The sequence below is a fragment of the Anomaloglossus baeobatrachus genome, chromosome 6, assembly GCF_048569485.1.
Source record: "Anomaloglossus baeobatrachus isolate aAnoBae1 chromosome 6, aAnoBae1.hap1, whole genome shotgun sequence".
NCBI classification, from domain to species: Eukaryota; Metazoa; Chordata; class Amphibia; order Anura; family Aromobatidae; genus Anomaloglossus; species Anomaloglossus baeobatrachus.
The window spans coordinates 195,249,678-195,393,856 of record NC_134358.1 but is presented as its reverse complement, the minus strand read 5'-3'; the positions used below and the strand labels follow the sequence as shown (position 1 = coordinate 195,393,856).

General features: G+C 45.6%; 1 protein-coding gene across 2 annotated transcripts; it reads right to left on the bottom strand.

The window, feature by feature from the left end:
• Positions 1–43,111: 43,111 nt before the first annotated feature.
• On the bottom strand, positions 43,112–105,374 carry SOCS6 (suppressor of cytokine signaling 6). 2 transcript variants are annotated; one of them, XM_075316416.1, is made up of 2 exons: positions 105,334–105,374; positions 43,112–45,012 (listed from the first exon to the last, which is right to left on the bottom strand). In XM_075316416.1, the coding sequence occupies exon 2, from the start codon at positions 44,886–44,888 to the stop codon at positions 43,284–43,286; it is 1,605 nt and encodes a 534-aa protein (XP_075172531.1). In that variant the 5' UTR covers positions 44,889–45,012; positions 105,334–105,374; the 3' UTR covers positions 43,112–43,283. The 2 variants fall into 2 exon arrangements, with proteins under 2 accessions (XP_075172531.1, XP_075172530.1); XM_075316415.1 differs by lacking the exon at positions 105,334–105,374 and adding an exon at positions 85,773–85,926.
• Positions 105,375–144,179: the final 38,805 nt, after the last annotated feature.

The following is a 144,179-nucleotide window of genomic DNA, read 5'->3' as shown; positions in this document are numbered from 1 at the left end:
TTTCTTTGCAATATAAATTGATGCACCAAAATCTGTTAGTTTTCAATAAACTATTCCATTCATTCAAGCCATTCATAGTCCTGCAGCTGTTGTAAACAGCATTGAAATTCAATGATGCAGCAACTTAACTGAGTAGTGTTCTACAGCACTTTTAAGTCGAAACAGTTTGTATTATAAGGTTCATATTTTGGCTAGCCAGCAATGGTGTTTTTGTGTGTAAAATCTTCCATTTATTAAACAGATGTTGGATACATCCTCATTTCCACATAAACATGAACACTTAGTTCAGCTAAGAAAATGTATTCAGTCCAATAAAGAAGAAAGGAATAAGCTACTGATAAATCTCTGGCTTAGCTCCCAAAATAAAAGAAAAAAAACAACTTTTTTTTTTAGTGGGGAAGGTTTGCAGGAATCTCATCTCCACCTTAAAAATTGGTGGGCTCAAATCAGTCTTCCTTAGTATGTGGCTGGCTTAGCTGTCACAGCAATCCGTCCATTACCTGTGATGATACCACGGGTGTGCCAATGGGAAGTTAGAACAGTGCTCCCACTGTAACTGCCTATGGGATTGACAGCGACACTTAACAGGTTAACAGCTGACGGTGAAGCTTAGATGCATGTGTGACTGTTAGAGGCAGATGATGGGTGAATAACACAGCCATCATCTGCCGGCAGAGATGCGGGATTAGTTTCTGAGCCCGTATCAGAATCAAAGAGCCGGCATATAACGTAACTATATGTCATGTGTCAGTAAAGGGTTTAATAAAAATATAGATTAAATCTGCCAGTGACAACAATGGCAGAACCACCAGCAGAGCCACAACAGTAAAAAGCCAGTGGCAGCTCTATGAGCAAAAGCTCAAGCAGATGCCATATAAAAGACGCAATGTGCACATAGCCATTTCCTGTTGCAAAAACTCAGTGTGCACATAGCTCAAAAGGGTTTCGGATAAACATAGCATAGACAATGGAACAGAAAGGACTTCATTACAATGCAGTAATAGGGCTCTGAAGGATAATGGTGGCAGTTTAGGGGCCTTATGGGACCTGGCAAGTTCACTTTAAATGGGACACAATGAAAATATTCTATGTCATCTTATGTCTGTTGAAGCCATTATTTCGCTGTCAATATGCCAATTAAAAAGCACAAGATAAAAAAATAGAACAAATCCGTTTGTCTTCTGCACTAAAACTATCTTATTAGGTTTACAAGGGCATGAATTAATAGCAGATCCACAAAACTACACTACTGTTAAAATAAATATCGGCTCTATAACAAGACAGGTATCTGCACCGAAGCTCTGATTCCAATAACAGTTTTATTTTATACAGTTCAGGGTCGTAAAGGTCACTGAAATAAATACTGATTTATGGTACAAAGACAAAATGAAATTCTATACACTGACCCACGGCTATGGCTGGATTATGAATTGAAAATGAGGACAAGGTAATGGCAATTATAAGTTTATGCACTGGTCCTATAATAAGTATCACTCGCTATTCTGTAAGTTTGTTATGTTAGGGAAAAAGGCAGTTTTGACATTTTTAGTGGATATTCATGTTTTTCCTGTATTTATGACTGGTGTAACAGAAATATCGAAGTATGATGAGATCTGTAGTTAGTGGTTCTAGTTTCAGGCAAGTATAAGGTAATGCAGGAGCGTTTGTTGGCGGTTTAGGGTCATGCATAACACAAAGCGACATTACCACAATGTTTTGTAGTGAAACATAATAGGTCTGTTCTTAAAGGTCTTTGAGGCCTCTATTATTCCTCTATATATCTCCTGCACAGATTTTTTTTAGTTGGATTTACTATGAAAACAGCATAGCAAATATAGAATGTGTCATCAGGTAATTGTTTCTATAGGTGAACATCTGTCTACACGGGGAGTCTCAAACACATGGCCAATAAGCCACATGTGGCCCACAGGCAGGAGCTCCCTTGACGATCGTGGCCAAGTCCACGGGGTTGCCAACACCAGCGCTTCTTTTCAGTTGAATGTGTGCCCTTAGGCAGAAATGTATTACGGCACAGAAAGTACCACAATACCAATACCATTCACCAGCCCAGCATATGTCAACAGCTGACATCAGCATGCTGGTGCGGGTGTCATATCCCATCACTATCATGTGCAACCCTGGCCGTGCAACAGAAGAGGACTCTGTTCACCTAGCGAATGGAGAATATTTCAGAAGGATCCTTTTTATTTTGTATGTCAAGAGTGGCACAATATGGGACATTACTACAAGACAAAGACCAAGATGGAGACATTACTTCAAGATGAGATCAATACCACAAGATGGGGACTAGGATGGGGATATAACTACAACATGGGAACATTATTACAAGAAGGAGACCAGGACGGGGATGTTACTGCAAGATAGAGAACATTACAATAAGAGAGGGACCAGGATGGGGACATTACTACAAGATGAGGACCAGGATAGGAACACTACTTACTACAAAGGTGACCAGATGGTGACATTACAATAAGATGAGAAGCAGTTTGGTGACATTACTACAAGATGAGGACCAGAAGGGGGACATTACTACAAGTATAAGATGTTTGCTAGAATTACTATATGGTGCTAATTGTCTTACTAATTGTCTAATTGTGTTTCCCCAAATATAAGACCTACCCCAAAAATGACAATGCTCAACACCAAAAAATCATCAGTAAATGTAATATGTCTGTTTTATGGAGTTTGGTGTGCTGATTCCAAAAATATGCTTAGTTTTGCTCTATCACATAAAGTTTATGAGATAGAAGCATTTTTGTTATTATATTATTTCTGCATTTTCAATGCATGTGGTTTTTCCTATGTTATTCCCATTTCTTTGCTTGTCTTACTTAATTGTGAATTATCTTACAGGGACAACATCAGTTTTATGGTAAGGTGTATTGACAGTGCAGTCAACCAATGACTGCTTCTCGGAAAGTCACATGTTATGGGAGGAGCTAACTGTTGTGAGGCGGTAAGATTTGAGTCAGTCAGAAAAGGATGGTGATGGCAGCAAGGACTGGTATGTGAGACTCTGACAGGAGACAGGCGTCTACAGGGATCTGAGCCCTGCCACAGGGATATAGAGGGGAAGGCATCTGTCATCTCTGGGGAAATATCTACGTATAGTTGGTTGGCTCGTCTCATTTTTTTTTAGTTTGTCACCACCATTGAACTCATTTTACTCTACTGTTTGATCTGATTTAAAGGAGAAAAATGCACCAACAGTGTATTAATCATCCAAACACATTCTGCTATGTATGTATATGTAGTTCTTTTACACCAAAAGGCCAAGTACGTTCAATTACTCATGATATTAATAAGATGTACCAGATGTACTTTAACTGTTAATTTAAATATCAAGACAAACGCTGGGCCCCTCATGTGATATGCTCAAGTTGTTTAAATGGTCTTCGTGACTGGTTGAATATCAGGAAAGTGGCTATGCCATTTGCTCTTCTGATGATTTGAAGAGAACCCAAAAATCATAGTGATGACTGCTACTTTTGTTTTGTCAAACTGAAGGGCTTTTCTACAAAGAGCAAACATAAGATTAATTACTCTGAACTTGAATCTGCAATTACGCCAGTTCCATATGATGGTACCTTGCCAGTTCCTGTACCACCATTGTCTGGATTGGATGAAAATGAAATGAGAATATGAAGACTATGGAGCTGAAGCTACTGGTGAAGACATGCAGACCTCAAGTCAAGATGGGTATGTACCTGATGGAGTAGCTGAGCAGCCAGAATGCGTTACTCAACATGAATTAAATGATCTCATCAGAGACCTTTCATTGTCAAAAGATGAAGCTGAACTTTTTGCATCTAGGTTGAAACAGAAGAATCTTCTTCATGATGATGTCAAAGTGTGTTATTACCAAAACAGAAGTAACACTTTAACACAATTTTTCAGTTAATGGACCAATGGTGTACTGTAACAATGTAAATGGCCTCTTTGAAGAACTAAATCAAGAGTATTTTTTTGCAGATTGGCGATTATTTATTGACTCTTCCCAGAGAAGTTTGAAAGCAGTGTTCCCCTATATGAAACCATCCATCCCTATTGCTCACTCATGTCATCTAAAGGAAAGTTATGAAAATCTGTCAGTTATTTTGGATGCTTTACAATATAAGCATCATCAATGGAATATCTGTGGAGATGTAAAAGTGATTGGTATGCTAATAGGAATGCAAAGAGGTTTCACAAAATATTGTTGCTTCTTGTGCTTATGGGACAGTAGAAATACAGTAGAGCATTATGTTCGTTGTGATTGGGGACAGAAAAACATCTATGTTCCAGGTAGAGACAATGTCCTGCATAATCCTTTAGTTGCTTCAAAAAAAAACTTTCTTCCTCCACTACATATAAAGTTGGGATTGATTAAAAACTTTGTGAAAGCCATGGCAAAGACAAAGTCACAAGAGTTCCAGTACATTACGCAGAAATTCTCCAGCATTTCACCAGCAAAACTGAAGGAAGGGGTATTTGTTGGTCCTCAGATCAGAGAGCTTATGAGAGATGATGTATTTGAAGGAACTCTAAATGATAAGGAATTGAGATCTTGGAAAAGCTTCAAATGGATCTGTGAAAACTTCTTAGGAAAAAATAAATCTCCAGAATATGGTGAAGGTGTTGAGGAACTGCTAAATGCATACCAGTGTCTTGGATGTCATATGTCTCTGAAAATGCACTTTTTGCATTCACATTTAGATTTCTTCCCTCAAAATCTTGGGGATGTAAGCGATGAACAAGGCGAGCTATTTCACCAGGACATTAAAGTAATGGAACACCGCTACCAGGGTTTTTGGAATAACTCTATCATGACAGATTATTGTTGGATGTTATATAGGAACAACCCTGAAAAATCGTAACAACGACAAGTCAAGCTCTTTTAATTTCTGCTCATATTTTGGTTTCTATGTTGCATATGAAATTATTTTGGTTCAATAAAAACTATTTTGTAAGGTGAAGCTTTTTTTTCTGATTACTGTTTTCTTAATGTCGCCAGTATATTTCCTATACCTAATAATAATGATGCTGCTCCATGGAAACTATTAGTGCTACAGAAAAGCTATATACATTTTTTAAATCAGGATTAAAAGATGATTCAGAAAAGTATAAAGTCACATGCGATGATTAGAAAAAAATATTTTTTTGAAGACCTGTGTAATTAGACCAATAGAGATAATGGAACCCAAAATTATAAACCAACATCATATATGATGGAGTACAAAACACAGAAATTTGTATACCTATGAGCCAGCAGTAAATCAGATAAAAAAATTAATGTACAAAGCAGAATACAAAATATGTTATTAGTAATTCAATACACAAACAAAATTGATGAGATATCTCATTAAAAACACCCCAAACCCATAAAAACAAGGCAGTGTGGGTGATGTCAGCAAGTAACATGGCGGCAATATGACAGGTTGTATTTAGGCATATCCCAAAATCATTAATGCAGGCACAGATGGTGGCACAGAGAGGTGGATGAGGGAAGGGGTGAATATTCATTTGGCATTAATGGGTGACGCAATCACTAACGCCAATTAAAAATAAAAGACATCCCCTGAAAAGAAAACCTAGCACACCTTCTACAGTCATGGCCAAAAGTTTTGAGAATGCTACAAATATTAACTTTTACAAAGTCTACTGCTTACGTTTTTCTAATGGCAATTTGCATATACTCTAGAATGTCATAAAGAGTGATCAGCTTAACAGCTATTACTTGCAAAGTCAATATTGGCTAAGAAAATAAACTTCAACCCCCAAAACACATTTCAACATCATTGCATTCCTGCCTTAAAAGGAGCAGCTAACATTGTTTTAGTGATTGTTCCATTAACACAGGTGTGGGTGTTGATGAGGACAGGGCTGGCGATCAACCAGTCATGATTAAGTAAGAATGACACCACTGGACACTTTAAAAGGAGACTGATGCTTGGTATCATTGTTTCTCTTCAGTTAACCATGGTTATCTCTAAAGAAACACGTGCAGCCATCATTGCTCTGCACAAAAATGGCCTAACAGGGAAGAGTATCGCAGCTACAAAGATTGCACCTCAGTCAACAATCTATTGCATCATCAAGAGCTTCAAGGAGAGTGCTTCCATTGTTGCCAAAAAGGCTCCAGGGCACCCAAGAAGGACCAGCAAACGCCAGGACAGTATCTTAAAACTGTTTCAGCTGCAAGATCGGACTACCAGCAGTGCCGAGCTAGCTCAGCAATGGCAGCAGGCTGGTGTGAGTGCTTCTGCACTCACTGTGAGGCGGAGACTGCTTGAGCAAGGTCTGGTTTCAAGGAGGGCAGCAAAGAAGCCACTTCTCTCCAGAAAAAACATCAGGGACCGACTGATATTCTGCAAAAGGTACAGGAAGTGGACTGCTGAGGACTGGGGTAGAGTCATTTTCTCAGATGAATCCCCTTTTCGATTGTTTGGGACATCTGGAAAACAGCTTATTAGGAGAAGAAGAGGTGAGCGCTACCACCAGTCTTGTCTCATGCCAACTGTTAAGCATCCTGAAACGATTCATGTGTGGGGTTGCTTCTCAGCCAAGGGAATCGGCTCACTCACAGTCTTGCCTAAAAACACAGCCATGAATAAAGAATGGTACCAGAATGTCCTCCAAGAGCAACACCTCCCAACTGTCCAAGAGCAGTTTGGTGCCCAACAATGCCTTTTCCAGCATGATGGAGCACCTTGCCATAAAGCAAAGGTGATCACTAAATGGCTCATGGAACAAAACATAGAGATTTTGGGTCCATGGCCTGGAAACTCCCCAGATCTTAATCCCATTGAGAACTTGTGGGCAATCATCAAGATACGGGTGGACAAACAAAAACCAACAAATTCTGTCAAAATGCAAGCATTGCTTATGCAAGAATGGACAGCTATCAGTCAGGATTTGGTCCAGAAGTTGATTGAGAGCATGCCAGGAAGAATTGCAGAGGTCCTGAAGAAGAAGGGTCAACACTGCAAATATTGACTTGCTGCATTAACTCATTCTAACTGTCAATATAACCTTTTGGTACTCATAATATGATTGCAATTATATTTCTGTATGTGATGTAAACATCAGACAAACACAATTAAAAAACAGAGGGCAACAGATCATGTGAAAATATAATTTTGGTGTCATTCTCAAAACTTTTGGCCATGACTGTAGAGGTAAAAATAATATCTTACTTTTGGGGAAACATAGTATTACTGTATGGGGCCAATTGGGTAAAAATAGGAGGAAAAAATGTAAAAATATTAAAACTATATCATAACCCATACAATTAATACCATTTAAGAAAAAAACACTCCAAAAATATTAAAAATCAATTCTCAAAAGCTGTATTGAAAAAAATATATAGTATGTCTAAAAATGTCACCTCATCCTGCAAAGAATGCATCCACCCAAATTCAAGTTTTTTTTTAAATGTACAGCCCATATAACCAGCCGAGTTTGAGAACTATGGTCTACACTATAGATTATCTATAATATCAATTACATTTATTTATCAGGCTAGGTAGGCGGAGATCGAAAACACTTGGAAGAGTGATGTTGTGGCTGAATTGGTTGCTGAAACTATATCTAGATCCAGGACAAAGAAGAGGCTGTGCCACCGATCCTATTCTGCAGCACCGCTTCGCAGGCCCATCGTCTTCTCACCATTGCTGTTGATAAATTAATCTTGTATGCTCCAATGACATTCAAAATGAGATTGGAGTGAAGACGTTGACACTTCCTGTTCCCCATTTATGTTCCAGTCATTCAGAGAGTGATAAGAGGTGATGGTGTACAGCATGGAATTCGGCTGTTTACCCCACCTTCTGTTTGATCTCCAGGCTTTATGCTCCACGCTGTTGGCCGAAAATGTCAGTATTACCTTTATTAGTTTCCAATTTCCAGGACGCTAATGATGTGTTAAACAGCCTGTGAATTACAGAAGAGAATTTAGGGCAGTAAGGGAATTTAGGAGAAGAAACTAAACTGTGATTGACAGGAAGGTTTGAAGAAAGATTGTTATGTTTTCAGATATAAAGGAACTGGAGGCTTAGGAAATGGTTTCAGCCATTTTACAGGCTCAGAAGCTAAAACTAGTACTTCAGAAACACATAGTTCAAAATTTGGGGTATTTGCATCTGGTCTCCCCCACAGCAGCCTCAGTGTAGCCCCACTGGGTTAAGGCTGCTTTACACCAGACAATCTATCGTGCGATAGATCGTCAGGGTCACGGTTTTTGTGACGCACATCCGGCATCACTGGCGATGCCGGCCTGTGTGACACCTCCTAGCGACGCAGTATCGCTCACAAATCGTGAGTCGTGTACTGCTCGCTAGGTTCCATAATATCATTTAATTTAGTTGTTCATCGTTTCCGGGGTAGCACATGTCGCTCCGTGTGACACCCCGGGAACGATGAACAGCAGCTCACCTGCGTTACGCGGCCGCCGCTTACTATGTGAAGGAAGGAGGTGAGCGGGAAGTTTACGTCCCGCTCATCTCTGCCCCTCCACTTCCATTCGCCGGTGGCCGTGTGACGTCGCTGTGACGCCGAACGTCCCTCTCACTCCAGCAAGTGGACGTTCGCCGCCCACAGCGAGGTCGCACGAGAGGTAAGTATGTGTGACGGGGGTTACTGACTTTGTGCGACACGGGCAGCGATTTGCCCGTGACGCAAAAAGGACGGGGGCGTGTATGATCGATTGTGAAATCGCACAATCGGTCGTACCATGTAAAGCAGCCTTTAGAGTCCCCACTACCTGTTACCTTGTTATTCCTGTTGTCTGTTTAATCCAGTAGCTAAAATGGCTGCCTTTCTGTTTATCTATTAACTCCCACCTATTATGGATTCATTATCTGCTTTTTAATGTGCTTCCAGACTGTTTAAGGGACATTTATACAGTTGAAACCAGACGTTTACATACACTATCTAAAAAGACACATATGCATAGTTTTCTCACTATCTAAGGCCTCCAACACACATCCGTTAAAAACACGCAAGTGCCGCGAGACACGTATTTTCCCTGCGTGTTGCGTGTGGTAAGTACGTGTCTCGGGTACGTGCGGTCCACGTGTGTTCTTCGTGTGCTAGCCGCGATAGCACATGGAGAACCGGTAATTTGCATACTCACGTGGTCCACGCTGCTGTCCAGGGTTCTGATCTTCAGCTCCAGCCCCGCCCACTCCCCGCTGACGCTGCTTCCGGCCGAGCGGAGGGGCGGAGATTAGCGCCCGTGACAGCACACCCACCTCCTTTACACGCTCATAACGAGCGGTGGCCGGCAGGAACATTTTGCAGTGGAAAATTCTGCAGGGCTGGTGGAGGTGGGTATGTGTTTTTTTTATTTTTAAATTAATGACAAGTGTTCTTCGGCGCGTGTCACACGGAACCGCATCCACACTACATCCATGTGGTACGGGTGTGGGCCGTGTGACACCCGTGCTGCCGGAGAATACATGGACATGTCAGTGTGAGAAAATCACGGACGCACTTAAGTATGGAACGGACACACGTTCATTTCCAAAATACTTACGTGTGTCCAAACAATAATGAAAAATAGGTCCACGTGTCTCCGTGCCTCCGGTATGTGAAAAAACTGGCAAACACGTACCGGCGGCACGGATGTGTGTCTAAAGGGGGCTTTACACGCTGCGACATCGCTAATGCGGAGTCGTTGGGGTCACGGAATCTGTGACGCACATCCGGCCGCATTAGCAATGTTGCTGCATGTGACACCGATGAGCGATTTTGCATAGTTGCAAAAACGTGCAAAATCGCTCATCGGTGACATGGGGGTCCATTCTCGATTATCGTTACTGCAGCAGTAACGATGTAGTTCGTCGCTCCTGCGGCAGCACACATCGCTATGTGTAACGCCGCAGGAACGAGGAACCTCTCCTTACCTGCCTCCCGGCCGCTATGAGGAAGGAAGGAGGTGGGCGGGATGTTCCGGCCACTCATCTCCGGCCCTCCGCTTCTATTGGGCAGCCGGTCAGTGACGTCGCTGTGACGCCGCACGGACCGCCCCCTTAGAAAGGAGGCGGTTCGCCGGTCACAGCGACGTCGCCGGGCAGGTAAGTATGTGTGACGGGTCTGCGCGATGTTGTGCGGCACGGGCAGCGATTTGCCCGTGTCGCACAACAGATGGGGGCGGGTACCCACGCTAGCGATATCGGGACCGATATTGCAGCGTGTAAAGTAGCCTTTAGGCCTAACATGAAATTAGAATAAACTTTTCCCATTTTAGGTCGATTAATAACCAAAATTATTTATAGTTGCCAAATGGTAGAATAATGAGAAAGAGAGAAGATTTTAAGGCATTTTTATTACTTTCTGGAAAGTCAAAAGTTTACATACATTTCATTAGTATTTGGTACCATTGCCCTTAAACTTTATGACTTGGGTCAAACATTTTGGATATCCTTCCACAAGCTTCTCACAATAGTAGGCAGGAATTTGTGCCCATTCCTCCTGTCAGAAGTGATGTAACTGAGCCATATTTGTAGGACAACTTGCTCACACCTGCATTTTCGGCTTTGCCCATAATAAATTTTCAATAGGATTGAGATCAGGGTTTTGTGATGGCCACTACAAAACATTGACTTTGTTATCCTTAAGCCACTTTGTAACCAGTCTGGCAGTATGATTCTGGTCATTGTCCATTTGGAAAACCCATTTCTGCCCAAGCTTAAAGTGCCTGGCTGATGTCTTGAGATGTTGCTTCAGTATTGCCTCATAATCTTCTTTCCTCATAGTGTCATCTATTTTGTGAAGTACACCAGTCCCTTCTGCAGCAAAACAACACCACAACATGATGCTGCCACCCTCGTGTTTCACAGTTGGGATGGTGCTCTTGGGCTTCAAAGCTTCTTCCTTTTTCCTCCAAACGTAACAATGGTCATTAAGGCCAAACAGTTCAATTTTAGTTTTGCCAGACCACAACATATCTCTAAAAATTAAGGTCTGTGTTCTTGTGTGTATTTTCAAACATGAATCTGCCTTTTTTATGTTTCTTTTGGAGTAATGTTTGCTTCCTGAGAGAATGGCCTTTCAGCATATGTTGAAACAAGCACTGTGGACAATGAAACAATCTTACCAGCTTTTGCTAGCATCTTCACAAGATCTTTTGCTTTTGTTCTTGAGTTGATGATATGTACATGTCTGACCAACGCACATTCATCTCTGGTGCACAGAACCAGTCTCCTTCCTGAGCGGTATGATGCCTGGACACTCCCATCTTGTTTCTACTTGCATATAATTGTTTGTAAAGATAAACAAGACACCTTCAGGTATCTGGAAATTGCACCCAAGGATGAAGCAGACTTGTTATCAGAAGCTTCCAAAGGCATGACATCATCATACGGGCGATATTGTTTAAAGGCATAGTACTCTTAGTGTATGTAAACTTTTAACTTTGCAGCAAGTAATAATGCCTTAAAACATTCTCTCTCTTTTATTATTCTGGCATTTGGCAAATATAAATCATTTTTTTAATCCTAATTGACCTAAAACGGGAAAGGTTTATTCTGATACTATGCCAGATAGTCATAGCTCATCTGCGGCTGATCACTGAGGTTTCTAAAGTCCCTAGATGGATTCTTCCCCCTTTGTGCAATCAGGTACCTAGGCCCTGGCTGAGCAGGGACTTGCTATGACTCGTGCACAGGCCAACAAGACACTATAAGGGCAACACAAGGAAGGGGATACAAAGAATGGAAAACAGTAACAACAACAAAAACTCCAATTCTTCTCTTGAGAGGGACTCCCCCAAATCCTGCAGGAAAAAGAACCACAGCTTTCTTCAGAGACAATGCCTTCACAAGTCAGCATAGAATGAACTATAGTTGGCATAAGAGAGAGTGAGGAGAGGGTTTACATAGCAGAACCATGTGGCTGCAGCTGAGACTAACAACTACAAGTCAATTTCAGTAGGATAGAAAAGGAACCTTAACCCCTTCACCAACAAAATATGCCCCTAGTCAGGATAACTGATAAGCGAGATTTAACACGGAACTGCGATCAACTAAACACTGCAAACTTCTGATCCCAGAGGCCCCCGAGGTCTCAGCAGGGCACAACAGACCTGTGACACCCTAACACTGTGAAACTGCAGTAAAGTTTTTTATTATTATTTTCTTCCTTTTACGGTTTGGAATTTATTTTTTTTTTAAGCAAAGTAACACAAATTAGCATTCTCTCCTGGATTATATAGGTTAATCAACCCAAAGTTATTAGAAGTAAGCAGTTAACCTTTTCTATAGTAAAACATAAACTACGCAAGAAACATGCTTCCCTCTACGGCACGGCTTTTAAAGTCAATTTAAAACATTGTTATGTTCTCATTTACAAAGTTTTATATAATGTGACCTTTCCATTCCCTCAATCATTGCCGCTAATTTGATATCTATTCAGGACTGTTTAATTCACAATGAGATGAAACAGATTATTGTGTATTGTCTGCAAGGTTACGAGAAGAAGTTTCAAACATGATTCCCAATAAATTACCGTATTAACCTATAAATGTGCATTTGTTTTCATTATGAGTCTATTATCCTGCGGAGTGAAAAGATGTGATGGGCTTACCGTTCACACAATATTTAAGTGATACAGATCCTCGGTTACATAAATCAGATAACTAATTAGAGAAACTCTTACAGCTTGAGGCGCGTAGGGTTTTTTCTTTATTTTTTATGAGGCTCATCAGTTTCTTTCATCTCCTTTTATTACATATTTTACATTTATCTTACAAAAGCCACAAAATTTCGCCTATAAAACGCTTATTTCCATATGATCTAGAAATTAAATTGTATTACATTTGCAGAGCACCTTATTTCATTTCCAGTACTTACTGCAGGAAGCACATTAAACCTGGTTTGCTCCGCATTCAGCTACGTTTAGGGAGTAAAATGTTTCTGCATGTTAAATATGCACATACAACATAAAAGACCTAATAAAAAATTACATGCAAGGTACAAAAAATTGGATCTTCACTAAAAATGGAAGGTATTACATTTGAAAGAACCAACAAAGAGAGATAATTTAGATTATTATCAAATTATCCTAGTTATTGGGGTGGAGCATTGTGTTTGTGATTTTTATTGTTACCGCTAAATTTATGACCATTTCCACCAGTTTTCACAATCATTACCTCAGTGATAAAGGAAATTCCAAAAGAGCAGATGAAGAATAATGTCAAATTATGAAGATTGGACTTCCTTGATGGATTCCAGGAGGGCCAGTTATCTAAGTTCTGATGTAGTAGATCAGCCCTAACCCATTACATTACATACTGGGAAACTACAGTATATCTGATTCGTCTGGAAAAATCCTGTTTTTGGTTTTCACATCCTATAATAAAATAACTTTACTATATCTTTATTTCAAGTGCTTTCTGAGGAAGATTTACTGAACTTTTAAATTTTTGGACAGTGTAAACTTAGACTAGGCAGTCTTAAAGAGGTTATGCAGTACTTTTACATTGATGGCCTATCCTTAGGATAAGTCAGCAATGTCTGATCAACCGGAGTCATATACTAAGCACCCTTGCCTATCAGCTGTTCTTGGACCTGGCAGCAGCAGTCAGCCAGAAAGGCTAATTCTGTAGCTGCCCCATCACCTAATAGTGGCTTTGGCTGGGTAATACACATCCGCCTCCCATTCAAATCAATAAGAGACAAAATGTGTGGTACCCGGCCGAGGTTGATATCAGAAGATTGGACATCTCCAGAATAGAGCATTTCCAGACGCCTGTTGCTGCCACCGGCACCAGCAAAAGTTGATGCGTGAGGTTTTGATGTCGGACTAAGGCTGATCAGGCATTGATGACCTATTCTAAGGATAGGCCATCAATGTAAAAGTTTTTAACCTCTTCTTGACATCTGACATATATACTGTATATGACACACCATTGAATCCGGTGTATGGAGTGGTTTCAGTAGCTGGGCCTGCATTATACATAGCCGATGATGGCTGTGTTACACAGCCAGCATTTGTGTGTAACAGAAACGATTAAATCCAAGCTCTGATCGCTGCTCTTAAATACATAAATTCTACCACCAATCTCTAATAGCAGCATTTTATGCATGAGGTTATTAGTATAGTGCAGATAGGTTGCCATTTCAGCCAGGACCCTGCTGAATGCAGTTGGGCACAAAAATTAGTTGTTAGTAGCTCTCTTTCCAATAGCTGACCAATGACATTTTAAGACATGTCTCCCTTTGAGAACACCTAGGACACTGTTGCTTGGAAAATTACAAAGAGTGCTGCAAGCACTGGATCTAGATGATTTTCATGCCCAAGTGCAGGCTGCCTATCTGAGCATTCCTCACACTACTATTAATAACCTCACTAATAACATGTCTCATAATTGATACTGAATAAATTAAGATAGTTTGAAAATGTTGTTTCCATTTTTTCATAATTTACATGTTATTAACATTTCTATAGTTCTGTGAATTGAAGTGGTTACATGACTTTTTCTTTATAGCATTGAGAAGTGTATTAAAAAAAAGTTAAATCTCTTGTCCCCCTTTTTCCATCCAAAAATAAATAAATCAATCAAACATATTTGGTATTGATGAGTTTGTAAAAGTCTGATTTATGAAACAAAAAAATCAATTAACCTGTACCTTAGTTGCTGTAAAGAAAACAAGCATTGAATGGACAGGATTGGGGGTTTTCAGTCACTGCACCTTCAACGAAAACTCAGTAAATATAATGATCAAAACATCATTTTTACACCAAAATTGTACCCATAAAAACTACAGCTCACCATGCAAGAAACAAGTCCTGGTACAGCTCTGCTGAAGGAAAAATTGAAAAATGGCACATCCGAGAACATCAAAGTAGTTTATTTTATTTTAAAAAGTTCTAATTTATTACACACTAAATAAAAAAAATATTTAAGGTTTGCATCTACGTAATTGTGGAGACATGAAGAATGATAAATACAACACTAATACCACAATATGGAAGCTTACATGCAATTTCAATAGAAACACCAATAAACAACCAACAAGCCAATTTACAAAAAAAAAAAATATCAAAAATCATGTTGCAAAGTCCTATTTAATGGATCCAGCTGGATAAAAAACATTAGGTGGTGTGCGCTGCTGGAGTGAATAAATTCATCAAAAATTTGAAGGGTTTTTTATTCACAACTTGCGCCTTTATCAAGTGGGAAAAAAAACAAACAAAAGTAATGTGATTTTTTTCACTTGATGAAGGTGCTGGCACAACATTGAAATGCATTGTGAATGCATTATCATCAAATTATCATCAATTTTGAAGAATCGATTTATTCCATCATCGCAGCGAAACTAACATGTTTAATCCAATACTTTCAGGAGGATCCTCCACCAGCCACAGCTATTTTTCTTCGTGCCTACATACGGTAGGAATTGTGCGTGTCACAACTCCACCAGGTGAGAATTAACCAAGCACGTTCCTACTCTCCTTCCATCGGGTATCACCATAATGTGCGCTCTGTTTCTCATATCTAGACTTTAAGGTCATATGCGCGGCCTCTGCTGAAGAGGAGGGAGTGGCCAGGCAGCATCTTCTTCCATTCAGTGAGCTGTGATAGATGCCAGGAAGAGAACAGCCAATCAGGAGAGGGGGTGGAGTTGTTCAGTACAGCGTGGGAGAAAGAAAAGATGAAAAGGAAAACACAGTGCTGGAGCAGGAGCAGAGCAAATAGAGAGCAGAGTAAAGAGGGAGAAGAAGCAGAGAGCAGAATGAGCAGAGCAAATAGAGAGCAAAGCAAAGAGGATAGAAGTGGAGAACAGCACAAACAGAAAAAGCAGAGGATAGAATTTGAACACAGCCAGGAGGACCCACAGGAAGTGCAGCAGGGATACAGGAGCCACTAATAATCTCTCACATCACAGAAGGAAGTGAGTAGTATAATATACAAATGTCTGTTTGTAACACTACAGAAAGAAACTGCCCTGTCCTTTGAAATCAGTGTGTATCACCCCTGTGCTGTGACATCACTGTGTGTATCACCCCTTTACTGTGATATCACTGTGTGTATTACCCCTGTCCTGTGATAACACTGTGTGTATCACCCCTGTACTGTGACATCACTGTGTGCATCACCTCGTGATGTGACATTACTGTATCATCCCTGTACAGTGACATCACTATGTGTATCATTCCTGTGCTGTGACATCACTATGTGTATCATCCCTGTCCTGTGACATCACTGCGTGTATCACCCATGTGCTGTGAAATCACTGTTTATCCCCTCTATACTGTGACATCATTGTGTGCATCACCTCTGTGCTATGACATCACTGTATTATCCCTATGCGTGTGTATCATCCCTGCGCTGTGACATCACTGTGTGTATTATTCCTGTACTGTAACATCAATGTGTGTAGTATCCCTGTACTGTGGCATCACTGTGTGTAGTATCCCTGCTCCGTGACATCACTGTGCTCGCTATCTCTATACTGTGACATCACTGTGTATATTATCCCTGCACTGTGACATCACTGTGGTTGCTATCTCTGTACTGTGACATTGCTGTGTGTTTTATCCCTGTACTGTGCAGCATTTTACTATATTCCTAAGGCTACAAAGGGTGTCATAATCATAATATAATATGGGGGAGACAGATGTGAAAATTTATATTGTGTGTGGTAAGGGGCACGTAGGACAAGGCCAAGTTCACACATTGTAGATTTTTGTGGTATTTGTGGTAGTATATTGTAGTATTATTGATCTTGGTATGGTGGGTGTTGTTTAGTAACACTATCTCGTATCTGTTATTTGGTAACTGTATGGCTTGTTTGTCGATGCGTTACTAAAAAGAAATGTAGATATTTGTATTGTTTAATTATTTTTATGGTGCCAGTAAATGTATCACTACTGAGGAGCTTTGGTAGGACTAATTTTTAGTACTGTTTACTCTTGCGTTCTTTGGTTTGTTGGCTGCAGCGGATTCCACTGTTTGCTGGCACTGCGGTGCTCAGAGAGCGTCAGGCCCTGCGGTGCTCAGCGAGCGTCAGACACTACTACTTTGGCTGCCGCTGGTTTGTACTTTTCTAAGAAGCTCTTGAAGGTATTCCAGCATTGTTCTATTCACATCAATGGTACAACGCTGTAATACTGTTACAGTCATATGAAAAAGTTTGGGCACCCTATTAATGTTAACCTTTTTTCTTTATAACAATTTGGGTTTTTGCAACAGCTATTTTAGTTTCATATATCTATTAACTGATAGACTCAGTAATATTTCTGGATTGAAATGAGATTTATTGTACTAACAGAAAATGTGCAATCCGCATTTAAACAAAATTTGACCGGTGCAAAAGTATGGGCACCTCAACATAAAAGTGACATTAATAGTTTGTAGATCCTCCTTTTGCAAAAATAACAGCCTCTAGTCGCTTCCTGTAGCTTTTAATGAGTTCCTGGATCCTGGATGAAGATATATTTGACCATTCCTGTTTACAAAGCAATTCCAGTTCAGTTAAGTTTGATGGTCGCCGAGCATGGACAGCCCGCTTCAAATCATCCCACAGATGTTCAATGATATTCAGGTCTGGGGACTGGGATGGCCATTCCAGAACATTGTAATTGTTTCTCTGCATGAATGCCTGAGTAGATTTGGAGCGGTGCTTTGGATCATTGTCTTGCTGAAATATCCATCCCCTGCGTAACTTCAACTTCGTCACTGATTCTTGCACATTATTGTCAAGAATCTGCTGATACTGAGTTGAATCCATGTGACCCTCAACCTTAACAAGATTCCCGGTGCCGGCATTGGCCACACAGCCCCAAAGCATGATGGAACCTCCACCAAATTTTACTGTGGGTAGCAAGTGCTTTTCTTGGAATACCGTGTTTTTTTGCCTCCATGCATAACGCCTTTTTGTAGGACCAAACAACTCTATCTTTGTTTCATCAGTCCACAGGACCTTCTTCCAAAATGTAACTGGCTTGTGCAAATGTGCTTTTGCATACCTCAGGCGACTCTGTTTGTGGCGTGCTTGCAGAAACAGCTTCTTTCGCATCCCTCTCTCATACAGCTTCTCCTTGTGCAACGTGCGCTGTATTGTTGACCGATGCACATTGACACCATCTGCAGCAAGATGATGCTGCAGGTCTTTGGAGGTGGTCTGTGGATGGTCCTTGACTGTTCTCACCATTCTTCTTCTCTGCCTTTCTGATATTTTTCTTGGCCTGCCACTTCTGGGCTTAACAAGAACTGTACCTGTGTTCTTCCATTTCCTTACTATGTTCCTCACAGTGAACAGTTTAAATCTCTGAGACAACTTTTTGTATCCTTCACCTGAACAACTATGTTGAATAATCTTTGTTTTCAGATCATTTGAGAGTTGTTTTGAGAAGCCCATGATGCCACTCTTCATAGGAGATTCAAATAGGAGAACAACTTGCAAGTGGCCACCTTAAATACCTTTTCTCATGATTGGATACACCTGCCTATGAAGTTCAAAGCTCAATGAGGTTACAAAACCAATTTAGTGCTTTAGTAAGTAAGTAAAAAGTAGTTAGGAGTGTTCAAATCAAGAAATTGATAACGGTGCCCATACTTTTGCACCGGTCAAATTTTGTTTAAATGCAGATTGCACATTTTCTGTTAGTACAATAAACCTCATTTCAATCCAGAAATATTGCTCAGTCCATCAGTTATTAGATATATGAAACTGAAATGTCTGTTGCAAAAACCCAAATTGTTATAAAGAAAAAAGGTTAACATTAATAGGGGTGCCCAAACTTTTTCATATGACTGTATATAGTAGGCCGATAGATGGATCCCCATAGATGTAATAATGGCCTGTCCTAAGGATAAGAAAGGAAACTGTAAAGGTTGGAAAATGCACTTGATATTGTGCAGTGGACTAGTTCAAAATTAACATTTTATTTTACTCATAAATCTCTATGTAGCTAGCTAAATTCTCAATTTAATATTTTTTCTAATATACTTTAATTAGAGATTCCCTATCCCTCCCACACTTCTCTAAATGCTTTATTTTTATATTTCCTCTTTGATGTTGCTTTGTTTGAAAATCCAAGTGCATGCTAGGAGGCTCAAACGTGACATCATCAGGGGATTTGATGTTCTCTTGCCAATGTCCTGATGAAGGGAGCTGTGTCTCCAGAAACGCGTAGACTTGTGCATGTTATTAAAGAAGCATTAATCTCTTCCTGGATCCATTGAGTCCTTGGCGCGGAATTAAGACCCTTCTTCTATCACTCTCTGTTATCGTGACATCATCAGGGGGCAGAGGCTGCGGTCACTGACGCAGCCTCTGCCCCCTCCCTGAAATGAATTGTCCTCAGTGACATCCATTTCAGGGGCTGGGCTCATCTCTGCTCTATCAAGTATACACCAGCAGTCAATTACAACGGATGCTCAGTAGAATCTTGTAACTTTGCAGAATTCTTCTCAGTGCACATTGGCAGTGCCCTCACTTTCCGGCTCTGATTAGAAGTGACAAGCTGCAACAGACCGCAGTGTCCAAGCGCATTATAAGTAAAGAACAAGCAAACAGTGACCAGCACTGCCCCCGCAAGTGACGTCACTTCTGACCAGAGCTGGCGAGGGAGTGCACTTTCATTGTGCATTAAGAAGAATATTGCACAGTGGCAAGATTCTACTAAGCATCTGTTGGAATTGACAGCTGGTGCATGATAAGTAGAACAGGGATTAGCCCACTCCCTGAAATGGAGGTCACTGATGATGCTTTGTTTCAGCGAGAGGGCAGAGGCTGCAGTCTCTGCCTCTCAATGATGTTTGAGTATCCCAGGGCGCATTGGTGATTTTCAAATGAAGTGCCATCAGGAAGGAAGCAGACGTTCTTAGGGAAGGAGAGGGAATTTTTAATTAATGTATATCACACAAAAGATTGGGTTATGACAGAGATTTAGGAGTAAAGTAAAATTTAGTTTCAGACCACCTCTTTAATGAATCAGAGCCAATAAGTTTAGGCCGCTTATAAGGGACCACTGCTTTGTGCTTACCCCCCAGGCCAAAATTTGCCAGCCAGCCCCTGACTGTCAGCGTCTGCAACTCAGTGGCAGCGCACCATGTTCACTGCAGTGTCCCTGAAGCTCCTCCTGCTATGTGGCTCCTCTCTCTGGCTGAACTTGCCCCTGGCTGACGTAGCTTTACAGCCAAAGAGAGGAGATTTGGAGGCAGGTGGGCATGCGTTAGCCAGTGGTGGTTCTACTGCTCATGGGCAGCTCAGCACGGGGTCTGTACCCGGTACAGACTCAGACGGGCACACCACACACAGTCACAAAACAGGAGCACATGTGCACAGCACTGCTTAGACTGATCCTGCAGACAAAATCGGGCCCGGTAATAGTCTACTTACTGGGCTGGTAGATGTATAGCCTGACTAGAATAAAGATTCATTCATAATGTGTTTATACTCCCCCAGTAACTTGTATACCCCCTACTGGCCCCTAGTAACTTGTATGCCGGCCCCCAGTAACGTGCATGCCGATGCCCAGTAACGTGTATGCTGTTTATTATGTTAATGTTTTATTGTACTTCTTTATTGGGGGAGGGGGCCATTCAGACTTTTGCTATGGGGCCCCATGATTTCTATATATGCCCCTGCATACACTGCTAGTGTTGTGAAGGTGTTCTTCTTAAAGAAAAATGGAGGTGGATACCATGGTATACCAATTAGAACAATATAATAGGATCTCTGTAATTAACACTTTTTTTTACTGTGAAGAATAGATCGAAATCTAGAGTAACAATCTATAAAAAAAATACTCCAGACGTTTTTATTGTAATATACAAGTTCGATACCGATTACGAATCTGGGTACAAAATGCAGAAATGACCTTTGTTTAAGCAGAAGTATTTACAGCGAGAGTTGAGTCTTTCTTCTATTTAATAAAAGGTAATCACAAGTAAGAAAGCCGCACTACAGGGTAAACAAGATATAAACAAAGGGAAGGAATTGAATCTTTTCAGGCCTTAGATTTCACCCTCTTTTATTCAATAACACACACTGCATGCATTTCAATCATATAAGGTAATTTGATTTCGGGGTTACAAGACGAGCAGTTTGGAAAGCTGATGTGGCATACATTCATATACATGAGTAATAAGTTTGGTGATTCTCAGTAATGAGCTTCATTTTATCATATGACATCTAATTTCCGCCAGTTTATTCCACATTATTGTCAAATAACAGTCTCCCAGTAATGCAGCCCCCTGCTGTTCTTAAACTATTAAGGCTAGTCAAATTAACCGCAAGACTTTTAAGAAAAGAGCAGATGTGAAGGAAATGCTTAAATGTTCAATCTTTGAAGCCCAATTTAAAATGTCTATTTTTTATACGGTTTATTCACTCCCTTGTGACCCGCGCTTTGCTGCTTCAGGTAAATATATTCTGCAAATGCTGCATCTGACTCGGTAATCATCCGTTGTTGTTTTTTTCTGGGGAAATGGAACTTTCATACATATGTTCACATGTAAAAGGAAAAGGACTATTGTTTGATGGTACTGTGCGCCACAAGAGTCAAACAAAGCCGTAAACACACTTCCTATGGGCTTGTCTTAACCCCTTAATGACCGCGGGCAGCAATCTTACGTCCTAGCGGTAATAGTGTTACTGCCCGCAGTCTGCTGCCGGCAGCTTGCAGCGATCGGCGCACATCTGAGCTGATTTTTACAGATGAGATGTGTGCTTGCCTGGCACAAGCAGAATCATTATCTGCCCATGCCGTTTAATTCCTTAAATGGTGCTGTCAATATGTGACAGCGCCATTATAATGGAATTGGTGGTAAACATTTACTGATCGGCTGATACCGGAAGTCACGTGACGTGATCATGTGACTTCCGGTGGTTGTCATGGTAGTACAGTCATGTGATGACTCCTGTAGCTCACATGACTTACTTTCAGTTTCACCCGGCCCAGACATGGGTGAGATATCAAATTACTATATCTGCTGTTCACAGCTGTGATCAGCAGATATGGCAGAGCGATCAGATTGCTGATCCATATAGTCCCCTAGGGGACCTAGTAAAAATAAAGTTAAAAAAAGTTTTAAAAAAATTAAAAAAAATAAAAAAAACCTAAAAGTTCAAATCACCCCCCTTTCGCCCCATTGAAAATTAAAGAGTTAAAAAAATAAAAATTATACACACATTTGGTCACGCCGGGTTCAGAAATGCCCGATCAAAATATAAAATCAATTCATCTGATCGGTAAACGGCGTAGCAGCAAAAAAATTCCAAACGGCAAAATTACATTTTATGGTCGCCACAAATTTTGCGCTAAATGCAATAACAGGCAATCAAAACGTAGCATCTGCACAAATATGGTACAGTTAAAAACGGCAGCCTGAGACGCAAAAAATAAGCCGTCACTGAGCCATAGATCCCGAAAAATGAGAACACTACGGGTCACGGAATATGGTGTAAAACATACGCCACTTTTTTCAGACAAACTTCTGTTTTTTTTAACCCCTTATATAAAAGTACACCTATACATGTTTGGTGTCTACGAACTTGCACCGACCTCAGGCATTACACCCACACATCATTTTACCATGTAGTGAACACAGTGAATAAGAAATCTCAAAAACAATAGTGCTATCACATTTTTTTTGCAATTTTTCGGCATTTGGAATTTTTTTGCCGTTTTCCAGTACACTATATGGTAAAATTTATGGTTTCACTTAAAAGTACAACTCGTTCCGCAAAAAATGAGCCCCACATGACCATAATGACTGAAAAATAAAAAAGTTACGTTTCTCGGAATAATAATGGCGAAAAAAAGAACGGAAAGCGAAAAATCGGCCAGTCGTGAAGGGATTAAAAGTTAATGTTTAATTCCTTCGTTAATTTATTATAGATTTATTAAAATTAAAAAACAAAAAAGTTTTCAGTAGGGAACATTGTAAAGGGGGTAAATCATTACAGAATTGTCCCAAGTAGTCATAATTACTATATGTTTGGACTATAGTGAGGTGGGACAGAAGATGCTGGAGTTCAAAGGTACCAAAGGCAACTACCAGTCTTGCGGCGCTCCTGCTACCAATGGTGGAATTTTATTATTGGATTATTTTCAGTCATATGACTAGACCAATATACAAATCCCATTATATAGGACTCGCTTCTAATGAAAAAAAAACTAAGAATTACACAGCAATAAGAATAAAAATAAAAAAAAGTCAAACAACACCAGAATTATTGAATATTATGTAAAAAACATTTTTGAGGTTTTAAAAATTATTAAAAGTTAAATAAAATTCAGCCTTCTTAAATTTTCTTCCTTTCCCCTTATTTTTATGGAGTTGTTATACATTTTCCACTATATCATTCTAGCCGTTGGGATACAAACTATGGAAGCGATAAATCCAATAGGCTTCCTTACGGTTTAACATTTTACATCGATTGTTTATATTAGTGGACATTTGTTTAATTTATTAATAGGTGTCATGACAAGCTATGTTTAATAAAACCATTTTTACAGTTATGCCGGTGGCCATTCATTTGTGACCGCAGGGTTTGAGTTGTGTGCCCTACATATTGAAGGCCTGGTTCAAAGGTAATTATTTGATACGAGGCACCTGATGGTAAGAGGTGTAAGCATTATGTTGGGTGGAAATGAACCACTTTAAGAATAAATAAAGGTGACCCATAGGGTGCATTTTTCTCCACATTCAGTGCTTACATCCAAACCTCTCTGCAAAATGGGATTCATAAGTATGTGCAAACAAGGCCATTGACTACAATGGTGCTGACGGAGTCACGTTGTGCCCCATTGTGCCCCATTCTCAAACATATATACCTAATGAAGGCGAATGCCCAGACCATTACTACGTCTGGGTGTGTGCCACCAGTAGGCGTATACGCCCAAGAATGGTGCACGATAGAGACACGGTGACTCCATCTGCATCCTCATAGTCAACTAGCTATTGAAACAGTTCTACACCCAGGTGTAGATGATTTAGCATCAGGGCAGGACTTAATATGTGTGTGTGTGTGTGTGTGCATGTATATATATATATATATATATATATATATATATATATATATATATATACATACACAGTTAGGTCCAGAAATATTTGGACAGTGACACAGGTTTTGTTATTTTAGCTGTTTACAAAAACATGTTCAGAAATACAATTATATATATAATATGGGCTGAAAGTGCACACTCCCAGCTGCAATATGAGAGTTTTCACATCCAAATCGGAGAAAGGGTTTAGGAATCATAGCTCTGTAATGCATAGCCTCCTCTTTTTCAAGGGACCAAAAGTAATTGGACAAGGGACTCTAAGGGCTGCAATTAACTCTGAAGGCGTCTCCCTCGTTAACCTGTATTCAATGAAGTAGTTAAAAGGTCTGGGGTTGATTACAGGTGTGTGGTTTTGCATTTGGAAGCTGTTGCTGTGACCAGACAACATGTGGTCTAAGGACCTCTCAATTGAGGTTAAGCAGAACATCCTGAGGCTGAAAAAAAAAGAAAAAATCCATCAGAGAGATAGCAGACATGCTTGGAGTAGCAAAATCAACAGTCGAGTACATTCTGAGAAAAAAGGAATTGACTGGTGAGCTTGGGAACTCAAAAAGGCCTGGGCGTCCACAGATGACAACAGTGGTGGATGATCGGCGCATACTTTCTTTGGTGAAGAAGAACCCGTTCACAACATCAACTGAAGTCCAGAACACTCTCAGTGAAGTAGGTGTATCTATCTCTAAGTCAACAGTAAAGAGAAGACTCCATGAAAGTAAATACAAAGGGTTCACATCTAGATGCAAACCATTCATCAATTCCAAAAATAGACAGGCCAGAGTTAAATTTGCTGAAAAACACCTCATGAAGCCAGCTCAGTTCTGGAAAAGTATTCTATGGACAGATGAGACAAAGATCAACCTGTACCAGAATGATGGGAAGAAAAAAGTTTGGAGAAGAAAGGGAACGGCACATGATCCAAGGCACACCACATCCTCTGTAAAACATGGTGGAGGCAACGTGATGGCATGGGCATGCATGGCTTTCAATGGCACTGGGTCACTTGTGTTTATTGATGACATAACAGCAGACAAGAGTAGCCGGATGAATTCTGAAGTGTACCGGGATATACTTTCAGCCCAGATTCAGCCAAATGCCGCAAAGTTGATTGGATGGCGCTTCATAGTACAGATGGACAATGACCCCAAGCATACAGCCAAAGCTACCCAGGAGTTCATGAGTGCAAAAAAGTGGAACATTCTGCAATGGCCAAGTCAATCACCAGATCTTAACCCAATTGAGCATGCATTTCACTTGCTCAAATCCAGACTTAAGATGTAAAGACCCACAAACAAGCAAGACCTGAAGGCTGCGGCTGTAAAGGCCTGGCAAAGCATTAAGAAGGAGGAAACCCAGCGTTTGGTGATGTCCATGGGTTCCAGACTTAAGGCAGTGATTGCCTCCAAAGGATTCGCAACAAAATATTGAAAATAAAAATATTTTGTTTGGGTTTGGTTTATTTGTCCAATTACTTTTGACCTCCTAAAATGTGGAGTGTTTGTAAAGAAATGTGTACAATTCCTACAATTTCTATCAGATATTTTTGTTCAAACCTTCAAATTAAACGTTACAATCTGCACTTGAATTCTGTTGTAGAGGTTTCATTTCAAATCCAATGTGGTGGCATGCAGAGCCCAACTCGCGAAAATGGTGTCACTGTCCAAATATTTCTGGACCTAACTGTATATATATATATATATATATATATATATATACTGCTCAAAAAATTAAAGGGAACACTCAAATAACACATCCTAGATCTGAATGAATGAAATATTCTCATTACACCCTTTGTTCTGTACAAAGTTAAATGTGCTAACAACAAAATCCCACAAAAATCATCAATGGCAATCAAATGTTTTAACCAAAGGAGGCCTGGATTTGAAGACATACACAAAATGAAAGTGGAAACAAGTCAAAATGAAAATAAAAAAAAAATTAAAGTGGAAACAAGTCAAAATGAGGCTCAGTATTGTGTGTGGCCTCCACGTGAGTGTATGACCTTCCTACAATGCCTGGGCATGCTCCTGATGAGGTTGAGGATCGTCTCCTGAGGGAGCTCCTCCCAGACCTGGACTAAAGTATCCGCCAACTCCTGGAAGTCTGTGGTGCAACGTGACAGTGGATGGAGTGAGACATGATGTCCCAGATGTGTTCAATTAGGTTCAGGTCTGGGGAAAGGGCGGGCTAGTCCATAGCTTCAATGCCTTCATCTTGCAGGAACTGCTGACACACTACAGCCACATGAGGTTTGGCATTGTCCTGCATTAGGAGGAACCCAGGGCCAACCGCACCAGCATATGGTCTCACAAGAGTTTGAGGATCTCATCTCGGTACCTAATGGCAGTCAGGCTACCTCTGGCAAGCACATAGAGGGCTATGCGGCCCTCCAGAGAAATCCCCACACCATTACTGACCCACTTCCAAGCCGGTCATGCTGAAGAATGTTGCAGGCAGCAGATCGCTCTCCACGGTGTCTCCAGACTCTGTCACGTCTGTCACATGTGCTCAGTGTGAACCTGCTTTCATCTGTGAAGAGCACAGGGAGCCAGTGGTGAATTTGCCAATCCTGATGTTCTGTGGCAAATGCCAATCATCCTGCACGGTGTTGGGCAGTGAGCTCAACCCCCATGTAGACGTCAGGCCCTTATGCCATCCTCATGGAGTCAGTTTCTAACCGTTTGTGCAGACACATGCACATTTGTGGAGTGCTGGAGGTCATTTTGCAGAGCTCTGGCAGTTCTTCTCCTGTTCCTCCTTGCACATAGGTAGAGGTAGCGGTCCTGCTGCTGGGTAGTTGCCCTCCAATGGCCTCCTCCACGTCTCCTAATGTACTGGCCTATCTTCTGGTAGTGCTTCCATCCTCTGGACACTACACTGACAGACAGCAAACCTTGCCACAGCTCGCATTGACATGCCATCCTGGATGAGCTGCACTACCTGTGCCACTTGTGTGGGTTGTAGAGTCCATCTCATGCTACCACGGGTGTGAAAGCACAACCACCATTCAAAAGTGACCAAAACATCAGCGAGAAAGCATTGGTACCGAGATATGGTCTGTGGTCCCCACCTGCAGAAACACTCCTTTATTGAGTGTGTCTGGATAATTGCCAATAATTTCCATCTGATGTCTATTCCATTTCCACAACAGCATGTGAAAGTGATTATCAATCAGTGTTGCTTCCTAAGTGCACAATTTGATTTTACAGAAGTTTGATTGACTTGGAGTTATATTCGGTTGGTTATGTGTTCCATTTAATTTTTTAAACCGTGTATATTCCTCTCCTGGCTGATTTCCTCACCTTTCTTTAAAATGTGCGCCACGTACGCAGTGCCATGTTCAAGTTCTAGTTGAATGCTTCACTAAAATGGGGTCAGAGTGAGCGTGAGTGCCTGCTGAGATCTCTGGCACAATTTTATTAAATACACATTCAGATGGTATTTGCAGACAAACAAACTGGTGGCTGGTGATATTCACAAAGTGTCTTCAATAAAATTGCGCTTGAGCTTGCAGTATTCACACGCACTGACTCCAGCATCATTTTATTGAAGAATTCAACTATAACGTGAACATAGCACTGCGCACATACCAGCCAAATGGTTTGATCCCGCCTTCGGACAGAAGGATGCGTTCAGCATTATATAGTGAATCAATTTTGTTTGTAGATATTTAGAAAAATCGCCAATCTGGGACTGCCCACCCTTATCAATTAAAAAGGGCAACCACAGATTGGTGAATGGTACTTTTTAACACAGCTTCCTCTACTGGTGACCTCCCATGAGAGCAATGTAGCATGTTTGGCAGTCTTCAGCACTCCTCCGGCCTACTTGCACATTTACCTCACATAAGTCCCTCACACACAAGTATCAGACTTTGTCATGACACACCTCGTAGCCCACAGGCATGAGTATACAGATTCATGCATATAGATTGCAGAAATTTCTCTGCTGAGATGAGATTAAAATGTAACTTTTCTGACAGGGAAACATTAAACTCTTAACTATGACATGACGCTAAAAACAACATTCCCACCGTGAATCATGCTGGCGGTTTCATGATGTAGTGGCATTTTTCTTCAGCAGACTTGAAAACTGATCAGGAATAAAAGAAAGATGTATGGCAGAAAAATATAGGACAATTCTGGAGAAAAATATGTATTAGTCTCCCAGAGATTTGAGACCTAATAGGATGCTGATCACCAGCAATAACCCTAATCATACTGCTAAATCTAATAGGAAGTGATTTAAGGGGAAACATTGAGATGACTTGTAATGGCCTAGTCAAAGCTAAGAAATTAATCCAACAAATTATTCATGTCATGTATGACTAGAAGCCTACCGTACACAAGCACAATCCATCTAATTTAAAAGAAAATCTGTCAGCAGGTTTTTGCTATGTAATCTGAGGACAACATTTTGTAGGGTTTAAAAAAAAAATCAACTATTCCTCTCTTATGAGTCAGAGTGCTGTTGTTTACTTCAAGGGTAGATGCAATGTTTTGATCACCCACTATTGCATATTATTGCAATGTTACACTGTTTACCGACTGGATTAATTTATTTTACATTTTGATTAATCAGACTGTTATGAATGCAGTGACTCTTAATGGAGCAAAAGCGGAGTGATTTAAAGTTTTGCATCTTTTTTATTTTTTTCATATTCTTAAAATCTTTTTTTCCCCACTTTTTACTGTACTGTACATAGCCCTGCTATGCATATCTAAAGGCACAATCTCCTATGGGCTGGCTTTTACAGGACGATTGGAATAACAGGCACGAGGGGTCATCAACAGGCTGTCATGGCAAACCTTTGGCGCCCCGCAATCACATCACGTACACAGCTAATGGGAGCGTTAAGTGGCACTGTCAGAGACTGACAGAAAGATTTAACAGGTGAATAGCCACAGGTGGAGCAGCTGTTAAATCAGCCGTCATCTGTCGGGAAAGATGCGGGCACTGCCTGCAAGCCTGCATAAAAGCCAAGGAGATGACATATAATGTACCATTAAATCATATGTGATGAAGGGCTTAACCCTTTCCCAACATATGACAAGCCAAGTCTGCATCTTTCGTGGCATATGATTAATGTACTATTCAGCCATCATCTGCTTCTAACAGATGTGTGTAAAGCGGAGCCTGCAACTGTTATCCCATTAAATGCCGCTGTCAATATGTGCCAGCAGCATTTAAAGCATGCCAGCAAGGGAGGCATGCCATTGTATGCACCAAGAAGCAGGCTCATAACCTAACTTCGAGTCGCTGATGGATGGCACCTGGAGCTGTTGTGATGGTAACTCTGTGAAAGCTAGCCTGTAGCTGGCATTCGTAGGAGGTCATGGTGATGCACTGCTATGTATAGTACAACCCCTGGCAAAAATTATGGAATCACTTGGCTCTGAGGATGTTCATTTAGTTGTTTACTTTTGTTTAAAAAAAGCAGATCACAGACATGGCACGAAACTAAGGTTATTTCAAATGGCAACTTTCTGGCTTTAAGAAACACTAAAAAAAAAAAAATCATGAAAACATAATGTGCTAGCCAGTAATAGTTACTTTTCAAGACCAAATGGGAAAAAAATTATGGAATCACTCAAATATGAGGAAAAAATTATGGAATCATGAAAAACAAACAAAAGAACACTCCAATACATCACTAGTATTTTGTTGCACCACCTCTGGCTTTTATAACAGCTTGCAGTCTCTGAGGCATGGACTTAATGAATGACAAACAGTACTCTTCATCAATCTGACTCCAACTTTCTCGGATTGCTGTTCCCAGATCAGCTTTGCAGGTTGGAGCCTTGTAATGAACCATTTTCTTCAACTTCCACTACAGATTTTCAATTGGATTGAGATCCAGACTATTTGCAGGCCATGACATTGACCTTATGGGTCTTCTTTCAAGGAATGTTTTCATAATTTTTGCTCTATGGCAGGATGCATTCTTATCTTGATAAATGATTTAATCATCCCCAAACATCCTTTCAATTGATGGGATAAGAAAAGTGTCCAAAATTTCAATGTAAACTTGGCCATTTAGTGAAGATGTAATGACAGCCATCTCCCCAGTGCATTTACCTGACATGCAGCCCCATATCAATGACTGTGGACATTTACATGTTCTCTTCAGGCAGTCATCTTTTTATTGTTTAGCTTTTCTGTATGTAAATCCCATTTCCTTTAGGCGGTTTCTTGCAGTTTGGTCACAGACATTGTCTCCAGTTTCCTCCCATTCGTTCCTCATTTATTTTGTTGTGCATTTCCTGTTTTGGAGACATATTGTTTAAGTTTCCTGGTTTTATGCTTTGATGTCTTCCTTCATCTACCAGTATGTTTGCCTTTAACAACCTTTCCATGTTGTTTGTATTTGGTCAAGATTTTAGACACAGCTGACTGTGAACAACCAACATTTTTTGCAACATTGCGTGATGATTTACCCTCTTTTAAGAGTTTGATAGTCCTCTCCTTTGTTTCAATTTACATCTCTCATGTTGGAGCTATGATTCATGTCAGTCCACTTGGTGCAACAGCTGTCCAAGGTATGATCACTCCTTTTTAGATGCAGACTAACGAGCAGATCTTATTTGATGCAGCTGTTAGTTTTGGGAATGAAAATTTACAGGGTGATTCCATAATTTTTTTCCTCATAATTGAGTGATTCCATAATTTTTTCCACGTTTGGTCTTGAAAAGTAACCTATACTGTCTAACACATTGTTTTCATGATTTGTTTTTTTAGTGTTTCTTAGAGCCAGAAATTTTCCATTTGAAATGACTTTAGTTTTATGCCATGTCTGTGATCTGCCTTTTTTAAACAAAAGTAAACAACTGAATGAACATCCTCAGAGCCAGGTGATTCCATAATTTTTGCCAGGGGTTGTACAAGTGACTGGATGATTGCAGGTGCAAGTCTTCTAAGGGGATTAACAAATACAATAGAAAATGAAAAAGGGGCTTTTAAAAATATGGCAAAAACAAAGAAAATATAAAAGTTTATATCCCTCCTTTATTCCCCCCATTAATTTTTTTTTTTTTTTTGGGGGGGGGGGGGGATTTAAAAATACACATATTTGGAATTGACACATTTGTAAAAGTCCAATCTATCAAAGTATAAAATAAATTAACCCAATTGGTAAATAGCATAATAGTAAAAAAAAAAAAAAGTAGGTTTTTTTCAGCTTTCGCAACACTGCAATACTGTGCAATAATACTTGATTAAACATTATTTCTACCTCAAAATGATATCAATAAAAACATCAATTCATGATGTAAAAAAGCCCTCACAAAGCCCTATCGCCAAAAATTTAAAATGTTACTGCTCTCAGAAAATGGAGAAACAAGTGAAATTTTCTTTTTTCTTTATTTACAAATTTCTGAATTTCATTTGACCACTAATTAAAATGTATACATACATATACACACACACACACACACACACTTGGTATTTGTGTAATCGTACAGAACTGGAAAATAACGTCAGGTCAGTTTTACCATACAGTAAACATTGTAAATAAACAAAATCTATTGTAGAATTATCCTTTTTCACTATTTCGCCTCACTTTTCCAGTGCATCACTTGATTAAATGAATGATGTCATTTAAAAATACATCTCATCCCGCATAAAACGATCTCTATGGCTATGTGGGCAATAAAAAGTTATAGTGCTTGGAAGAAGGTGGAGGAAAAAGCAATAATGCAACAACTTAAAATCACCCCGTCAGGAAGGGATTATATGTGATGTTTTAATCTGTTATTTTTTTTTGGCGCTGGAGACTATCCTTTACAGATTTTTTTTTTTTTGGAAGATATAATACACAGTTTGTACCCAAGTTTAAAGGCATATGCAATGCACTGAATAAGTATTCATACCCCATGAACTCCTTAGTTTTTAACAGTTTTTCACAAACTTAAATATATTTTATTGGTGTTCATGTGCTATAACTGCACAAAGTAGAAAGTGTTTGTGAATTGTAAAGGAAATGATACACGGTTTTCTAAATATTAAAACAAATATATACCTGTGGAGATTTTGCAATTTTTCATCACCTGGAGCAGTTTTGAAGAGAATGGAAGTTTGCTTATTTGTTGATATCCTAGGTTATATTTGTTAATGGCCAAACTGTGAATGCATACCTCCCAACTTTTGAAGAAGAGAAAGATGGACAAAGTATGTGGCAAATGATGATCACGCCTCTATCCACACCCATTTGGCAGTAAGGGGCGTTCAGCAGATGCCCCGGACTGTTCATCCATTCATAGCAGCCAGAACTTTCTCTTATTTATATAAGCTTCACTATATGGCCTTGCTTTTTTGTGTCTGTAAGGTTGTGTTCACACGTTACAGAAATCCAGTGTTTTTTGTTTTCTGCCGCTGTCCGAACCAAACTACACAATAACAATCTTCTGATTATTTCATTTTTGCTGCATTTGTTATCCCTTTTGCCCATTATTTCATGTAATTTTGGTGCAGATGTGAATCTGCGTTTTTAAAATACAGAAAAGCTTTAATTCTGCACTTAAAGTCACTGCCTTTTTTCCATGTTTTTCTACGCTCCACACAAGCCTCTAGAGGAAAATAAAATAGCATCAAAACTGTAGAGTTCAGCTGCGTCTTTTCATGAAATCACTTTGCTTGGACAGTTAAACACTGCAGAATTTATGTTAAAAAAAGCAGCAGAAAAAAAACAACGCAGCATTTACACTACATATGAACACGGCCTAAGTGTCCAATCAAAGTGGATGTGATTCCATGAAATCTCCGCTCTCGGGATGTCTACAGACGCTGCTGAACTCTGCAGTTTTGGTATTTTGTTTTGTTTTTTTTCTCTGAAGGCTTCTTTGTGGAGCCTGGAAAAAAACGCAAGCAAAAAAAGTGCAATTACATTGTTAAACGCAGAATCAAAGCTTTTCTGAAGTATTAAAATGCACTATTAAATGCATTTTATTATTAATAACCTGGATTCACATCTGCACCAAACATATATGAAATATCTGGGAAAATGCATAAAAACCGCAACAAATACGCAAATCAGAGAAGATTGTTATTGCCTTGCGTGGTGCGGACACCTGCAGAAAAAAATCGCAGCATTTACGCTGCGTGTGAACTTGGCCTGTGTGATAGATGTTGACTACTTTTTTATGGGTTTAATAGAGAAAAAAAAATAAATTGCGGCATATTTTTTGAGCATTCAAACATCCCCATACATAATCTGATTGCTGGGTTGTTCGGGTCGTTACAACAGGGACTCCAAACAAATAAATAAATTCCATGTTATTTTCTGATTTGTGATGCTTACTATTTTATAAAAAAGCGCAACCAAAACAATATTGTTCTAATATTTTTAGCAATTTAATTAAAATGGGGAAAAAAAAAAATCTCTTTTACTATCCCTCTAGAATACAGGACATAGAGATGCTGCTTTGCTGCTCTGTACAATGTCCTGTGTAATCTGCTGTGGAGTAAGAGGCTGTAATGCAGCTTGAACTATATCAAATTCTTCCTCTGCCATCATCAGTCCTTGTGGCTCAACAGGTAGGGCTCCTGGAACATGTTTTAATGTTGCTGGTTTGATTCCAAGGGGCGTGAAAATCTAGAATTTTTTATTCTCCTTTCTTTACTACTTTATAGGAACAAAAGAATCACACTTCTTCCTTAACCTACATAGAGATACAGTATATATCTATCTAAATTTCTATGTAGCGGAATAATCTTCTTCTGGCTTCTGTGCCTGCAATACATGTCAAGAATATTGTTCCTCTCAGTACAGGCAGTGGCTCAATGGTAGAGCTGCTGCATTTAGACAAAGCATTCAGAAGCTCATAAGTTCTAGTCCCACCCTAGGAGATTAGAATTTAATTTAACTTAAATGAGTTAATTTATTCACTGCCCTGAGAGGAGCCAGGACAAGAGCAGTGAACAGCAGGACTATGGGAGTGAGCCCTCAAATCGGGACAGTCCAGCTGAATACGAAATGGTTGGGAGGTACAGTATATGATTGTGCACCTATACCAACAAGTGTTGCTGCACATTTTTTGGTTAGGTCTTTAGATTTTGTGCTTTCTACATATAGGGGCAAGGCTCCTCTTTTTTGGGCTGTGAATTTTGTCCATAAGTCTCTCCACAGGCACGTGCAATACAATCAGGTCTGGGTTCTGCTCTGCCCCTGTCTATTGAGGCCTGCTGGCATGTTAAGAGGAAAAGTACAAGAGTTAGGAACATCCTGATTGAGGTACACCTTATTTTGGTGGGATTTGGTAGGATCTTTTGATCAAAGTAGTGTTAACCAAGTACTCTGTGTTATTTACATGTACTATTTATATATTTTCTTACTGCAGGGTATTTATTGGCTTATTTGTTTCTATCCCAGGGTTTTTCAGATGAGATAAACAAGTTGTATGAAGTTGCACGATGATTTTAAGTTAGAAAAGTGTAGAACACAGAACTGTATTGCACCCCAGAAAGCAGTATGTACTGGTCAATAATGATATTCTATAACCCAGTACATTCAGAACACAGAACATTAAGGACAGGTGTCTCAGGAACCAAGCTGCATGGAGGTTGCTATTTACACAGATAGGTTTATACAGACAGTGATCCAGAGGTTTCAAACACTCACCCTGAGGGACACATGTGACATCAGAGGTACTTTATGCAGCCCACAGGCACCGTAGACCCCTTGACGATCACAGCCCAGTCCAGTGGGCCGCCACTGTCAGCACTTTACTTTAGTTGAATATGCATCAGCCGGCTACTGGCATTGGTATAGCTATACAGAGAGCTTGTCTCTGCACGGCCTCAGCAATACATTTCATTTCAATACACATCTAAGGATGCACATTGAACTGAGGAAAAACTTTGGCATCAGCAACTCCTGAACTGGGCCGCAAACGTCAAGAGGTCTGCAGTGCCTACAGGCCACATGTGCAGAACAAGCTAAACAATGTAACTTTTCCAACCTCTCATCAGAGGGGAGGCCTTCGATTCCTTGTAGTAGTCTAGTTGTCCGCTTTTAAACTGACTAGCTTTTGAATATCCTTTTCAAAATATAGACCCTAAAACTGGATTCCATATTCTAAATGTGGCCTTACGGTTATGTGCCCACGTAGCGTATTTTCATGCAATTACATTGCGGTGCAGAACGCAGCATAACTGCATGCGTCCTGCGTTCCCAGCACAATCTATGAAGATTGTGCCTACTCCTTGCCCACGTGGCATATTAAAACGAAGCGCTTCGGCTTCTGCCTGTGAGGCCTTCCATTCCTTGAAGTAGTCTAGTTAGCTGCCTTTTAACAGATTCTAACTTCTGTATGTCTGTCTTAAAATGTGAAGCCCAAAACTGGATCCCATATTCCAGATGTGGCCTTACAAGTGATTTATAGAGGGGTAGCAATACATTGGGATCCCGGGATCTAATCTCTCCTTTTATACATCCTAAAATCTTGTTTGCTTTAGCAGCTGCTGCTTGACATTGAGTGCTGCTGCTCAGCTTATTTGTAATGAGAATACCCAAGTCCTTCTCCTGTTCTGTAGTCCCTAGTTTACTTCCATTTAATGTATACGCAGTTATAGGATTACTTCGTCCTAGGTGCATTACTTTACATTTATCAACATTAAATCTCATTTGCCAAGTACCGTATTTTTTGGACTATAAGACGCACCCTGGTTTTAGAGGAGGAAAATAAAACTTTAAGCAAAAAAATGTGGTCATGACACACTGTTATGGGGCGAGGATCTGCTGCTGACACTTTTATGGGGGTAATGTCCCCAAATTCTCTACTAAGGTACCCCATCCTGGTAATGATCCTTCTGCCTTGTATATGATCCTGCTATAAACCCCCATCCTGCTCATATAGCCCTATCCTGCTCATATACCAGCATCCTGCTCATATTCCCCCATCCTGTTCATATACCCCCATCCTATTGATATACCCCCCATCCATCCTGCTCATATACTCCCATCAGCACAGATCAGCTGACCGGCACAGACAAGAAGACATCGCTTGCTGCAGGGGGACGGCTCCACAAACAGGGACGGGTGAGTGAACTTATTCACTGCACCCCGCACTGATGATGACGCGCAGGGGGCAGTGAATACAGCCGCACATGATCACTCCAGGCTGTAATTGCCGGGAGTGATCATGCGGACCGGCTGTTTACTATGCGCGTGTCCCCGCTCGTCCTCCCGCCCACCTGTCAGCGCCGGATTCTGCGCTGAGAAATGGGCGGGAGGATGGGCGTGCATATGTAATGAGCAGGCCCACGTGGTCACAGCAGGCTGCTACAGCCTGCTCGTACTCCCGCTGACCCGCTCCACCGCAGCACCCTCATTCCCGGCTGCAGCCCTATAGTCAGACCATAAGACGCACACCCCCAACTTTCCCCCAACATTTGGGGGAAAAAAAAGTGCATCTTATAGTCCGAAAAATACGGTATCTGCCCATTCTGACATCTTATCCAAATCTTTTTGTAATATTGTACTATCAATGTCAGTTTTTAATATCCTACATAGTTTGGTGTCATCAGCAAAGACTGACACTTTATTAATAACCTTGTGGATGGGATTGATAGTAAAGAGATTAAAAAGAATCGGTCCTAGCACAGATCCCTGCGGCACCCCACTGCTGACTATAGCCCATTTAGAGAATATACTATTTATGACTACCCTTTGTTTCCTATCTTTTAGCCAATTTCTTACCTAAGTCCTTCCTTCTGGAGCTTTAGTATAAGGCTATTATGTGGCACAGTAGCAAATGCCTTTGCAAAGTCCAAATAAATCACATCAGCTGCATTACCAATATCCAGGTTTGCACTTACCTTCTCATAGAACCCTAACAGGTTGGTTAGACACGACTTATCTTTCATGAATCCATGCTGTCAGTTATTATATTATTTTCTGCAATATATTTTTGCATGTCATCCCTTAAAATGCCCTCAAAAACTTTGCATACTACTGATGTCAGGCTTACTGGATGGTAGTTGCCTTGATCCACCCTCTTACCTTTCTTAAATATCGGTACCACATCATCCTCCAATCCTGAGGCACCAACCCTGTTACAAGCGAGTCTAAAATGATGAGATACAGCGGTCTGTCGATTCTGGAGCTCAATTCACTCAATATTCGTGGATGACTGCCATCTGGCCCAGAGGATTTGTCAATGTTTATTTTACTCAGACGCAGGAATACTTCTTGTGTTAAATTATTTATATCGGTGGTGAACTTTGATTTTTTACTTGTTGAATGATCCCTGGAAGAGTCCTCCAGCTGTGACCACAAATCAGGCCGGGACTGAAGAAGTGAGCTGCACCTGGAGAACTCACCTGAGTTACATCACAGTGGGCAGTCATACTCTATGGCCACTCGCTGTAATTGTCAGATGTAGTAGTGGTGGAAGCGTCGTGGAACCTCATGTGGATTACTTCAGACCTGTAGGGGTATATGAGGGGGGTTAATTATGAGGTGAAAGAGGGTGCTTTTTTGTCTTTAATTTCAAATAAATGATTTTTGGGGTGTTTGTGTTTATTTACTTTCACTTACAGATTACTGATTGGGGGCGTCTCAGAGGCCTGCCATCAGTAATATAGGGCTTAGTGGCAACTATGGGCTGCTATTAATTCCTTATTACCCTGACTGTCACCACACTAGGGCAATCGGGAAAAGCCAGTAACGTGCCGGGACTGTCGCATCAAATGGATGTGGCAATTCTGGGCGGCTGCAGGCTATTTTTAGGCTGGAAGGCAGCTTAATAACCATAGGCCTTGCCAGTCTGAGAATATCAGCTGTGTGGCTTTATCTTGGCATCAAAATTGAGTGGACCACACGCCATTTTTTTAAATTATTTTACTGTATGATATAGACCCACCCACCGGCGTCTGTGATTAGTTGCAGTCAGACAGTTGTCACTCAGCATGGGGGCACGTCTGACTGCCACCAATCACAGTCACCAGTGGTCGAGACAAGTAGTGAATATGTATGAGCCTAATGAGCGGCTGGATGGAGAAGAACAAAGAGCTGCCGCGGGAGCAGTGTGATAGCCACCCCGGTGATCGATGAGTATGAAGCACCTGCTCCTACCCCTTTGTGCCAGATTCTGCTCCCCATGGACTTTATATGGGGACGAGCATCTGGCCAGATACCGTGGCTCAATCCCCCACAGACCCAGAGTCAGCTGATAGATCTTCTACTCCTCCAAAAACGCAGGGACAAAACATGGGAAAATGAAGGGAAACGCAATGAAACGCAAAGAATTAGCTACTGCGTTTTTCCATACATATTTTCATGACTATTGAAGTCAATCGGTGAAAAACGCAGAGAAAAAACGCAGGATTAAGCGACATGTTGCTTCTTTTTTTCTGCACCCAAAACTGCAGGCAAAAAAAAAAAGCAACTTGCGTACAGGCTTTCTTCTGAATTCTCATAGACTTTGCTGGGAAAACAACAAACTGCACCCAAAAACGCGGATAAAGTGCGGGAAGAAAAACGCAACATGCACACAAGGCCTAACACATTTCTTACTCCTCATATCTTTTCTTTCCTTGGCGGTCCTTGCCCCCTTAACCTGCCTTGACCACTACTGTCTCACTCTCTCAATCTACTCTATCCATTCTCTTTTTTGCACAACTACTCTCCCTACCTCCCCCAGCCCCAGTTTAAAAGCTCCTTCATCTGTCGGACCATTTTTTACCCCCAGCACAGCTGCAACGTTCCCATCGAGATGCAGCCAGTCACTACCGTAAAGCCTGTAGCTGACAGAAAAGTCTGTCCAATTCTCCATGAACCCAAACCCTTCCTTCTTGCACCAATTTCTAAGCCACGTATCTATCCCCCTAAGCTCCCGCTGTCTTTCTAGTGACATTCGTGGCATCGGTAATATTTCTGAAAACACCACCTTCGAGGTCCTGGACTTCAGCTTCATTTCTAGTTCCTTGTAATCATTTTTAAGGACCTTTCATCATTTGTGTCTGTTTTGTTTTTAATGCATTTTTGCTAAGTTTTTTTATAGATTTTTTTTACTAAAATAAAATATATTTTTCTATTAGCACTTCGTAATTGTTCCCTCCTATATTTGCATATGTTAAATTGAATGCATTTCCCGCAGTGCCATAAGCGATGTCATGAAGTGGTATAACAAAAAAAGTCAGGTAAACACAAAATAGATTTTAAAATGCAATAAATTAAGAAAAAAAAAGTGAAAATCACCCCCAAAAAAGCACAAGTCCAATGTTGAGTCAGATCCACGTTCATCACCAGGTTTTCAAAGTATGTTTTCTCTGAAACACCACATTCAGAGTAGACTATACCAGAGAGAAATTGCGCAGTCAATATTTACTCCATGCAGGTTGTGGTTCGGGCAACATGAATCTGATGACAGGTTATCTTAAATTATTATACAATAAATCAGTATACATTTTACAAATTCCCTACTGTGTCTCCATATTTGTATACCTGAATTTAGGTCTACCCATTCACTCCATTTTCCCATTCATCCAGTTAGCGCGGTAGTTTTTCAATTAATTCCTCTTTTAGACAGGTATACGCAGACCCTGCCAACTGCCTGCAGCTTTCATTCCCCCCCCCCCCTTTTTTTTATATTTCATAGATATTATCAGGTGTAATTGCATGTTAAACACTCACTCGTGTATCATATTTATTTATTTATTTTTTTTAACTTACCTGTGTCCTCTCCTTGGCATTACCTCCATACCCTCAGAGTTAAGTGTAGCCCCTTTCCCATTCCTTTTGGGAGCTCTAGTGTCCATCTTTATATTAGATAATAAGAAAGAACAGATAGAAAGAAATAACAAAATAGCTCAATAGAGGGATAGCTAGCATGGGGTCCTCCCATTTTTCTAAAACCAGACAAGGTACAGCAGACAACTGGGGACTGATAATATAAGGGTGGGAATGGCCATTGTTATTTGGCCCTTTCCAGCCTAACAATAGCAGCCCACAGCCCCCAGGAAGTGGCGCATCCATAAGATGCGCCAAATCTGGCGCTGGACCCAGTTCTTCCAGATTACCCTGGTGAGGTGGTAATAAGGAGCTAATAACAGCCCGTAGCTGCCACTAAGTCCTAGATTAGTGATGGCAGTCGCCTATAAGACCCCACCACTAAGCTATAAGTGAAAATAAACAAAAAAAAACCCCAAAATCCTTTAATTGGAATAAAGTACAAAAACCCCCCCAACCTTTAACCACTTTATTAACCCCCAAACACCCCTGCAAGTCCGACGTACTCCACACGAAGTCCCACAGCGATTCAGCTCTGCTACATCCCTGTCCTGTCACAGAGAGCGCCATAGAACATGACTGCCAGCTGTGCGTGCAGACAGAGCTGCACGATCAGAATGAACTCGGGTGAACCGGACATCACAGTTGCGGCAGTGATGTCATGGGCTCACCGCTGTGAGGCTCAGGCCATGACAGATGTCACTGCTGATCGCGCGGCTCACATCACTCAGGTGAGTGCTTTACCTGTGGCTCACTTTAGTCTCAGTCTGATTTGCAGTCACAGGTGGAGGACTCCAGCTGTGACCTGAAATTACAGGTGATGACACCGCTGATCGCGCAGCTCACTTCAGTCACTCGGGTTTGAGATTTGCGGTCACAGGTGGAGGACTCCAGCTGTGGCTGCGGCTAACTTGAGTGACGTTACTGCTGATTGTGAGCTCCATGCAGCAACTGTAGTGAGTTGGCACAGAGGGCAGTCTTGTTCTATGGTGCTCGCTGTGAACGTCAGACGTAGCAGTGCTGGAAGTGTCGTGGTACCTCATGTGGATTACATGGGACCTGTAGGGGTGTTTATAAAGTGGTGAAAGAGGGTGCTTTTTTGTCTTCTATTTCAAATAAAGGATTTTTTTAGGTGTTTATTTACTTTAACTTTTACAGATTAGTAATGGGAGGGGGGTGGGGGTGTCTCAGACGCCTGCCATGACTAATCTAGGACTTAGTGACAGCTATGGGCTGCCATTAACTCCATATTACCCCGATTGCCCTGGTACGGTGATAATCATGATGAGCCGGGTAAAGTCCCGGGACTGTCGCATCTAATGGATGCGGCAATTCCAGGCGGCTGCTGGCTGATATTTTTAGGCTGGGGGGTTCCCAATAATGTGGGTATCCCCAGCCTGGGAAAACCAGCCCTCAGCTGTGAGGCTTTGTCTTGGCTGGGTATCAAAATTGAAAGGACCGCACGCAGTTTTTTAAAATTATTTATCGGTATGATATAGACCTGCCCACCGGCGGCTGAGATTGGTCGTAGTCAGACAGTTGTCACTAAGAATGGGGACGTTTTTGACTGCAACCAAACACGAGGGAAGCAGTGAATATGTAGGAGACTAATGAGCAGGTGTACTGAATATGTATGAGCCTAATGAGTGGGTAGGGAAGAAGATTGAGAGGCCGCAGGATCAGTCTGCCAGCCGCGTTGCGCCAGTGGTCGGTGATTAACTTCCTGGCCACTCATTCACTTCCAGGGCAGTCACGACTGATCGCTGCTCAGTCTTTGCCTAAAATCCACAGCGGGCAGTCATGTTTCATGATTTTTAGGTGTTTGTATTTATTTTCTTCCACTTACAGATTAGTAATGGCAGGTATCTGAGACTTCCACACCCTCCCATTACTAATCTAGGACTTAGGGGCAGCTGTGAGCTGACATTAACCCCTTATTACTCCGATTGCCACTGCACCAGGGCAATTGGGATGAGCCAGGTAAAGTTCTGGGATTATCGTATTTAATGGATGTGACAATCCTGGGAGGCTGCTATTTTTAGGTTGGGCGGGGGGCCCAATAACCAAGGGTCTTCCCAGCTGTCAGGGTTTATCATGGCTGGGTATCAAATTTGGGAAGGCCGCACGCCTGTTTTTAAAATAATAATAATAATAATAATAATAATAATAATAAAGCCGCATCTGCTTCCTCTTATTTTGATACACAGCCAAGATAAGTGCACAGCTGGGGGCTGCAGCCTGTAGTCGTATGTTTTATCTGTGCTGGCTATCAGAAAATGGGGGGACTCTACACCAAATATTTTATGTTTTTACCACGATAGACGCAAATAGCATCTGTGATTGAAAGCAGTCAGCTGACACGCTGCCTCTCAGGGTGGGGGAACGTCTGACTGCAACCAATCACGGATATTGGTGGAAGGGGAAAGCAGTGCATATGCAATGAAGTTAATGCGCTGATCCAGAAGTGAATGAGCAGCCAGGAAGCAGTTACAGCCGCACCGGAGCCTCGGTAAGTACAGCAAGCTTGCTTTATTATTATTATTTTTTTACTTTATGTATTACTCGAGTGCCGGATCCGTATCAATACCCAGAATTCCGGGCCCGGCCCCGGATACCTTTGAACCAGAGTGCGTCCGGACTTCTACAGTCCAGGTCCACCGAACACTAGTCAAGCATGAACCAAAAAGGTAGAGATTAAAGACTGGATAAACGGCACTAAGGCCATGTGCGCCAGTTGCGTTATTACATGCATTTACGCTGTGTATTGCACTGCAGCGTAAATGCATGCATCATGCGTCCCCTGCACATTCTATGTAGATTGTGTATATGTACGCACGTTGCTTTTTTGAACGCAGCGATTTGGATGGTAAAATTTTGACCCAAATCCGTACGTTCATAAAAGCAGCATGTCAATTATTTGTGCGCTTTGGATGCAGCTCCCACTCTATGGTGGGGGCAGCAGCCATAGCGCATGAAATTGGCTTTTTTTCTACAGCAAAACTGCATTTATTATGCAGTCTTTCTGCAGCGATTTGAAGCGCACATGTGCTGTCAAATCGCTGCAGAATATTCAGCAGGTACGTTCGAACAAGGCCTAAAAGAGCTACAGGGGATTGGTAAGGGCATAACTATTTCTTTAGAGGTGTGTACAGGTTTATACTTTTAAAAACAAACAGGTAACAAAAGCGCAAATCTACAGGTTCAATTTAATGTTAGCGGTGGTAGACACATGAGAGGTGTGCTTTCAATGCATAATAGTCACAGTGGATAGCAGCTAAAAACATGAAAAAAAAATAGGAGAATCTAATATTTCACATTGTGATTTTGTAAGTTGAGAAAAGATGGTGATTTCACACATCAGATGTTTTATGGTTTTACTATGAAGAAAGGAAAAAAAAAAAAAAAGAATAATGCATTACACTTCGTCAAAACTAAAATATGGCAGCAAAAGATTTATATAGCAATGAGTTTGTAAACTGGATTTAAATCTCTTTTTTGATCCCAAAGTGCAAATTGCAAAATTCCCACAAGTTCAGTAGTGCTTTTCCTGTAAATAATCCTTCATTTTGTTTGGCAAAGGCAGTTTCTGAATCAGGTCTATTCTGGTGTACTGGCGTATCACAAAGCGACACAGGTACTGCAGAGATCGCACCTGCATAAACCGGGACACTGGGTTTGTCAGTCTAACGGGATAAGTGGCTGATCCGGGAACTCGAGACCGGGAGTAGCAAAAGGCCCCATTCTCCGAGTCCCTGATGGAATGTTCTATAAGGTCCACTATGGACGTGTGTCCTTCCACGTCTGGCTGTTCATAAAAGCTAAACCTACCATTTGAATGTTCGATTCTAGTATGAAGTGTTTTACTATGGGAACGAAAACTTAGACTTAAAAGATAACGGTCGTCAGAGCTGTCGCGGACCAAAAAGGAGCCATCTGGCACATTCGCTAATTTTTCTTCTGCTTCCCAGCGTGTGATGGGTCCCCAGTACCATCCTTGTTTTGCAAGTTTTTTAAGCTCTTCGGTAAGACTGGTGACTACCATAGGCCCACTGCTTTGTACAGAGTCATAGACTCTGCCTACACCAGGAGCAGTGTTTGGGTCGAAATTTAAATGGCACCGCATGTTTTCCGCCATGTGTGCTTCTGTGCTATTAAGTCCTGCAAAGTTCCTTTGGATTTGACTGTTCTGGACTGGAGGTAGCAATGGTGACAGTGGAGGGACGTCATTGTGACTTACCCTGGAGTTTTGAAAAAGAACTCCATTAGTACTATGTAGCAGACCATTCACAGTCTGGTCCACAAAGATGTCCGAAGCCACTACTACATCCGGAGCAACTTGACTTTCGTCTTCGTGAAAGCCATTACTGCCAATGTGGGAAGGTACAGCAGAAATTTCCATCGGGGATGAGCTGTCCAAACAGTAAGTACGTGGTCCTTCCAAAGGATACATTCCCTCATCTAAAGGCACAGTATACTGAATATAGTCCTGAGGCATAAGTCCTATAACTACAGGCACATGTTCATTAATATGTAGGTGGAGATCTCCATTATGAGATTCTGTACTTTTCAATGTGTTACCTTGTTCCTGATAAACATTATCTGTCTGCAGCTCATGAAAGTCCTTTCGAACCCCATTAAGCGCAGGGCTGGGACTGGTGGAATGGACTAATGCTTTCACTTTTACTTCCATCTTTATACAGGTCTCTTCAGAGTTTGTAGGACGCAAGGGCCATGGCGTTGGGCTGTAGTGGTGAGTTCGAAGGGATGTCGACCTTAACGGCCTCTGAGATCTGACGTCTTTAAAAGTAATGGGAGCGGAAGATGAAGAAAATGTGTCTTCTTCCGCAGAGTTCACTGATGTGCTTCCTTTTCCTTTTTGCTTCTGCTTTGCAGAAAGGCGCCTCTTTAATGTCCCCATCAAGCTTTCACTTTTTGGCCTATTTTTGCCGCCTTTGTCATCTTCGCTGTTGATTTCACATCCTGTCAAGTCTTTGCCATAACAGCTACCAAACAGAGAGTCATCTTTCACAAAGTTATTGGTAATCGACGGCTGCTGTACCATTACAAAATCATTTTCTTCTTTGCTTTTGTTCAAGTTAAAAGATTTGCGAAATGTTTTCAGACTGATTTTCTTCATTATGGAAAGTGGCCAAGCCCTCTTGCTGTTGGACTTCTCCAGTGGACTGGCCCTACAACACCGCCATCGATCACTGCTTCACTTCTTTTTTTAAATGGCGTCATTTAGCTTCTGTGAACATCACCTGCAAGCACAAAAGGAAAAATCACGTAATTAGTTTCCTTTCAATGTTTTATCAGGTCCTAAACAGCGAGCCGGTTTGTCCTGAGCATACTGCCTCCTGGGCAAAGTGGCTTCAGCTGCAGTCATACGTCAGACATACTGCAACCCCGGCAGACGCTATGGACTGTAATGTTTTTGTCTGAACACAAATACACAGGACCATCAAGTTCAACCTCTCAATCATTAATACATTAGTTGTTTCTAGATTATTTATAACAATGACATTTGTTATGGAATCTGACATTACTACCTCTTGTGGTAGGACATTCCACAATCGGACTACTCTAACTGTAGGGAACCCTTTCCTATTTGCCGAAATAGTCTTTCTTCCATCTGCAGTGTATGCCCCCTGGTCCTTAGTATTGTCTTTGGAAAGAATAAGTCATGTGCCAGTCCTTTATATTGACCACACATAGTGCATATAAGTGAGATTTCCTCTGAGACGTCTTTTGTTCTAAACAAATCCAACTTTTCCCCACTTCTAATCAGAGTAGAGGCCTTCCATCCCATGTAGTAAAGTACCGTAGTTGCCACCTTTGAACTGACTTACTTTCTAAAAAAAAAAAAAATCACTTTTAAAAATGTGGAAGGCAAAATTGGATCCCATATTCTAGATGTGATTTAATGAGAGGTAATAAAACATTCGGATCACAAGATTTTTGTTTTTTTAACTGCAACTGCAAGAAAAGGAGGAAACAGGAGGTGATGCAGGGTATGCACAGTATCTACACCCTTTCCATGGCATCTTTTTGGTGGGCATGTCGGGGAAGCTCCCAGTGTTGAGACTACATGTATTTAAAGAGGTACATTAAGCCAAATAGAGGTCGAGCGTGTCCATTGGGTTTCTAAAAATAAAGCATGGGATAGAGTAGTGAAGCCTTGCCATACTATATAATGTAATCGATTGAAAGTAACAGACAGCATAAATTCTCAACATGGAAACCTACAGGTGAGGGATGCCGCTGTGTCACACATACTGTGCTTTCCCCAACCCGATAACCATTCAGCTGCGGATGCCACTTGTGGGCAGGAGTACTGGCCTCTGCCTGGTGAGGGCCGCAGGCACTGCCTCCCCAATGTATACAGTGAATATAACAAGTTCACATACCTGTTAAATGCCAAGTTTTAGTAATCTCAAAAAGAAAAAAAAAAACAAGAAGGATCACTTCAAAACTCCCCCCTTTATTCTCACTCGTACACTCTGTTTAAATCCATAAGGGAAGAAACTGATATCTTTTGGAGTTGAAAAATAATTTTGATAACAAATGTGACCTGGTGAAGGGTTCCCTTTTAGTGCTCCTTTCCATCTATCTCTGCCCTCCCCTGTCTCTATAAAGCCAGAGCCATGAATCAAAGAATAGGGGGTCGCTCCTTCAGCCTTGGTGTGGCCAAACATTACAATCCACCTTCCCACCTGCTTGTTTTCCCTATCCCACCCCCTCTTCTGTGATTGTAAAGCCTGAGCCGTCAGAGTCAGAGAAGGGCGTAGATAGATGGCAATCAAGCAGGCGGGGAAGAGCCCTTAAATGATTGGCTGCACCATGACACACTAATTGCTGACAGTCCCTTTAAATAGTAATTCTAGTGATAACATCATTAACCTCTTCACCCTCGAGCGACTTTCTGCTTTTTCTTTTTTTGCTCTCCTTCCGAGAGCCGTAACTTTTTTATTTTTTTATCAATCTTGCCATATAAGGGCTTGTTTTTTGCGGGACAAGTCGTACTTTTAAATGAAACCATCCGTTTTACCATATAGTGTACTGGACAACAGTAACAAAAATTGCAAGTGTGGAAAAACTGCAAAAAAGATGTGATTGCACAATAGTTTTTATGATATTTTATTCACAGTGTTCACTATATGTTAAAACTGCTGATGTGTCACTGTGATGCCTCAGGTCGGTACGAGTTCGTAGACAAGAAACGTAAAAGCTTTACTTTTATCTAAGGGATTAAAAAAAAAAAAAAATCACAAGTTAGTCCAAAAAGAAGGGAATTTTGTTTACTTACCGTAAATTCCTTTTCTTCTAGCTCTAATTGGGAGACCCAGACAATTGGGGTGTATAGGCTATGCCTCCGGAGGCCGCACAAAGTACTACACTTAAAAGTGTTAGGCCCCTCCCCTTCTGCCAATACACCCCCCGTGCTCCCACGGGCTGCTCAGTTTTGGTGCAAAAGCAAGAAGGAGGAAAAAATAATTATAAACTGGTTTAACTTCAATCCGAAGGAAACTCGGAGAACTGAAACCATTCAACATGAACAACATGTGTACACAAAAAAACGGGCGGGTGCTGGGTCTCCCAATTAGAGCTAGAAGAAAAGGAATTTACGGTAAGTAAACAAAATTCCCTTCTTCTTTTTCGCTCTATTGGGAGACCCAGACAATTGGGACGTCCAAAAGCAGTCCCTGGGTGGGTAAAATAATACCTCGTAAGAGAGCCGTAAAACGGCCCTTTCCTACAGGTGGGCAACCGCCGCCTGAAGGACTCGTCCACCTAGGCTGGCATCCGCCGCAGCATAGGTATGCACCTGATAGTGCTTCGTGAAAGTGTGCAGGCTCGACCAGGTAGCCGCCTGACACACCTGTTGAGCCGCAGCCTGGTGCCTCAAAGCCCAGGACGCTCCCACGGCTCTGGTAGAATGGGCCTTCAGCCCTGAGGGAACCGGAAGCCCAGCCGAACGGTAAGCTTCGATAATTGGCTCCTTGATCCACCGAGCCAGGGTTGATTTGGAAGCCTGTGACCCTTTACGCTGTCCAGCGACAAGGACAAAGAGTGCATCCGAGCGGCGCAGGGGCGCCGTACGAGAAATGTAGAGTGAGTGCTCTCACCAGATCTAACAAGTGCAAATCCTTTTCACATTGGTGAACTGGATGAGGATAAATAGAGGGTAAGGAAATATCCTGATGGAGATGAAAGGGGGATACCACCTTAGGGAGAAACTCCGGAACCGGACGTAGAACCACCTTGTCCTGGTGAAAAACCAGAAAAGGGGCTTTGCACGACAACGCTGCTAGCTCAGACACTCTCCGAAGTGAAGTGACTGCTACTAGAAAAACCACTTTCTGCGAAAGGCGTGAGAGAGAAATATCTCTCATTGGCTCGAATGGTGGTTTCTGAAGAACCATCAGCACCCTGTTTAGATCCCAGGGTTCTAACGGCCGCTTGTAAGGTGGAACGATGTGACAAACTCCCTGCAGGAATGTGCGTACCTGTGGAAGTCTAGCTAGGCGCTTCTGGAAAAACGCAGAGAGCGCTGAAACTTGTCCCTTAAGGGAACCGAGCGACAAACCCTTTTCCCGTCCAGATTGAAGGAAGGACAGAAAAGTAGGTAATGCAAATGGCCAGGGAGAAAAACCCTGAGCAGAGCACCACGACAGGAAAATTTTCCACGTCCTGTGATAAATCTTGGCGGACGTTGGTTTCCTAGCCTGTCTCATAGTGGCAATGACTTCTTGAGATAACCCTGAAGACGCTAGGATCCAGGACTCAATGGCCACACAGACAGGTTGAGGGCCGCAGAATTCAGATGGAAAAACGGCCCTTGAGACAGCAAGTCTGGTCGGTCTGGTAGTGCCCACGGTTGGCCGACCGTGAGATGCCACAGATCCGGGTACCACGACCTCCTCGGCCAGTCTGGAGCGACGAGGATGGCGCGGCGGCAGTCGGCCCTGATCTTGCGTAACACTCTGGGCAACAGTGCCAGCGGAGGAAACACATAAGGGAGCTGAAACTGCGACCGATCCTGAACTAAGGCGTCTGCCGCCAGAGCTCTGGGATCTTGAGACCGTGCCATGAACGTTGGTACCTTGTTGTTGTGCCGGGACGCCATGAGGTCGACGTCCGGCACCCCCCAGCGGCAACAGATCTCCTGAAACACGTCCGGGTGAAGGGACCATTCCCCTGCGTCCATGCCCTGGCGACTGAGATAATCTGCTTCCCAGTTTTCCACGCCTGGGATGTGAACTGCGGATATGGTGGAGGCCGTGGCTTCCACCCACATCAAAATCCGCCGGACTTCCTGGAAGGCTTGTCGACTGCGTGTGCCGCCTTGGTGGTTGATGTATGCCACCGCTGTAGATTTGTCCGACTGAATTCGGATCTGCTTGCCTTCCAGCCACTGCTGGAACGCTTTCAGGGCAAGATACACTGCCCGAATTTCCAGAACATTGATCTGAAGCGAGGACTCTTGCCGGGTCCACGTACCCTGAGCCCTGTGGTGGAGAAAAAACCGCTCCCCACCCTGACAGACTTGCGTCCGTCGTGACTACTTCCCAGGATGGGGGTAGGAAGGCTTTCCCCTTTGACAATGAAGTGGGAAGAAGCCACAACCGAAGGGAAGCTTTGGTCGCCTGAGAGAGGGAGACGGTCCTGTCGAGGGACGTCGGCTTCCTGTCCCATTTGCGTAGGATGTCCCATTGAAGAGGACGCAGGTGAAACTGCGCGAAAGGGACTGCTTCCATTGCTGCCACCATCTTCCCCAGGAAGTGCATGAGGCGCCTCAAGGGGTGTGACTGGCCTTGAAGGAGAGATTGTACCCCTGTCTGTAGTGACCGCTGCTTGATCAGCGGAAGCTTCACTATCGCTGAGAGGGTATGAAACTCCATGCCAAGGTATGTGAGCGATTGGGCCGGTGTCAGATTTGACTTTGGAAAATTGATGATCCACCCGAAACTCTGGAGAGTCTCCAGGGTAGCGTCGAGGCTGTGTTGGCATGCCTCTAGAGAGGGTGCCTTGATCAACAGATCGTCCAAGTACGGGATCACCGAGTGACCCTGAGAATGGAGGACCGCTACTACAGTAGCCATAACCTTGGCGAAAACCCGTGGGGCTGTTGCCAGGCCGAATGGCAGTGCCACGAACTGCAGGTGTTCGTTTCCTATGGCGAAGCGCAAGAAGCGCTGGTGCTCTGGGGCAATCGGAACGTGGAGATAAGCATCTTTGATATCGATCGATCGATGCAAGAAAATCTCCTTGGGACATTGAGGCGATGACGGAGCGAAGGGATTCCATCCGGAACCGCCTGGTCTTTACGTGTTTGTTGAGAAGTTTCAGGTCTAGGACAGGACGGAAAGACCCGTTCTTCTTTGGGACCACAAACAAGTTGGAGTAAAAACCGTGGCCCTGTTGATGAAGAGGAACAGGGACCACCACTCCTTCTGCCTTCAGAGTGCCCAGCGCCTGCAGAAGAGCCTCGGCTCTCTCGGGAGGCGGAGAAGACCTGAGGAATCGAGTCGGGGGACGAGAGATGAACTCTATCTTGTAACCGTGAGACAGAATGTCTCTCACCCAGCGGTCTTTTATTTGTGGCAGCCAGGTGTCGCAAAAGCGGGAGAGCCTGCCACCGACCGAGGATGCTACTAGAGGAGGTAGAAGTCATGAGGCAGCCGCTTTGTTAGCGGTGCTCCCAATGGCCTTTTTAGGACGTGACTTAGACCGCCATGCATCAGAGTTCCTTTGTTCTTTCTGAGACCTTTTGGACGAGGAGAATTGGGACCTGCCCGCGCCCCGAAAGGACCGAAACCTCGACTGCCCTCTCCTCTGTTGGGAGAGGTTCTGCTTGGGCTGGGGTAAGGATGTATCCTTTCCCTTGGATTGTTTGATGATTTCATCCAGGCGCTCGCCAAAGAGCCTGTCGCCAGAAATTGGCAAACCGGTTAAACGCTTTTTTGGAAGCGGAATCTGCCTTCCACTCCCGTAGCCACAAGGCCCTGCGGACTACTACCGAATTGGCGGTCGCAACTGCCGTACGGCTCACAGAGTCCAGGACAGCATTCATAGCGTAAGACGCAATTGCCGAGGTCTGGGAGGTAATGGAAGCCACTTGTGGCGCGGCCGCTTCAATTTTCGCTTGACCTGCTGATATAGCTTGTAGCGCCCATACGGCTGCGAATGCTGGGGCAAAAGAAGCTCCGATAGCTTCATAGATGGATTTCATCCAGAGCTCCATCTGCCTGTCAGTGGCATCTTTAAGCGAGGCCCCATCTTCCACTGCAAGTATGGATCTAGCCGCCAGTCTGGAGATTGGAGGATCCACTCTGGGACATTGAATCCAACCTTTAACCACTTCCGGGGGAAAAAGATAACGTGTACCCTTAAGGCGCTTAGAGAAACGCTTATCCGGACAAGCATGGTGATTCTGGATTGCCTCTCTGAAATCAGAGTGGTCTAGAAACATACTCTGTGTACGCTTGGGGAACCTGAAGCGAAATTTCTCCTGCTGAGACACTGACTCCTCCGCCGGAGGGGCTGAGGGAGAAATATCCAGCAACTGATGGATGGACGCAATAAGATCATTCACTATGGCGTCCCCGTCTGGAGAATTAAGATTGAGAGCGCTTCCAGGATCAGAATCCTGATCAGCTGTTTCCGCATCATCAACCAGAGAATCCCCCCGCTGAGACCCTAACAATATGATGTCGAGGGAAATTCTAAGCAGGCTCGCTTAGACGATCTGGGGCTAGGTTCTAAGTCCGAACCCTCCGTCTGGGATGTATGAGATACCCCGTGAGGACATTGTTGGTCCAACTGAGGGGGGTCAGGGAACAATGATTCAACAGAGTCCCTTTGCTGAGATACCGGTCTGGACTGCAAGGCTTCTAGTATCTTAGCCATAGTCTCAGAGAGTTGATCCTTAAAGGCTGCAAACTCAGTCCCCGTCACCTGGACAGTGTCAACAGGTGGCTCCCCCTGGGCCCCTCTTAGCAGAGGATCCGGCTGAGGAAGTGTCACAGGGGTCGAACACTGTACACAATGAGGGTCAGTGGAACCTGCCTGTAGTCTTACATGCGGCGCAGGCAACATAAGCCTGTGTTTTGGCACCCCTGCCTTTTATGGGCGCCATGCTATAGTTTTCCCTGAGTAACACAATAGGGTATATAGCCAGAAAGAACTGTGCTCATACAGTGTAAATTATATACAGTACACAAATAATGTGCCCATACAATACAGCACCATGGGGCTAGCACCACATGTGCTGTTTACCAGCCGCCTAAGCGGTTGTGAGGCCACCAGAGACCGTGTCTGGGTCTCCCATGAATATGTCCCTCTCTGCAGCGTCGGTGGAGCTGACAGGAATGGCTGCGGCGTCCTGACGAGCTGAGGAAGCTGTGGGCGTGGCCTAGAAAAAGCGCGAAACGGGCGCTCATACTGTGCACAGTGAGGGGAGTGGAGCATGTAAATCATACTCCAGCCCTCATTGCTGCTCGCTCCGTGCAGCATCCCGCCCTTCCCCTGCCTGTCAGGGCTGAGGGCGGGAGAAAAAAAGGGAAACTAGGCCGCAATGAAGCCGGGGACTGTAGTAATAAACGCGGCCGCCGTAAAAGCGCGGTCGCGTGAAAGTCCCCGGCAAACTACAAGTCCCAGCCGCGCCGCAGTGTCCCGTGGCAACGGCGGTCAGTGCGGTAGCCCTTACATATAAACACACTCAGCGACGCTGAGTGTGTAATGGCACATATAGACCCGGTCAGCGCCGCGGTCCCCGGTGCACTAGCACACCCAGCAAAGCTGAGGTGATGCCGTGCGCGGTCCCCATAGGGATACAGAGTACCTTTAAGATGCAGGGCCATGTCCCTGAACGGTATCGGCTCCTATCCATCAGGCTCCACAGGAGTTGTGGATGAAGCCCGGTCTCAGTGCCTGGAGACCGATAAGATCCCACTTCACCCAGAGCCCTAAGGGGGATGGGGAAGGAAAGCAGCATGTGGGCTCCAGCCGCCGTACCCGCAATGGATACCTCAACCTTAACAACACCGCCGACAAAAGTGGGGTGAGAAGGGAGCATGCTGGGGGCCCTATATGGGCCCACTTTTCTTCCATCCGACCTAGTCAGCAGCTGCTGCTGACTAATCTGTGGAGCTGTGCTGTGCGTGTCTGACCTCCTTCGCACAAAGCAAAAAACTGAGCAGCCCGTGGGAGCACGGGGGGTGTATTGGCAGAAGGGGAGGGGCCTAACACTTTTAAGTGTAGTACTTTGTGCGGCCTCCGGAGGCATAGCCTATACACCCCAATTGTCTGGGTCTCCCAATAGAGCGAAAAAGAAAAGTAGCGCACTGTTTGCGCCATGTTTTGAAACAAACAGCGTTCTCATTTTTCGTGATCTATGGCTCAGTGACGGCCTATTTTTTGCATCTTGACCTGACGTTTTTGTACAGATGCTACGTTTTGATCGCCTGTTACTGCATTTTGTGCAAAATTTGCGGCGAAAAAAAAACCTATTTTGGCGTTTGGATTTTTTTGCCCGCTACGCCGTTTACCGATCCAGGTTAATTCATTTTATATTTTCATAGATCGAGTGTTTCTGAATGCGGCAAAAATAAGTGTGTGTATATTTTTTAATTTTTTTTAAAATCCTTTAATTTTCAATGGGGCGAATAGTGGGTGATTTTAATTTTTAGGTTTATTTTTTTTTCCATTTTACTTGTACCTTAGAATCAGTAGTTTGATCGCCTATTCCTTTCTGTAGATCAGAGCAGCATTGCTCTAATCTGCGGAAAAGCAGCTCTCCTCTCATACACAGCAGTCTGCCGGCAGTGAGAGACAGTGACTCATGATAGCTACAGGAGTCATCACATGACCCTGTGCTACCATGGGAACTATGACAACCAAATCATGTGACTTCTGATGGCGCCGGGTAAGTAAACATGCATCCATTTGTGCCTGGCAGGCACACATGAGCTATTCAAATCAGCTGACACTGCAGCCAGCGGGCATTACAGAGACACGATCCATGACGTATCCATCATGTCGTGAAATGCACTGATCATCAGGTAGCACCCACATGTTTCTGGTGTATACCTTGATCATGGTGAACTGGTCATCATCAACAGGGGTGTGATACACACCAGAAACGTTTAAGATGCTACCTGCTGATCGGTGCATATTAACCCCTTCACTCCCCAACTTTTCGTTTTTTCCTCCCCTTCTTCCAAGAGCCATAACTTTATTTTTCTGTCAATCTTGCCACATAAGGTCTTGTTTTTTTGCCGGACGAGTTGTACTTTTGAATAAAACCATTAGTTTTACCATATGGTGTACTGAAAAACGGAAACAAATTTTTAAAATGCGGTGAAATTGAAAGAAAAAAAAAAATGTAATTGCACAATTGTTTTGGGGCCTTTTATTCACCCTGTTCACCATATGATAAAAAGAGAATTTTGTTTACTTACCGTAAATTCTTTTTCTTATAGTTCCGTATTGGGAGACCCAGACCATGGGTGTATAGCTTCTGCCTCCGGAGGACACACAAAGTACTACACTCAAAAGTGTAGCTCCTCCCTCTGAGCCTATACACCCCCTGGAGAACCAGATCTAGCCAGTTTAGTGCAAAAGCTGAAGGAGAATAGCCACCCACAAGTAGAAACAGAGCAATAACCGGAACAACTGGAGACTCTGTTCACGACAACAGCCGGTGATAACACGCGGAACAAGAAACTGCCAACAGGCAACAGGGAGGGTGCTGGGTCTCCCAATACGGAACTATAAGAAAAGGAATTTACGGTAAGTAAACAAAATTCTCTTTTTCTTTATCGTTCCTATGGGAGACCCAGACATTGGGACGTCTCAAAGCAGTCCATGGGTGGGAATAAACAGAAAAACTGAGAAGTAGGCGGAGAATAACTTAACAAATGGGCGACAGCCGCCTGAAGGATGCGTCTGCCCAAGCTCGCATCTGCCGAAGCATGAGCATGCACTTGGTAGTGCTTTGAAAAGGTATGCAGGCTAGTCCAAGTGGCAGCCTGACAGACTTGTTGAGCCGTAGCCTGGTGCCTAAAAGCCCAAGAGGCACCGACAGCTCTGGTCGAGTGTGCCTTGATCCCCGGCGGGGGGGGGGGGGGGGGGGGGGGGGGCACTTGAGAACACTGGTAGGCATCCGAAATGGTCGACCTAATCCAACAGGCTAAGGTCGGCTTAGAAGCAGAGAGGCCCTTACGCCGACCTGTGGTTAGCACAAAAAGAGGTGCACCGCCTAAAGGCAGCGGTGCGAGACACATAGATCCGGAGCGCCCGCACCAGATCCAGAGTATGCAACGCTTTTTCAAAGCGATGAACAGGAGCCGGACAAAAGGAAGGCAGGGTAATGTCCTGGTTAAGGTGGAAAGGAGAAACCACCTTAGGGAGAAAGTCCGGAGTCGGACGGAGAACCACCTTGTCTTGATGAAAAACCAAAAAAAGGTGACTCCGAAGAGAGCGCAGCCAAATCAGAGACTCTCCTGAGGGAAGTTATGGCCACTAGAAAGACCACTTTCTGAGAAAGACGAAACAAAGAAACCTCCCTAAGAGGCTCAAAGGGGGGTTTCTGCAAAACCGTGAGAACCAAATTGAGGTCCCAGGGATCCAAGGGCCGCCGGTAAGGCGGAATGATGTGAGACGCACCTTGCATGAAGGTGCGGAACTGAGCCAGCCGGGCGATACGCCGCTGGAACAGCACTGACAGAGCCGAGACTTGTCCCTTGAGAGAGTTGAGGGACAGTCCCAGCTGCAGACCGGACTGTAGAAAAGACAGAAGGGTCGCCAAGGAAAAAGGCCAAGGAGGATGGCCGGAAGAGCGACACCAGGACAGGAAAATTTTCTAAGTCCTGTGATAGATCTTGGCAGAGGAAGACTTACGGGCCCGAGTCATAGTAGAGATGACTTCAGGGGGGATACCGGAAGCCGTCAAGATCCAGGACTCAAGAGCCACGCCGTCAATCTGAGAGCCGCAGAATTCTGGCGGAAAAACGGACCTTGTGAGAGAAGGTCTGGACGGTCCGGAAGATGCCACGGCACCTCTACGGACAGATGGAGCAGGTCTGGATACCAAGCTCGCCTGAGCCAGTCCGGAGCAATGAGGATGACTCGACGGCCCTCCATTCTGATCTTGCGCAGAACTCTGGGCAAGAGCTAGAGGGGGAAACACGTAGGACAGATGAAACTGGGACCAGTCTTGAACCAGAGCGTCCGCGGCGAATGCCTGAGGATCGTGGGAGCGAGCCACGTAAACCGGAACCTTGTCGTTGAGACGGGATGCCATTAGGTCCACGTCCGGAGTGCCCCACTTGCGGCAGATTGACTGAAACACTGCCGGATGCAGGGACCACTCGCCACCGTCCACGGTTTGACGGCTGAGATAATCTGTCTCCCAGTTTTCCACGCCTGGGATGTGGACTGCGGATATGGTGGACTTGGAGTCGTCCGTCCATTGAAGGATACGTTGTACCTCCAACATTGCCAGGCGGCTGCGTGTCCCGCCTTGGTGATTGATGTAGGCAACCGCTGTCGTGTTGTCTGACTGGACTCGGATGTGCTTGCCCGCCAATAGGTGGTGAAAAGCTAGGAGAGCCAGGAGCACGGCTCTGGTTTCCGGCACATTGATCGAGAGGGCTGACTCGGACGGAGTCCAAGTGCCCTGAGCTCGATGGTGGAGACATACCGCTCCCCAGCCGGATAGACTGGCATCCGTGGTGAGGATCACCCAGGACGGGGCCAGGAAGGAGCGTCCCTGAGACAGAGAGAGGGGCCGAAGCCACCACTGAAGAGAGCTCCTGGTCTGTGGCGACAGAGCCACTAACCTGTGCAAGGAGGAAGGCCGCTTGTCCCAACAGCGGAGAATGTCCAGCTGCAGTGGACGCAGATGGAACTGGGCAAAGGGAACAGCCTCCATTGACGCCACCATCTGACCCAGCACCTGCATCAGGTGCCTGATGGAATGACGGCGGGGCCTCAGCAGAGAGCGCACCGCCAGTTGGAGGGACTGCTGTTTGATCAAGGGCAACTTCACAAGTGCCGGCAGAGTCTCGAACTGCATCCCTAGGTACGTGAGACTCTGGGTCGGAGTTAGAGTGGATTTGGGCAGATTGACCAGCCACCCGAATTGGGCTAGAGTGGCGAGAGTGAGCGAGACACTCCGCTGACAGTCTGCGCTGGATGAAGCCTTGACCAGAAGGTCGTCCAGGTAAGGGAGCACTGCCAACCCCTGGAGGTGCAGAACCGCAACCACTGCTGCCATGACCTTGGTGAATACCCGAGGGGCCGTGGCTAACCTGAAGGGGAGAGCCACGAATTGGAAGTGATCTCCTATTGCAAAGCGTAGCCAACGCTGGTGTGAAACTGCAATTGGCACATGGAGATAGGCATCTCTGATGTCGATGGATGCCAGGAACTCCCCTTGGGTCATTAAGGCAATGACTGACCGCAGAGACTCCATGCGAAAATGACGCACCTGAACATGCTTGTTGAGAAGCTTGGGATCCAGGATGGGCCGGAAGGAACCGTCCTTTTTGGGGACTAGGAAGAGATTTGAGTAGAAACCTCTGAACTGTTCCCGGGCGGGAACCGGTACAATTACTCCGTTGGCCTGCAAGGATGCCACGGCCTGAGAGAAGGCGGCGGCCTTGGAACAGGGGGGAGTTGACAGAAAAAAAATCTGTCTGGCGGGCTGGAAGAGAATTCTATCCTGTAGCCGTGAGAGATGATATCCCACACCCACTGATCGGAGACGTGTTGAAACCACACGTCGCCAAAGTGGGAGAGCCTGCCACCGACTAAGGACGTTGCTGGCGCGGACAGATAGTCAAGAGGAGGCTGCCTTAGTGGCAGCAGCTCCTGCGGTCTTCTGTGGACGCGCCTTTGTGCGCCAGTTGGATTTTTGGTCCTTGGCTGAGTTAGTGGACGAGGCCGAGGGCTTAGAGGACGACCAGTTGGAGGAACAAAAGGAACGAAACCTCGACTGATTCCTACCCTGGACAGGTTTCCTGGTTTTGGTTTGTGGCATGGAAGTACTCTTCCCGCCAGTAGCTTCCTTAATAATTTCATCTAGCTGTTCACCGAACAGCCTGGACCCAGCAAAAGGGAGTCCAGCAAGGTACTTCTTTGAAGAAGCATCTGCCTTCCACTCTCGAAGCCACAAGATCCTGCGGATAGCGAGGGAATTAGCCGAAGCCACCGCAGTGCGGTGAGAAGCCTCTAGCATGGCAGACATGGCATAGGATGAAAAAGCTGAAGCTTGGGAAGTTAAGGCAACCATTTCGGGCATAGATTCCCTGGCGAGGGAATGTATCTCCTCTAGAGAAGCAGAGATGGCTTTGAGAGCCCACACTGCTGCAAAAGATGGGGAGAACGAGGCCCCTGCCACCTCATATACAGACTTGGCCAGAAGGTCAACCTGGCGGTCAGTGGAATCCTTAAGAGAGGTGCCATCAGCCACTGATACAACAGTCCGGGCTGAGAGTCTAGACACCGGGGGTCTACCTTTGGTGAATGAGCCCACTCCTTGACCACCTCAGGTGGAAATGGAAACCGGTCATCAGAACCACGCTTTGGGAAGCGTTTGTCAGGACAGGCCCTAGGCTTGGTCACAGCGGCCTGAAAACTGGAGTGGTTAAAGAAAGAACACACTCTTTGTCCTCTTAGGCGAGGTAAACTGGTGCTTTTCTGCCAGAGAGGGTTGCTCCTCTGATACTGGCGGATTGAGGTCCAGTACAGAATTAATGGACGCAATCAAATCACTAACATCTGAGTCACCTTCGGACAGATCAATGGGGCACATGGAGGTAGCCTCCGAGCCCCCTGTAAAGGCATCCTCCTCGTCCCGCGAGTCAGCTTCTGAAACAGAGCCGCGGGACGAGGAAGGAGAGGGAGCCCTGCGTCTCCTCTTAGGAGGACGGGGTCTGGGGCCAGATGATGAATCCTCTGTGAGCTCCGCTGAGAGAACCCTAGCAGCAGAGGCACCCTGTGAAGGGGGCTGATGCATGCTCAGCAAAGTCCTGGACAGCTGTCCCATGGAGTCGGCAAAAGACTGGGAGAGAGACCTAGAAAGGGATTCTACCCAAGCCGGGGGTTCAGCCACAGGAGCAGGAGCAGCCTGAGCGACCACTGGGGGGGGCGATTCCAGGCTGAGGCATCGACAGGTTAGAGCAGGCACCACAATGTGGATATGTGCTCAGTTCAGGCAGCACGAGCTTACATGCAGTGCATACTGAGTACAGCTTTGGAGCCTTGTTCCTCGTGTGTGACATGCTGCTGAAGTGGGGGCTCTGCCAGAATGACCCCCAGAGAGTATATACAGAAGGTCCACAACCGTAGGTTGTGGCTTACCAGACCGCTGGAGCGGTTTGTGTTCCCTCCAGATCCCAAAGTCCGGACCCCCAAGCACCTTAGCAGGGATGCTGCAGGCAGCGCTGATCGCAGGGAAGAACGGTGAGAAAATGGCGCCGGAGCGAAGAGAGGGGCGGGACTCACTCAGAGCGGGATCTGGAGGGCCAAAGAGACTTACAGGGGAGGAGACATGTACTCAGTGAGGAGTGTCCCTCCCCTGTGCAGAACGGCCGCTGGGCGGAGCCACACTGTCCCTCTGCATGAATGACATGCGAGGGCAGTGAAACCGAAAGTAGGCCTCCGGCGAAGCCGGGGCCTAAATTTGAGCGGTGCGGCCGGCGCGCAGGCACCCTCGGCGCGGTTCTCAGGCGACAGCCAGAGAACCCGCCGGAAATGTCACAAAAATCACTCAGCACACTCTCCCACCACAATAAAGTACAGGGACCCCCACAATATAAACGTCTCAGGTACTTAGCTTGCTGAGACGCAGGGTTCCAAGTCCCTGGGGATGAGTGCTCCGTCCAGCAGGATCCTGAAGGGCTGCGGATGGAGACCGGTCTCCTGCCAAGCATGGAGAACCGTGCTGACTCCCACTTCAAGCCAGAGCCCCGCAGGGATGGTGAAGGAGTACGGAATCAACCTTAACAGCACCGCCGACACAGTGGGGTGAGAAGGGACATGCCGGGGGTCCAAGCTTGGACCCGCTTTTCTTAAAACTCTTTCCAAAAATGAAAAATCAGATGAGAATGCATGTGTGGATGTATGCCTCCTGAACACAAAGCAATGAACTGGCTAGATCTGGTTCTCCAGGGGGTGTATAGGCTCAGAGGGAGGAGCTACACTTTTGAGTGTAGTACTTTGTGTGTCCTCCGGAGGCAGAAGCTATACACCCAATGTCTGGGTCTCCCATAGGAACGATAAAGAAAACTGATGTGTCCATATGATACATCAGGTAGGTACGAGTTTGTAGATACCAAACACATAAAGTACTTTTACTTTTATCTAAGGGGTGAAAATAAATTCAGAAGTTTGTCCCAAAAAAGAAAAGCGCTTTGGTCGCCATTTTTCGAGATCTGGGGCTCAGTGAGGGCTTATTTTTATGTCCTGAGCTGACATTTTTAATTATTCAATTTCTGCACAAAATGTGACATTTTGATCACCGGTTATTGCATTTTAATGAAATGTTGTGGCAACCCCCCAAAAAATGTAATTTTGGCGTTTGGAATTTTTTTCTCGCCACACTGTGTACTGATCAGGTTAATTGATATTGTATTTTGATACATCAGGCATTTCTGAATGCGGTGATACCAAATATGTGTATTTTTTTATTTTGGGGCGAAAAGAGGGGTGATTTGAATGATTTTGTTTTATTATTGATTTTACTAGTCCTCCTTGCAGACTCCAAAACCTTGGTCAAAGTTAATTAGCCTATTAGGGTTATGGCTTGTTCACCATCATCGTTAGGAAAGGCCAGGTGATGCAAGTTTCACAGCTTTATAAAACCCAGCCTTTTCGGACTGTGCCAAAAAACAGCAGCCATGGGTTCTTCAAAGCTTAAGGGGTGAGGAACCTCGGGCAGTTTTTGGCCCGCAATAACTTTTTCTGCGTTCCCCGGGCACATTCCCAGGGACCGCACTGCTCAAGCGGTAGCTGCACTTTTGCCGGCTGCCGGACCTTTAAATCGCAGTTCGTGATGCGAGGAAGAGCACGCACTCTGGTTAGATGCTAAAATGTACATGCTCCTTCCACATCCTGATTACAGCCCGTACATTGTAACAGACTTACTACTGAAGGCACTAAAAGGTATGGGCTCCTTCCAGGGCCTGACTGCAGCCCGTACATTCTAGGTGCTAGTGTGCTCAGGGCTTACCTTGTGGGTGTGGTAAGCAATGTGCTGCACTCCTGTCACAGAAAAGGTGCAGCAGATTTACCGGCCTCCCTGCTGTACATGCCTCCCAGACCTGTGCTGTGTGACTCCTCTCCACTCCCCAGTACTGTGAGTCCGCAACCCATCGCTGGCCCCCCTGTCCAGTGCTGTGCACCCCCTAGTCCTGTGTGTACCCCCTCAGTGCTGTGTAATCCATGCCGCCACCTAGTGCCGTCTGTGCCCAGCATCTCCTGTGATATATACGCCCCTCCAGGGATCTATATGCCCCAGCCCCTCCAGGGATGTATATGCCCCAGCCCCTCCAGGGATGTATATGTCCCCAGCCTCTCCAGATGGAGACAAACTTGGAAAAGCTGTTGTGAGAAACAAGATTATCAATATCACCGAACATCACAGCCACACCAAAAGAGAAGCTGCTCCAGCCACCACAGTAGGGGTGAGTTAATTAATTGACCAAAAATAGCAGGGTAGTTTTCAAGTTGATAATTTGGTATGGCCCCTGAACGTTGGTAGAAAATTCCAAATGGCCCCCGGCAGTAAGAAGGTCCCTCACCCCTGTTCTAAGAAGTTGCCTATTAGAGATGAGCGAACCTTTGGAAGTTCGGTTTGGAGGGCACATTCAAACCTTAAGTTTTGTTTTTGACCCCGACTTGATCCGAACCTCAATGGGAGTCAGTAATTGGGCATTTCATGGCTCTACACACAGCTGCCAGCCTTAAGCAGAACACTTTCGGGGGAGGGTGGGCTTTGTTTTTCAATTTTTTTTTTTTGTTTGTGTGCACACTACATCTGATCACGCCAATTTTACCCCAAATGCGAGCCGTTCAAAACACTGCACGTGGCTCACACGGGGCTGAGCATCACTTAGGCGACATGCGCACGCTGCTTCTTTTTCGTGTTCACAAACTGCAGCCAAAACTGCAGCCAAAACTGCACCTTGTCAGAGAGAGCCTGGAAATGTCACAAAAAATGTAGGTGCTTTTTTGGTGCATTTTTGCTGCTTTTTTGGTGCGTTTTTGGCTGCAGTTTTGTCAACAATTGTTTCATGTATTTTTCAGTTCAAACAAGCCCATAAAGCTTGTTGAATTGAAAAAAAAAAAATTAGAAATAAATAATTAAAAAAAACTGGCGTGCGGTCCCCCCCAATTTTAATGCCAGCCAGATAAAGCCATACGGCTGAAGGCTGGTATTCTCAGGATGGGGAGCCCCACGTTATGGGGAGCCCCCCAGCCTAACAATATCAGTCAGCAGCCGCCCAGAATGGCCGCATCCATTAGATGCGGCTGTTCTGGGGCTGTACCAGGCTCTTCCCGATTTGCCCTGGTGCGTTGGCAAATCGGGGTAATAAGGAGTTATTGGCAGCCCATAGCTGCCAATAAGTCCTAGATTAATCATGTCAGGCGTCTATGAGACACCCTCCATGATTAATCTGTAAATTACAGTAAACACACACACCCGAAAAATCCTTTATTAGAAATAAAAAACACAAACACATTCCCTCATTACCAATTTATTAACCCCGACAAAGCCCTCCTTGTCCGGCGTAATCCAGGATGGTCCAGCGCCACATCCAGCTGTGCTGCATGCAGGTGACCGGAGAAGCAGCAGACACCGCCGCTCCGGTCACCTCCATGCAGCTAATGAAGACAGCCGCGCGATCAGCTGAGCTGTCACCGAGGTTACCCGCGGCCACCGCTGAATCCAGCGGTGGCCGCGAGTAACCTCAGTGACAGCTCAGCTGATCGCGCTACTGCGTGGAGCCGGCAGGAGCGTGGAGCCGGCAGGAGCGTGGAGCCGGCAGGAGCGTGGAGCCGGCAGGAGCGTGGAGCCGGCAGGAGCGTGGAGCCGGCAGGAGCGTGGAGCCGGCAGGAGCGTGGAGCCGGCAGGAGCGTGGAGGACGGGACTTTCAGCGGCGGCGGCAGTGAGAGGGGTCCATCATCTCCCCTGTGCGTGCACGCTGGGGACAGCGGTACTTCGGGGAACACGTGGAGGACGGGACTATCAGCGGCGGCAGAGAGAGGGAAAAATCAATGTTTTCAGCTGCCAATGTCCATCCCCCTCTCGCTGCCGCTGCTGATAGTCCCGTCCTCCACATCATCTCCCCTGGGGACAGCGGTACTTCGGGGAACACGTGGAGGACGGGACGGGACGGTACCACTTGCCTGACCTCACTTCCTGACAAATCACCTGCGTTTTTGCTAGCAAAAACGCAGGTAAAAGGCAGGTAAAATGCACCACTTTTGATTAGCATGCATTTTTCCTGCGTTTTTGATGCCCTCATTCATTTCAATGGGTGACAAATGTTGACAAAAACGCAGGAAGAATGAACATGCTGCATTTTTTTTGTCACAAACTTTTGACAAAAAAAACGCTGACAAATAAACTGCAATGTGCGCATGACCAATCTAACTTCTCATAGACTTTGCTGGGAAGTCAGATGTCAGAAAGTTCTGACAAAACTGCAGCCAAAAAAGCAGCAAAAAAGCAGGAAAAAAAGCAGCGTGCGCATGTAGCCTTATACCCAAAGACAGCGTTGCTCACTTGAGTAGTTTTCACTCTTAATGTCTTGTGCCCACGCTACGGATTTTGACGCGAATTTTGACGCAGATTTTCAGGAATCTGCAGCAAAATCTGCATGTCCATTGTGAAGCCAGCAAAGTTTATGGGAATTCAGAAATGCTGTGCCCACGTTGAGTATTTTTCCCTCGTGTACTTGGTGCAGATTTCTTTTTTTCTGCTCCAAATCTGCACCAAATACACAAGGGAAAAATACTCAACGTGGGCACAGCACATCTGAATTCTCAGACTTTGCTGGCTTCACAAAGGACATGCAGCTTTTGCTGCAGAATTCTGAAAATACTACACAGCGTGGGTTGTGGGCCTAACTCACTCAAACTCGAACGTTGTTTGTTTTTTTTTTGGAAGTCTGTTTCCGAACCCCAACCTTCAACCACAGGTTCCGCTCATCTCTACTACCTAATACTCTGAAAATGAAAATGGTAAATACCCACAAAGCAGGATAATGTCATAAGAAGATAGCAAAGCATTTTCAAGTTGCCCTTTCCTCAATCGAAATGCAAAATTAAGAAATGGCAGTTAACAGGAACAGTGGAGATCAAGATAAGGCCTGGGAGACAAAGCAAAATTTCTGTGAGAGCTGCTCATAGGATTCTGAGAGAAGCAAATCAGAACCACCACTTTACTGCAAAAGACCTTCAGGAAGAATGAGCAGACTCTAGAGTTGTTGGTACCGTGTTTTTCGGACTATAAGGCTATGTGCGCACTGGAAAATGGAATTTTCTCAAGAAAATTCCGCAGGTATTCAAAGATTACCGCACCAGCGGTAATAAAACGCGGGAAACCGCACCCGAAAACCGCATGCGGTTTGCTGCTGTTTTACCGCGGTATTGTTCGCGGTATTGCCGCGTGCGGGTTGGGATGTGCTTTATTGCATTCAATGCAATAAAGCACATTGAAAAAAAAAAAAAAAAGTCATTTAATTCTGAGATAGTAGATAGATAAAGAGACAGAAGAATAGATAGAGGGATAGATAGATAGAGGGATAGATAGATAGAGGGATAGATAGATAGAGGGATAGATAGATAGATAGAGGGATAGATAGATAGAGGGATAGATAGATAGAGGGATAGATAGATAGAGGGATAGATAGATAGAGGGATAGATAGATAGAGGGATAGATAGATAGAGGGATAGATAGATAGATAGAGGGATAGATAGATAGAGGGATAGATAGATAGATAGATAGATAGAGGGATAGATAGATAGATAGAGGGATAGATAGATAGAGGGATAGATAGAGGGATAGATAGATAGACAGATCGCTGCATTTCCAACGGTCGGCAGTGAGTTCACATTACCGGCCGTGGGAAATGACCGGTAATTACCTCTGCTGTCTCGCTGCGAGACAGCAGAGGTAATTCAGCGCTGTGTGTCAGTCGCGGCTGGATGTAAGCAGCGCAGGACCTGTGGATTATGCCGGAGCTGTGGATTACGCCGGAGCTTTGTTTCGGGAGGGGTTAATAAAATGGTGAACGAGGCTTGTTTGTTTTACTTAAAATAAAGGATTTTTCGGTGTGTTTTATTCACTTTACTTACGGGTTGATCATGTCAGCTGTCTCATAGACGCTGCCATGATCAAGCCTGGAGTTAATGGCGGCGATCCACCACCATTAACTCCTTGTATTATTACCCTGACTGCCACTGCTACACGGCGGCAGGAAGAGCCGGGAACACGCCGGTACTGCCGCATAATGCATGCGACAGTGCCGGGGCAGCTGCGGCTGATATTCTCTGCTGCGGGAGGGGGAGTGAGGCGGGGGACATTAACCCTGCCCCTCTCCCTCCCCAGCCTGAGAATACCGGGCCGCCGCTGTGTGCTTACCTCGGCTGGACGGTAAATATGCAGCGGAGCCCACGTGCTTTGTTTTCTAGATTTCTGTTTGATTTCTATGTGTGTTCTATATGTCTGTGTCTGTGATGTCTGTGTGTGTCTGTGATCTGTGTGTGTTTACTCTCTGCTCCGCTTCCTCTTCCTGTAATGACATCACTTCCCTGCAAACCGCAAACAAGCGATGTACATTACCGGAGGTAAACCGCGAAATACCGCAGGGAATAACGCAGGAAAACGCAATGAACCGCACAGAATTTGCTGCCTGCGCTATTCCCTGCGGGATTTCACGATTAACATTGGAGTCAATGGAGTGAAATCCTGCAGCGATGTGCAGAAAAGAAGTGACATGCAATTGTTTTTGCTGCGGGAATCCCGCAGCAAAACATGCAGCTGTCAAATTCCGCCTAGTGAGCACAGGATTTTTTTTTCCCATAGGTTTTGCTGGTGATTCACTGCAGAGATGTTATGAACATTTTCTGCAGCGAAACATGCAGCAAAACCGAAAAAAAAACGCGGCAAAATCCGGTAAGTGCGCACAGGGCCTAAGACGCACTTTTTTCCCCCCAAATGTTGGGGGAAAGGGGGGGGTGCGTCTTATAGTCTGAATGTAGGGCTGCGGGAAATGAGGGTGCTGCGGTGGAGCGGGTCATTGGCGGCACGAGCAGGCTGTAGCAGCCCGCCATGACCACGTGGATCCGCTCATTTAATATGCACGCCCATCCTCCTGCCCATCATCTCAGCGCTGAAGCCGGGGCTGATAGGTGGGCGGGGAATGCGCGCATATTAAACAGCCTGCCCGCATGATCACCCCTGGCAATTACAGCCTGGAGTAATCATGTGCGGCTGTATTCACTGCTCCCCGGGCATCATCATCAGCACGGGGTGCAGTGAATAAGTACACTCACCGGCCACGATCCCTGCAGCACCGCCGGCACAGACAGGAAAACATCGTGATGCTGCAGGGATCGTGGCCAGCTCCCCACTCCAGTGCTGCTGCTGACACAGACGGGAGGAGGAGCGATGCTGCAGGTAGTGAGGTAAGGGGTAAGGTGAGAATAAACATTTATTTTTTTTTTATGTGCCACAGGATGCGGGCCGTATACCAGGATAGGGGTATATAGCAGGATGGGGGTGTATTATGAGCAGGATGGGGGTGTATTATGAGCAGGATGGGGCCATATGCCAGAATGGGTTATATAGCAGGATGGGGCCATATGCCAGGATGACTGTATATAGCAGGATGGGGGCTATACCAGCATGAGGGACATATACTGTATATATAAGGCAGGAGGATCATTACCAGGATGGGGTACTTTAGTAGAGAATTTGGGGACATTACCCCCATAAGTGTCAGCAGCAGATCCTCGCCCCATAACAGTCATGACCACATTTCTTACTTAAAATTTTATTTTCCTATTTTCCTTCTCTAAAACCAGGGTGCGTCTTATGGTCCGGTGCGTCTTAGGCTATGTGCGCACGTTGCGTATATACATGCAGTTACGCTGCGCTTTGTAGCGCAGCGTAACTGCATGCGTCCTGCGTCCCCTGCACAGTCTATGGAGATTGTGCAGGGGCCGTGCGCACATGGCGCTGTAGAGCGCAGCGCTTCGGCTACTGCTGAAGCGCTGCGTAAAAAGAAGTGACATGTCACTTCTTCCGTGCGCTTTGCCGGCAGCTCCTGCTCTGTCTATGGCAGGAGCTGCAGGCAGAGCGCATGGAATCGGCTTCACTACGGACATTTCTGCAGCGATTTAAAGCGCACATGTGCTCTTCAGATCGCTGCAGAAAGTTCTGCAGTGAACTGTACGCAACGTGCACACATAGCCTTATAGTCCGAAAAATACGGTACATTGTTGTATTGTTCAGAGACACCTGCACAAATATGGCCATCATGGAAGAGTCATCAGAGGAAAGCCTTTCCTGCAGCCTCAGCATCAAAATTCAGGGTCAGAAATATGCAAAAGAACATATCAACAAGCCTGATACATTTTGGAAACAAGTCCTGTGGACCAATGGGGTTAAAATAGAACTTTTTGGCCACAATGATCAAAGGTATGTGTGGAGAAAAAAAATTGCACAGAATTTCAGGAAAAGAATATATCGTCAACCATTCAGCATGGGGGGGGTGGATCAATCATGCTTTGAGGTTGTGTTGCAGCAAATGGCACAGGGAACATTTCAAAGGTAGAGGAAAGAATGGATTCAATGAAATTTCAACAATGATGCAAACATAGCAATATTGCCAAACGAGGGCGTTTATTTTTGGCAGGATGAGTTGTACTTTTTAATGACATTCATTTTACCATATAGTGTACTAGTAAATGGGAAAAAAAAAATGTTTAGAAATAGTGAAAAAAGTGAAATTGCACAATGGTTTGTTTTTTTTTTTTAAATTCAACATGTTCAATATAATGGTAAAACCGACATGTCAGTATGATGCCTCAGGTCAGTACGACCTAACATGTATACTTTTATTTAAGTGGTGAAAAAAAATACAGAAGTTTGTGCCAAAAAAGAACTGTGCTTTGGTGTCCATTTTCTGAGCCCAGTAGCGTTCTCAATTTTTTGAGCTCTTCAGCTCAATGACCGCTTATTTATTAAGTCTTGAGCCGGCATTTATAATTATACCATCTTTGTGTAGATGTGATGTACTGATCGCCTGTTATTGTATTTTAATTAAATATTGTGACACCCAAAAAAAGTAATTTTGTCGGTTGGAATGTTTTTTTCTCGCCAAACCGTGTACTGATTAGATTACAATATTTTACAATATTTTTTGTTTTACAAGACGCACCGGGATTGTAACATGCACCCCAAATTCAAAGAAAAGAAAAACACTTAAAAACTCTGTGCGGCGGGCGGTGAGGCACTCTGATGATGTTGGCAGTGAGAGCTTCAAATAATGGCAGCCGGAGTTGGCGCGTGCACAGATGATAGCTTCAGCTGAGAGCTCCATCTGCGCACATGCCGACTCTACGCGTCATTATTTGAAGCTCTCACTGCCGACATCTTCAGAGAGCCGCACAGAGGAGAGCCGGCAGCACACCGCACAGCATTGCCCTTGCCTCCTTTGGCCCCTCTTTACAACTTTTTGGGAGGAAAAGTGTGTCTTATAATCCGAAAAATATGGTAAATGATTTTATATTTTGATAGATCAAGCATTTTTGAAAGTGGCAATACCAAATATAATATAATATATTATTTATTTTATATATATATATATATATATATATATTATATATATATATACATAGTTAGTTCCAGAAATATTTGGACAGTGACACAAGTTTTGTTATTTTAGCTGTTTACAAAAACATGTTCAGAAATACAATTATATATATAATATGGGCTGAAAGTGCACACTCCCAGCTGCAATATGAGAGTTTTCACATCCAAATCGGAGAAAGGGTTTAGGAATCATAGCTCTGTAATGCATAGCCTCCTCTTTTTCAAGGGACCAAAAGTAATTGGACCAGGGACTCTAAGGGCTGCAATTAACTCTGAAGGCGTCTCCCTGTAATCAATGAAGTAGTTAAAAGGTCTGGGGTTGATTACAGGTGGGTGGTTTTGCATTTGGAAGCTGTTGCTGTGACCAGACAACATGCGGTCTAAGGAACTCTCAATTGAGGTGAAGCAGAACATCCTGAGGCTTAAAAAAAAAGAAAAAATCCATCAGAGAGATAGCAGACATGCTTGGAGTAGCAAAATCAACAGTCAGGTACATTCTGAGAAAAAAGGAATTGACTGGTGAGCTTGGGAACTCAAAAAGGCCTGGGCGTCCACGGATGACATCAGTGGTGGATGATCGCCACATACTTTCTTTGGTGAAGAAGAACCCGTTCACAACATCAACTGAAGTCCAGAACACTCTCAGTGAAGTAGGTGTATCTGTCTCTAAGTCAACAGTAAAGAGAAGACTCCATGAAAGTAAATACAAAGGGTTCACATCTAGATGCAAACCATTCATCAATTCCAAAAATAGACAGGCCAGAGTTAAATTTGCTGAAAAACACCTCATGAAGCCAGCTCAGTTCTGGAAAAGTATTCTATGGACAGATGAGACAAAGATCAACCTGTACCAGAATGATGGGAAAAAAAAAGTTTGGAGAAGAAAGGGAACGGCACATGATCCAAGGCACACCACATCCTCTGTAAAACATGGTGGAGGCAACGTGATGGCATGGGCATGCATGGCTTTCAATGGCACTGGGTCGCTTGTGTTTATTGATGACATAACAGCAGACAAGAGTAGCCGGATGAATTCTGAAGTGTACCGGGATATACTTTCAGCCCAGATTCAGCCAAATGCCGCAAAGTTGATCGGACGGCGCTTCATAGTACAGATGGACAATGACCCCAAGCATACAGCCAAAGCTACCCAAGAGTTCATGAGTGCAAAAAAGTGGAACATTCTGCAATGGCCAAGTCAATCACCAGATCTTAACCCAATTGAGCATGCATTTCACTTGCTCAAATCCAGACTTAAGACGGAAAGATCCACAAACAAGCAAGACCTGAAGGCTGCAGCTGTAAAGGCCTGACAAAGCATTAAGAAGGAGGAAACCCAGCGTTTGGTGATGTCCATGGGTTCCAGACTTAAGGCAGTGATTGCCTCCAAAGGATTCGCAACAAAATATTGAAAATAAAAATATTTTGTTTGGGTTTGGTTTATTTGTCCAATTACTTTTGACCTCCTAAAATGTGGAGTGTTTGTAAAGAAATGTGTACAATTCCTACAATTTCTATCAGATATTTTTGTTCAAACCTTCAAATTAAACGTTACAATCTGCACTTGAATTCTGTTGTAGAGGTTTCATTTCAAATCCAATGTGGTGGCATGCAGAGCCCAACTCGCGAAAATTGTGTCACTGTCCAAATATTTCTGCACCTAACTGTAGATAGATAGATAGATAGATAGATAGAGATAGAGAGAGAGAGATTATATAATTTTTTTTTTTTTTTATTTATTTTCAATGGGGAGAAAGGGCAGTGATTTGAATAGGTTTTTTTATTTTTTCATATTTTTAAAACTTTTTTTTACTCTATTGATGTTACTAGTCCCACTAGGGGACTTTATGACTGTAATATCTAACCGCTTGTGCTCAGGAAAAATGCTGATCTTCTGTGAGTGTCGGCTCTCAAAGGAAGTCAGTCATGGTAGCGTCAGGGGTCACCAGCCTCATCATGTCTTTTAGAGATCATTTCATCTTCAATGTGCTTAATCTATGCACAATAGCAGTAATTATGAGCAGGAGTGCACAACCTTTTACATTCCACTGTAATGATTTTAACCCCTTCAGCCCCGGGGCACTTTCCGTTTTTGTGTTTTTGTTTTTTGCTCCCCTTCTTCCGAGAGCCGTAACTTTTTTATTTTTCCGTCAATCTTGCCATATGAGGGCTTGTTTTTTGCGGGACAAGCTGTACTTTTAAATGAAACCATAAGTTTTACCATATAGTGTACTGGAAAACAGCAAAAAAATTCCAAATGTGGAAAAATTGCAAAAAAAGTGTGATGGCACAATAGTCTTTGGTTTGTTTTATTCCCGGTGTTCACTATATGGTAAAACTGATATGTTGTTGTGATGCCTGAGGTCGGTGCGAGTTTGTAGACACCAAACATGTATAGGTTTACTTGTATCTAAGGGGTTAAAAAAAATTCACAAGTTTGTCCAATAAAAGTGGCGCACGTTTTGCGCCATTTTCCGAAACACGTAGCGTTCTTATTTTTTGGGATCTATGGCTCAGTGACTGCTTATTTTTTGCGTCTCGAGCTGACGTTTATAATGGTACCATTTTTGCGCAGATGCTACGTTTTGATCGCCTGTTATTGCATTTTGCGTAAAACTTGCGGCGACCAAAAAACGTAATTTTGGCGTTTTGGAATTTTTTTGCCACTGCGCCGTTTACCAATCACATTAATTGATTTTATATTTTGATAGATCGGGCATTTCTGATCGCGGCGATACCAAATGTGTATATTTATTTATTTTTTAACCCTTTAATTTTCAATAGGGGGAAAGGGGGTGATTTGAACTTTTAGGTTTTTTTGTTTTTTTTTATTTTACTAGTCCCCCTAGGGGGCTATAGCGATCAGCAATCCGATCGCTATCATCTATCTGCTGATCACAGCTATAAACAGCAGATTCAGTCACTTTGTTTTTCCCTCTGCTCCCGGCCGAGGGAAAACGAAAGTGAAACATCATAGCTGCAGGCGTCATCACATGACCCTGTGCTACGATGGCAACCACCGATAGTCACGTGATAACGCACGTGACTTCCGGTGGGGGCGGCGGTAAGTAAAAAACATGGCCGCGCGCATTTAGATCTTGCTGCCAGACTTTGGCAGCAAGATTTAAGGGGTTAATGGCCGCGGGTGGAATCGCTTGAAAACAGCCGATATGTGTGCCGACCGCCGCCGCCTGCCCGCGGCAGGGGACAGGGCTTAACGGGACACGCTCCATGACTGATATATCCGTCCATGGTCGTGAAGGGGTTAAGGAAAAACTGCAGAAAGTAGAGCAATTAATACAATGCTGGAATCAGGGTCTCTGCCCCTACATTATAGTACTCACAGATGGGTTAACAGAAATCTGGTAACAGATTCCCTTTAGGCCCTGTGCGCACTTGCCGTTTTTTGCCGCGGATTTCCTGCAGTTTTGCTGCATGTTTCGCTGCAGAAAATGTTCATAACATCTCTGCAGTGAATCACCAGCAAAACCTATGGAAAAAAAAAAAAAAAATGCTGTGCGCACTATGCGGAATTTGACAGCTGCATGTTTTGCTGCAGGATTCCCGCAGCAAAAACAATTGCATGTCACTTCTTTTCCGCACGTCGCTGCGGGATTTCACTCTGACTGCAATGTAATCGTAAAATCCCGCAGAGAATAACGCAGGCAGCAAATTCTGTGCGGTTCACTGCGTTTTCCTGCGTTATTCCCTCCGGTATTTCGCGGTTTACCTGCGGTAATGTACATTGCTGCCTGCGGTTTGCAGGGAAGTGATGTCATTATGACAGGAAGAGGAAGCGGAGCAGAGAGTAAACACACACATCACAGACAGAACACACACACCACACTCACACACAGACATCACAGACACAGACATATATAATACACATAGAAATCAAATGGAAATATAGAAAGAAAAAAAAAAAAAAAAACACGTCGGCTCCGCCGTTTTTTTACCGTCCAGCCGAGGTAAGCACACAGCGGCGGCCCGGTATTCTCAAGCTGGGGAGGACGGGGGGCAGGGTTAATGCTCCCCTTCTCCCGCAGCCGAGAATATCAGCCCGCAGCTGCCCCGGGACTGTCGCATCCATTATGCGACAGTAGCGGAGTGTCTCCGGCTCTTCCTGCTGCCGTGATGCAGTGGCAGTCAGGGTAATAAGGAGTTAATGGCGGCGGATCGCCGCCACTAAGTCCAGGCTTGATCATGGCAGCGTCTATGAGACAGCTGACATGATTAACCCATAAGTAAAGTGAAAAAACACATACACCGAAAAATCCTTTATTTTAAATAAAAGACAAAAAAGCCTCCTCGTTCACCCTTTTATTAACCCCTCCCAAAACAAAGCTCCGACGTAATCCACACAGCTCCGGCGTAATCCACGTCCTGCGATGCTTGCATCCAGCCACGACTGACACTGCTGAATGCAGCCTCGCAACGAGACAGCAGAGGTAACCACAGGGTATTTCCCACACCCGGTAATGTGAACTCACATTACCGCTCGGGAGAAATGCAGCGATCTATCTATCCCTCTATCTATTCTTCTGTCTATTTATCTATTTAGCTGTCTGCTATCTATCTTTGAAGAAAAAAAAAAAAATAAATAATTTCCTTCTATGTGCTTTATTGCATTGAATGCAATAAAGCACATGTACCAACCCGATACCGCGGTAATACGCAAACTGCGGCAAACCACATGCGGTTTTCGGGTGCGGTTTGTCGCGGTTTTTTACCGTGGGTGCGGTAATCTTTCAGTGCCTGCGGAATTTTCTTGAGAAAATTCCATTTTCCAGTGCGCACAAAGCCTTAAGGTTATGTTAACACAGGACGTTTTTGCAGATTTTTTTTTCCTGACCAAAACCTGATCTTGTGGCAGGATGTCCCCTGGGAGTCATCTGTGGTTTTGGTGCGTTTTTTTTGTGGAGTTATTACAGCGTTTTTTTGCACTTCTGTGAAGTCCAGACCCGTGGGGGTTCAAAACTACCCGAGTGCTGGACCGGGATTGACCTGTATCCAGCACTCGGGTAGCTTTAAACAAAAAAAAAAAATACCAGTCTTTGACGTCGTGTCGCTGTACCTGCTCGGTAGATGCTAGAGTGTATGGGCTCCTTCTAGGTATGATGTAATTTCAACATGCCCCTATCACATGGGGGACGGGGGTGGCAGAGCCTGATAAAGTGAAAGGGAGAAAACATTGCCAAGCTCACTAACCTGGAAGGATCCCATTCATTCTAGGCTCAGCCATACATGCTCCCGCGGCCCCTCCTACTTCCAGGGCCACTCATTTTCCTCATGCATATTCACTGCTTTCCCAGTGCACCGGCGTCTGTGATTGGTTGCAGTCAGACGCACCCCCAGCCTGTGTGACAGCATCAGATTACAAGCAATCACAGACCCGGTCTACGGATCTATCGTACAGTAAATAAAAAGTGGCGTATGGTCCCCCTCATATTATGATACCCAGCACAGATAAAGCCCATAACTACAGGCTGCAGCCCCCAGCGGTGGACTTTATCTTGACTGTGTATCAAAATAAGAGGGTCCCTATGCTGTTTTTTAAATATTTAAATAAATAAATTACAAAAAAAAAAAACAAAAAAAAACAGTGTGCGGTCGTCTCCCCACCAATTTTGATACCAAGGCAAGATAAACCCCACAGCTGAAGGCTGGTATTCTCAGGCTGAGGAGCCCAGTCTAAAAATATCAACCTGCAGCTGCCCAGGATTGTTGTATCTATTCAATGTCACAATCCCTCTTTCACCATTTTATTAACCCTAAAATCAAAGCCCTGCAGGTCCGACGTAATTCTCACGATGTCCCACGACGATTCAGCTCAACTAAATCTGAAGATCACAGCGAGAGCCATAGAACAGGACTGCCTGCTGTGAGCTCCAGGGAGAGAATGAATGAGCCGCACGATCAGCGGTCACGTCACTTAGGTGATTTTCGGTCACAGCTGGAGATATCTGTGACCGTAAATGGCCTGAGTGACATCACCGCTGAATGCACGGCTCATTCATTCTCTCTAAAATAGACCCGCAGAACAGGTCTGTGGTTGGATGCAGTCAGATGCTGTCACTCATTCTGGAGGTGCGTCTGACTGCAACCAATCACAGATGAAGTTGGACAGGGAAGCAGTGAATATGTAATGAAGGTAATGAGTGGCCTGGGAAGTGAAGGAGGGGCGGCGGGAGGTACAGTCGCGCCGGTGATTCAGTAAATATACCGCACCTGCTCCAATCTCACTATCCCCACCATTTTTAAGTACCGGCTACCCTGGATCAATTCCAAGCTGAAACCGGGTTTTTTTTATTAACCTGGTTATAGACCTGCCGATCCAGGGTATCTGTGAGTCCATCAGTCACTAGGGTGAAAAACCGGGCAAACGCAGCAAAACCGGAGGTGGATCACAAAACAATCAGGAAAATACTGGAGGTGATTTGTGTGTGTGCATGAGATTTCAGAAATCTCACAGACTTTGCTGGGACTGAAAAAAGGAGCGTTTTATTAGCATGGATTTGCGTAAAACCAAGGCAAATCCACAGCTAAAAAAAACACTGCAAAAACGCCCTTGAGGTTTTCCGATCAATATCACATTGGAGGTTCAACATCCAACATCAGAGGTTTGTAGCAGGGACAGGACGTAAACAGGGAATAGAGCCTGAACAGCACAGCCCCGTACACTGAGTAGTGGTCGTTCTCACAGCCCATATTGAAGTGGGGCAGATCTTCGGGACATTTCTACAGTATGATCAGGAGGGGTAGCGCTCTTCACCAGGCACCATGGATCTGCTTGGGACCAGGCACACAGTGGACTTCTTGCTTTCCTTCCTAGATCTTACACAGAATAACAGTCCCACTGTACTCCGTGTTGGAGCCACTAAACAAGAGTGGTTCAGGCTAAAATACGGTACTCCTCCATGTCTATCTATTGGAGCTTTCTGTCCTTTCATCAAATTCATGATGAGCGTCAGCATTCTTTATGCCACAAATCTTACTCTAGTCCCAAACTGGAGTAAGGTTTGTGGCATGGCGCACACGGAGATGTTTGCCCCTTGTCAGACGCTCCTGCTTTGTTAAGTTTTCTTCTTATTGCATCAGGAGTGTCTGAAAAACACAGGGTTTGTTGAATCGGGGCCTTAGTACTCCAACCAGAGTGCATCCTATCACAATTCATTCAAAACTCAGATCACTAAAGGTAACAGAACATTTGTAGGTTCAGTTCGCTGGCAGCAAATGAACTGATCCTCCACGTGTCTGAACTTTCCCCGAGGAGGTTTGGAAACAGTGATTGGCAGTTGGCGTCTCCGCCCACATGCAGCTAGGCATAAGCAGATCACTTCTGGGTTTGGGGGTGCACACTCCCTGTGATCACGCTGTTACCCCGAGTGTGCGCCGTTCAAACACCGCCAGAGGCTCGCACTGGGCTGAGCACCAAGCATACCTGAGCATAGCATTGCTCGTGTGAGTTAAGTTCGCATGTAAAGCATCCGAACTCCAAACCAGAGCCCTGTTTTTCAAGTTCGTGTTCGGTTCGAAAACCGAACCTCAGGTCCGCTCATCTCTACAGATCACCATTAAAGGGAATTTGTCAGCAGAAAAGAACCTTCTATTGAGCCTGGCTGACTATGAAGCATTCCAGGCATCAGATCCCAGTAACCTCTATGCAGCCCACCATTACTAATACAGCAGTTAGCTGCTCACATCCTCATCCCTTTCCACCTCTGACATGCAGCAGATGTGATCAGTCCTGAAAAATCCAGAGCAGGTCTAATTGCTGCTACAACTTTCCATACTTGTGTGCTTGGTCAAAAGGCCCTGTTATCTCTCTATGCAAATACAGTGATAACCGTGTACAATTATGTAAAGCTGGTGTCACACATAACGACGACGACAACGACGTCGCTGCTACGTCACCATTTTCTGTGACGTTGCAGCGACGTCCCGTCGCTGTCGCTGTGTGTGACATCCAGCAACGACCTGGCCCCTGCTGTGAGGTCGCCGGTCGTTGCTGAATGTCCAGCTTCATTTTTTGGTCGTCACTCTCCCGCTGTGACACACACATCGCTGTGTGTGACAGCGAGAGAGCGACGAAATGAAGCGATCAGGAGCCGGCACTGGCAGCTGCGGTAAGCTGTAACCAGCGTAAACATCGGGTAACCAAGGGAAGACCTTTCCCTAGTTACCCGATGTTTACGCTGGTTACCAGCCTCCGCTCTTGCTGCCAGTGCCGGCTCCTGCACTGTGACATGTGGCTGCAGTATGCATCGGGTAATTAACCCGATGTATACTGTAGCAAGGAGAGCAAGGAGCCAGCGCTAAGCAGTGCGCGCGGCTCCCTGCTCTCTGCACTGTGACATGTAGCTGCAGCACACATCGGGTTAATTAACCCGATGTGTGCTGCAGGAGAGCAAGGAGCCAGCGCTAAGCGCGGCTCCCTGCTCTCTGAACTGTGACATGTAGCTGCAGCACACATCGGGTTAATTAACCCGATGTGTGCTGCAGGAGAGCAAGGAGCCAGCGCTAAGCGCGGCTCCCTGCTCTCTGAACATGTAGCACAGCGACCTTATGATCGCTGCTTCTGCTGTGTTTGACAGCTAAGCAGCGATCATAACAGCGACTTACAAGGTCGCTGTTACGTCACCGAAAATGGTGACGTAACAGCGACGTCGTTGTCGCTGTCGTTTAGTGTGACACCAGCTTAAGGCCTTATTTAATGTTTGATCACACGCGCAATAAAAAGCTACAAGTGTCATCAGTGTTTTGGCTCAAAGTTTCATCTGGATGGTTATTACAAAGCTTCTATTCTCTGCAATGTTAATTCCAAATAGCACACTGAATGCAGACTGACGCCATCCGTGTGCTGTATGTGATTTTCACCAACCCATGGACTAGTATAGGCACTTTTCATCCATGATGCCTATTTTGTGAAAAGATGCACTCCCAGCAGCCGGCCGCCGGGTGATCAGCTGAGCGCTCCCTGCAGCCGGCCGCCGGGTGATCAGCTGAGCGCTCCCTGCAGCCGGCCGCCGGGTGATCAGCTGAGCGCTGTCACTTGCCTGCACCCGGGCATGCCGGCGGGCGGGCGCTCAGCTGAACGCTGTCACTTGCCGGCGCCCAAAAATTTGGGAGGAAAGTGGAGGGGTGCGTCTTACAATCTGACAGTAGCGTATCGGGAGGGGGGGGGTGGAGAGGGGTCGCAAGAGACCGGGGGAATGCTGTGGCGGCTCTGTGGTGGCTGGGCTGATGCGGGGTCTGCAGCGGCTGGTGCTGGGACGGATGTGCGGGGTCTCCGGTGGCTTTCCTGTCGCTGCGGGTCGGGCGGTGAGGACTTCAAATGCTGCTGCTCTCAGTCGGCTCTCAGCTCAAGCTTTGATGTGCGTAGGCGCTGTCTTTGAAGCCCTCACTGTCCGCAGCAGCCGCCGCAGACCGGGCCCGAACACAGCTGCCCCAGCATGGCAGAACCAGCCTATGCCGCAGCCCAAGCCTCCACCACAGCAGCAGCCGCCGCAGCCCTAGCCCAAGCACAGCTGCCCCAGCACAGCAGAACCAGCTTCTGCCGCAGCCCAAGCACAGCTGCCCCAGCACAGCAGAACCAGCTTCCGCCGCAGCCCAAGCACAGCTGCCCAAGCACAGCAGAACCAGCTTCCGCCGCAGCCCAAGCACAGCTGCCCAAGCACAGCAGAACCAGCTTCCGCCGCAGCCCAAGCACAGCTGCCCAAGCACAGCAGAACCAGCTTCCGCCGCAGCCCAAGCACAGCTGCCCAAGCACAGCAGAACCAGCTTCCGCCGCAGCCCAAGCACAGCTGCCCCAGCACAGCAGAACCAGCTTCCGCCGCAGCCCGAGCACAGCTGCCCCAGCACAGCAGAACCAGCTTCCGCCGCAGCCCGAGCACAGCTGCCCCAGCACAGCAGAACCAGCTTCCGCCGCAGTTGGAGCACAGCTGCCCAAGCACAGCAGAACCAGCTTCTGCCGCAGCCCAAGCACAGCTGCCCCAGCACAGCAGAACCACCTTCCGCCGCAGCCCGAGCACAGCTGCCCCAGCACAGCAGAACCAGCTTCCGCCGCAGCCCGAGCACAGCTGCCCCAGCAAAGCAGAACCAGCTTCCGCCGCAGCCCGAGCACAGCTGCCCCAGCAAAGCAGAACCAGCTTCCGCTGCAGCCAGAGCACAGCTGCCCCACCACAGCAGCACCAGGCTCCACCGCAGCCCGAGACCCAGTTTCCGCCGCAGCCCCAGCACAGCCTCCTCCACCACCGCTACTGCCTCCTTTTGTAGGACACCACCGGGTTACAAGACGGACCCCATTTTTTTTTTTCACATTTTCTTATTCTGAATTTGGGGTGCGTCTTATATTTTCGGTGTGTTTTATACAACGGAAAATACGGTAAGTGGTGGACGAGCCTATACTGTTCTACCAAGTATCCCTGCATAAGCTGGCGTACCTACAACTGGGGCACCGTGCAGGCAGACACCATACCAGGCACATAATTGGGGAGAGATTATCCACTGCTGACCACTTACAACTCTACAGTCTAAGCTAGCCTTCTAGCTACATGGCTAACCCGATCTAAATCTACTAGTGATGTCTACCTACATGGGCCATTTAGTGTAAAGTGTCTAAGCAGGTTGAACAGACTGAGGATTTCCCAGGCTTAAAATCCACAGCGTATCACAGCCCAGCACTGTGGAGAAGAGGTTACTACAATGTAAACTATGAAAAAACGTAGGATCCCAGCAGTGGCCATGCATGTTCGGAGGTGGTCTCCGGGACATCATCACCAGGCAGCTAGGTATGTAAATGATGGGTGCAAGGCTTCTGTGATTGTGAAGGATGAATCACGAGTGGTAACAGTTGCCAGGCACAATCTTCCATCCGGAGCCTGGCATGTAATTAGCATGGCTTTATGCTGGTATGTAAGGTACTTTATTGTCCATAGATAAAGTAGAAACCAGGAGAATGAGAACCAGGAAACAAGCAATTAGCACAGGAGGGAGAAAAATGGCCACCTCATAATTACACTGGAGCTCAGCTAAGACAACGTTCCAAAATATAAATGACCGCCAGCAAACCTGTAAGCCCACTAAGGCATTTGGTGAGGTTTTACCTCAATATTTGTAAGCCAAAGCCAGGAGTGGGTCATAGGAAAAGTAGAATATATACACGGGCTCCAAGTCTGTATTAATCACCCACTCCTGGTTTAACAAATACTGAGGTAAAATACTCACCGAATACTCCGCGTGTGCACGATAAGGTGCATGTACTCCATACAAGTATCATGAAACCAGCGTTTCTAGAAAGCTCAATAATGATAATCTAGCAGTCTACACCGGCTGCCAACCACCAGACAATCAAGCTAGACACTTGTGCCCTTTGTGAAACGTCCTTTTGGTTTGAAAAACAGGATCTCACTGTCGAGACCGATGGCAGCTTATGGGCAGGGAACAAATTACTACAGATCACGCCGTGTGCACCTGTACTGCAGACTGCCTAGGAGGACCTCGTGTGGATTACGCCGGACCTGCAGGGGTGTTTTGGGGGTTAATAAAGTGGTGAAAGAGGATGTTTTTGGTCTTTTATTTCAAATAAAGGATTTTTTCGGTGTGTTTATTTACTTTCACTTACAGATTAGTCATGGGGGTGTCTCAGACATCTCCCATTACTAATCTAGGACTTAGTGCAGCTGTGAGCTGCAATTAACCCCTCAGTATACCTACTGCTATCGCACTAGAGCAATCGGGATAAGCCGAGTAAAGTACTGGGATTGTTGCATCTAATGGATGCAGCAATCCTGGGCGACTGCAGGCTGCTATTTTTAGGCCGGGGGGCTCCCAATAACCATGGGTATGGGTCTCCCCAGCCTGAGAATACAAGCCCCCAGCTGTCGGGCTTTATCATGGCTGGGTATAAAAATTTTTGGGGGGGAACCGCATGTCATTTTTTAAAATTATTTGTTTACATAATTAATCAAAAAAAAGCAGCATGCGGTTCCTCTTATTCTGATACACAGTCGTGATAAGCGCATAGCTGGTGGATGCAGCCCGTAGCTGTAAGCTTTATCTGTGCTGGATATCATAATATGAGGAGAGCCTACGCCATTTTTTTTTTAATTTATTTTTTATCCAACGACAGATGCATATAGCGTCTGTGATTCGAAGTAGTCAGCTGCCACGCTGACACTTGGGTGTGGGCACATCTGACTGCAACCAATCCCAGATGCCGGTGAGTGGGGAAAGCAGTGCAAATGCAGGAGCCTAATGCGGAGCCCCAGAAGTGAATGGGTGGCCGTGGATGCAGTAACAGCCGTGCCGTAGTCTCAGTAAGTACAGCACGTCTGCTCCTATTCACTTACCCCTTCTACCACAATTTTTAAACGACAGATTCTGGTCCCCATAGACTTTTATGGGGACCGGCATCCAGCCAGATATCAGGGATCAATTCCGGGCTGAAACCAAAGTCCGGTTAATTTTGCCGATGCCATCATCAGTGCTAATGTAAGTCCATTTATGAGTTTGTAGGATCACATCATGTCAAAGGTACATAAAGGGATCGTGTTAGTAGTTTTTGTTACGTAAACTGTATGTATTACCCTTTCTTTACTATCACTTCAAGAGATCACAGTTCCCACTTATACCTACGAAAACGCCTTGTCCTGAATGGGCCAATGGGCGCCTACGAACTCTGCTTGGTGCCTCCTCTGTCGTACAGCTTTGACTGATGTGGCAGACGTCACCCAAACAGCCTGTGGTGTCTGTGCAGATCATTTCCCACTTTGCAGGTGATGAACACACAGTGGTGACATAGGGGACATCAGCCACATTCATAAAGTCTGGAGAAACGGGGAGCACAGTCCAGGGACGCACATCGGCTGTTCAGCGCCAATCAGCATATGGCACAGGACCATTTATAAGGCATTTCCTTAGGCATGCAGGGCACCAGGATCTTATGGAGAGGTGGCAGGAATACTATTCTAGATGAATCAGAGGTGGTGGATACAGTTTATAAATGGAAAATCTGGTGACTGGTTCCCTTTAAATCCTCACTATACCCTGAATGCAGTGACGAAACGCTCTGCAACGTGGTTTGTTTTTGAAGCAGAGGTGTGATTTCCTTGAACAGTTTCTTCAAGAGAAACAGTAACCACGATGCCGGAAACCCACAGCAAAACAGAGATGGCCCCTGCCCTTACGTCTCAGTAAGACAGAGCCCGTCATAGTGCCACACACTGAGCACTCAGGACAACTGAGGGTATATGGCGGTGGAGACACCATCACCACAGGATCCAAAATTAGACATAAGTGAACCCAAACTGGAAAAAATGGGTTTTTGTTTGTTCTGTTTTTTTTAAAAAAAGAGTTTGGGTGCTGTTCGTATGCTAACCACTTGTTGAACCAATAAGGTGCTCTGTTATGCTCGGTCGAGTGTGAGCCACTTGGGGGTAAAAGATGCAGTGTGTTCAAGAAAAAAGAAATCCCCTCCCTTCTCCAGAAATGCTCTCTTTATTGCTGTCTGTATGTGGATGGAGAGCCCAACCACTGACCTCCATTGAACTCGTTACTCGAGACCATTAGTTCGGGTCCCCATTGACTTATATGGGGTCCGGGAAAAAGTTTAGGTCAAGTCTGGGTCCCAAAATGAACTTTTGACTAAAGTCTGGTTGAACCCAAACACCCAAGGGTCCGCTCACCGCTATCCAAGAGGCCAGACACCCCGATTCTGTCCACAGGCTGGACTATCCTGACTAGAGATGACCGGACTCGAGGTTCGGTTCAGTCGGATTTAGATAAAGTTTGGTTCTGGACCCGAACTCCATTGGAAGTCACTGATTGGGCAGTTTAGTTCTCCTCCCACATACAGCCAGCCATAAACAGATCCCTTCTGGGGGGCAGGTGGGGTTTTTATAATTATTAGTACAGTGGAACCTCGGTTTACGAGTCTGCGAGTATTTCTCTATAAGAGCAAAGCTTGCTGTAAATTTGTAACTCAGTTTACGAGCAAATACTCACCGCACGCACTTCCGGTTCCGTACTTTCACCATGCTCTGACCCGCTCTTGCAGTCAGTGCAAACACACACACACACACCTTACCTTCCATCACCGGCCTAATGGTTCTTGTAGTTCGTCGGTACAGGATGAGTATCGGGTAACCATCGCGACGATGGAGGAACTTCCGCTGTCAGCCACTTCTCAAAGGCAGCGCGCTGACCAATCAGAGGCAAGCAGCTCCTGCCTTGGACTTCAGCGCTTTGGCAGCGGAAGTTCCGGTATCGGTCGCGATGGTTACCCGATACACATCTTTTACCGGCGGACTACAACAACTATGATGCCGGCAATGGAACGGAGGGTAAGCATAATGTGAGTGTGAGTGTGTGTGTGTTGGCACAATAGGGGACCAGGATGGGACATTGCACAAGTTGTGGAACGAATTGTCTGCATTCCAATGATTTCCTATGGGAAATTTTTCTTTACTAGACGAGTAACTTGGTTTACAAGCACACTCCCAGAACGGATTGTTCTCGTAAACCAAGGTTCCACTGTATAGTTGTTTTTTTTTTGTTTTGGGGCACACTACATCTAATCATGTTGTTACCTCCAGGGCGAGCCGATCAAACACTGCAAGCGACTCGAACTGGGCTGAGCCCCGAGTGTACCCGAGCACAGCGAGTAGTGTTCATATGTAAAATCACCCGAATATGAAGCCGAACTCTGATTCTTGTGTAAAGTCTGTGTTTTGTACGAACAACGAACCTCGGGTTCCCTCATCACTAAATATGAACGCTCCATCTGGTGCTGGACTCAGGTGAACGATTTTCCATCCAAGTGTAATCAGATTTGGGTCTAAGCACGTTGTGTCTCCCGTGGGCGAGACTTGGCCATGAAAGCCCCACTTTACACCAGCACTAGTGGCGGGTGCCCCATACACCAACACTAGTGGCGGCGGGGGGGCCCCCCATACACCAACACTAGTGGCGGCGGGGGGGCCCCCCATACACCAACACTAGTGGCGGCGGGGGGGCCCCCCATACACCAACACTAGTGGCGGCGGGGGGGCCCCCCATACACCAACACTAGTGGCGGCGGGGGGGCCCCCCATACACCAACACTAGTGGCGGCGGGGGGGCCCCCCATACACCAACACTAGTGGCGGCGGGGGGGCCCCCCATACACCAACACTAGTGGCGGCGGGGGGGCCCCCCATACACCAACACTAGTGGCGGCGGGGGGGCCCCCCATACACCAACACTAGTGGCGGCGGGGGGGCCCCCCATACACCAACACTAGTGGCGGCGGGGGGGGCCCCCCATACACCAACACTAGTGGCGGCGGGGGGGGCCCCCATACACCAACACTAGTGGCGGCGGGGGGGGCCCCCCATACACCAACACTAGTGGCGGCGGGGGGGCCCCCCATACACCAACACTAGTGGCGGCGGGGGGGGCCCCCCATACACCAACACTAGTGGCGGCGGGGGGGCCCCCAATACACCAACACTAGTGGCGGCGGGGGGGCCCCCCATACACCAACACTAGTGGCGGCGGGGGGGCCCCCCATACACCAACACTAGTGGCGGCGGGGGGCCCCCCATACACCAACACTAGTGGCGGCGGGGGGGCCCCCCCCATACACCAACACTAGTGGCGGCGGGGGGGCCCCCCCATACACCAACACTAGTGGCGGCGGGGGGGCCCCCCCATACACCAACACTAGTGGCGGCGGGGGGGCCCCCCATACACCAACACTAGTGGCGGCGGGGGGGCCCCCCATACACCAACACTAGTGGCGGCGGGGGGGCCCCCCATACACCAACACTAGTGGCGGCGGGGGGGCCCCCCATACACCAACACTAGTGGCGGCGGGGGGGCCCCCCATACACCAACACTAGTGGCGGCAGGGGGGGCCCCCATACACCAACACTAGTGGCGGCGGGGGGGGCCCCCATACACCAACACTAGTGGCGGCGGGGGGGCCCCCCATACACCAACACTAGTGGCGGCGGGGGGGCCCCCCATACACCAACACTAGTGGCGGCGGGGGGGCCCCCCATACACCAACACTAGTGGCGGCGGGGGGGCCCCCCATACACCAACACTAGTGGCGGCGGGGGGGCCCCCCATACACCAACACTAGTGGCGGCGGGGGGGCCCCCCATACACCAACACTAGTGGCGGCGGGGGGCCCCCCATACACCAACACTAGTGGCGGCGGGGGGGCCCCCCATACACCAACACTAGTGGCGGCGGGGGGGCCCCCCATACACCAACACTAGTGGCGGCGGGGGGGCCCCCCCATACACCAACACTAGTGGCGGCGGGGGGGCCCCCCCATACACCAACACTAGTGGCGGCGGGGGGGCCCCCCCATACACCAACACTAGTGGCGGCGGGGGGGCCCCCCCATACACCAACACTAGTGGCGGCGGGGGGGGGCCCCCCATACACCAACACTAGTGGCGGCGGGGGGGGCCCCCCATACACCAACACTAGTGGCGGCGGGGGGGGCCCCCCATACACCAACACTAGTGGCGGCAGGGGGGGCCCCTCATACACCAACACTAGTGGCGGCGGGGGGGCCCCCCATACACCAGCACTAGTGGCGGCGGGGGGGCCCCCCATACACCAGCACTAGTGGCAGGGGGGGCCCCATACACCAGCACTAGTGGCAGGGGGGGCCCCATACACCAGCACTAGTGGCAGGGGGGGCCCCATACACCAGCACTAGTGGCAGGGGGGGCCCCATACACCAGCACTAGTGGCAGGGGGGCCCATACACCAGCACTAGTGGCAGGGGGGCCCTTTAGATACAGGACAAGGCTCCTGGAGACACATTACTACAAGGAAGTAGTGCAGCAACAAGTGGTGAGGACGAGGGAGCGCGGCCAGGAGCGGCCCCACCGCTGCACACACGCCCTGACACCGTCATCATGGAGCACACGGCCGCCGGAGCCCCATCACCCCCCTGCTCTGCCCCATCACCCCTCTGCTCTGCCCCATCACCCCTCTGCTCTGCCCCGGCCTCCGGATCCTCACAAAGCCTTCTCACAGGCCTCTCCCATGCAGCGTCCCCTCCCCGGCCTATCCCACAACAAGGCGCCCACAGAAAACTTCCCGGGAGCCGGATAATTCCTCACCTCTTAACGGGCCGCACGGATTATTGTGCCTTTTCGTACCCGGTTATTCCAGCCCCCGTCACCGACCCAATCCACGGCTCCGTTCGGCCCCACAGAGCCGGCCATGAGAGGAGGAGCAGGACTGGGAGACAAAGACTACATCTCCCAGCGACCCCCGCGGCAAGATGGAAAACTGTCAAACAATTGCAACTTTATTAAAACACAAGAGACACAGACTGAAAGAGGAGATCAGTGAGGAAGAAAGACATAGGAAATGTGGATTCATTGTGTGTAAGATATGGCGCTGGCCTGGACTCATTTATGGATTATTGTCAGCACCTCTCTATCGACCTATCATGCATCTATCTATCTATCTATCTATCTATGTATGCTATGGGGTTGTGTTCACATTTACTGCATTTTTTTAGCAGCAAAGCTACAACAAATGTGCAGTAGAATTTGCATGACTTTGTTTTGCTCTACTTCATTGAAAGGGTTAAAATCTACTGCACGCTGCGTTTTTTTCCGCGTTCTTCGGTGCAGATTTGGTCGCTAATTGGTCATGCATGTCCTTCCCCAGCAATGTATGAGATTTTTGTTGTGCGCTTGTTGCAGCTTTTTTGCCTGTATCTTTGTGGTGATCACACAACTGCAGCTTGTCAGTTCTCTTTGTGTTTTATCCCTGTGTTTCTCACTAGCGATGGGAGGACTCGCAGATAGTCCTGCACTGACTCGGGATCAGCAGGGGATTGATCCCTGGTATCTGGCCGGATACCGGTCACCATATAAAATCTATGGGGACCAGAATCTGGCACAAAGGGGTAGGAGCAAGCATTTCATACAAGTCACCGACGCGGCATTCACACCTCTCCCATGGCTGCTCATTACCTTCATTGAATATACACTGCTTTCCCTGCCAACGAGTGTCTGTGATTGGTTGCAGTCATACACGCCTCCATGCTGAGTGACAGCCTGTCTGACGCTTCCAATCACAGACACTGATGGATGGGTCTATATCGTACAGTATGATACCCAGCACAGATAAAGCCCAAGGCTACAGGCTGCAGCCCCCAGCTGTGTGCTTATCCTGGCTGTGTATCGAAATAAGAGGAACCTCATGCGACTTTTTTTTAAATTATTTAAATAAATAATTCTAAAAATTTGTGTGCGGTCCCTTCCAATTTTGATACTCTGCCAATATAAAGCCCGACAGCTGAGGGCTGGTATTCTCAGACTGGGGAGACCTGTGCTTATTGGGCACTATGGACTTCAGGCAGAGGCTGAGTGAGCCGCGTGATCAGCTGTGATGTCACTCAGGTTGCTTTCATCGCTAGAGGTTCCCACAGTCCTCCTGTAATTGCAACTAACCGGACCTCAGGTGTCTTAGCAAAGTCAGTGACTTCACTTGAGGTGATGTCACAGTTCATTGACCTCACCTGAGGTCACGTTACATGCTGTCACAGGTGGAGGACTGTGGGAACCTCCAGCTATGAACGCAACCTGAATGACATCACCGCTGATCACGCGGCTCACTCAGTCTCTGCCTGAAGTTCACAGTGGGCAGTCATGTTCTGTGGCGCAGAGCTGCAGTTGATGTGAGACCTCATGTGGATTATGTTGGACCTGGGAGTTTTTGGGGTTAAAGTGGTGAAAGAGGGTTTTTTTTTGTATTTTATTTCAATTAAAGGATTTTTTCAATGTTTTTGTTTATGTTCACGTACAGATTAGTAATGGGGGTGTCTCATAGACGCCTCCCATTAATAATCTAGGGCTTAGTGGCAGCTGTGAGGTGTGATTAACTTTTTATACCCCGATTACCACCGCACAAGGTAAATTGAGATGAGCAAGGTACAGTGTCGGGACTGTCGCATCTAATGGATGCGGCAATCTTGGTGGCTGCAGGCTGCTCTTTTTAGACTGGGGATGACCAATAAGCATGGCTCTCCAGCCTGAGAATACAGCACCCAGTTGTCGAGCTTTATCATGGCTAGGTATCAAAATTGTGGGGGACTGCACGCCGGCTTTTTTAATTATTTGTTTAAATAATTTTAAAAAAAAAGCCGCATGCAGTTTTTCTTATTTTATGCACAGCTAAGATAAGCGCACAGCTGGGGGCTGCAACCTGTAGCCATATGCTTTATCTGTGCTAGATGAGGGACCCTATGCCAAATATTTATTTATATACTATGATAGACACACATAGCGTCTGTGATTGGAAGCAGCCAGCTGACACGCTGTCACTCAGGGTGGGGACGTGTCTGACTGCCACCAATCAAAGACACCGGTGGACAGGGAATGCAGTGCATACGCAATGAAGGATAATGCGCAGCCCCGGAAGTGAATGAGAGGCCGCAGGAGTGGTACAGCCGCGACGGTGTCTCGGTAAGTACAGCCACTCACTCCTATCACCCTATCCCTTCAATCACCATTTTTAATCACCGGGTTCTGGTCCCCATAGACTTGTATGAGAACTGGCGTCCGGACAGATACCGGGGATCAATCCCGGGCCAGATCAGGTTTTTTTTTTAACCCGGTTAGACCCACCGGTCTCAGTTATCCTCGACTCTATGCATCACTAATTTTTACTCATTTTTAATGGACAAAAAAGGGTAGATTAGAATTTCTTTATTTTTAAAAAGCTGATTTTTTAATTTGATATATTAGTCATTAACTTATAATATATACAGACATACCAAAGTATATATAGTGTATAGTAAAAATCATGGTCTCCTATGAACGCCAGTCACAATATATATATTATAGGAGCACTATCATGGAAAACTTAGAGATTCAGTAATTAATTAGAACCTGACGATGACATTGCGGGGCCCAATGGGTACTGTACAGTGCGCCCTCCACACTACGCTCACTAAAGACCTACAGCAGCATTTAAGAGGTTAACAATAGCAGTTGGAGCTCATTCCCACCCGCTGCTCTTAGAGGCAGATGATTGCTGTATATCACAGCTTGCATTAAAGAAGATCTGATATATGATGTCATAAATCGTCATACATCAGGAAGGGGTTAAAGGGGTTGTGTACATTTAACTTTATTAATACCAATGGCTTGTTTTATGTAAAAACAACAAAGTCAACCTTACCCGCTGCTTCTGCTGCCTCCAGTCTTTGCTTCCATGGTGTTGTACAACACTTGAACTCTGCAGCCAATCACTGAGTTCAATACCATTGTACTATTTACACTGGCATCAATGCTGAGCCCAGTGATTGGCTGCAGTGGTCACATGTTGTAGTTGTGATGTCATCACCCACCCATGCCTGCAAAAGGCTCAGTTATAAGTCTAAACTTGGCATATTAGATTATTAATACATTTGATTAAAGTAGAAGTGCTGTCTCCTCTGTTACTGGTTCTGCACATGGAGCTGAGCGACCGTGGGACCCAGATACTCCGGATTCACATGATGTGCGGCTCCAATCCCTTCTCACTGCTGTAGCCGTATCACCAAAGACGGGAGGCAGAAGCTGAAAGGCAGCAGTAAAGCACCTGACTTTGTAATTTATACACAGAAGAAGACTAAGGGTGGCTTTACACGCTGCGATATGGCTAGCGATGGCGAGCGTGATAGCACCCGCCCCTATCGTTATGCCGATATGTGAAGATCGCTGCCGTAGCGAACATTATCGCTACGGCAGCATCACACATACTTACCTGCTCGGCGACGTCGCTGTGACCGGCGAACCACCTCCTTTCTAAGGGGGCGGTTCGCTCGGCGTCACAGCGATGTCACAAAGCAGCCGCCCAATCAAACCGGAGGAGCGGAGATGAGCGGGACGAACATCCCGCCCACCTTCTTCCTTCCTCATTGCTGGCGTGTGGCAGGTAAGGAGAGGTTCCTCGTTCCTGCGGCGTCAAGCGACAGCAGCGATAATTGGGAGAGGACCCCCATGTCAACGAGGAGTGATTTTGGACGTTTTTGCAACGATCCAAAATCGCTCCTAGGAGTCACACACAATGAGGTCGCTACAGCAGCCGGATGTGCGTCACAAAATCCGTGACCCCAACGAGATCGCTGTAGCGATCTCGTAGCGTGTAAAGCCCGCTTTAGGAAATGTGAACAACCCCTTTAAGGCTATAATATTATGTTAAAATATCTACATAGATAATATTTAGTTTTTTATATTTTTGTGTCACTGGCAGTTCTGTTATTTTACATTGATGGCCTATGCCTGAGATAAGTCATCAATACCTGTTTGGTGGGAGTCCGACACCCCGGTCAGCTGTTCATGGTCCTGGCATCGCATGGAAGTGATCAGTTGCCGTGCTAGACATGTCACTTCTTTCATGCGTTTTGCATGCAGCCCCCGCTCTGTCTATGGGAGGGGCTGCACTCAGAGCGCATGAAATCGGCTATTCATTACGGGCTGTTTCTGCAGCGATTTGAAGCGCACATGTGCTGTTCAAATCGCTGCAAAAATTTCTGCAGGAACAGAACGCAACGTGGGCACATAGCCTAACTCTGTCCACAGTATAGTGGTCGGTACTGCATATCCGTCCCTAATACTACGGTTAGGGCGCAGACATCCAGTACCCGGCTGCGACCAGTACAGTTGATGATGTTGTGCTATGTACCTCCATCCACTATATAATGACCACAGCTGGGTACTGTACATGCGCCTCTAATAATTAGATTAGGGACCAGACATGCCGTACCTGGCCGCGGTCACAATACAATTGGCATAAATGAAGAAAGACGGGACGGCACCACCCAAAAGTGGGATCTCCTAGGTAAAAAAATACAGTATATTGGAGAAAATAAGAGAAAAGAAGTGTACCTGATGAAACGGGATCACCACATATCAGCGAAGATACAGTTGATGATACTGTACTATGTAGCTCCATCCGCTGTACAGCGGCCGTCACCGGGTACTGCACATCCACCCCTAATAACTCGATTAGTCGCAGATATCTAGTACCCAGCCACAACCACTATACAGTTGATGATGTTGTGGTGTGTGGCTCTGTCCGCTGTATAGTGACCACTGCTGGGTACTGCACATGCGTCCCTAATAATGCGATTAGGGGCCAGACATGACGTACCTAGCCGCAGCCACTATACAGTTGACAATGCTGTGCTGTGTAGCTTCGTCGGCTGTATAGTGACTAGAGATGAGCGAACCGGTCCCGGTTCGGCTCGAGGTCGGTTCGCCGAACGGAGGTCCCGTTCGAGTTCGGTTCGTCGAACGTTCGACGAACCAAACTCGAACTGCATAGGAAACAATGGCAGGCATTCACAAACACATAAAAACACCTAGAAAACACCCTCAAAGGTGTCCAAAAGGTGACAAACAACTCACAACACAACACAAACACATGGGAAAGTGACAAGGACATATACTCATGCGAAAACAAAAGAGCAGGACAAGGAAAAAGTGGAGGACACACAGATATAGGCATGGCACGCCCTTCTAAAATCATGTAAAACACCGCAAGGTGACTCCAAGCGGAGTATCCCTTTTTTCCAAAAATTGGGGCCCACACACACCCACCCATTCAGTGGCAGCACTTGTGCCCTAGTTATACACTTCAAAGCTAGATTTGCATCAAGCACATTCAAAAATACGCCATACCTAACCGTCCCCAGGATGACACCGGGGTAGGTAGCAAAGTCTTTCCTGATCCCAGCTCTGTTCATCTTGGCTTCTTTTAAAAACAATGTAAGCAAGGGTTACTCCAAGCGGAGTCTCCCTTTTTTCCAAAAATTGGGCCCCACACACACCCACCCCTTCAGTGGCAGCAGTTGTGCCCCAGTTGTACACTTCACAGCTAGATTTGCATCAAGCACATTCAAAAATACGCCATACTTAACCGTCCCCAGGATGACTCCGGGGTAGGTAGCAAAGTCTTTCCTGATCCCAGCTCTGTTCATCTTGGCTTCTTTTAAAAACAATGTAAGCAAGGGTTACTCCAAGCGGAGTCTCCCTTTTTTCCAAAAATTGGGCCCCACACACACCCACCCCTTCAGTGGCAGCAGTTGTGCCCCAGTTGTACACTTCACAGCTAGATTTGCATCAAGCACATTCAAAAATACGCCATAATTAACCGTCCCCAGGATGACATCGGGGTAGGTAGCAAAGTCTTTCCTGATCCCAGCTCTGTTCATCTTGGCTTCTTTTAAAAACAATGTAAGCAAGGGTTACTCCAAGCGGAGTCTCCCTTTTTTCCAAAAATTGTGCCCCACACACACCCACCCCTTAAGTGGCAGCAGTTGTGCCCCAGTTGTACAATTCACAGCTACATTTGCATCAAGCACATTCAAAAATACGCCATAATTAACCGTCCCCAGGATGACACCGGGGTAGGTAGCAAAGTCTTTGCTGAACCATGACTTGTTCATCTTGGCTTCTTTTAAAAAACATAGCAAGCAAGGGTTACTCCAAGCGTAGTCTCCCTTTTTTCCAAAAATTGGGCCCCACACACACACACCCATTCAGTGGCAGCAGTTGTGCCCCAGTTGTACACTTCACAGCTAGATTTGCATCAAGCACATTCAAAAATACGCCATAATTAACCGTCCCCAGGATGACACCGGGGTAGGTAGCAAAGTCTTTCCTGATCCCAGCTCTGTTCATCTTGGATCATTTATAAAAAACACAGCAAGCAAGGGTTACTCCAAGCGGAGTCTCCCTTTTTTCCAAAAATTGGGCCCCACACAGACACCTTATCAGTGGCAGCACTTGTGCCCTAGTTGCAAACAGGATGTTTTGATTTGCATCAAGCACATTCCAAATCCACAAGCATTTACTCTCCCCAGGATGACACAGGGGTAGTAAATTCCTTCTGGATCCATGACTTGTTTATTTTGATGAACGTCAGTCTGTCCACATTGTCACTGGACAGACGCGTGCGCTTATCTGTCAGCACACACCCAGCAGCACTGAAGACACGTTCAGAGGCAACGCTGGCAGCTGGACACGACAAAATCTCCAAGGCGTAACTGGAGAACTCTGGCCATTTTTCTAGATTTGAAGCCCAAAAGGAGCAAGGCTCCATTTGCAAAGTCATGGCATCGATGTTCATTTGTAGATACTCCTGTATCATCCTCTCCAGCCGTTGACTATGTGTCAGACTTGTTGTCTCTGGTGGCCTTGCAAAGGAGGGTCTAAAAAAATTATGAAAAGATTCCATAAAATTGCTGTTACCAGCACCAGATACGGTCCTACTGGTACGGCTAGACTGTTGAAGATGACGAGACCGTCCCATGTTTGTCAAGTTACAACTGGGAGAATCACTCCCTGCACCTGCACGGTTGTTTGGTGGAAAAGCCGAGCTGAGATCGAGTAACAGCTTCTGCTGATACTCCTGCATACGTGCGTCCCTTTCTATGGCTGGAATTATGTCTCAAAATTTGGACTTGTACCGGGGATCTAATAGTGTGGCAATCCAGTAGTCATCATCACTTCTAATTTTGACAATACGAGGGTCATGTTGGAGGTAGTGCAGGAAGAAGGCGCTCATATGTCTTGCGCAGCCATGCGGACCAAGTCCACGCTGTGTTTGTGGCATAGAGGTGCTAACCGTTCTTTCTTCCTCTGACATCTCCCCCCAACCTCTTTCAACAGAAATTTGACCAAGGTCTCCCTCATCCGCTGAGTCTTCCATGTCCATGGACAGTTCGTCCTCCATTTCTTCATGTTCTCCTGCATCTTCCTCAACATTTCGCCTGCTACCATGCGCCCTTGTTGATCCCTGTCCCCCATGGTCCCATGCCTGCCGCGTTGGTGATGATGAACGTCTGGACCTTGGTGATGTTGTTGTGTCTTGCGCATATGAATCCTCCTGTAGTTCCTCCCCTTCCTGTTGTCCCACCCCCTGACTCCGAATAGTGTTTAGCGTGTGCTCCAGCATGTAAATGACTGGAATTGTCATGCTGATAATGGCATTGTCAGCGCTAAACATATTCGTCGCTATGTCGAAACTGTGCAGAAGGGTGCATAGGTCCTTGATCTAAGACCACTCCATCAGGGTGATCTGCCCCACCTCAGCATCTCGTTGGCCCAGGCTATACGTCATGACGTATTGCACCAGGGCTCGGCGGTGCTGCAACAGTCACTGTAACATGTGGAGAGTTGAATTCCAGCGTGTCGCCACATCGCATTTCAGGCGATGAACCGGCAGGCCAAAAGACTTCTGGAGCGATGCAAGTCGCTCAGCTGCGGCGCTTGAACGGCGGAAGTGAGCAGACAGTTTTCGTGCCCTGTTCAGAAGGCCATCTAGGCCGGGATAGTGTGTTAAAAATTGCTGGACGACAAGGTTCAACATGTGAGCCATACAAGGTACGTGTGTCACCTTGCCCAGGCGAAGGTCCGCACCCAGGTTTGCAGCATTGTCGCACACGGCCTTACCAGGCTGCAGGTTGAGTGGAGACAACCATTTATTAAACTCGGACCGCAGAGCTGACCACAACTCCTCAGCTGTGTGACTCTTATTACCAAGACATGTCAAGCTAAAGACCGCCTGATGCCGTTGCGCTCTGCTGCCAGCATTGTAATGAGGGGTGCGTGATTCCTTCTGCGCAGTGAGAATGCTGGTGGCCTGACCAGGCAGGCTTGGGGCGGAGGTGGAGGACCCAGATGAGGTGGAGGAGGCAGAAGCAGTGGCGGAACTTGGACAGACAGAGGATTGACACACAAGTCGTGGGGACGGCAAGACTTGTGCAGCAGACCCTTCACCATCTATCACCATAGCTACCCAGTGCCCAGTCAGCGACATGTAACGTCCCTGTCCATGCTTACTGGTCCAAGTATCGGTGGTGAAATGCACCCGTTCACACACAGAGTTTCTCAAGGAAGTGGTGATGTTGTGTGCGACATGCTGGTGTAGCGCGGGCACACCTTTCTTAGAGAAGTAGTGGTGACTAGGCATCTGGTACTGGGGCACAGCGACAGACATAAGGTCTCTAAAATCCTGTGTGTTCACTAGGCGGAAAGGCAGCATTTCGGTAGCCAAGAGCTTACAGAGGGATAGAGTCAACCTCTTAGCTTTGTCATGGTTCGCAGGAAGTGGCCTTTTATTTGACCACATCTGAGGGACAGAGATCTGGCTGCTGTGTGTAAACGGTGTTGAGTAGGGTGTCCCTGGAAAAATGCAGGTTTTTGAGGAAAGTGCAGGCGGAGACATGATGTTGCCTTCATCCACCGTTGGTGCTATCGATGTCTGAGAGAGCTGTACACACTCACTTGTTTCCCCTTCCAAACCAACTGACGACCTACCAAGCAAACTGCCTGTTGCGGTTACAATGGTGGAAGTTGTGCGTGGAAAAACAGGTGTGACAGCTGTCCCCACATTCCTAGAAGATGAAGAGCGCGCGGATGCACTGGAAGGGGCAGGCGGTGGATGGTTCGCTCCGCTAGGCCGCATTGCAGCACGGTGAGCTTCCCACCGGGACATATGATATTTATTCATGTGACGATTCATGGAAGAAGTTGTCAAACTGCTGAGGTTTTGACCTCTACTAATAGAACCATGACAAATTTTACAGATCACATAATTTGGGCGATCTTTTGCTATGTCAAAAAAGGACCAGGCTAGGCAAGGCTTAGAGGGCATGCGACCTGTTGATCCACCCCGACTAGTGCTCAGAGGCAGAGTGGTGGCTGAGGATGCAGTTGTAGACGTGCTACCAGTACTCCGACTCTGTCCAGGAAGGCGCAGGGTAACTTCGTCATCAGTTGCATCCTCCTCCACCACCTCTGTTGACCTCCTCGAGTGCCTGACTGTGAGTTGACAGTAGGTGGGATCTACAACTTCATCATCAATTGTTGTGTTTGCACTCCCCTCCCCCTCAGACCGAGCCTCTTCTTGCCCTGACCGAATATTTAAGTTGTCATCCCAATCGGGTATCTGCGTCTCATCTTCATCAGTATGTTCCTCATTGTCTATAACCAAAGGTGTTACAGTTTGTGACAAAGGGTCAACATTATGCTCAGAAACTTGGTCCTCACGGCCTGAATCAGAGTCACAAAGGTTCTGGGCATCACTGCAGACCATTTCCTGGTCTGTACTCACTGTAGCTTGGGAGCAGACCTCTGATTCCCAGGCTATAGTGTGACTGAACAGCTCTGCAGACTCAGCCATCTCAGTTCCACCATACTGTGCAGGGCTGATGGAGACTTCAGAGCTGGGAGAAAGCAAGTTTGATTGGGATGACAACTCAGAGGACTGGTGTTTTTTGGATGCGGTACTTGAAGTGGCTGAGAGGGCACTTGTTGGACCACTTGAGATCCATTCAAGCATTTTCCTTTTTTGGCCATCATCTACCTTTGTTCCTGTTGTTCGTGTCCGTAAAAAAGGGAGCACATCGGATTGTCCACGGTAAGTAGTAGACATCTTACTTTTGCTGGTAGATGGTCTATCTTCAGCAGATGATAATGGAGCTTTGCCACCTTCCCCACGGACAAACCCTTTTTTTCCTTTTCCACCACGCCTCTTCCCCTTTCCACCAGCATCTGTCATTTTGCCACTCATGTTGATTGCGACAAGATTGTGCACTGAAAATGTGGTAGTAAAAATTGAGAGGTGGTGTAGATTGCAGCGGTGGTCTAGCTTTATTAACAGCAGAATAATAAAGAATAAATATCCCTGACAATGCAACTACGGCCCTTAAACTGGCAGCATAAATTGCTAGTATAATGGATTAGTAAATATCAGTTTGAGTGTGCAATGCAGGCAGAGGTGCTGCAAATATCTGTGCACTACTGGGACTATACAGAAGTCCAATAGCCACGTTTAGGATGACACTAGGTACACTCAGTGTTTGCTAGTATAATGGCTTAGTTATAATGAGTTTGAGTGTGCAATGCAGGCAGACGTGCTGCAAATATCTTTGCACTAGTGGGATGGTCCATTATATACATCCACATGGAGAGGTGTGTGCTACTGAATGAGTAGCCCCCTTAACAACTATTAGGCGATTGAGCCAGTCATTTTTCATTTGTCTCCTGATGAACCCTAACTAATAATATGGGGAGAAGCGCGTTGAGACTGTGTGCATTTGTTTTATTGGGTTGAGGACCATGGAAGGCCCGGACGTCCTCACGTTATGAAAAAAGGAAAAAAGGATTGCTAAGGGACTATTCCTGACTCAAAACATCTTTTCAGATAAGTCTATTTTCCCTATCTTCCCTGACCATTAATGATATAACCTCTAGACCTCATTTGATCACGAGGGAGATTAGGGATATCTTAGGAGGGAAAGCCGCCGAGGAATGGGGGCACCTTTTTACCTTTAGGGTGTATTGTGACTTTATGTTGCACCTCCATTGGCAGGTAGAGGAAAGAAAGAGTAAAGGCCCCGTCACACATAGAGATAAATCTTTGGCAGATCTGTGGTCGCAGTGAAATCATGGACATATTGTTCCATTTGTACACAGCCACAAACCTGGCACTGATTGTCCACAATTTAACTGCAACCACAGATCTGCCGCAGACTTATCTCTGTGTGTGACAGGGCCTTTAGGGTCATTTAAAAACTATACCCCTGGCATGATTATTAATGTGATTTTCTATGGAATAATATTGTTCCTCTAGACGGATATTTTGGAGATGTTCCATGGTCTTGGGATTATGTTTGTGTGTTAATTTTCACAGGTGGAATTTTGAATTTTTAACGTATCTCAATAAAAATTGTTTTTATACTATATAATTTAAGGTAGCATTCTGGGTCAAAAATAATGGCTTAGTAACAATAAGTTTGAGTGTGCAATGCAGGCAGACGTGCTGCAAATATCTTTGCACTAGTGGGACAATACAAAAGTCCAATAGCCACGTTTAGGATGCCACTAGGTACACTGAGTGTTTGCTAGTATAATGGCTTAGTAACAATGAGTTTGAGTGTGCAATGCAGGCAGACGTGCTGCAAATATGTTTGCACTAGTGGGACTATACAAAAGTCCAATAGCCACGTTTAGGATGCCACTAGGTACACTCAGTGTTTGCTAGTATAATGGCTTAGTTATAATGAGTTTGAGTGTGCAATGCAGGCAGACGTGCTGCAAATATCTTTGCACTAGTGGGACTATACAAAAGTCCAATTGCCACGTTTAGGATGCCACTAGGTACACTCAGTGTTTGCTAGTATAATGGCTTAGTTATAATGAGTTTGAGTGTGCAATGCAGGCAGACGTGCTGCAAATATCTTTGCACTAGTGGGACTATACAAAAGTCCAATAGCCACGTTTAGGATGCCACTAGGTACACTCAGTGTTTGCTAGTATAATGGCTTAGTAACAATGAGTTGGAGTGTGCAATGCAGGCAGACGTGCTGCAAATATCTTTGCACTAGTGGGACTATACAAAAGTCCAATAGCCACGTTTAGGATGCCACTAGGTACACTCAGTTTTTGCTAGTATAATGGCTTAGTTATAATGAGTTGGAGTGTGCAGAGGACAGGAGGGTACAGTGGCAGGATTGTGGGGCTCTGGGTAGAGGAATGGAAGCCTGCCTTTCTATTCCCTCCTAATGGGGAAATGCAGCGAGGAAATTCCTGACCTTAGCTACACAGACGCTGTCTCTGTTTTCAGGACCTGTCACCTATGGCTGACCCTGCCGGTACGAGCCCTTAAAAGGACTGATAGAAAGTGCTCTCCCTAAGCTGTCCAGCGCTGTGTATGGAGCGCATACAGCAGTATCGGCGATAGGACTCAGGACGGAGCTGCGCCAGTGATGTCTGACACCAAGGATGCAGAAGGCAGATAATGGCGTGCTGGAGGAAAATGTCCGGTTTTATAATGCAGGGACATGTGACATGGACATCCTATCACACATGCCGTTGCTTCTCTGGCTAAAAGTCCACTTAGCTGTGTGTGTGTCTAGGATTGGCTGCCATAATGGCCCTCCCCACTACACGCGCGCGCTTAGGGAAGGAAGACAAGGAAAAACAAAAAAAAATCGCCATTATACAAACAGCAGTGATCTGAAGGTGCTGTTCCCGCACACTATACACTGAAATTTCATAATAGTGTGAGTCACAGAGTGACTTACACTATTACAGCGGAAAGCCAGCTAGGAATTAGCTGTTTTTTTGCTGCTAGAACCGTTCTCGAACGTTTCTAGAACTATCGAGCTTTTGCAAAAAGCTCGAGTTCTAGTTCGATCTAGAACAGCCCGCAAAATCACTCGAGCCGCGAACTGGAGAACCTCGAACCGCGAACCGCGCTCAACTCTAATAGTGACCACTGCTGGGTACTGCACATGCGCCCCTAATAATGCGATTAAGGGCCAGACATGACGTACCTAGCCGCGGCCACTATACAGTTGATAATGCTGTGCTGTGTAGCTTCGTCGGCTGTATAGTGACCACTGCTGGGTACTGCACATGCGCCCCTAATAATGCAATTAAGGGCCAGACATGATGTACCTAGCCGCAGCCACTATACAGTTGACGATGCTGTGTAGCTCCATCCGCAGTATAGTGGCCGCGGACGGGTACTGGGCATTCGCCCCTACTAATTCGCTTAGGGGCCAGACATGCTATACCACCAGGCCGCGGCCACAATACAGTTATTGATGCTGTGCTGTGTGGCTCCAGAACTGAGCATGTCACCCCAGCACCAGTGACAGCCAATTAGCGGGGTGCAATACCGATGTTCCTAAGGATAGGCCATCAATTTAAAAGTCCCAGATATCTCCTATAAAACTGCCATAAAAAAGTGGACATCTCATACGGCTGTATTATTAGTAGCGTCTCCATTTTCAAAAGCATTATTCATCTTATTTTTTGCAATATTTTTATATATTTATCCAATATTACATTGTATATATTTTCAAATTTATCAATGTGAAAAAAAATGACAAAAACTCCACAATACAAACAAAGCGTACAGACAGTGGATTCTTTTATAATAATGTGAAGTAACATCTGGCTGCCGAGAGGAAAAAGATGCAAAACTCAGTGATTTCAGCCTCATTGTTCTCCGGCGTTCTTGGGTCTGATCAATAAACCTGTACTCATGCACTGGGTAAGAAGTTGTCTGTCAGGCGCCTCTCCTCTGCTTGTACCTGCATATTTAGCAGGATTTTATGGGGCTGTGTATGTGAAGGACTCCTGAAGGGCGAGCAGCGGTATGGCATTGCATGGAAAAGCAGGTCTTTTACACATCAAAATTTCACAGTCCCTCTGGACGTCCAAAATGTTGAGCGTTATGCAGATATAGTACAAATGCCTTCACCTCGAAAAGTGACTGAACGTACAGTAATATCCATGTAACTAAGCCATCGAGAGCAATCTCCAAAACATTGTACAATAGGGGGAATATTATGCCTGAAATAGGGGGTCCGGTAACTGCTTCTGTACTGGGTTAGATTAGCATTCCAGTGTAGTGGTCAGCCGGCTCTGTCACCAGCTTTTCCTCTAAAGGGTGCATTACACGCTGCGACATTGCTAACGATATATCGTCGGGGTCACGTCGTTAGTGACGCACATCCGGCGTCGTTAGCGACGATCAACAATCGCAAAAGCGTCAAAAATCGTTGATCGTTGACACGTCGCTCCTTTTCATAATATCGTTGGTGGTGCATGCCGCTGGTTGTTCGTCGTTCCTGCAGCACCACACATTGCTATGTGTGACACCGCAGGAGCGACGAACATCTCCTTATCTGCGTCCGCAGGTATGTACGTGCGGTGGGGGCTTCCAGGCACTTCCGGGACGAATAGTGGGATGACGCACGTCCTCCTTCTTTTCTTCCGCGTGGTGCCCGGTGGCCCCTGCCCTGGAAGGCGGGGCATCATGACGCGGAGCGCGCCGATTTGCTTTGGATCCCTGTAACCCCCTTTATAAACCCACATGTTATGCACTATGCCCAGCCTCCTGACGAAGCCACGCCCGGTGAAATGCGCGTCGAGACCCCGCCCATCACCACCAGCCTGCCTGCTAGCACCTTTAACATGTCTCAAGGTAAATTTGTTATAACCCTATTTCATGACATGTTAGTGGCATATATTTAGGGAAAGTACTTCATGGGTGATCTACCCTTTGATTCATTAGTTTTTTCTCTTTCCCTGTCTGCTATTTGGCCTTTCTGCTATCTGACCTCTTTGCGTTTAGCAGCCGTTTTCCATCTGCTGGTGATGTTTGTGCATATTTTTGTGTCTGGCGATTTTAAGATTCTGTTCGCCACCACTGTCTGTCCTTATGTCACGCACATTCTATTAATAAACTTTTGTATTTCACCATATATTTGCTTTTGGTCTCCTTTCTCACCAGTTATCTTCCTTTTATTCTGTATATTGGTATAATTGATCACTGGGATATCTTTAGGTTTAGTGTTCTCATTGAGACCCTCCCTTTTAGGGAAGTTGTAGGTTTACATGCGACGAACATCTCCTTACCTGCGTCCACCGGCAATGAGGAAGGAAGAAGGTGGGCGAGATATTTCACCCGCTCATCTCCTCCTCTCCTCTTCTATTGGACGGCCGTTTTGTGATGTCGCTGTGACGCCGAACGCATCTCCCCCTTGAAGGAGGGATTGTTCGGCAGCAACAGCGACGTCGCAGAACAGATATGTGCGTGTGACGTTGCCATAGCGATAATGTTCGCTACGGCAGCAATCACCACATATCGCACCAACGACGGGGCGGGTGCTATCGCTAGCGATGTCGCAGCGTGTAAAGCACCCTTTAGTCTTTAGTGTCCCATATCCAAGCAAGCCACAGAGCCTCAGTAACAGGGCCACCATAATGTCACTACAATTACAGCCACCGAGGTCGCATTAGGGTATGCCCATATACAGTATATCGCAAAAAGAGTACACCCCTCACATTTACATTTCTGTAAAAAAAAAATGTATTATATCTTTTCAACAACACTGATGATATGACACTTTGATACAATGTAAAGTAGTCAGTGCATAGCGTGTATAAGGCCATATACACACACTGCATTTTTTTTATACATTTTTTTGTGCAGTTTTGACACAAATCGCCATGACTATCATTATGCCAACAAAGTCAATGAGCATCCTGAAGTGTCGTGCACGTTGCTTATTTTTTCCTTGCAGATTTGGTGCAGAAAATAATCTGCAGCATGTCAATTCTTGGTGCGCTTTTCAGCCCTTCCACCCATTGACTTCATCATGAAAGACACATGGTAAAATCGCACCGCATTGTTGGTGCGTTTTTTTGCCAGAAGATGTAGATTTGGTGCAGAAAATTTCTGCTATAAATACTAAGCGTGTACACAGAGCCTAACAGTGTAAACTTGGCGTGCTCTCTAAATAACACACAGCTATTAATGTCAAAACTGCTGGTAACAAAAGTGAGTACACCCCTTGTACTGCCATTGCATTGTAACCTACAGTTCGACTGTCATTGTGCCAGCTACAGCACCTCCACTACATTGTAAACCACTATGTGGCAGCCACTGGGCCAACTACAGTGCCTCCATTACAGTATAGGCCTCAGTATGATGGCCATTGTGCCAACTACAGTGCCTCCATTACAGTATAATCCTCAATGTGACAGCCATTGTGCCAGCCCACAGTGCCTCCATTACACTACTGACAGTATGACAGCTAATGTGCCAGTCTACAGTGCCTTCATTACAGCATAAACCTCAGTATGACGGCCATTGTGCCAGACTATAGTACCTCCATTATAGTATAAACCTCAGTGTGAGGGCCATTGTGCCAGCCTACAGTATAAGCCCCAGTGTGATGGCCAGCTTACAATGCCTCCATTATAGTATAGGTTTCCATGTGACGGCCATTGTGCTAGTGTACAGTATAAGCATCAGTGTAACGGCCATTGTGCCAGCCTACAGTGCCTCCATTACAGTATAAGCCTCAGTATGACGGCCATTCTGCCAGCCTACAGTATAAACCTCAGTGTGATGGCCATTGTGCCAGCCTACAGTGCCTCCATTACACTACTGACAGTATGACAGCTAATGTGCCAGTCTACAGTGCCTCCATTACAGTATAGGCCTCAGTGTGACGGCCATTGTGCCAGCGTACAGTATAAGCATCAGTGTAATGGCCATTGTGCCAGTCTACAGTGCCTCCATTACAGTATAGGCCTCAGTGTGACGGCCATTGTGCCAGCATACAGTATAAGCCTCAGTGGGACGGCCATTGTGCCAGCCTACAGTATAAGACTCAGTGTAACGGCCATTGTGCCAGCCTACAGTATAAGCCTCGGTGTAACGGCCATTGTGCCAGCCTACAGTGCCTCCATTACAGTATAGGCCTCAGTATGACGGCCATTGTGCGAGCCTACAGTATAAGCCTCAGTGTGACGACCATTGTGCCTGCCTACAGTGCCTCCATTATGTTGTAGACCATAATGTACCTAGTATTGTGCCAGCTGCAGCGCTTCCTGTGCATTGTAATCTACAGCGTGAGTCTTTTCTTGAATGTAGTAGAGAAGCTCGCATTACCTCTGCTTCATTCGTTGTCTTTGGGACTATTGGAGGAAGCCTAGCAATATACTCAGCTTTCTCATACAGTCCAATAGATAATAAATGGAATGGACCTTGAGCGTTTCCAGTTCTCCCCTCATGATAGGGCTTTGCAGAACTCCGTTCTTGGCATCTGTGGGAATAACGTGAATTTTGGAAACAGCCCAAGTTAATGATAGCAAGTTATGCACTATTTGTTGAACAGAGGAGCCTGATCCAATCAGGACAAGAATTTTTCCAGAAATATATGATTTTTAATTAAACACATAACTATGTTTTTTTTTATGAAATGAAGACAGTAATCCATAGACTTGTTATATATCCAGACCCACATTGACAATCTCATAGAGATGTCACATACAGTATAGTATTGCGTCTATGAATATGAAATATAGGAAAAGAATCAGTGTTCTTCTAGCGACCGGGTGCAGCACGGAGGTCTTTGTCCAGTAGTCCCATCAGATAGCAGCACGGCAGGATGTAAAGCAGCAGTCACTATATTCTCCAATATTGAAGCGTCAGCTCCCACCACTTGTCAAAAGCTCCAGTTGGAGCTGAAATGTTACAACATGGGTGAATAAGGGAAAATGATTTCTCTGCCTACTGCAGTTCTCCTTACTCTTCTACAGCGGTGAACGTCTTTCATGCTGAGGCCATACTGTCCCCTTACACATTGCAGTTTTGCAACATTTCTGCTGCAATTTGCAAGTTTTCATAAAAGCCAAATGTGGCAATGTAGTGATTTTCATAAAAAGACCCTATTTTTTAAGAGTATTGTTTTCAAAAAATTAGGAGTCCTGTCGTTAAGACCCCCATGTGGAATCTTCCCTGTTAGGCTCCTTCACATGTCAGTGTTTCCGATACGTGTGGCATTCGTAGGTGTGACACTTTTTTTCACAAATGCCACACGCACCCATCATAACCTATGGTCTATGCTGCCTATGGCAGCACACATCGCTATATGTGACACCGCAGGAACAAGGAACATCACCGTCCCTGCGGCCGTCCGCAATGAGGAAGGAAGGAGGTGGGCGGGATGTTCCGCCCACTCATCTCCAACCCTCCGCTTCTATTAGGTGGCCGCTAAGTGACGCTACTGTGATGCCGAACGAACCGCCCCCTTAGAAAGGAGGTGGTTCGCCGGCCACAGCGATGTCGGTAGGCAGGTAAGTACATGTGATGGGTGTTAGCGATGTTGTGCGCCACGGGCAGCGATTTTCCCGTGACGCACAACCGACGGGGGAGGGTGCTATCGCTTGCGACATCGCTAGTGATGTCGCAGCGTGTAAAGCCCACTTTACTCCAGATGTAAGCAATTTGACTGAAGACTTGGAGAGTGAAGAGGACGCTGATTGGCCGCTGAGATCACGTGATGTCACATTGGTACATGATCTTGGGAGAGTGAGTGCTGACATTGCTGGATCAGCGCCAGCACCGGAGGTGAGTATAAGTTCTATTACTTTAAAAATAAGAAACATTCAGATTGAGAAGGGGGTGTCCGAGTAGTGAACAACCCCTTTAAGGATGACATTACAAAAACTGCAAACCCTCTGTATTAGACGCAGATAATTCTAAGCATATTCCCATCTTTTATTCTGATTAATATCTGAAAAGTCAGAATATATTTGTATCAGTTGCAGAGCTACAAATAGGAAACAGTTTGTTCTGTTTATTGTAGAAAATATTGTATAAAATCATAGCGGAGAAGACAGTCTGGAGACGAGAATAATGATATAAGTGTAAAGAAGCTGAAACCCTTCAGGATCTTGTTTGCAAGCTGTCCTAGTCATATAACTGTGATTAAATTGCTGCACAAAGCCATCCGCGTCCTGGGAGAGGAAACGGACGAGAATCATTTGATTATTTCTCTTAAGAAGTTTGGTACAGTATCTTCTGACTGCCCTTTCTGACTGATTGTACAGCCGGGAACCAAAACGACATGGACCCTTCAATGTTTTACTCCCGAATCCTCAATTTCAGGACAGTCACTAAAAAAGCCTCAAGGGAAACTAAAAGCCTGGCAGCTACTGTCTTTTGTCCCCTCTAATCTGGGCATTTTCATCACGTAATATTGATGCTGCTCATTATCAAGTCACATAAAAACTGAACTGATTGGCACATAATGAATTCATGATACGAAGCAGAAAAGCAACATCACAATAGAAAATGTACCTTCCATGCGCACCATCCGGCCGGCATCCCCTGGCTTGTGGACTCCTCTGGCTGTAGATGCTATCGGAGGTTTTTAATAACTTCTTTGGAATGTGTCGACAACTGATACGTCTTTGCCAGGAAGTGACCTTAGCCCTATGTGCTTGAGATATGTTGGTACCTTCGTAGGGTACTAGTCATATGACAGATGTGCTACATAACTTCAATTTCATTACTTCAGTTTCAGGTACACATTTACTGAGATGCCCATTATAGATGAAAGCTGGGATGGAAGCGCTCTTGGTTTGTTATTTTGTTGGTGTACTATGCTTAATAATTATAGTCTAGTCTAATACATCTAAATGTCAGATACGACATTAAGGGGAATCTGTCAGCAGGTTTTATCATGTAATCTGAGAGCAGCATAATGTAGGGGCTGAGACCCTGATTCCAGGAATGTGTTTCTTACTTGCCTGTATGATGTCACTTTGATGCAATGACAGTTCTCTCCGCTGCAGATCTAGCAGTGCTCTGAATACTGAGCCTTGTACAACTACACCCACCTCAGTGATTGATAGCATACTGTGTACTGTACATGGACAGAAACCTTCTATTCAGTGGTGGGAATGAAGTTAAGGTCCAGTCACACATAACTAGATCGTTAATGAGATCGTTACTACGTCACAGTTTCTGGATCATCGTTAAATCGTTGGTGAGATCATTGTTGAGATGTCACACAGTCATTTTCGCAACGACTTTAGTAACGATGCAGCGACCTGTATAACGCTCTCGTTGGTCGTTGGGACCCTGTCACACAGCAGCTATGTAACGATTCCGACCTCGAATAGGGGCGTAGTGTTTGACGCTCTAAGCCATGTAGACGTGCATATGCTTCGCCTTTTCCACACCCCTCCGCTCCAATTGGTGGCAAATACAGCGTTCTGATTAGGCGGCCGGCCTAGCAGGCAACGTTGTATCACTTAATCCTTTGTCCCTTTTTGAGCCTTGCTTTGAGGATAGAACCTGCAACTCCACCTGGATTCATTCGTACTTGTTTGGTCACAGAAACTGTGACGTAGCAACGATGTCGTTAACGATCTCGTTATGTGTGAAGTGGCCTTTACGCATAACAAGGTGTGTAGGAGACACATACAGTAGTCCTGTAGTGATAATCTGATGCTGATAAAACACTGATTTAATTTAAACAGGAACACACAGCCCAGTAAGTAACAAATCACTGAAATCAGGTTCTCAGTCCCTACATCATCCTTCTCTAACCTGCTTACAGATTCACTTTACAGGGGTTGTCCACTCCTAGAACAATCCTGCTTAAAAACTTTATTCTTCCTTATAAAATAAAAACACCCTATACTCAATTCTCCTGCAGTTGCACTGTTCAATGATGACGTCATCGGGTCTCCCGAGACTATAGTGACATTGTAATTAGTTATCAGTGTGCACTACTATGCTCGGCTGCTAGGTACTCATAACCGGGAGTTGAGGCTCGAATGGGTGCAACTCCTGCCCTAGTATAATTTGACGTCAATGGGGAACTCAGCCATTTTTCCATAACATTCCCCAGAAAAATGCTCAAGTTAACCAATGACTTCCATTTTACTAGGTACTCAAGTCACATCCATCCGAGCATTAACTGCTCTTTAGGAGTACCAGACACCAAAGCATTGTAGTGCTCACTCATGACTAATTCTAATTGTAATCCATCGTGAGTATATCAACTACTCAACAATGGGCTGCAGTTCTAACATCTCACCCATAAGTCCCACGTGAGTCCGAAGGAAGTGACAGTGCCACATGAGCCTCGGGAGACTGATTGCTGACAAGGCTGGAACAGTGCCGATAAGGGAGAGCTGAGTATAAGGTGTTTTTATTTTAGAAAAAACCATATACAATAGGACCAATTGAGTTCAATATACGAAAAACAAAAAAAACTCAATTTCAATTAAAATTAAACTTTTATTGATATATTTTAAAATTTAGACACCCATTAATAGTGAACACACAAAGGGCATAGATGATGAAGGGGAGGAGCTAAATATATGGGGTCCCTATAGCACCCTATGGGACCTTGCTCCTACCTACCAACAGAGGGTATGATGCCGTAACTGTTTTGGGCGCCCCCGTTCCACGTCGGCTCACCCTCTAGTTGCCCTGGATAGTTAGTGAATTAAAATAGTAATTACACTACGGATGGCCATACAATAGTACTAGAATGTATTAAGTACAAAGTGCTCATGTAATCACACTGTCTGATAGATAACAGCTTCCTATCAGGAAAACCAGGACAAAAAAATCAAATATTAAGCCCCAGTATAGGTAGGCTTCTGCAGAAAAATTAGTCCATAGTACATGATCCAGTACAAATTAGTACATAGTACATAATACACAATCTACATTAACATAATGGAGGAGCACAATAACATAATGGAAAATTCAGTTCCATCTGTCAGTTTTTCCTCCCATGTCCCAGTGTGATATAGTATGCTATGGCAATCACACATGGATAAACTTTTACACAATCATAATTGCACAGATTTGCACTGCATAAACCGATGCTAATACATGTAATGCAATGCCTGAGGGCAATCATGCAGATGATTCTTATAGAACAGAAAAAAGGGGTATAGATAACCCCACAGGGAAGAAAAGAATGGTTACGGTACTTCCCTTTTAGCAGCATGCGCTGTATCGCCTCTACGCGTTTCCCCTTTCCATGATATAAGGATCTTCAGGAGGCTGAAGGATTGCAGTTATCAGATGTGAATGTAGGAGTAATCCATGGCTGTGCATGGAAAGGGGAAACGCGTAGAGGCGATACAGAGCATGCTGCATCCTACGTCATCCACACAGCGCCCTCCATTGTGCTCCTGTGTTCGTACACTTTGCTCTCCCCTGCTGATGGAAGAGCAAAGTAATGTAATGCACAAGCTCAAGCATTATTTGACTTTTCCCCGTGCCTGGGCATTACATTACTTTGCTCTGCCCTCAGCAGGGCAGAGCAAAGTGTGCATATGCAGGAGCACAATGGAGGGCGCTGAGTGGATGACATAGGATGCGTCATCCACATGAAGCAAGAAGGAAGTTGGGGATAACAAGGATAGAGGAGGCGCCGGATCCGAGAGCAGCGACGCCCATCGGACCGGAACATATTGGACAGCCTGGCAGGTGAAATGTTCCCTTTAAAGAGGTTCACCACTACTTTTACATTGATGGCCTATCCTTATGATTGGCTGGGGTCTGACACCTCCAATACGTGGCACTCCCACCAATTAGGTGTTCTCTGTGCTGGTGACAGAAGCAGGGGTCTGGAAATGCTCACTTCCGGAGCTGCTCCATCTTCTGATAGTGGCCAGGTACTACACATCCGCCTCCTATTGATTTGAACGGGAGGCGGATATGCAGTATTCATCCGCGAACATTATCAGTTGACGGGTAGCCCCGGAACTGAGCATTTCCAGCCATCTGCTGCCGCCGCTAGTGTGGAGAACAGCTAATTGGCAGTACAACGCCTTTAAAATGAAAGTTACCCTAACTTCCCTAAGGGGTCTTAATGGATGGTCACGCAGAAATTAGTAAGTTATCTTCAATTCTAACGTTAGGGGATAAACATTGATTCTGGAAATAATTAAAAAATTGTGAGCCCAATTCTATAACAACATAATGGTGTTTTCTGTCTGGACCACCCTCACTCCCCTCCTTTCAGTAAAGAGTGACCCCCTTTTTTCACATGAACAGATTGATGAAATAAAGCCATCAAACATCTTGATGCAGACCATTTCTACCATTCTTACATTATTAATAAGACCCTTTAAAACCAATATAGTAATTCAGCTCTAAGTACTGGAATCCCAGGCTACATATGATACATGCGAAAATGAAGCTGACCATGTCTTCCTCAATATGTGGTGTCATCTATATTTATAGCCAATTCAATAGACTTAAAAGGCTACAGCAGGAATAAACATCTATGTATTCTCCATGTTTGTATACAATTGATCTAATCTAAATCCATAGTGAATTCTGCCGAGGACGCTTCCATTATTATTGCATATAGATCCTGCTAACTTGTTATACATGTAAATATCTTTTCTTGCCATTTCACTCTGCTAACAGATGGCTCTGTATCCGTTGGCTGCTGTGTTTCATCCATTGTTCCCCTTTTTTTTTTTTTTCTGATCACCTTTCAACATATTTGGACAGCAGGAGTATCCAAAATATTAACGAAAGTAAATAAAAAAAAAATCTTAAAAATTGCAATTAAAATTTTTATATCAATATCTTATTTTTAATGAACTAATATGACCTAAACATTTTAACCTTTAATGCAAAATGCTAATAAAACATTTTTAAAGCGTCATTTTTTTCTGGTATTTTTGGAATTTTTTTTAATCTTAAAGGGAACCTGTCAGGTGCATTATGCACCCAGAGCCACGGGCAGTTCTGGGTGCATATTGCTAATCTCTGCCTAAACGTCTCTGTATACACTAGCATATAAATAGATATTTAAAAAAGTATTTCTAAAGATCTTTTATCATATGCTAATGAGTGCAGGGACTAGTCCCAAACGGCGTTATATACCCCAACATGTTAGCACACCCACAGGGGCGTACTAACAGGCTACTCAGTGCAGCATCACCAGCAGTGACGCGTGTACATGTGTCCGCTGTCATCGCTGATCAGAAGTCCCTGGTACTTCCGGTCATGCACACTAGACCTTGCTGGAGCTGGGACGCGTACACCCGGCTTCATACTGTGCATCACCAAAAGTGCCAGGGACTTCTGCATAGCGAAGACAGTGGACGTGGGTACGCATGTCACCGCTGGTGATGCTGCATTGAGTAGCATGTTAGCACGCCCCTGTGGACGTGCTACCATGCTAAAAGGATGGACTAGTCAGGAGAAGTAACGCCATTGTCACGCTTCATTAGCGTATTATTAAGGCTATGTGCCCACGCTGCGGATTTACCGCGGATTTTGCCGCAGATTTGCCGCGGATTTACCGCGGATTTGCCGAAAATCTGCAGCAGCGGCACTTCCAAGCCATTTCAATGGCATTTTGGAAATGCTGTGCCCATGCTGCGGATTTTTCCGCGGCGGATTTGCCGCGGATTTTGATCCGGAAAAATCTGCAGCATGTCAATTATTGTTGCGGATTTTGTTGCGGATTTTTCCCATGCAAGTCAATGCAAGGTGTAAAATCCGCAAGAAATCCGCAGGTCTGTTCCCACAGGCTCTTTTTCCTGCGGATTTGGTGCGGATTTCGCAAACAAATCCGCAGGAAGTGATGTAGGATAGTTCAGGAAGAGGAAGTTTCACCATTTTGTAGTTTAGAGTAGTGGCAGTGTAGTAGTGTTGTGTCCGTACTCTGGATTGCCAGCTAAAAGCAGCTAGTTACGGGCTGCTTGCTTTTAGCTGGCAAAACAGGATCCCAGGTCTTTTTTCACAATTCTTTTTTAAAAAAAAAAAATGTGCTCCGCTGTATTTTCACTGTCCAGCCCGATGCAAGCAAGCAATTGAGGGCTGTGCTTCTCAGCGGGATAAGGCTGAAGCATTCTCTGCCCCTCCCGCTGAGAAAAACAGTCCTCAGCTGCCCCTGAAAATGGCAGCTTCGTTGTGAAGCGCCATTCTCAGGTGCTGTACCGAGGCTCATCCAGCTGCCCTGATGCATTGGCTGGCTGGGTAATATAACGGGGTTAATGCCAGTTTTCTGCAAACTGGCACTAAGCCCGAGGTTCATAATGTCATGCCTGTGTAGACACGGCCATTATGAACCTCCGTTTGGTACTAAAGAAAAGAAAACACTTTTTGAAAAATTTTATTTGAAAGAAAAACACACACATCCCTGATTGCCATCTTTATTACTCCCTGAATCCCCCGACGATAATCCATGACAACTCCGAGCCGGGCTCCGATGTGCACCCGGCTGACCCGGGCACTGACGTCAGCCGGTGACAGCAGCCGTCAGTGTATTATTAAATGCTGCACAGCTCTTTTCCGGCAGCTGGGAACGTCTGATATCAGAGCCCTGGTCAGCTGACTTAATTCGCGAGCGCAGGCGGGTCAGTTGACTGCACACTGACAGCTGACGATGTGCACTCATGTGACCCGGGCACGGACGTCAGCCGGTTCAGCAGCCGGAAGAGAGCTTTGCAGCATCTCGAACACTGACGGCTGCTGGGACCGGCTGACGTCCGTGCCCGGGTCACATGAGTGCACATCGGAGCCCGGCACGTCAGCTGGTCGGTGTGCAGTCAGCTGACCCGCCCGCGCTCGCGAATTAAGTCAGCTGACCAGGGCTCTGACGTCAGACGTTCCCAGCTGCCGGAAGAGAGCTGTGCAGCATTTAATACACTGACGGCTGCTGTGACCGGCTGACGCTGTGACCCGGGCTCTGCTATGAACTGAGCTGACCCGGCCAGTGAGTTCTGCCACTCACAGCAGCCGGCAGAGAGCAAACCAGTGATTACAATTGTCCTGGATTAACCTCTGAGGCTTGGGAGTAATGAAGATGGCAATCAGGGATGTGTGTGTGTTTTTCTTTCAAATAAAATTTTTCAAAAAGTGTTTTCTTTTCTTTAGTACCAAATGGAGGTTCATAATGGCCGTGTCTACACAGGCATGACATTATGAACCTCGGGCTTAGTGCCAGTTTGCAGAAAACTGGCATTAACCCCGTAATATATTACCCAGCCAGCCAATGCATCAGGGCAGCTGGATGAGCCTCGGTACAGCACCTGTGAATGGCGCTTCACAACGAAGCCGCCATTTTCAGGGGCAGCTGAGGACTGTTTTTCTCAGCGGGAGGGGCAGAGAATGCTTCAGCCTTATCCCGCTGAGAAGCACAGCCCTCAGTTGCTTGCTTGCATCGGGCTGGACAGTGAAAATACAGCGGAGCACATTTTTTTTTTTTTTTTAAAAATACCAGTGAAAGGGAACATGGCACCACATTTTTTGGCTGTAAGCTGCGGCCGCCACCACTGGGTTATTATATACAGCCTGTTAAAATGCTGTATATAAGAGCACAGTGGTGTTAGCCACAGCTTTTTACAAAAAAAGTGGCGACAGGTTCCCTTTAAACATTTCTGCCCCTTTATTACAAAATGGATAATGGAGAAGAAAGGAGGGTTGGGACAGGAAATGACATAAAGAGCCTTTTTTTTTCCTTCAAAACAGACTAAGCTTTATTCAGAAACACAATAAAGTACAATGGACAAAATCCGCATCAAAATCCGCATCAAAATCCGCATCAAAATCCGCATCAAATCCGCGTCAAATCCGCACCTATGCTAAGGTGCGGATTCCGGGGGAAAGCTGCGGATTTTGATGCAGAAAAATCCACAGGTACATTCTACCGTGGACACATAGCCTAAGAATCTTTAGTAATACTTTTTATAAAGATATCTTTTTGTATGCTACTAGATACAAGGACGGTTAGGCAGGGATTAGCAATATGCACCCAGAACTGCTCGTGGATCTGGGTGCATATAGCACCTGACAGGTTCCCTTAAAAAAAAAATGATATGACTCTAGTTATGGCATATTTTTCATGTGTTTTCCAATTGGCTTCACTTTAATCTAATATATAAAGCTCAGTGTATGTATGTATGTATGTATATGTGTGTATGTATGTGTGTGTGTGTGTGTGTGTATGTCCACTAAAGGAATTTGCACCGTCGCATTTACAATCATGAAATTTTGCACAGACGCCCCATGTAACCCAGGGAACGTCATAGACTATGTTTTGATGGGAAAAATTAACCCTGCGCTTTACAGTTACTCTCAAAAATCCTGCCTCCATTAAACTGAATAGGTGGGAGCTGCAGGCTATTAATAGCAACTGTTAGTGGTTGCTATAGGAACAGAATAAACTGTTAGTATAAGAAGCTTATGTGCGAGGTAATAAGATATCGGTGGTGAGACAGATAGAGAGAGAGAGACAGAAAGAGACAAACAGAGACAGACGTGGAAAGAGACAGAGACAGACCTGGAAAGAGACAGACCTGGAAAGAGACAGACGGAAAAAGAGACAGCCGGGCAAAGAGACAGACCTGGAAAGAGACAGACCTGGAAAGAGACATACGGGCAAAGAGACAGACCTGGAAAAGAAACAGCCGGGCAAAGAGACAGCCCGGCAAAGAGACAGACCTGGAAAGAGACAGACCTGGAGAGAGACAGATGGGCAAAGAGACAGACGTGCAAAGAGACAGACGGGCAAAGAGACTGACGGGCAAAGAGACAGACCTGGAAAGAGACAGACGGGCAGAGACAGACTGGCAAAGAGACAGACCTGCAGAGAGACAGACGGGCAAAGAGACAGACAGGCAAAGAGACAAACCTGGAAAGAGACAAACCTGAAAAGAGACAGACCTGGAAAGAGACAGAGAAAGACAGACGGGGAAAGAGACAGACGTGGAAAGAGAGAGACAGACACACACACATAGAGAGAGACAGGCAGACACAGAGATGGCGACAGATTGACTGATACAAATACAGACCGAGAGATAGAAAGAGACAGACAGAGACATAGACACAGACAGACAAAAAAAGGCACAGACAGAGAGACAGACAGATAGTGACACACAGACTGGGAGAGAGACAAGAGAGACAGTTACTATCCCGGGCAACGCCCGGGTACTACAGCTAGTAATTTATAAAAACAAGAAATCTAACAAAATCTGAAGTCTGAAGAAAAAATCAATGCAAAAAAACCTTATATATAATAAGTCTTTGACTGCAGGTCTCCATGTAATTTAATGGGGGGTTTTCTGGGGAATCAAAATTATTGCTAAGAATCATAAACTGATTATGAGAAATGAATGATATCCCTCCTTCCCGATCCCCTACAGGTCTCGCACTGGCCCACACCTGGTCCACAGTGGTCTATACTTTTGAATTCTGTCATTCACCTGCCAAAAATGTCTAGAAATGCCTTCTGTCAATCACTGAAGCTGGGTGTCCACTAGTTGTCACTGCCTACATAGAAGTAACTAGTTACGTAAAATTTGGAGGTTTTCTAACCCTTTCCTTCTGAGCTCTATTTAGATTGAAGCAGAATTGCTGATTACTCAATTTGGCCTCAATGCATTGTCTTTCTTTGATAACATGATGATGAATATGATTCTTAATGCTACAACTTGTGAAATCCTCAATTGTAAGCACGTTTCACAAGCTTCATGGGCCGTGAATTGAATGGTGTACTTCCAGACACACCATCCAGGGAAGAGTCAGAATTAGTTATAACATCAGTCACTGGACTCACAGATCCTCACCCATGTAGGAAGACTAGATGCTCCTATGCACATGAAGTGGAACCTGTCACCTCAGGAAACACTATTTACCGGCAGTTATAGGGTTATTCTGCAGAGAAAAAGTGTTACAATGTTGCAAAGCATAGTAACTGGGGGAAAAAATGTATTTGCTTCCGGTTGGCTTTTAGTTATGGGGCATATAACCATGCCCAACATTTTTTTTTATTTTATTTTTTTTTTAAATATTTTTATTAGGGATTATATAAAATATATGGGAAAGGTCATGTAAAAACATCATATTAATTTGTAATAAGTCACATGATTTCTTACTAGTAATAATTGTTGATGGACAGGGAAGGAGGAAGAGAAGGGAAGTTAGGATGTGAAGGATTGCCAAAGTTTAATAGGGAAACAGGCAAAAAAAAAAAAAAGAAGGTGGGGGGAAAGGGGAATAGGGAGGAACAAGGAAGTAGGAGAACCATATATTATGAATCCTTAAAAAGAAAGAAAAATATCATAGCTATTTATAAAGATTACAATTACACAAAACAAAAAACAATTATGTACAAAATTTCTGAAACCACTTTGACAAATAAAGACCAAAAGTTTGAAGCAATCAAATGAAGGATTACATTTCTTTTAGGCATGGGGAGCAAGCTAACCAAAATACATGAAAAACATAAACCGGTTAGAAATTATAATAGACCTTGCTGGCAGCTGTTCCAAAGATGCCATTGTTCCTGGTATCTAGAAAACGAGTTATTGAAAGTTGCATATCTTTCTTCAAATTTATTATGTAAGTTTAATGCGTTAGTTAAAATGGTAAGGGTTTGGGGAAGGGGATTCTTTCATGAGGCCGCTATCAAAGATTTAGCTGTTAGGAAAATATGGATAACCAAATGCCTATAAACTGGGTCCAAAGAATCAGAATCCAGAGAAAGAAGGACCAATTGTGGAGTTAATATTAAATTTGAATGGGTGACATCACTAACCAAGTTAGAGACCTCTTTCCAAAAATTCTACAGCACCGGACAGTCCCAAAAAATATGTAATAAAGTGCCTGCACTACCACAGTTCCTCCAACACAAAGAAGAACTATTGTGATTGAATTGATGAATTCTATAGGGAATGAAATAGCATCTGGATAATAACTTACAATGTGTTTCCAAAAGCAAGGCGCAAATAGAGGATGCATTAAAAATCACTAGTTTGAGTACTTAGTCCATGAACCGTCACATGGATATGAAGTGATAGCGTGAGGGTGTGTTGATGACCTTTATCCACTGTGAATGCAACATGCTTATTTGCCGTTCATTGTATGCATTGCTGCTGACAACCCACAAGGGGCCGCTGTTTTGCATCTGCCTTTGACTGTTTGGTCACTATAGCAATAGCAAAATGGTCTTCGGCTGTGGACTTGGAGACAGGAGGAGGTGCTGTATGTGAGTTTGGTGAGGAGGACCGTAACGTGTGTGAGCACCATCCTGTGCCGGAGACCGCCATTCTTCGGTTACTGGCTATACTGATCACTGTGAGAGGATCTTCAAGTCTCTATTTATGGCAGCTGGACACCACAGTACCCGGGTACGGTAGGCTGCGCCCAGGAGTGCGTGTACGCAACACTTTGTTTTGGTACCAAAACACATATCTGTTCTGCTTAGGCCGACTATATAGTCAATAAGACTTGCTGGCTCTGCTCTGTCAGTTTGTCAGTTACAGTTGAAATCCTAGAGGGACAGCAACACATGTTTGCATTGACTGTTGCTTTACAACATTACCAGGACTGTGTTGCTGAGCTGTGTGGTTTGCCTTACCACTTTTATCATCTGCCTTATCTGTGAGGCTTCAGCAAACAAGGGTATTCAGGGGATTAATGGGTTTTGTCCATGTATAGGTAGATAAGTTGTAAGCTCTTGTGATGCGCCACTGGTAGGTCGTGTTCACGCACGCGCGCGCGCACACACACACACACACACAGACACACACATACACACGGAAATACAAACAACAGACAGGAGAGGGAAATCAGGGGCTGGGACAGGCAGACAAACGGGGGATGGTCAAAGTCAGGACACAGTAGCAGGTAGGCAGAACAGATCAGGAACACTCACCAAAGCCAGTATACACACTGACACTCACTGACACTGAGCCATCGGTAGAGAGGCAATATATAGCGTCCTGGGATCCAGAATGAGGTAAGGGAAGTTAACCCATGACATGACCAGGCCAGAGCTGGGTGTAACCAGCAGCAGGGAAACGCCGTCCTGGATCATGACACTTACATTATAAAAGCCACTTGTGGGTCACGCAGAGCAAAGTGTGACCCGGAGAGTCTGAAGAGCAGTGACATCCTTGAGAAGAGGAGTGGCACTGGATCTTAGTGAAAGTGGCAGTAGATGAGTATATTAATAGACCCACACTACACTACATGCACATATACCCAGATTTATTGAAAAAATATCTTCATGGGAGTGTTCCTTAATTTATTTTTCTAGAAGCACTCATTAATTCTTGTATTCCCTAAACCTGTGTAAAATTGAATGCAATTTAGTGTAAGTATTAATATACTCACCAATCACTGTCCTCAACTGATTTCCAGCAACTCTCTGTTCTTCTTCTCAATCTTATGTTGATTCCAACCAGCCAGATCAGTCTGCACTCTGTGTGTAAGCTGGAAGTCACTATTACAATATAAGCCTAAAGCTGGGTTTACACACTGCAACATCTCAAACGACATCGCTGTAACGTCACCGGTTTTGTGACGCAATAGCGATGTTGTTTGCGATGTTGCAGTGTGTGAAAACTATCAGCGACCTGGCCCCTGCTGTGAAGTTGCTGATCGCTACAAATCGTTCAGGACCATTCCTAGGTCCTTTGTTTCCCGCTGTGCAGCATGCATCGCTGGAAAGTTTCAGTGTGTGAAGACTTTACAGCGACTTTGTTAGCAACTTCCCTTTCAAAAAGCTGCTTTACAACGTCCCCAACAACCAGCTAGGTCGCTCTGCAGGTCCGGATCGCTGTTGCGTTGTTGGCCAGGTTTGCCTGTTTGACAGCTCACCAGCGACTTAACAGAGACTTAGGGAGGTCGCTATTGCGTCACAAAACCGGTGACGTTACAGCGATGTCCTTTGCGATGTTGCAGTGTGTAAACCCAGCTTAAGGGTGGATGCCCTATCAAGAACTGAAGTAATATTTATGGTGCAAAGTACACCACAGCTTATCATAAATTTGATGAGGATGTGTCTCTAAGCCACATCCCAGCTCCTTCCATTTTTGCGAAGCTGGCCGAAAATGGCGTGGAGAAGCTAAATAGCGCAAAATGTTTCCAGAACTCTGTGTTGTGCAACAAATTTTTCCACCTTTCAAAATGTTTTATGTTTCATTTCTAGCATAATCCCTTTGAAGTATCATGTTCTTTAATTTGTGAGTTCATATGCCAGTGGCACCAATTTATTAGGATTGTTGTAATGGGGTGTGAAGGAGGCAAATGTACCTGCGTTTGTGAGGCTTAAGTATCTTCTTAATTAATCAGGCGTATCTGAAAAATGGCGTACATCTCGCCACAAATGCTATTCCTTTTCAAGCATTAGGTACACCAGAGAGATGGCATGGACGCTTATCTAATTCATTATGAGTTGTGGCGTGCTTTGTAACATTAATCTTACTCCAGTCCCTCAATTTGGGGCCATGCACATGGAGGAACACGCCATAAGTCAGATGCACCTGATGGTGGCATGAATATCTTAATGAAGACTTCAGCAACCTTCCTCTCAAAGTATTTGAAGCAGATGAGGCTTCTTATTCAAGCAACGATCTGAAAAACTGTGAAGAACTGATACACAAAGTATATTTAGAAAATTGCATAACTCTTCCGTATATAATACATATGCTTTTAAATACTGGAGTAGTTAACCAACATATGTTTTATGAATCAAAAACCTGTTCATGACTCTGCAACAGGTTCAAAGAGCTCACAACTCCATGATATATTTTATCTCTGGAACCCTTCACCTTAGCCCAGTTCTGCAAGTTATGGTAATTACATCCAGGAGATGACTACATGGATTGGTGGGACATGTGTCCAGCTCTTTCTATTAAATCGTTCAGCCGGAAGCTACCTCTCCCTTACCCACCAAGCATTCATGTATCAACGGGGAAGAGCAGGATAACCCTGTCAGTCTCCGATAACAGCTGATATCCCGTTTGGGTTTTTCAATGTACCGTATTTTTCAGACCATAAGTCACACCCTGGTTTTAGAGGAGGAAAATAGGAAAATAAAATTTTAAGCAAAAAATATGGTCATGACACACTGTTATGGGGGTAATGTCCCCAAATTCTTTACTAAGGTACCCCATCCTGGTAATGATCCTCCTGCCTTGTATATGATCCCCATCCTTGTATTTATGTCACTCATCCTGGTATAGCCCCCACCCTGATAAATACTCCCATCCTGATAAATACCCCATCCTGGTATAGCCCACATCCTGTTATATACCCCCATCCTGATAAATACCCCCATCCTGCTATATACCCCCATCCTGCTATATAGCCCCATCTTGCTATATACCCCCATCCTGATATATACCCCCATCCTGATATATACCCCATCCTGCTCATAATATACCCATATCCTGCTGTATACCCCCATCCTGATCATAATATACCCCCATCCTGCTATATATCCCCATCCTGCTATATACCCCCATTCTGATAAATACCCCCTTCCCGATGTATGCCTTCATCCTGCTATATACCCCATCCTGCTATATGGCCTTGGCCTGTATCCTATGGTACAGAAAAAAAATAAACGTTTATTCTCACCTTTCCTCACTCCCTGCAGCATCGATCATCTTGCTCTCTGTGTCAGCAGCAGCGCCACTTACCTGTGTGGAGCCGTTCGCCTGCAGCATTGCGATGTCCTTCTGTCTGCCGGCTCGCTGATGTGTGTGGAGAGCGGTGCCCACAGCGATGATGTCATCCCTGTGCTCACCGCTCTCTACATAGATCAGCTGGCTGCCAGACAGGAGGACATCGCGATGCTGCAGGGGAACGGGGAGTATACCATACTTATTCACAGCAACATGAGCTGATGATGATGCGCGGGGGCCAGTGAATATAGCCACACATGATTACTCCAGGCTGTAGTTGCCAGGGGTGATCACGTGGGCTGGCTCTTTACTATGCACGCTCCCCCGTCCATCAGCCCGCCCACCTGTCAGCACCAGCTTCAGCGCTGAGAGATGATGGGTCGGAGGATGCATGCATATGAAATGACCGGGCCCACGGGGTCACGGCAGGCGCTGCTACAGCCTGCTCATGCTGCCGATGACCCGCTCCACCGCAGCACCCTTATTCCTCACAGCCCTACATTCAGACTATAAGACATACCCCCCACTTTCCCCCAAAAAAGTGCGGTACTTTCTAAACCTTTATAGATGTTGTGACATAATCTGGTACAATGTCGGGAATGGACTGGGCACTTTGATTTCATGTTACCTGGCTGGCTGATCCACCATTATCACAGGGTTTATCCAGATTTAGTTTATTTTTTATGGGGATCTTAACAGATAGGTGATCATTTATGGATCATGGGTGTCCAACCGCTCAGACTCCCACCAATCCTGAGATTTGGACTATGAGGTGCTCTGTTGGAATGGAATCCTATGGAATCACTGTAAATAGCACATAAACCTGTATAGCCACCATTTTATTCTGACCAGGTATTTTAGAGCCTCATTCTTATGATTGGAGGAGTCCCAGTGGTTGGATACCCAACATTAAAGAGGTGGTTCACCCTTTTTCATTACTGGCCACATATATATTATGTTGAGAAACAAGGTTTCTCTCAAATACCTTGTGTTGCCAATAGTTCCTGTGAGCGGCGCTATTGTGGTCCGCTCACCCCCTTCGCATGACCCCAGGCAGGCACTATGACCTCTGATGTCTGGTGATGTCACGTCAACTGAGGCAGGCCGCAGTCTTCCTGAGTGACTAGGCTGTGGGCGGCGTTTAACTGCTCATCACAGCCCAGCATATCGCGTGTGCTCTGCAGTGAAGGATTGAGTACAGCCCTGGGTTGTGATGAGTGGTGAAACGCCACCCACAGCCCAGTCACTCAGGAAGACTGCGGCCTACCTCAGTTGACGTGACATCACTGGACATCAGAGGTTATGGAGTCCGGGGGTCACGCGAAGGGGGTGAGCGGATCGCAATAGCGCCATTCACAAGTACTATTGATAACACAAGGTATTTGAGAGAAACCTTGTTTCTCAACATAATATAGCTGTGGCCAGTAATGAAAAGGAGTGAATCACCCCTTTAACTTTATGTGTTGGGATTAACCCTTTAAGAGAGTCACAGAAACAGCAGATCACGTTTGCTGTAGTTAAGTCATATATTGTTGATGTGGGAAAACACCTTTTACCATTTTAAATTTGCTTATTAGATTTAGTGCCAATCATCCAGAGAGAAAAAGCGGTATAATTCTCCACAGCTAAGCCTATTGGCATTGGGGCTCCTGTGAAAGTCAAGTGATTTGTTAGATTCCTCACTGCAAATGACTAAAATTTGCAACAAATTGTTTCCCGTGTCCCAGGTCTCAGTACAGTGACTGATGCATTATTAATAGTTCACACCTCTCAAAGGGTTTTTTTTTATATTTCTTATTACCAAAAATTGATAGATGTGTAAGGAATTACAGATAATTTAGCTGGAAGCCTTTTTCACTTCTAAAAATTTAATTGAAACAGAGGAAATCAATTTAATATAATATATAGAAGGATAATAATATTTCTAGCCAATATTCCTGAATATTGGCACTTAATAATGCATTGTACACGATTGAATCCATTGGTCTACCTTAAAAGAGCATATTCCACCTAGCATTGATTCTCTATAGTAGAAATGTCGTCAAGAAGCAGTTACAAATAAAAAAAGACCCTGAGAGATCACTGCCTATTACTGCACATCATTGTCTATTGATCCTCATCATATTAGAGTGCCCTGAGAGATTGTCGCCCATTATTTCTCATTACTTCTCATTCAGGCACAAACTTGTAACATAAGACAGATTCTGCTTCATTTCTCTGCATGTCCGAGCCACAAACAATTCTGTCTGATACTGATATCTGAAAACTCCACTTTGATGTCTGCTAAGTGTATGTATTTCGTTCAGATCGGATCATATATTTAGACAACTACAGTGGATATAAAAGTCTACACGCCCCTGTTAAAATGCGAAGTTTTTACCATGTAAAAAAATAATACCAAGAAGAATCATTCCAGAAATGTTTTCAGTGTCACCCATAATCTTTACAATTTAATTGGAGAATAAGCTGAAATCTCTTCGGTTTGAAAAAGAAAATTAAAGAACTAAAATAATGTAGTTGTATAAATATGAGCACCCTTAGACCTCATACATTCATTTATGATGTATGAGTGATATCCGTTTTTTTCACGGATAGCACTTGTACCTATGGCAGTCTATTCCACTGTTCCCATGTTAGATTTTTTTCCTTAGAATAAGTGATCAGTGCAAAATCGTGGAGACATGTCCGATATTCATCCAAGTGTTAGAATAAAAATCGGTAATGCAAGTCTGTGAGTCAGGGTAAAAATGTGATTGCATTCGGATGCCATCCATCAACCTCTGTTGAAAATCTGATGTCTGAATGAGACCTTATTAGAGATTAGCGAACTCAAGGATTGGTGGTCGTATCAAACACAGACTATACGTACGCAAATCACTTGCTGGAACATCACTGTGCTGGGATACACTTGGTGCTCAGCCTAGTGCATGCGAGCTGCTTACAGTGTTTGATCAGCTTGCATTGCGGGTAACAACAGCATGATTGCATGTAGTGTGCACAAAAAAAGATGAAAAAACCCCGCCTACCTGCCCCTGGAAGTGATGTGTTTATGGTTGGCTGCATATGGGCGGAGAGCCAAACTGCCCAATTAGTGACTTCCATTGGTGTTGAGGTCAAGTTCGAGTCACAAACAGAACTTTATCTATAGTCAGGTTGAACCGAACTTCCACGGGTGTGCGCATCTATAGACCCTATGATAATACTTTGTTGAAGTTCCCTTTGAATATTTGACAGCGTTCTGTATTTTTGGGTAGGAGTCTATCAGCATGGCATATTTAGAACTAGTAATTTTTGACCACTCTTCCTTATACTATCGCTCGAAATCTGTCAGATTGCGAGGGTGGACCTCTACAGGTCAACCCACAGATTTTCAATTAAATTAAATTCTGGGCTCTAGCTGGTGAATCCAAAACTCCAAAGTTTTGGAAGATGGCTGTAGGTTTTAATGTAAATTTGACTGATATTTGGAACTGTTCATAATGAATGGTAATGTGCAGGGTTGGCATTGTAAAATACATTTTGGAATTGAGACTAAAAGTTCAACTTTGGTCTCATCAAACCATAACATGTTTTCTCACATGCTTTTGGCAGAGTTGATGTCATTTTTGGTAAAACATAGCTTGGTTTGGATTCTTTTCTTCATAAGGAAAGGCTTCCATCTTGCCACCCTACCCCACGTGGCAGACATATGAAGAATACGGGAGATTGTTGTCACATGAGCTACACAATCAGTACTTGCTAGAAATTCCTGCGGCTCCTTTAAAATGTTGCTGTAGGCCTCTTTTTCAGCCAAATTGTCAGGCTAATTAACCCCTTAAATACTTGTCAATTGTGACAGTTGCGTCAAAGTGGTTAACGGACACTATCAACCCCTGTGTCCATAATTGTGGGTACCGATGGTTGCCATGGTAGCCCAAGGTCATCAGAAGACCTCAGGATACAGTGGCTGTGTCAGTAAGTCACTGAACGGTCACATACACTGTTGTACATGAGTATTGAAGTGCATGAGACCAGCTATCAAAGTAAAAACCATTATTAAGATCCCACAGTGAGATTGTGTAAAGTTAAAAAGGAAACACAAAAAAGCAAACATCACAAAAATCTTTTATCCCACTAAAAAGTCAGCATTTACTTTAAAACAAAATAAACAAGAAAGCAAACACATAATTGGTATTGCCGCGGATTGACTCAAACTCTAAAACTTATGTAATTTATTCTTTACAGCGAATACCATAGAAAATTATATAAAAATGTCACTTTTTCATCAAAAAAATAAAGCTTTGTGAATCAGCTGTAAGTTAAAAATGCTCAGTACACCCCTAGATGAATTCCTTGAGGGGTATAGTTTCCTAAATGGGGTCCCCTTGTGGGGGTTTCTTCTCTTTTGGCATATCAGGGGCTCTCCAAATGTGACATAGCATTCACAATCTATTACAGACAAATCTATGCACCAAAAATCAAATAGTGTTCTTTCCTTTTTGAGCCCTGCCATATGCCCAAACAGCAGTTTTTGATCACTTACAGGGAATCAAGTATCTGGTCCGTTTTCTCTTATTATGGGGTTCCCTTCCAAAACGAGGTCACTTTGGGGGGTTTCTGCTATTTTGGTACCTCAGGGGCCCTGCAAATGAGACATGGTGTCTGCAATCTATTCCAGCCGAATTACTCTCCAAATACTAAATTTGTGTGTCTTCCTTCTGACCCCTGCCGTGTGTCCAAACAGAATTTATGACTATATGTGGAGTGTTACCGCACTCAGAAGAAAGCAATTAACACACTGTGTGGCTAAATTTTTAAGTTACCATTTGCAAAAGGGAAAAATGTGGAGCTAAAGCAACATTTTTGGGAAATAAATGAAAATTTTCAATATCACAGCCTATCAAATTCTGTGAAGTACTAGGTTCAAAATACTTATTATACCCCTGGATAAAGTCTCTGACTGGTGTAGTTTCTAAATTGCAGGAGGTGTTTGCATTTTAGGTACACCAGGAGACCTGCAAATGCAACATGGTACCCGCAATCTATTTCAGGCAAATTTGTGTTCCAAAATTCAAATATTGCTCCTTCTGCTCAAAGCAAAAATTGAAAGTTTAAAAATTGCTCATTTTTCAAAATTTTCTCCAAAATGAGGATATTTTCCTAAGTAAACGCAAAACATATCAACCTAAATTTATCACTAATATAAAGTACAATGTGTCATGAAAAAAACGTCTCACAATAAGGCCGGAGTCCCACTTGCTAGAGACTTGCGTGAGTCTAGCATCGCATCACCCGGCACGGCCGCACACTCTCCGGACAGGAGCATCTCAGCTGCATAAAAATACATGCAGCCGACCCGCTCCTGTCAGCAGACCATGCGGCCATGCTGGGTGATGCGATGCGAGACTTGTGCGAAACTCTTACAAGTGTGACTCCGGCCTTACTGAGACATGTTGAAGCATTCCACAGTTATAATATCATAAAGTGACCCTGGTTAGAATTAAAAAATTTGGCCTGGTCAGGAAGGTGAAAATTGGCTTAGTCACTAAGGGGTTAAATAAAGCTGCTTTATTTTTAATACTTACTGGCATTTGGCTATGATGAAAGCATTATTGATACCGTCATGTACAAATTACCTGTGACATGTGGTTTATGTGGGTTTCTATAACGGAAACACAATAAAAACATATATGTGTTTTTTTTCCTGCAGATTTTTAGTAAATTTTTGGATGTTGCATAATTTCTGCACTTATTATGTATGTGGAGACACAGGAGTCAGTGGGTGCTCTCGTCTGCTGATCCGGCCGCTTTTAGAAAGACAGCATGGCCCAGGGCTCATCCTAACTGAACGCCCGACCTCCTTAACCGTGGGCGGAACACTACTCAGACAACACAGGATGAGGGAATCACAATATTAAGACTTTATTGGATCCTCAAACAATTAACGGCACATAGCACATAACCAGCAAAACACACAAATGTAACAGGCAACAGAGTCTCATCCTTCCGCTGGCTCACCAGGGATTTAGAATGTCCATGCCTCAGAGCTTTCAGGGCTACTTACTCCAATCCAGTAGCACCCCGCTTTCGGCGGGCACCCACCGGGAATGGAATAACGCCAGATTTAGGAAGCTGGCTGAGGTCCGCAAAGTCTGTAGTCAGATGACTGGATTGTCCCAAGCTGGATTCCTTCTTTAGGTAGTTCTTGATATCAAAGCCGAATCCTTGCATTCGATGCTGAAGTCCATATAGTATTATAATCCAGGTTTGGTTATGGCTTGCCAATCGGATCCGCAGGTCCTAGATTGGTAGCATGTAGCAAGAGTCTCTCTGGGTAATGGCCAGTCCTCCTTCTTATACTCCTGAGCTCTCCATTCAGACCATTGGGGTCTTCACGATTGGTGGATAAGACTGGGCTCTTATTGGCTAGATTTCAAGCCCTGTACAGAATATCCCAGTAATAATGGTCAATGGCAGAGACAGCTAAGTTACATCGCATCCAGCAAACACATCGTAATACAATGGGTATCTGGCCTTCAGTGGCAAAAAAAATTACATGAGTCAACAAAAACTTCAATACTAAACTCCCAAGAGTCTTGTAGAACATTGAGGGATTATCCCCCATCTATAAACAAACTGTCTTCATGTCTGGCTAAATTTTAAGAAAGTTAACCCATGCTAGGCACTGAGAGTCCATGTCGTCACATTCCTCCCCCTTCTTAATATTAGCCAGACAGGATGGGCTTCCAATCACCCTTCTCCTCTTGACGGCATTGTCCTTTTTAATGGTGAGGTCAGCAACAGAGGCTTGCATCTATACACCTCCCCCTGATTACCTTCCCCAGGTTGAGCAGCCATATTGCAGACAAGTACTAAGGTGGGGTCCATGAGTTGGGCTTGCATAAATTTCTTACTATCAATCTTCCCCCAGTCAATAGCCACAGTCTGGTTAGGCTTACTCATGGTTGTTAGCTCAGAAGTGGATGATGGAGGCTGGGAATGTGAATTATCCTTGGAAAAGATGTTAAAAAGATCCACATCAGGGTCCTGCTCGGCTTGGAAGTGGGTGATCGTTGCTACAAACTGGCTGGATAGTCCTTGTCGTAGGTCATACTCCAAAATGACTGGTGTGAGCAGGTAATCCTCAAGACCCACTTCCACTTCCCTCTGGGTGGTATCCAAAACAACAGGCTTGGTGGGGCCATCCATAAACCCCACTTCAATTTCCTCCTGGTTGGTCCCCGAAATAACCGGTGTGGGGAGGCTGTCCATAAGCTCCATATGGACCTCTTCCTGGTCAGACCCCAAAATAATAGGTGTGGGGATGCTGTTCATAAGCTCCACATCAGCCTTGCTCTGGTCAGTCTCCACAATGACAGTTATGGGGAGGCTGTTCACAAGTCCCACATCGATCGCTTCCTGGTTAGTCCCCAAAATACCAGGTGTGGGGAGGCTGTCCACAAGTCTCACATCAACCTCTCCCTGGTCATTTCCCAAAAGAACTGGTGTAGGGACGCTGTCCATAAGCTCCACCTCGACCTCTCCCTGGTCGGTCCTTAGGTCCAACTGCACACATGCCAGAGGGATTTTCGAGCGCTGGCCCTCAGCCAGGGAGATGGATAATTGGGAATCTGGTAAATGGTCTTCTGGGGAAACAATAACTGGGCTTACCAGGGTAATGGAGGAACCAGTGTCTCGTAGTCCCTGGCACTGTAAGTCACAGACCTTGACCGGCTGAGCTGGCAGATGGGCTCCAAGCATGGGGCCTCAGTTTTGGAGACAATCTTTATCCATATGTCCAATGCGCCCACATGTATAACAGCGCCGTAAATTGGGCAAGTGACAGGCCCTGTTTGTAGACCTTTGTTTTGGTGCAGCTTCTGCTGGGTAGCGGGACCATCCTTCTCGAGCGGCATGTGTTAGCAGTACGGCAGCTGGAACCCCATAAACAAATTCCAGAACACAAGCCCTCTCTTCTCTTGAGGATTTAGGCCCCAATGCAGCCAACAACTCTGTGGCTCAGGCAATTTGGGACCAAGTTGATTCCCGATTGTCACTAGATCCATGATGTGGGGAGATAAAGGTATGCACACCAGTGACTATGGATTCACACAGCATTTTCTGCTATTACATGTATTCCCCTTCCATAGTCACTGGTGTGCATACCTTTATCTCCCCATAGTGATGTTTTTTAGGTTTTTTGCACCCAGTTCAGACATAGAATGGAGTTCCAAACGTTATTCCTTAATGTTAGTAGTTTTTCGTTTGTGAACCCTCCCCATACACACCTATTGCCAATCCACATCGTATATATAGCCTGGGTCTCAGCTTCCCATACATGGTAAGTTTTTTAACTGCATGAGAGGACACACACAAGCTAGGGACCCCAACGTAGAGAAATACTTTGGCGTAGTGTTGGGGCTCTATTGCATTGATCAATTCAGTAGCTAAATTTCTCTTTATTCATATATTCATGGCAGTAATGCAGGTTCCATTTTTCACATTTCATTCTTCCATATAGCTATTGAATTTTTCATGTCAGTATTCACACAGCAGTTTCTGCTATTACATGTATTCCCCTTCCATAGTCACTGGTGTGCATACCTTTATCTCCCCATAGTGATGTTTTTTTAGGTTTTTTTGCACCCAGTTCAGACATAGAATGGAGTTCCAAACGTTATTCCTTAATGTTAGTAGTTTTTCGTTTGTGAACCCTCCCCATACACACCTATTGCCAATCCACATCGTATATATAGCCTGGGTCTCAGCTTCCCATACATGGTAAGTTTTTTAACTGCATGAGAGGACACACACAAGCTAGGGACCCCAACGTAGAGAAATACTTTGGCGTAGTGTTGGGGCTCTATTGCATTGATCAATTCAGTAGCTAAATTTCTCTTTATTCATATATTCATGGCAGTAATGCAGGTTCCATTTTTCACATTTCATTCTTCCATATAGCTATTGAATTTTTCATGTCAGTATTCACACAGCATTTTCTGCTATTACATGTATTCCCCTTCCATAGTCACTGGTGTGCATACCTTTATCTCCCCATTGTGATGTTTTTTAGGTTTTTTGCACCCAGTTCAGACATAGAATGGAGTTCCAAACGTTATTCCTTAATGTTAGTAGTTTTTCGTTTGTGAACCCTCCCCATACACACCTATTGCCAATCCACATCGTATATATAGTCTGGGTCTCAGCTTCCCATACATGGTAAGTTTTTTAACTGCATGAGAGGACACACACAAGCTAGGGACCCCAACGTAGAGAAATACTTTGGCGTAGTGTTGGGGCTCTATTGCATTGATCAATTCAGTAGCTAAATTTCTCTTTATTCATATATTCATGGCAGTATTGCAGGTTCCTATTTTCACATTTCATTCTTCCATATAGCTATTGAATTTTTCATGTCAGTATTCACACAGCGGTTTCTGCTATTACATGTATTCCCCTTCCATAGTCACTGGTGTGCATACCTTTATCTCCCCATAGTGATGTTTTTTAGGTTTTTTGCACCCAGTTCAGACATAGAATGGAGTTCCAAACGTTATTCCTTAATGTTAGATCCATGATGTGGCACATTGACCTCTGGGTCAATATCGGCGGGATCCTCATTGTTCTCTGCATCATTCTGGGCATCCCAACGGACTAATTTCTGGATCAAGTCTGACCGAGTGTCAGCGTTCCTGTAGTCAATCTTTTGCATCTGGCACAGAACCTGTAGCATCAATTTACTGCTGCGGTCGTAACTCCTCTCCGATCTTTGTCCCATGGCTGAGCTGATGGGGTTGGACATGGCAGCGTCCGAAACCCGAATGCCTCCCCTATGGCCTGCTAGGTATGCTTATGTGCCTCCCTGGTTGTTGAGCCCTGGACGGTGTCCAGCTCCCCTGGATAAGCTAGACTGAGTAGTATCTTACCGCTGCCATCAATTGTGGAGACACGGGGGTCAGTGGGTGCTCTCATCCGCTGATCCAGCCGCCTTTAGAAAGATAGCATGGCCCAGGGCTCATCCCAACTGAACGCCCGACCTCCTTAACCGTGGGCGGAACACTACTCCGACAACACAGGGTGAGGGAATCACAATATTAAGACTAGATCGTGGGTATCCCAAACAGATCATACAACGGTCATATGCCTATGCCAAGAACATTAATAGACATAGTCTTATGGCTCCTAGGATGCGTGAAATTGATTCCAACATTACACGTATTATTGGTACATATGATATACAATCTGAACGGGTCTTTTCAGTGATTAAGAAACACTGGAAGATCCTGAGGGCTGACCCTGATTTGGTAAAGTACATTACAAAATCTCCCAGTATCACCTATAGACGGGGTCGCACCTTGGGTGATAGACTTATGCACAGTATGTACCAAGGGCCTAGACCACAAGGAACCTGGTTGGATAGACGTATTTGTGGGATGTTTCGCTGTGGCAATTGTAAATATTGTGGTTTTATGGAACAATGTAAGAGGGTGACTAGTGCAGCCACAGGTAGAATCTTTTTTCTACGTGATTTCAGTAATTGCAAAACCTCCGGAGTTGTCTATAGGGCTACTTGCACGTGTCCTATGGATTACATCGGCAAGACCCTGAGAGAACTCCGGAGGCGGGTGGGTGAACACCTCTCGGACATACGGAATGGACGAGACACGCCAATTTCTCGTCACATCAACACGGTCCATCGTGGAGACATAGCTCATGTACGGTTCTCTGTATTGGAGGTGGTCAGACCTAGCCCTAGGGGTGGTGACTTTGATAGAATATTATTACAAAAAGAATCAGCATGGATATTTAAAATGGGATCTTTGACCCCGGGAGGGCTTAACGAACAGCTCTCCTTTAGCTGCTTCCTTCCCACTTAGCTTTGAGAAGAACCCTAAATTGTCTTATATAATCCATTATGCCTTACTTTGGAAGACCCTTTCCCTCTCTGGAGGGATGGACCATATTGATGGCCAATATCTATATAATCCTGACTTTGCCCTTTGGGATCTCCTGCTTCAGATATACCCTCCTAATGGGAATATGGGGGATGTATCTGCTTGCATTTATGGTATCTTTTGTATACCCTTTTGTTAGGGTTTATTTAATAATGTATGCAATATTGCTTGCTATTATATAATATATATCTATCTATTTATGTGCTTAGCGTTGTAAGCGGGGACCTCATCTAGTACGGCGCTTATATCTTTAAGTACCTGCTCCAACTAGCATAGTATCGTAGCGGTACTTGCAATATATAATACAAAACAATAAGTATCTCCTCTATACTACTGCGCACGCGCGGGAATACCTTCTTCTGTTTTATCATGTGATTAAGCCGTAGTACTTGAGGTCCCGCGCATGCGCTGTGATGCTTACTTACTGGTTGGCTGTGGCACTGTGAGGCCTCCGTCCATGTGTGTGCGCGCGCTGCCTGTGAGGCTTTGGGCGTGCGCAGTCGCGATGTGAACGGCGGCACGTAATTGCCCTGACTGTTGGCACTTTTGGGCTTCCGTCCACGTGTGCGCAGTGCCTGTAATGTATTGGGCATGCGCATTTGCGGTGGTGACGGCAACCACATGATTGCCCTGATCGTTCACAGCTGACTATGGAAATGTGGGCTATTTAAACCCCATGTCGATATGCAGTTCCATGACGCCTCTCTGGACTGTGGCAGCACCATCTTTCCAGCATCACCTGTCCTGCTATGGATCCTGTCTGACTGGCGCCATGGACCTGCATATCAGATACCATATCTCTTTGTGCAAGTACTTTTATATCTGTGGGGTTTTTCTATTTTTCATACCATATGTGGTGCAGTTTTTAACTCTGTATCTTAGATCTACTATATGTTCAAATTATTGCTGATAGAATGTATTTGTCTGACTGGCGTCATGGACCTGCATATCTGATACCATATCTCTTTGGCCTCCTGATGAACCACATGTCTTTTATGTGGGGAAACGCGTCGAGGTGGAGACTGTTTGTTTATCATTGAAGTTGATGGCTCACTCCTATTAAAAGGGACACTTGGAGACCACCAGTATATACTTATCTGGATCTATATGGACTGCAATTCCTTCAAATGCCTTTTATACTGTGTGGCGCTGCCTGAATAATCGAATCACGGCCCCTAAGTTAAGTCCTGGGCTCTCATGTGATCCCTTATTTGTGAACCCTCACTTTTGACAAATATCTATGTTTATCTTTCAATTTGTCTTGGATTATGTCTATATGCAAGCGACCTAATTGGTTACTATATTTATATTGTACACTAGTGGTGTGATATTTTATATCTCAATAAAGATGGTTATTTGGGAATAATTGAACTAAATATTGCTTAAATAATATTCCCGGGACTTGGGCCCAATTTAATAACTTTATTGGATCCCCAAACAATTAATGGCACATAGCACATAACCAGCAAAACACACAAATGTAACAGGCAACAGTCTCATTCTTCTGCTGGCTCCCCAGGGATTTAGAATGTCCATGCCTCAGAGCTTCCAGGGCTACTTACTCCAATCCAGCAGCACCCCGCTTTCGACGAGCTCCCACCGAGAATGGAATAACGCTAGATTTAGGAAGCTGGCTTAGGTCCACAAAGTTTGTAGTCAGATGACTGGATTGTCCCAAGCTGGATTCCTTCTTTAGGTAGTTCTTGATATCAAAGCCGAATTCTTGCATTCGATGCAGAAGTCCATATAGTATTATAATCCAGGTTTGGTTATGGCTTGCCAATCGGATCTGCAGGTCCTAGATTGGTAGCATGTAGCAAGAGTCTCTCTGGGCAATGGCCAGTCCTCCTTCTTATATTCCTGAGCTCTCCATTCAGACCATTGGGGTCTTCACGATTGGTGGATAAGACTGGGCTCTTATTGGCTAGATTTCAAGCCGTGTACAGAATATCCCAGTAATAATGGTCAATGGCAGAGACAGCTAAGTTACATCGCATCCAGCAAACACATCGTAATATAATGGGAATCTGGCCTTCAGTGGCCAAAACAATTACATGAGTCAACAAAAACCTCAATACTAAACTCCCAAAAGTCTTGTAGAACAATGAGGGATTATCCCCCATCTATAAACAAACTGTTTTCATGTCTGGCTGAATTTTAAGAAAGTTAACTCATGCTAGGCACTGAGAGTCCATGTCGTCACAATGTCCATAGACTACTTTTATTTTTTCATTGCATTTTTTTACATGCTTTTTTTACCTTTTTTGCTTCTTGTTGGTATGTCATTCTTTAAATCAAGCTGCTTTGTTTTTGATCCTTCCTGACATTTGATACAGTAATGTGTGGATTATATGCGTTTTTTACCTTCTGATTTTTGTCATTAAGGGTACGTATGAATCGGATGAGCGCAATGCGAAAAAATCTCGCATTGCACTCGGACCAATGTTAGTCAATTAGGTAGAACAGATGGTCAGCTTTTTTCTCATCCAGATGCTGCGATTGTCAGCGAGAGCCGTGTCTTTCGCACCCATACAAGTCTACGGGTGCGAGTGAAACATAGGACTGCACTCGGATGATATCTGAGTGCAGTGCGATAATCACATCAGCTGACAATGGAGGAGATGGGGAGATTAATCCCTCCTTCTCCTCCGCAGCTCTCGCCCTCTCCTGTGCAGCTGCAGCATCGGGTTGCAGTCGCATGACACTCGGCTCATGCTTGCAGCACAGGTGGAGTCAAGGGTTATTAGCATTATCACATCCAATGCACTCGTATCGGATGCTATATGTTCGTATGAATCCAGCCTTAATGCAAGTCTATGTGAAAATCTGCACAGGAAACTCAGCGCAAGAGAAGTGGATTTGAAACATGCTCCACCCACAAATATGCAAAGCCTAAACCTTACTAAAAACTCATCGTGGGCAAACAGCCTAAAAAAAAGCTCTGAAAGGATTCTTCTTTGTATTTTTTTTTGCATGACAAAACCTGGCCTTTTGGGGTGTGTATTTGGCGCTCCTGAGGCTGACATCGCCGCAGAGGTACTGCACCTCAGCCAGAGGTGTGGTGCCCCATGCTGGGTAAGAAAGAGGCCATCTGCCGGTTCACGCACCAAAAACTTGCAGACACCCAATTATTAGCTCACACATTAGAGCAAGGCAGGGGCAGGTCCCATTAATGCTTAGCGACCAGTAGTCTGGTTATGGCACTTAAACCCGCTGCACTGTCTCTAGAACCATCCAAGGGGTGGAGCTTAGTGGGTGAGCTGCCTGAGGTAAAATGGGCGGAGCTAAGTTTTGAAAATTGGCGGTTAGGAGAGTCAGTCAGTCAGGAGGAGGCAGGAGACCGACTAGGGGTGAGGACCCTAGGGGTCCTGTTCAACTCTGTGGAGATGGAAGAAACGATCTCAGTGACTTAAGGGAAGTGTGTCAGACACCCCTATAGTCGCGTTTCACGGGCAACAGCTCAAAGTGGAGGGATTGGTCGCAAACGGAGTTCCGGACCCTAGGCTAGGAAGATACATCAGGACTTCCTAGTAACACCGGAGGTCAAGGTGGCTGTATGCACCTTTGGGGCCACAAGCAGCACACGAATAAATCCCTTTGAAGGTTCGCAGAGGGAGCCAGGCAGGCAGAAGTCCTGTTGCAGGTCCGCGGCCGCTGAATCAGGGCACTGTGTGTGGAGGTGCAGGACAGGAGGGAGAAAGTCAATGCAGAGAGATGGCCAGGAAAGGCAAACAAAGGGTGTACCGGTATTGGCCTCAACTTATTCGGGATTGGTGGTTGCCCATCACTGGGGATCCCAGCATACTGTGGATGGACTAAAATGGCTGTCAAGCTTGAACCAGTACAGTGAGTAAAAGACTGTTGTTGCAAAGCCCTGGTGTCGTCTTCATTCCTCCTGCGTCACATCGTGCCATCATAGACTTTCCATATTATCAACTGTTATCTCGGGGCCTCACTCTACCTGTGGGGAGTAAGAACACCTCAGCTGCGCCCTCATCACCTGCCCCGGGAAACCTACAGTGCAGTGGCGGCTCACATAGCCGCAAAACCACAGGTGGTGTCACAAACTTTATTCCACTGTAATATAATCATCATCCCCTTTTATTTATAAGACACCGCCAGGGTCACGGAGCAGGACCCCACCACTGCTTACATCCCTGGAATAGTCCGGCCCAGTTCCAAGTACCCCCGACCCTGGGCTGGGCGTGTCATGTAGACTTTTTAGATCCACTGTAAATGTATACATTTCTTAATTTATTTCTTATAAATATATTAATTTAATTGTAAATTTATTTATAATTTATTCCACTGTATATAAATAGTGGAATAAATGGAAATGCATACATAACACTTAATTAATAACAGGTGCAAATAATTTGCTAATTAATATGCTTGTAACAATTTGTGGAAATTCATTTTTTCTGCATTTTCTGGGGAGTTTTTTAGATAGATACATAGAAATTATGAGTAAAAGTAACACTATTTCTTCCCTTGGTTTGTAAACTTCATTTTATACTTAGCACTAGTTTTCCACCAATATAAATACATAATGTAACAGATGTTACTGTGTTTCATGGAGCTGTATGATTCTCATTTAGCCTATATAGAATATCTGGCGTTACACCAGCCTGGTTTGGTTTTCTACACACTGCTGTGTTACATGCTGCTACAGCCGAAAAAAAAGAGTAGTGAAATACTGCAGCCGGTTATCTGACCAAGCGCCCCCCCCTCTAGTATCCTTTACTTGTGCTGTGATGAGGATGGGATCCTGCTGTCACCGCGAAAAAGTGGGAGGACTGCGAGCTGTGCACAGAAGGGAGGATCTTTCAGCAAAAATGACTTTCTCAAAATTTACTACTTCTGCTTAAAAAAAAAAGGCTATAATTATTTTTCCAAATATGCATGAATAGGCTGTGACTTTTCTACACTGAAATGTAAATGCATTATAGGCTTTTTACACCGAGTCATCCTGGCAGTCGTGACAGTGAAGAGGAACCACACTGACTCAATGCAAATTGAGGCTTTGAAAAAATTATTTGCTGTAAAACTATCCTGAAACTTGAAAATCAGATTTCAGCATAAAGTTGAAAGTAAATAATAAGCAATTCGAGGAAATTCACACAGAGGGATATAATGTATTGCTTACTAATAATCAGGGGCACGCTGCCACCAGAGACAGTACGGTTCACAACAGCCTCTGTCAGCAGTAATCAGCGGATTTATTCTGGTGGGAATCCGGCTCCGTGTGTCAGCCTGGATGACTGTATTAAGGGGCACAGCAAGTAGAGTGAAGTAGAGCTTTGTTGTTGTTGTCTTCAATGTTGTATGCAATGTTGTAATGAACAAAAAAATTACTGATTACTTGATTTATTGATTACTTGATTTTGCAGAACAACTGTGTTACCTCTAAAATTGCACGGCCATTATAGTTGGCTAGATGTTTTCGAGGCATAACAGTTGTTCTCAGATTGGTGAAACAACTGCTTGAGGTGTTTAGCAAATGCTTTCTCCCCTCTACCTGTCACACGGCGGTTTTTAAAAATATCACCGACTGTGATATGGCGTCAGGATCTATTGATTCTGACATAAATCAGCACAGGCTGACTCGGGTGTTGACCAACAGATTGGTAGTAGTGATGTGTCGGTCGTGAACGATCCGACACAAAGATCCGGCTCCCTGCTGTGACTGACAGGAGCCGGATCACCAATGAGAGCCACTAAAATCTCTAAACGGCTCTTTTCGCCACTGAAACCACACCCACCCACGGCTAAATTCCACCTACTCAACAATCTAATTGGGTGCTTGTAAGTGGGCGGGGCTTAGCCGTGGGTGGGCGGGGTTTTGGCGGTGTTACTATAAACTTAAATGTGTTCACCTGGAGTGAACACATATTTAATAGAAGCCGAGAATTATCTGAAAGATCCGGCTCTTTTTGGTGAGCGGAGCCATGGGAACCGGATCACCAAAAAGAGCTGGACTGACCATCACTAATTGGTAGTTGTCATGGTTCCTCCTCCCTGTCCACATGGCTAGGGGGCAGAGCCTTCTCTCGGGCCTCACTTCCGGAGCTTGGATGCTATAAATTCTGTCATCTTTGGTGAACCAGCGCCGGCTATAAGCTTAGCACTGCTTTGCCTGTGATTGCTGGTCCCTGTAGGTGTTTCCTGATCCGTCCTTCCTCTGTACTCTGTCTTTGTTCCGTTCCACCTCCTTCCTTCCCACAACAGCCCCAGTTGTTCCCCATTCTCCTACCTCCCCACTCGGTTGCTTCCTCTGGTACTGACCTCGGCCTGACTTGGACCCTGCTTTTGCTCGTTCCTCCAGTCTTCTTTCTCACCGTACTGTGTATGACCTGGCCTGCCTGACCATCCCCTGCACGCCCCGTGGCCTCTGTATTCTGGTTGACTCTGCAGGGCAGTGCTCCAGCACACACTGTGTGTCCACCTCCATACTGATTCAGCTCTGTGTAGTGTCTTTTCCTGCAGGGCTCCAGCTCCCCCTGGTGGTAGACTGACCGTAGTTCATAGGCAGGCTAGCAAGAGTTAATCTCTCATGGTCTGCTTGTGAGTCATGTTTGATCACATGTTGTGGGAGATATAATCACATCTGGTGCCCTCCTATATATGCTGGCTGGACACTTCCATTAATGCCGGCTATAGTTTATCTTACCTTGTCTGGTGAGGTGTTGTTAGGGCCAGGTGGAAGGGCAGACCCAGGAGGTGGATCCACTGGGCCGAACTCCTTGATGATGGTAAGGGGTCCGGTAGCTGGAGCACTACAGGTAGCAGGGCAGTCCGTGCACAAGAGTATAATAGAGAAGTCCCTGGGACCACGGAGTCATTGATGGTAGTCTGGGTGACGGAGCTCAGGTTCGGAAGCCGAGATGATGTCAGGCGGAGTCCGGAACCGTTGGAGCGAGATGACGGGTCACCACAGGGGTCAGAGATGGTACGGACTGTCAGGATGGCAGATAGGCAGCGTTCGGGGTGCGGGATGCGGCAGGACCGGATGGCGAGGCAGGATCGGCTCTAGAAGAGAGATACGTGAGTATGGCAAAGAGACACAAGGAGACCTGACTACTAGCTTGGGAAACACGAAGATCAGGCCCCGCCCCCTTGGACATTGCACCCCTTTATACCCCGTACCTGTGTGCTTCATTTCCTGTCAGTGGACACTGGCCCTTTAAGAAAGGGTCAGTGACCGCGCGCGCGCCCTAATGCGCATGCGCGCGGCCCGGGTGCCAGAAGCCAGGGCAGGAAGCTGAGAGGAGGACGCAGCAGAGCCGGGCTGGGAAGCCGACGGGCGCCGGGAGCGGGGACCAGGAGGCCTGGGAAGCGCGGGCGATGGAGGCTGGAGAGCGGGGAGCGTGGCAGGTGAGCCGGGAAGCGGAGCAGAGGACCCGGGAAGCGTGACAGTACCCCCCCCCACGCCCCTCTCCCCGCAACCGGGACAGGAAGGCACGGATCAAAGGAGTACCCACATTCTCCCGGGGTTCTCAGGACCTATCCTCAGGACCATAGCCAGCCCAGTCCACCAGGAAGAACTGTCGGCCCTGTACAGTTTTCATGGCCACGATATCCCTTACCGCATAGATGTCGTCATCGGCAATAGGAGGAGGAGCCGAACTGGCAGCAGCGGAGAAGGGACCAAGGACAACCGGCTTGAGCAGGGAGACGTGGAAGGAGTTGGGTATCCTCATCGTGGCCGGGAGCTGTAGCTTGTAGGAGACCTCATTGATCTTGCGGAGGACTTTAAACGGCCCGATGTAGCGAGGACCCAGCTTGTAGGATGGTATCTTCAATCGGACGTACTTGGAAGCAAGCCAGATGAGATCTCCGGGGGAGAAACACGGAGGATCCAGACGTCTCTTGTCTGCATGTCTTTTCATCCGCAGGGAAGCACGCCCAAGGGACGCCTTGACAGAGTCCCAAATGGTTGCAAAGTCACGGGCTACAGCATCAGCAGCAGGGACATCCGAAGAAGGAGATACAGGCAATGGGACGGAGGGCTGAAGTCCGTAAACGACATGAAAGGGAGAGCTGGAGGAGGACTCACTGACGTGGTGGTTATGGGAGAATTCAGCCCAAGGAAGAAGCGTGGACCAGTCGTCGTGATGGGCGTTGACGTAGTGTTGTAAGAAGGAGGTCAAGATTTGGTTGACCCTTTCCACTTGGCCATTAGACTGAGGATGGTAGGCAGAAGACAGTCCAGAGTCACTCCCAGATGTTTGCAGAGAGCCCTCCAGAAGCGGGAGGTGAACTGAGTTCCTCTGTCGGACACGATGTATGATGGAAAGCCATGCAAGCGGAAGATGTGATGTATATAGGCGTCCGCGAGTTCCTGAGCAGAGAGCAGTCCTGCCATAGGGACGAAATGGGCCATTTTAGAGAACCGGTCCACCACGACCCATATGACTGTGTGTCCGGAGGACAATGGCAAGTCCGTAATAAAGTCCATTGCAATGTGTTGCCAGGGAACTGAGGGTATAGGCAGAGGCAGAAGACGGCCATATGGCAGGTGTTTGGGCGTCTTGTTCCTGGCACAAGAGGAGCAGGCAGAGACAAAAGCAGCGACGTCCGTGCGAAGGGATGGCCACCAGTAATGACGTACAATCGCACTCCATGTTCTCTTTTGACCAGCATGACCGGCTGTTTTCGAGGCATGGCCCCAGTGTAACACTTTTTGCCTGTCAGTCTCAGAGACATAGGTTTTCCCGGGCGGTATCTGGGCCAGGGTGACAGGAGCCACTGGAATGATTTTACTAGGACTGATGATGGGCTGTGATGTCTCCTCCTCCTGCTCCATGGGCATGAAAGACCTGGACAAGGCATCAGCGCGTACATTCTTGTCCGCGGGTCGTAAATGGAGCTGGAAATCGAACCTGGCAAAGAACAAGGACCACCTGGCTTGCCGTGGGTTCAGTCGCTGAGCGGACCGCAGGTATTCCAGGTTCTTGTGGTCCGTGTAAATGATTACGGGGTACACTGCTCCTTCCAGAAGGTAGCGCCATTCCTCCAGAGCCAGTTTTACTGCCAATAGCTCTCGGTCACCGATGGTGTAGTTGCGTTCAGGCGCTGAGAAGCTCTTGGAGAAGAAAGCGCAAGTCACCATCTTCCCGGAGGAGGACTTCTGCATGAGCACTGCTCCGGCTCCCGAGGAGGAGGCATCCACCTCCAAGGTGAACTGGCGGTTTAACTCCGGACGGTGGAGCACAGGAGAGGAGGCAAATGCCCGCTTCAGGGAGCCAAACGCGGCGTCGGCCGCAGGTGACCAGTCCTTTGGATTAGCCTCCTTCTTGGTCAAGGCGGAGAGAGGAGCGGTCAGAGCAGAGAAGTGAGGAATGAACTGGCGGTAGTAGTTGGCGAATCCCAGAAAGCGTTGGATTGCCTTCAGTCCAGAAGGAGGAGGCCAGTTGAGAATGGAGGAGACCTTCTTTGGATCCATCTGCAGTCCGGTATCGGAGATGATGTAACCCAGGAAGGGGAGAGAAGACTGCTCGAAGACACACTTCTCATACTTAGCGTACAGACGATTCTCTCTCAGTCTTTGTAGAACTAGCTGCACGTTCTCTCTGTGGGTCTGGAGATCCGGAGAGAAGACAAGGATATCATCCAGATACACCACCACACAGACGTAGAGAAGGTCCCGGAAAACGTCGTTCACCAATTCCTGAAAGACTGCTGGTGCGTTACACAAGCCGAAGGGCATCACGCAGTATTCATAGTGCCCATCGCGAGTATTGAACGCGGTCTTCCATTCGTCCCCAGAGCGGATGCGGACCAGGTTGTAGGCACCTCGAAGGTCCAATTTGGTGAACACACGAGCTCCTCTAAGCCGGTCAAACAATTCGGGAATGAGCGGCAGAGGGTACTTGTTTTTTACGGTGATTTGGTTCAATCCCCGGTAGTCTATACATGGGCGTAGGTCGCCCTCTTTCTTCTTAACGAAGAAGAAGCCTGCTCCAGCAGGAGAGGAGGATCTCCGAATGAATCCCCTTGCCAGGCTCTCTGTGATGTAAGTAGACATGGCCCTTGTTTTGGCTGGAGACAATGGATATATCCGTCCTCGAGGTGGTGTTGTTCCCGGGAGCAGGTCGATGGCACAATCGTACGGACGATGTGGCGGAAGTACCTCAGATTCCTTTTTGTCAAAGACGTCCGCGAAGGACCAATAGGCCGAGGGCAGTCCCGGTAGGTTCTCTGGAACCGGAGGTCGTCGGATGGGTTGTATGGTCTTCAGACACTTCTCATGGCACGAAGAGCCCCATCGGGTGATTTCACCAGTGCCCCAGGTGACTGATGGCTCGTGTGTCCGTAACCAGGGAAGTCCCAGCAGGATTTGATGGGACATGTGTGGGAGGACGTAGAGAGCGATGTTCTCGGTGTGCAGGGCACCGATACGCAGTTCGACCGGCCTGGTGATCCAGGAGATGGTGTCAGAGAGGGGTCTCCCATCCACAGAGGCAATCACGAGGGGCTTGTCGAGTGGAGTGACAGGCACCTGGTACTTGTCCACCGTGGCTTGCTGGATGAAATTGCCTGCTGCCCCAGAATCGAGGTACGCCTCGGCCGTGAACCGCGTCTCTCCCGTTGTCACTTGTACAGTCCACATAACCGGGTCTGAGAGAGTCCCAGCACCTAGGGTGGCCTCTCCTACCAACCCTAGGCTTTGGAGTTTCCCGGCCTCTCTGGACAGGAGCGTAGCAGGTGTGTGCCCTCTCCGCAGTAGAAGCAGAGGCCCTTGGCGAGCCGCTCTGCTCGACGTTGTTCAGACTGCCGCACACGGTCGATCTGCATGGGCTCGTGGACGGAGACACCAGATGCCGTTGACTGTAGTACGGCGGACTTCTGCGGAGGAGAGGAATGCCGTACCGGACGTCTCTCACGGGACACCTCTTTAGATCGCTCCTGAAAGCGGATGTCCACTCGAGTCGCTAGGGTAATCAGGGCATCCAGGGTGGATGGTACGTCACGACCAGCCAGCTCATCTTTAATTCGACCCGAGAGTCCTTCCCAGAAGGCGGCAGTTAGGGCCTCGTTGTTCCAGCCAAGTTCCGAAGCCAAGGTGCGAAAACGGATTGCGTATTGACCCACCGTCAGAGTCCCCTGACGTAACCGGAGAAGAGATGAGGCAGACGCGGAGGCGCGTCCGGGCTCGTCAAAGGTGCCACGGAATGCCTGCAGGAACTCCTGGATGTTCGTGGTCACAGGATCCTCCTTCTCCCACAAGGGGTTCATCCACGCCAGTGCCTCACCCTCTAGATGGGACATGATGAAGGCGACTTTGGCTTGGTCGGAGGCAAACAAATGCGGCAGCTGCGTGAAATGGAGGGAGCATTGGTTTATGAAACCCCTGCAGGTCTTGGGATCTCCGGCGTACCGGGGTGGTGAAGCCAAACGAAGTCTGGAAGCATCCGAAGAGGCTGCCACGGGGGCTGGAGCCGTGGATTTGCCAGTGGAAGCCCGAGATGCTGAAGATGTAATTGACGCTTGTAGTGTGTTCAGGCGGGCGTCCACCGAAGTCATGAAGTTCAGCATGCGGGTCTGGGTCTCACGCTGGCGTTGGAGTTCCTCCTGCAAGGCCGCTAGTGCTTCAGCGGGATCCATGGCCTGATCTTACTGTTAGGGCCAGGTGGAAGGGCAGACCCAGGAGGTGGATCCACTGGGCCGAACTCCTTGATGATGGTAAGGGGTCCGGTAGCTGGAGCACTACAGGTAGCAGGGCAGTCCGTGCACAAGAGTATAATAGAGAAGTCCCTGGGACCACGGAGTCACTGATGGTAGTCCGGGTGACGGAGCTCAGGTTCGGAAGCCGAGATGATGTCAGGCGGAGTCCGGAACCGTTGGAGCGAGATGACGGGTCACCACAGGGGTCAGAGATGGTACGGACTGTCAGGATGGCAGATAGGCAGCGTTCGGGGTGCGGGATGCGGCAGGACCGGATGGCGAGGCAGGATCGGCTCTAGAAGAGAGATACGTGAGTATGGCAAAGAGACACAAGGAGACCTGACTCCTAGCTTGGGAAACACGAAGATCAGGCCCCGCCCCCTTGGACATTGCACCCCTTTATACCCCGTACCTGTGTGCTTCATTTCCTGTCAGTGGACACTGGCCCTTTAAGAAAGGGTCAGTGACCGCGCGCGCGCCCTAATGCGCATGCGCGCGGCCCGGGTGCCAGAAGCCAGGGCAGGAAGCTGAGAGGAGGACGCAGCAGAGCCGGGCTGGGGCTGGGAAGCCGACGGGCGCCGGGAGCGGGGACCAGGAGGCCTGGGAAGCGCGGGCGATGGAGGCTGGAGAGCGGGGAGCGTGGCAGGTGAGCCGGGAAGCGGAGCAGAGGACCCGGGGAGCGTGACAGGTGTTGTGATCCAGACTAACTGCTGGTTGTAGTATTTGTTGATGTGTGCAGTGGTGGAGTTAACCCTTGTTGTTGTGTTTTTGTTGCTACCTTTCTGCTCTTGCTTTTCTCCTAAGTCTCTCATTTTTAGTTCCTTTGTGTTTGCAGTGTGTCAGTGTTTTGGTTTTCCCCTGTCTGTCTTAATTTGTGTTTCCATCTCTCGTGCCACTTTCTTGCCTGGTGGGAGGGGAAATCAGATCAGTTATGGTCAAGAGCTTAGCAAGGCACAGGACTCAGGCATTCCATCCTTAGGGGTAACCCTGAGGTTAGGGAAAGCCTAGGGACCCCTAGCATGAGGGACAACATAGGAGCCCCTGTCCCTCGCTTTCTTACAGTCACAATGTGACACTATCCATTGGAAATGTGTGCACACTTGTCTGAGTGTATAGAGGAATCAGAAGAGATAGCCTTCGGCCATATGAGCATATGACTGAAAGCTAACTGATCGGTATTGGCATCCTAAACAGTATTCTCAACACTGATCTTCAGTAATGCACATCTCTGTATCATGAATACCGTGCTGGTGGCCCAAACTTTAGACTCTCCAATATTACAAGAAGAACCAACTTTGTCTCTGCACCAACGCAGGACCTCAGGTGTATTGAGGCTGGCCTTATTCAGTAATTGGGACAGTTTCAGAGCAGCATTTACAAGCTTTGTAAGTAAGAGCTTGTACACTGTGTGCACAATTAATAGGCAAGTGAGCATTTTTTTTCAAGGAGTGAATAATTATTAGGCAGCTTGTTTTCCTCAAGCAAAATGGGCCAAAAAGAAGAATGAACTGGCTCTGAAAAGTCAATAATTGTTACAAATCTTACACAGGAATGCAGCAATCTTGAGAAATCGCTAAGATATTTGAGCAAGAAATATCAAAAGTTTGTAGGAAATAGTTTACAGGATTGCAAAAAAAAAGTGTTGCAGAAAAGAGATGCATATTAGGTCATGGTCGAGAGGGAGTTTAAAGCCTATGTCATGATGATCATAAACTATGGCTACCAGAAGCTCGGAGTAAGTGACAGCTGAGCTCCAGCTGTTACAGGGAGAGACAGTCCCTGCACCGTCCCTGGCTGCTTTACCTCTAAATGCCACAATGATAGTGATCGTAGCATTTAGGAGGCTCTACCACCTGATTGGTGCACCTGCAATGTAATCACGTGCTGCAGATCGTTGCCATGGCAACCTGAGGTAACCCCCCCTGGTTTGCTGGCTGTGATGGCATGAAGCATGATCTGAAAGGCATTCAGTCAGTGTAACACGGACAGCTGCAATGTATGTATATTGCAATACATTATATTAGCAATGAGAGTAATAAAAATCACATAGAGAGACTAAGTAAAAAGTGAAAAAAGGGCCAAACTTGTAAAAATATAAAAAAGATATCCCAAACTAAATTTAAAAAATGAA

Coding starts and splice junctions, on each gene's coding strand:
- SOCS6 (XM_075316416.1), bottom strand. CDS start 44,888: ATGAAGAAAATCAGTCTGAAAACATTTCGCAAATCTTTTAACTTGAAC.